Below are 135,189 nucleotides of genomic sequence, written 5' to 3' on the forward strand. Positions count from 1 at the left end.
CTTGCCCCTCTTTATGATGGCAGGCTTTTGTCCTCGCTTAAAATTGTAGGCATTCAGAACAGCTATAAACACTTTAGCCTTCAGATGTAGTCAGTCAACCTTTAGTGCCATCCCTGCTTTGGTATTTTTTAGTTAACACAAACTCATTCAGCATCTGAGAGATGTACATTAATTGCGCCACACAGCAGTGGAAGTGTTTAAGTCTTTTATTAACAAGTCTGCCTGAATTTCCTTTTATAGCTCATTTTTAGTGGCACTCTAGCCACAGCCTGTGGTTTCATTCATGCTGCTTCGTCTGTCCAACGTGGTTTTCATGCACCACTAAAACCAACAAACTACTGTCGGGCATGTGTTCAAATACCCATTAAATATAGGGGTTCCCTTTTATGTTCTTGTTAGCTTATTATGCTCTGTGGATAAATGGGACTGTGGGCCACACTGAGAGCACAGGGCAACCGCTGTCGCAGACAGTTTGAAGTTCAAAGTATTGCAGTTGTGTTGGCGCAGGAGTCATCGCTGAATTTCGTCTTCAAAGAGCAGCAACATCAGACTTTTAAGAGACAGAACGGCTGAAAGTGAAGACATCACCCGCCGGGAAGCGAGGAAGAGTAAACAAAGTATGTAAGACTGAATTTCTGCATAGTGTACTAATGAACTCTTGTTGTACCCCACATGACGTTACACATGCACATTCAGTCACACGAATGCTTTATGTGCTCATCTCAAGGGATTAGAAACAGGCCTAGACATTAGATGTACAGTAAATAGAGACGCAGCGTGCTTCCTTTGGAGATAGCAGGAGTGTGAAACCTCAAATAACCTCTCCCCTCATCTTTAACACTCCCTCTCGACTCCATCTTCACATCTCCTCTGTGGGTTTTTAACATTTATTGGACTTCACAGGAAGCCTGCTGGGCCTGCTACAATACAGGCATGCTCAAGTGAGGCTGTGGGAGTGTTGGGGACAGCCTCAGTTGTCTATGGGAGAAGAAGGAGTAGAGCTGGGAGAGACGCCCAGAGAGCAGAGGGAATAGTGACTATGATTCCCACATTCTTTTTGAAGCCACTGATGTGGTTTATTATATTTCATCCTATGCCTGTATATATACATCCCACATTGTTTGCCTCCCAAATGAGCAGTCTTTTAAGAGCTAATTAGCACAATTGGCTTCTAACTTTGTACATTTTACTTCAGTATAAGTTAAAAGGAGTAAAATGCTATGTTTAAGAGAGAAAGTGGAAAGGAAGAACAAAACCAACAGAATGCAACGCCAGTTTTTGACCTTCTGCAGTATATAAAGTTGAAGAGGAAAAGAAAATAAGTAGTGGGAAAGACAGTTTCATCCTGCCAGTTGGGTTTTTTTAAAACTAATTTTTTGTCTGAAGATATACTAAAGGCTGAGTTCCTCATAAACATTGAGAGCATATATTATTGATGCTCGGTCTGTGGCTGTGGCCCTATTGCAGAGGTCCTTTAGGGGACGGCGCATCTCCCCATAGGGACAAGAATGAGCTTTTACTATATCTCAGCAGTGCAGTCCACAATGTTTAATAGTGCAGCACAGTTGTCTGAGGGTCTCTTGCCTTTGTTGCAGGGTTGAAACATTATTGTTGTGTGTGAATTATTAAGGATATTACAGAGCAGTTTTGATTTGTGCTGTTGGCCGTGCTGTCTTTCTGCCTGTTGAACAGTTTTATTGTGATACTGTGATATGTGAAATGTGATGTCAAATCTCTTCTTTCGAGTCAAGGTAATTTGTTAATGATAATCTGATGATCTTTTTTACAGAAAGTGGTCCAGACAAAGCTGAACTGCAAGGGGATGCAGCTAAACCAGAGCCCTATGAGACCACCATACCTCGGCTGCTGAAGGGCATGGAGCATGGGCCTCTCAGCCAGCTCACGCCTGGGGTAAATACTCACAAGGCCATTTAGCAGAACTAGCTTACTGCTAATAATCTGGCTCATACTGCAGACTAGCTGATGCCAGTGTGCTTTAGCCAAGTGCAGATGTCTGGCTTTTTGTTTAACATAACCACAGAATACACTTCACTCCCCTGTTGCCTGCCTCCCTGCTCCTGATTTTCTTCAGTAGAAAGTCCCCTCCTTAGCTCTGTTTAGCCTATGTTGTGGTTTCACTCCTTTGTTTTGAATAAGTCCTCTTTTGTTTGTTGTATATAAGTTAGCCCCATAGGCGATACATACTGTAAAATGATTCCGGCAATTCTCCAGCCTTTTGGTAATAGTCTTTTCTGCACCATAAAGTAGATATACATACAAGACTGTGCATGTGCACGGTCAAATTAGCGCTCTCTGGTCTCATACTTGTGTTCAGGCAGGGAAACCAGTGTGCCCCACCTACTACATCTGGAAAATTAAATGTTTGAGATTCGGCATTCCCCACCACAACTTCAGGAAACTTTTCCAGAGAAGGGAAATGCGTAGGTGTTGAGAACTCCCTGAGCAGTTACAATCTGAGAGAGTTGTTTTTTTCCAGCCAGTTATATTCTCCTTTCAAAGTCAGTCAATAAAGTAGGGCAGTGATGTTAATTACTTCAATTGTCTATCAGCAAACAAGTCACATGGCAGACAGGGGGGAAAGTGCAACTTAAAGCTTTATGGAGTTAATTATGCACCCCCTTTTTAACATGAAGCATTTATATTGAGGAGATGTAGAGGTTTTACAGTAGGCCATCTACAAACTGACCCTTCCGCAAATTAAACTGACCGCCAGGGCAGCTTGTGATTGTCTTATCATAGATTGCACTAAGACTTAAACCTCCAAGGATAACAGATTTATTTAGCTGGCCCTCATGCCAATGGAAGGTTATCAAGCAGTATTGCAGAGTCATTACTTACAGTCTTTGCTGGACCGGTGAGGTGACATCAACTGTGCACGCACGCACACACACACACACACACACACACACACACATGCATAGACATATTACACTAAGAGATGTCACAATCAAAGATGACACTGTAGGTCTAAAATATAAGAAATGACATGCTGTACATTTCAGTCTTTAAACCACTGGCAAGTCATACTATACTAACTCTACCCCTGGCTGACATACACACACACACACATATATATATATATATATATATATATATATATATATATATATATATATATATACACACACACGTCAAATCTAGGTTACGTGATGAATATTCCAGTATCCAATATTTAATATCGTTTTTGCTCTTAATCATCTTCTTTACCAATTAATATTGACCAGAAACCAGCAGTTTAGAGAACTGTTGTGGATAGAGAACTTTTAAGTTGTACATCAGTGTAAGCTAGAGTCCAGTTTACCTACATTTGTGTCATACACAGACTTGGGAAGTGTAGGATGTGGAAGCTTTCTTCCTTTTCCCCTAACACTATTGTGCCCTGCCACATCCTGCTTTGCATCAAGTGTCAAAGTAAGGCAAAGCCTTACACAGATGCTGTTCCACAGACAGGATGGGTGAGATCCGGGCACCACCTCAACACTCCTATCATCTTTTTGTGTTTCAGAGTTATCCTGCGTCACTCCAGCTACTGGTACGTGCTGAAGGTGAACAGCTGACCCTGGTGCTGGAGAAAAATGAGTGAGTTTTACTCTGATTAACTTCAATTTCATACTTACTGTGGGCACCAGGACAGAGGAAACTAGATATTTATTATGTTAATCACACAACGAGAACCGAAAGATAAACCCATGCTCCGAGCTAGGGGTGGGTATTGGCATGAACCTCACGATACGATACGTATCCCGATACTTGGGTCACGATACGATACATATCACAATATTGCGATCTAAAGAGTTTATGTATTTCAGATTATATTGATTAGAGGACAAATTGAGTCAAATCCATTTCATTCATAACAGCTATTTTTTATTTCAATGAATGAAACATTAACAATATTTGTTTTATTTCTTACAGCTGAAACACTGAGCTGAAAACTGAAATAAAGTGCACAGTAGTTTTTCACAGTATGAAATCTGAACTGAAGTTCAAATGAAAAGAAAATACCTATGTGCATGCAGTAAAAAAGTATAAGAAAATAAAGTGCAGAATAGCCCTTTTGTTCCTCTAATCAAAATAAATAATAAAGTAAAAAAACATAAACATTCTGAAATGGATAGACCTAAAACTTGTACTTCACTTGGTTTAACCGCTTTCTTCACCTCTTCATACATTGCGGGTACAGCTGTGTCCACCATGTACCCTCGTTGTGGTATCTTGAAACGTGGCTCTAAAGTGTGCAGCATCCACCTGAATCCAGCATTATCAACGACGCTATAAGGGAGTAAATCCTTACAGATAAAGTGCACAATCGCCTCTGTTATGCGCTGTGCGCGAGGTGAGGTGGAGGGCAAAAAGTTGTGCAGCGCCGTCTGGCTCGGTTGAGGTTTTGGCGGCTGCTTCAACACCTCAGCGTGGTGTCTCAAGAGATGAACTCGCAAGTTTGTTGTGTTTCCACAATATTTTACCCGCGCGAAACAAATTCTACAGACAGCGTTGTCTTTGTCGAGCTCCCTTTTTTCTTTGTTTTTCATTTGGAAGCCGAAGTGCTTCCACACGTCGGCTTTAAATTGCGGTGGTGTTATCAAGTTATTAGCCATTTTGATCGTAAATAAGCAGCTTCCTCTAGCACAGAAATGAATGCACCACACAGCAGAGTGGCTCTTAGGCGCCATCTATCGGACTGGAGGCAAAGAAACCCTACTGTATTCACAGCGCGTCTTAACACCAATCAATCATTATTTTAACAAAGTATCGATATTTGGAGTTGAACAAATCGATATTTTATCGGCCAGCAAAGTATCGCGATATATTGGTGTATCGATTTTTTTACCCACCCCTACTCCGAGCTATAGCATGCTAGAGTTACTGTATATGCAAGGGGAGGAGAAATTGTATAGGTCTGGATGGTGATATAGTGTATTCAAGAGGGAGAAAATAATATTTCCCCTAGCGATTGGGCCCTTTTATGGTTCAGTTTCTCTGAAGGGCCGAGAGATGAAAGCTGATAAAGAATAAGGCAGAAGAGAGCTCTGAGGATATGCTTGTCCTCCCCTTCTTTTGCTTTCCCTCTACACTCCTCTCATCACTCCACTCCCTTCCAGACTGCGGAAAATAACTGCACTGTGAAACAAGGGGTGGTGATCATGTGGAGTTCATAAATATGTAGATACACACACATACTCATGCACAAATTGTTCCACATAGAGAGGAAAGATTGCTGTATAGCCAGAAAGAAAGAGTGCATACAGGCCAGGTTACATGTTTGGGAAAATTTACAATCTCACAAGAATGATGGCATCGCTGACTCAGGTCTTGTTTCTGCCAATGGCTCTCATTCGGAGGGAGTGGAGACATAATATTTTACATGGCTCCTTTGGGATACAGACATTGACACTAGATTGATCGACTTGGTCTACAATAGCTCAGACCCCATCACTGGTAACTCTAGAACAAACTCAGATCGGACCACTTAGATTCTCGAACTGCAGAAAACATGTACGTTTGGAAAATGTACAACCACTGCTGTTGTAGAAAAGTAGAGCAGTAACTACTAATATTGATGCACATGTACACATTCATTCTGTATTTTACATCTGTCGTAAAACAGTCAACACCTGGAAAACCACATTAAGAAAGATTTAAACAGGCCATTATGTGAGCCAATGAACATTTAGCTTATTAAACACCCCTCCTCCCATCTCATATCATCTCACCCATAACATAATAAGGTACAGTACTCTGCCAACACAATTCAAGTTACTTGCCAAACAAACTCAAAATGTTCCTATATACAGTATATATACACTGTCCCTGTCAAGAAATTACACACACCTTCAAAAAAACAAAAAATGCTTTTCTGACTGACCCTACCCAGTCCCTGTTCTGCTTGTGACCTCCAATGATCTCAGCATCAGCTGTGAGTCATCCGTCACCAGCTTGAAGCCTGGGAGCATGCTGCCATTCCCATCCGGCCTGTTCCCAGTCAGGCCAGATGTGTCCTCTGATATTGCTTCATCAGTTCAGCCAACCCAGAACAGGTTGTCTCTGACCTCTACATGTGTCTGTTTTGTCTGGGGTGGACAGAAAGATCAGTGAAAGAGAATGTTAGGGCGCATGGATGTTTGACTGGAAGTTTTTCTGAATAGTTTAAGTAATGTTTTATATCTGACATTTGTCTTATTCTGATATGTACATATATTTTCTTAGATACGATATCTGCACATTGCACACTTTAAAGTTACTTCAATCCAATCTAGCTGCAAGAACAAAATATGGGAATTTAAGGGAAGTTTCTATAATAGTAGCACTTGAGAGTTGTGGTGCGCCAATGTCCTTTTTTTAACTCAAAGCTGCCCTCCCTCACTTGCTGACGCACGCTGTCAGGATGGATATCCTCACTGGATATTCTTCACTCCTGCTATTTATTTTTTCTTGCCAATCTGTCTTTTATGTTTAATGCTGCAGGGCTGCATGTTAGGAATTAGTTTTATCGGGTTGAACTTAGCTATAGGATGTTCTTGTGATAATGTATAGCTCCTTTTTAGCAACAGCAAAATCTTATGGGGTTACATTTTACACTTCACCCATCCTACTGGCTAATTATTATTACAAATGTATTTTGAGCTGCCTATATGTTCAGATCTTTAAATATGAACATACATTTAAAGGGAACATGTATGAAATTATTTTAATACATTGTCTTGTTTAATGGTCCAAACTAACATCTAAATAAGTGTGATATTGCTTTTAATAATCCTTGAAACAAGCAGGTGAGAAACATACAGGGGCCATATAGTATGTGGAAGCTGTTTCACTTTAATGACAATGTGATGTAAGTGAACCACACTGAAGGCTTGAAGGGAGAAGGTTAAGGAATAACAGGAAAAAGCACAAAAAACCATTAAAGCTTGTACACTGGAAATGAATAGATCTGAATGTGGAGAACTCATAGGATACATAAGTGCGTCTTTGTGCTGAGTTATGGCAAGTTTTCTTTGAAAGCTCATTTGTTTTTGCTTGAATCTGCTGAGCCTGTGCAGTTTACTCATTTGGCGCCACTGCAGAGCACACCTGTTCCAAGGCCAGTGTGAAATGATCTTGGTCCTCACCAGTATAAACACGCTACCGGATCCAATTAATAAGCCGCTGTTTGTTAGCCACTTGGCCCTGTACCAGGAAAACTTGGCTACAGCAAGACAAGTACAGATCTACTTAGGGGAGAAATCAGTGGTGGCCTCTATGTGTGTGTGTGTGTGTGTGAGAGAGAGAGGGGACTTGCTCCATTGGTGGCATAAAGCAAAACTAAATGAGTTTCCAGAGATTCAGAGTCTCTATTTTTTGTACACCTTTTAAATGTAGTGTCGATTGCAAAACATACTTTAGCTTAGACTGAATTTGATTTCCCTGGGCGGTAGAGGCCACCTATTTCGTGTCCTGGTATCAAACTGTCTGAATTAAAAAACATATTGCTGGTGAGTGAGCTGTTCATGTTTTTCACAGACTTGGTGTCTTGGTGCAAAGCTCAGTTCACAATGTTTGTGCCATCTGTGCCAAAAAGTCAGTTCACAGTATATTTTAGTAGTTTTTCATTATTTCTTAAAATAGATAGCTTAGCATGGTTACGAAGGAGCAAATGTTTTCCTGTTACCCTGTCATGTTTTTTTTCCTCAGAGCAATGGGAATGACAGCGTCATATACAATATTTAAGGCTTGATGTCTTCTACAGAGCAAACAGCGCTGGACAGACAAGCAGACTTGTGCCAAGAGCGGCTGCTTTGATGTATAGCATTGATCTATGGCACAGTTGACCAGCTTCAAATGATTAATGGTGGTGGTATGGGACATTCCACATTAGTCTTGATTAAAGACTTCAATAGCTCTGTCTGGGGGACCAAGGTGTGTGTGTGTGTGTGTGTGCGTGTGTGCGTGCGTGTGTGTGTGTGTGTGTGTGTGTGTGTGTTTGTGTGTGTGTGTGTGTGTGTGTGTGTGTGTGTGTGTGTGTGTGTGTGTGTGTGTGTGTGTGTGTGTGTGTGCGTGCGCGTGTGTGTGTGTGAGACAGAGACAGAGACAGAGAGAGACAGAGAGAGAAATACAGCAGGGCCCGTTTAGTAAAGTTTTCTACAGTTAGTGTTATAATTTGTAGTTTCTAAGGCGTGGGATTGTTTGGGATTTTTCAATATCCGTGCCCATGAGGAACTTGGGTACCAGTATTGATTCAAATTTTTTGGTACAGTACCTTACTTAAACAGCAATATTTACTTAAAGTTTGTCAACAGTAACTGACATTAGCCACCACAAGCGAAGGAGCATATCGGACAGAGTAGAGCTGTAGCAGCAAAACTATAATGCTGGGTATCAATCCCCAGCATTAATTGATAATGCATACAGTATAGTGCAAGTGCTACATAATGTGAATAACTGAACTGTTTAAAAAGCACGTTTCATGATATGATTTTTTAATTTTCAATATTATAAATTTGACACTTGTGTTGAAATTACTGAATGTAGTTTACTTTATAGCCCACAAGATGTATTGTCATTGCTAGTCACTACTTCAGTCTCAATCAACTCTCCTGTTTTTATTGAAATACCTGTTTTTCTCCTTTTCGCCTTTAAGCACAATGTCCTGCATTTGTTCAGCTCTCTGCAGAAGACCACGTTTCCCAATGAGAACATTTCCTTTCATTCTTCTGCGGCAGGAAAGAAAAGAGGAAAGAACCCTTTTGAAACACACGGCCACATCTAAACAACATCATTATGTTTCCGACAAAAAATCCCCATAGCAACATCCTCTGTGAGTTTTCTATGGGAAAAAAGATGCACTCCATTTCAATAACACAGCTGACAATGCCAACATCTCTCTCAATGTGTGGTACCACAGAGGAGGTATATTATTACACAGTCTGTTAAATGAGAGGCTTGGGCCAGATAAAGACAGATCCCAGGTTTCCTTTGCACTTTAATTGGATCTGTCAAGAGTATGAGATAAGTTGAACTGTATATGGCTCTTTCTTTCAGCTGTGCTATTTATGTGAAAAAGAATTGGCTGCTGGCTTGGTTGGCTGTCAACTTTGATGCCTAATCAGGGTTGTTAAATGAATTTTTGTAAGTGTAACTATTCAGTAATGATTGGTTTCCCTGCAGTCTAAATAAACCTGTGCTGACCTGATGACCTGATTAAGGCGAGGAACTCGATGGATGGTAGATGTTCAGCGGCAGCAAACTTCTCTTAGTACACTTTGGCAGTTTACTTCCTCTTCTTCTTCCTCTCTAACCAACTCCTCCATCACTCCCACTCACTGTTCCTGCATGTCTGTGTCAGGTTTTAGTGATGCTTTCTTCCTGTCGCATGTCTTACTGTTTCTCTGTCTACACCCAGGTTTACTACCCCCGTCTGTATCTTTTTGCTGTCTCTTTCTATCCCTTCCTCCCACGCCCTCTGCATGCATGCTCTTGTTGTCACTGAGCAGCTCTTCTGTCACCATGCAACCTGACACCCTGTCAAAGCCAACAGTGGGGAACGTTGGACCTCAGGCTGTTGTTTGCTGCCAACACATGTGTACTTGGACTTAGTTGCCAAGTCTCTGTGTGACTTTACTTTGGATGCCAAGGCATTTTGTTCTGTCTGTCCCAATCAATTCATGAATTATTACAAGGTTAAACATTGTCACCTACAACCAAGGGGTTCCTATTAGCGGTTTTGTTGCACTTTGCTTCATTGTGTATGCCACTGTTCTAATTTCACATTGTGAAATCAAAGAAAATTCTACTGCATATCATTTTTTCCCTAACTGAATTCAATGCAAGAACATGCCACTAATGCACTGCTTGAAAAACTACCTCTGGCTTCGACTAAGAAATTAAAAAAACAAAACTAGATCGTCTGAACTTGGCTTATTATTTGCTGCAATACAATAGAGACACTGCAATGGCCAATCAAATGCGTGGATATGCCCATTCCTGAAGAAAACCTAATTTCTTCTGTTTACACAACTATGGTTACAACAGAGGATAAAATGCTGCTGTTGTTACTTTCCAGGGTTATAAAATCCTCCCTTTTAAACTATGGTGCAGTGCTGTAGTGTTTCACAATCCTTCAAACTCACAGATATATTACTAAAATCATCCTTTCCGAATAATCATCACCTTGCTGGCACCTTAAACAACACACCACTAACAATGCAAGAGTGTCATACAGTAGCAGAACTGTGGTTGAGAGTCCTTTACCTGTAGCTGGCATGTTGTCAGTATCAGGCTGAGAGTCAAAATACTTTGGCAGTCAGCTCCTCTTTCACATTGTGCACATGTATGAAATGACAATTATCCCAAAACACACAGCTTGCCCATTTTAGTATTGATCTGATTGCGACTTTCGCCTCTTTTTCCCCCCGATGACATTGCAGTTGTAGTTTTTGTTAAGCTTAGAGCACATAGTAATCGCATTTTGCCTCTTGCCATCTTTAATTAGTTGGCTAAAGAGTTTGTGGATAAAGCAGAGCGCCCTTGGGGAAAGTTGCCCAGTCTTGAAGGACAATAAGAGAGAAAAAAAAAGAGAGAGAGAGAAAAGACTTAGGTGTTGCTCGGAGAAAAGATTAGAGTGGTAGTCTTTTGACCGGTGGGATCAAAGCCAAGCATTGGAGCCAAGCTAGCTCAAAGTCTCTCTCATAGTCTCCGTTTTTTTTGTTTTTTGTTTTTTTCACTGTAAGTCTTTCCCTATCTTAGGTTAACTTTTTCTTTTTGCCTCCCTCACCCCTAAAAGTGTGATTGATTTTTCAGATCGAGAGATCTCAAGGGAAGATCAGTGTTTGACCAAGTAGGTTACTTTAGCCATGAAGCAAATCAGATTCTTCTGATCTGTAGTAAAGTGCCTTGATGAAATTATTCACATATGTATGTGATTATGTTGCTTAAACTGACAGATTTATTACAATACCACTCCCTTAAACTGTAGTTGGGGTACAGCAGATAACTTCAAGAGTTGTATGTGTTCCAGTCATTACTCGAGTTGTGCTCTCGATGAAACAGTCAAATAAGACTCTTTTGTTTCTTATGCTAATGCAGTGTGTCAGCATGTGGCATCATCTATTTGTTCACTGAGAGAGACCTATTTTAGGGGCCTGCAGCAGTAGTAGTTTGTGTACAGTGTTTCTCTGTCTCTCTGTGAGTGTATATGTTCATTTCTCATTCATGCGAGGGAACATTGAGGGGAACATTGCCCAATTTGGACTGCTTTTAACCTTACATATACTTTATAGAGTGTGGGTCACCTGTCAAGGGTAGCAACTAGCAGACCAATTAGGATTCTGTGAGCAAAGTGTTTTTCTGTTTTGTTTTTGAGCACTTACAGACAGTGAGAGCGTCCAAATGAGAGCCCAGAGGTGATGGTGATGCATATGTAGACTTGTTCTCCAACTCTTTGAAAAGGAAGCTGCTCTTTATATTTTAAATTAGATATGTACTCTATATAGTGTCAGTGGAATGAACTATTCCATTGGTGTTGGTGAGTAAAGCAATCTATGATCTGTGTTGGAGTTTTTGATATGTTGGAGTGAACTGCAGATGTTGATGGTGCATAATGTCCGTATTTATCACAGGCAACATTTATCTGCATCAGCATGAAACACATCATGGAGAGCATGGTACATGAATGATTACATTACCTTGCTGCACACAGATAGATTTCTCAAGATAATAAAATGCATGTGTGAACTGTACATTATAATGCACTTACATGCATTTGTCTATGACAGGATGCAGCCATTAGTGTACAATTTGTCATCAGATTACATTTCCTGCGCTAGGGAATCAGCCCATAGTAGACTGTCTCATAATGGTGTTTCATACACACCATCCCAGAACCCTGTTGCCATAAAAGCTTAATATAAAAGCTTTAATGAGAAATCCTTTTCAAAGTAGAAATTGCTTTGCATGTGATTCACATCCTTCTTTATATTTCAGCGAGGCACAGAGAATGGGTCCTTTGTAGTGGACCCATGAGAAATAAGGACTATTCTGCCTCAGACAGCAAAGCTTAGCATCTGTTTCACACTAGCATTGGTGTTTATCTGATATGGTTGAGGCCGGCAATATTGCTCACTTTTCAGTGTTTCCGCCAGGATTTTTTGCAGCAGCAGGGGGTAAGGGTTTGGTTGTACCTGGGTCTTCATTTTCTCTTCTCTCTCCTCTCCCCCTCTACTCTCTTCTCCACTCTCATCTTTTTCAGTCCTTTCTCCTGCTCCACTTGGCTCTCCTGCTCCACTCCGCTCTCCTGCTCCACTCTGCTCTCCTCCCTTCCTCCACTCTTCTCTCCTGCTCCATTCTGCTCTTCTGCTCCACTTGCCCCCACTACTCCTACCTGTCTATTTGTCTAATAAGGTTACATTTGAGAATGAGTAACCTTAGATAATTCTCACAAATATTTGATTACTCAACCAGTAAGAACATTAAAACATCTTAGCAGCCACCACTAACATTACATATTTTAGAACTAGATGGCATTTCTTACTCTTCAAAACGTTTGGGCATCGCTAAAAATGTTGAGCCCTGCCCTAACATTATCTTCCTCATCAACATCATGCATCTTTCTCTTCTTGGCAAAAGATTTTAACTCATCTGAAAATGCAATCAGGAATACTTGTATAAACATGGTCAGCAATTATTTTACCAACGCTTATTGAAGTAACATTACAGGTATTATGATTCAGTTAGTTTTATATTTGTATTATTATAATTATTATTCATAATATTCATAATAATCAGCTGGCTATGAACATCCAAAGAGCATGCATTTCAAATGTTTATTTAAACTGTAAAATCTATCTTTTCTCCTTTTTCCAGACCTCTACCCTGTTTGTCACTCTGCCTGAAGACAATATGCTATAGTCGCGCAGTTGTTTATTTGGTCATTGTCATGACTTCATGAGTGACTGACATCGAGTCACTGTTCCAGTTGCTCATCCTCAACTTGACCATTTGTTTGACTTTGCATCAGTGGGCTGCCATGGTATAAAAAACAGATTATATAAAATACAGATAGGGATTATTGAGCTGCTGATGCCGCTGCTCCTGCAACACTTTAGATTGGTGTTATCATGTATGTTCCAGATCCATTCAGATGACAGTCTGTGACTCTAACATCACATATATGTTCCAACTAACATAGTAAACACATTGCAGCCTATCATGGCTCCAGTAGGTCACGTACTGTTCTGCTGGTTTCAGCAAATTATCACAAATAGCTTTATCAGTGAACAGTTCAAAAGGTCAGCAGTGTTTGCATACACACACATAATATAGTTCTCGACACACACAGGCCCACAAGAGGAAGCGTGTGTTCACAATAAATCCAGATGTGCCTTGGAAAACAAGGTAAAAAGGAAGTGCATCACATGACATCACTCATAGAGGGGAAGTTTTTGCGGTGTAGCTTCAATGTTGAACTTGACAACACAGGGACAGCAGCACGATAAATCCATGGCCAGTGTGTATAAACACAGGAGTCTGTGGGAACTTTTGTCTATGGAAAATTATGCAGAAACATGCTGTTGTGGGCAGATTTGTTGTAGAAATAAATCTGGTGAGAGGCAGTTAGATGTATACTGTAAGTGATAAATATGTTCTTTTCTAACAGAAACAGGAAATCTACAAGACAATTGTAAACATTTATGGGTTATATTTAGAATTGTGGGATGTGTTTCATATGGTTAAACTGGTAAATGTAGCATTTAATGGATAATGGATAAATCAGGGTGATTATAACTAGGGTCTTTTTTTTTTTTACAGTTTTAGCCAAGTAAATGCTGAAATCTGGGATGGAACAAAAAATATGAGCAGTCAGACGATCAGACAGGTTGTGAACAAGCCAACGGTTTCCAGCCAGACTATCTAAACTACTTCATTTGAAGGTAACACCCAAAATCCAAAATTATGTAATAATTAGTCATTACACAGGAAAACTATGACAAATACAATTGGTCAATAGAGTGCTGGCTTTACAGCTGCTCTACCCTTTGGTCAGTGGGTGAAGAAATGTATTATATGCACTTACACACTGCTCACACTGCCCTTGCTGTCAGAGAAAAGTCAAGTGTCTTACAGCTGGAGACCAAACTCAGGGCACTGATTAACTTAAAAGCACTTTGTTGTTTTACCACCCGTAACTCGTCTAATAATTGACATCTCCTGCTCAATACCCAGCAGCCATGAGGACTCATGTTACACTGCATCAGCATCAGTGACAGATTGCTCACCCTGATCCTTATGTTAAAATGATACATCAGTGGCAAGTGAAAGTTTCCATCCCCACCATGTTTGCAGCGTAATGGGGTGGAGAATGACAGATTGTATGCTATTATCTTATTGGAGAATCAGTGCAGCCTCCATGAAAGTGTAAAGAGCGGGCTTAATGACAGGAGACGTTTTTTAAGAGGAGGGGAAGAATGCTTCACAGGCTCTGGAGCTGGATAGCTGATGGACTGAGATGTGTGCAGTCAGTGGATCAACAGCGTATTATATTAAATATTACAAGTGCTCCTCACACTGCAAGTTTAAAGTTGTCAAATCATAGGATTTCTTAAATTAACAAACACGTGGAGCACATGGACTGTGGGAGTACAGGACATTTTGGTGATATGCACCAGTTATTTAATGTTTTTTTGCAGAAGGAAAGCAATGACAGAAGAAGATAAAAGTAAAAGGAAAGGCTAGAAAAATGAAAGACAAAAACATCTGCTCAGCTCTTAATTGCATATTTCCCCTGAAGACAAAAAAAAAGTATGGCTGAACAATGAGGCTGCCCAGGGGAGCCACCATAGATTAATTGGACAGATAGGAACCCTCTGACATTAACATTTATGCATTTGTTTACTCTTTTTCAATGAATAATAATAGACCACCTCCCTTGAAGATCCCTAGTCACTCATTAGTTCCAGTGTGTAGCTTGTTATGGATGGGAATATTGAAGCAGCGAAAGCAAAAAAAACTGTTCATCTCAGTACCGGGCAGGCATACAAAAACTATTTCCAGAGGTTGTTTAGAACATTTCTTTTTCTCAAACTTTTAATGAAGATTTGATGCCACTGCACGCACTTGTTATCCATTTATCAACGTCAGTAGAAGAACATTAGTTTGTGATTTTGAGGAGATTAACTGGCCTTTTGTATTTTCTTTGGTGTGCATGCAAATAAGTCAACCTTTGGACAAAAGGTGCTAAAGATACAATTTACTGTTTGACTTTTTTTCATTATTTGGTTTGTAGTGATTAATCTTAGAAGATTTATCAGTTGGATGACTATTGAGGAATGATGTGCCTGGTCCTCTATTGGTTCAAGGAAAACACTGATATTGATATTACAGGTGCTTTTTCACATATCTGTCCAGTACTTGAAGTGTAGTGTTTACAGGAAGATGTGAGATGTGTATTTCAGTTTGAATGTTTCACTGGCACTGTCAGCTAGCAGAAAAATGCTATTATATTGAGGCAACAACTTTGATAACTGGCTATTGATTGAGGTCAATACACTGTAAACGTTGATTTCTTTCAGAAAGAGTAACACTGCCTTGCTACCACTTCTTTTAGAAAATGACCCAGATACTCGGTGTGCAGATCATTTTTCAAAAAGAAGCTATTGCAATAGAGAAGTGGATGATGTAATACTGATGATGATGATGAGGACTAAAACTACACACCTTCTTTCCCTAGAGGAAAATAATGTGGGAGCAGGCAGCTTGTGCTCACATGATTATCACTTAAAAATTAAATTAGCGATTTGTCAGTACAAGAGAATTTTGCCAGAGCTGTAAACAGCTCTTTGTGTCTTTTTCATGGGAGTTTAATTATTCCATACAGTGAAGAGATATTTTGTCTTAAACTTGTAGGCTAACTGTTTGCATCATTTACCACAGCAGATTGATCAATAATATATGCAGTGCTCTGTTATCAAGAGTGTTATTCAAGAGCTCACCATATTAAGGGTTTATGGTTCACTGCTCTTCAGGCGTGGTGATGTTGCCGCCAGGCATTTTGAGTTAGTACCATCATCATCCAGCACCTAGAAATTCTCAATGCTCCTTTGTTAGGGCAATAAAGAATTCATGTACCCCTTTAGCCTCACATTTCACATTCACAACAGGCTAATGTTTAGCTGTGAAAGCTCGGAGCATTAATTACAACAAACAGCATCAGTGGTGCAATATGTGCAGAGGATACAAATGCCAGCGGCCATTTTTGAATAAGATGGACATGTTGGGGCCTGCGTTACAACAGCTGACACAGAGAAAATTTAGACGATTGGCCTGGATTCATGTAGAGCATTAGCTCTTACAGTAGATGACGGCATTTTCCTTTCCAGTGATTTGACAAACTATTCCCTTTAAAGGTTGCAGGGGGAATATGACATCATGCTCTGTATACAGTTACGAGGAAAAATATGTTTAATGTGGGAATCGTTTTATTGTGTTTAATATTTCTGACGTGCAGGCCAGCCGTTATGAAACAGTTCATTGTTTAACAGCTCTGCTCACCCTCACAGCTGTTTGCTATGTTGTAGTAGAGCTTCAGTACAAATTTCAATGTTTCGAACCCAAACTGACGTGCGCTTTTATTAAATGTATAGAAGACCATTTGGGGCTTGACATTATATTACTTTGCACCTGCAGCCTTGCGTTTTTACTCAAATTTTGTTATCAGTTCTTCAAGACTTTTTAGGACTCAATGCTAGTAAAAAGCAGCAACAGTAAAAAGCAATGGGTGATAAAAAAGAAAAATCTGGAAGCATAAAAGATAAGGTTACCATTGGTGTGTAATAAAAAAATAAAGAAAAACACTTTGGAGATGTAAAGAAGATATGCCAGAGGGGGAAGGTTTATCCAATGGAAAGAAATTGACTGCAGTAATCTGTGTATTCTTCTACATGCTAAAATGTCCAAAAATTGATGCACCATCCCACATCCCAGACATTTTTTTATACACTAATACATCCGTCTTTCACTGTCTGCTTTTTGAAGTGCTGTAAAATGATCAGGAGAGTGGTACAATCCAATATGGGTACCTGCAGTACATCAACGTTATCAAAATGTCTTGTTTTAGAGAGATGCTTTCTATCTTTTTAGTCACAGACCATCCTCTTGTCCTCCAAGAAGAAAAATCCAATGACCCCACTGTCACTTACTATCATTTCCTACTATTGCTTTCTGGAAACCTCCATATATTATTTTCAGGAGGCCTATATTCATTGGTTACAAGCCAAGCAGTTACAAGGGAGATCATATGGTCAGTGATGTAGCTCAAACAGGAAGATGTCATTTGAATACATTATCTACAAGGTTAATACAGGCATTTGTATTTTCTCATGAATGCCTACGATTTTGTTATTTTTAGACAGTGTGAGGTAGAGAGAAATACAGCCAGTTTCCACTAGTTGTATCACTATACAATGATTCATCGTTCACCTCTGCTTTTTGGTGCAGAGAGCCTTGTTTCTCCCTGTGTGGTTTGCTTTACTGATGTGATGACTTCACTAGCCTTGGGCTCCACATCACACACAGAGCCGTGAAGCCTGAGGTGAGGGAGACAGACAGCGAATGTGGTTTGAATTGAGTTTACCCTCTTGGTGATTGAACGGCATAAACACAGGTTTTCATTTGGATCTGAAATGAATGTCAATAATAAAGTGGAAGCAAGTTACAAAACTCTCCCTCATTACTGAAGATTGTATGTTGCGGGCCCAAACACTCTATCTGAGTCATTGGTACATTTATATCTTCGGGGCCATTTTTGGTCTTTAACCTCTAAAAACAACTTGGTAGGAATGGCTATTTATTGTCTCAGGATTTGGGTTTCTTTCTTCTTTACCTCATGATCAGAACATTATTTCAGGCAAACTGGCGTCATCTGGACCTTAGTGAACTCACTGCAGAAAGATTTAAAAGTGAACTGCCGATGCTCTTTGGGATTTCTTACTAAGCAAAGAGAGATCCAGACTCATTAAGGAGCTATCTTTGCTTTGGTCAGTCAATATTTAAATAGGCTTGGCCCATCAGCCTGCTTGTTTGATATTGGTCTACTGCCTGCTAGAATGTTCAGATTGTAAGATTTTAGTCTGCTCTCTCATTAATGTGCCTTTTCAGCCTCACTAGCAGCATGGCTCCAGCAATGCTGAAGCCGGTCAATCAGTCAGTCAGTTGGTCAGACGGTCAATCTGTCTTCCCCTTTAGTTCAGACTGAAATATGATGACAAATACTGAATGGATTGCCATGAATTTTTGCACAGCCATTCATCATCATAATGACTTTGGTGATCTCCTGACTTTTCCTGGTGCACCACCAGCAAGTCAAAATTTTTATTTGTCAAGTGAAATATATCCACATTCACTTAATGGATAAGTAAACAATTTGGGAGCATTCATGCTTCCAAGACAAACGTTCATATGAACTTTGGTTGTCTCCTGATCTTTCATCTAGTGCCACTATCAGGTTGATTTTTTTTCCAAGAACACTTTTGTGTACTGCATGATTTTTGTGAAAGTTACTTATTTAATCTTGATGCTTCTTTAAACAAATTTCCTCTTAATTATTTTTGACAGTTTAGATTTGAATGAGATGTGGTTGAAGACTTTAAAGGACAAAAAAATATGGGAGATGCTACGGCCCAAATGATAATAAAAACCATAAACTTGACTTTCTAACCTGCAAACATACAGTCATGTGTAGCTGTTGCCAAGGGAGGCATGAATGTAGACGAGTCATCTTTTGCAAAACAAGAGAAGCAGAGTGAAAGAAGGCACTCTTTTAATTCTGCATTTCAGGGGGTTTTACTGTTTTGCTCCCTCCATTCCTCCCACCCTCATCTCTGTATTTCCCTGTTTTTTTCTGGCTTTTCTGCCTTTGTACACTCCAGTGCACCCGCCACAGCCAAACCTAAGCTGAAGGGACACTGAGCTGTATGTAAATCAATTTGGAACGCAGCCGTATGTGGAAATAGAATTAGAGTTGTCAACCACACCTCTTTAGTTTGTCCTCTCTACTTCATCTCTCTCCTTCTGTAGTAGTCTGCTCTTTTTTAAGTTAGGCATACAGTACCATAAGTAGCAGCTATAGGAAGGCTTAGGGTTAGGCTCGTGGGGGAAAGGGGATTAAAAGAAATCACTGAAGTTAGCAGTCTTCAAAGGAAGCACAGAGACTGCAAGAGCAGCCACATTTCTCTCCAATGGTTTCATGCTCAAGGGGCTTTGTGTAATGGTGAATTATTACATGAGGCATGGAGTCACATATATGTAAATGAGGCTCAGCGCTTTAAATTTGCACAGAACATCGTACTCTCTGCGTGCCCACGAAAAGGATCTTCTTTTTTTAAAAACTCATTCATGTAAACAACTTGTGACACATCCAGTTTCAGGTTCATCAATTATGCGGTAGTCGCGAGTCGGTGTCTGCTAGAGGTGATTTGTTCTTTTCAAATAAAACTCATCAAAACACATGTTTGGTGCAGCAACAACAGCAGCTCTATCTGCCATAATTTCAGATATCGCAGAAAGTCATATCTGTCGGTTCCTTTATGCAGCAGAAAAAAGGAAGACGGATTTCGTATGGTCCTCTGTATTGAGTTTTTCAGCTGTGTCCTTGTGTGTATGGTCCTTGCACTGTGGTCGCCATATCTCTGTTAGCCTTTCATTCATAGATTGTTGTGTTGGATATATGTCCGCAGTCCACTTTTAGCGTAGGCGATGGGAAGGGAACAGGAACACACAAGACATTTGGGATCAAAGGTTGAAAGACAGAGGACAAATCACAAAGCACCATGTACTGCAAAAATGCTCATTCTGTTCTTGCAATAGATGATCTTTGCGTGGGTGTCTTTTAATCTAGAGCTACTAACACACCTTTCCCAAGTACTCCAAGTACTAATTATTCTAATAAAACAATGCAAGTATAGACAAAGTACTAGCCTAAAAAGTAAAGTCTTGAAAGCTATTTGTCTGGCTTTCATCGGTAATTCATGCATTAAATTAATTTTATGAAAATTTTGATTAATTTTAAAAAGCAGTTTGTAAGATGCTTAATAAAAAAGATGGGAGATTATTTTTTAAGACAAACAACAGTTTTTTCTACTTCCCCAAAGTGCTATTAAAGAGCCCCTCATTCATCACAATTAACCTGGGTGACTGTTAGTGCATCGTTAATTAGATGTTAGACTGTGTCTAATGAATCGCAGCACACACTTAGGAGCTTTGAATCAATGGTGATTGACTCAACCAATTGCAGGAGCCATACATAACATCGCTGAAAGGGAAAAATGAAAGAAAAAAAATTCAGTCAGAAAAATATAAATTGTCAATAACCAGTTCACAGCATTCTACAATGTATCTGTAATATAAGTTGTAGAATTAATTGACAGTTTTAGGCTGAGACCATCATCATCATCCTCATGCAGGGTGATGGCAGATGTTGCATTTCCTCTCCATTCATAGACTCCACCACCTGTCTTTTAGGCCAACATACTAGAATTCAAATCAAAGAAGCACTCGAGGAATTCCCACTGGGCTTCTGGTGAAAGCTGTGGTGATTTGCGCACCAATTATTACCTGCTATTATCCATTTACATAGCATTTGACTGCCTGCATGTTCCCCTTTGTACAAAAATAGGGATTGAGGTAGGTAGTTGTTGCTAAGAAAGGAGGTGTAAACACTTAAGTATTCTGGTTTTCAGAAAGAAACTGAGCCCTCATACCACTGTGACGTCATAGGTGCAGTGACATTCATTCTCTGTCTTTTTAAATACATCATTTGCACAGGAGAAATAAAGTCTTGTTTTAATTGGGCATGGTCAATCCAACAGCCCAGATTTATTTCTTTGTGCCAGGACAGTAAAAAAAAGCACAGAGGGGAACATTAAAGAAATAGAAAAATGGGAAAGAGGATGCATAAGATACTCAGTCCCACACCACAGAGCTAAAGGGTAACCAGTGAGGGCAGAGGAAACACTCTTCAAACACACAGTAAACATTCATGGCCTCATAAACTCTTGTACTCTTGCCAAGGAGTTGATTACAGGCAGATTCCATCATGTAAAACCTGCAGCTTTAATACAGTATGTGTCATAGTACCAGGGGCCACGCTGCCCTAAGCTGGCTTTCCCAAACATGCCTCCAAAATACAGCACAGGAGCATTTGCTAGGAATTACTGCTCACATGACACAAATCCTGTCTCAGCTGCATCCTCTATTGCAGCAGTGTCAATTTGCCTCCCTGTCAGTAACAACATCATAACGTTGAGTTGGTTTATTGGGAAGTGGTTGTTTATCAATGTCACTGCCTAAATGCTGCTTTTGCAAGGTAAGTATAAAGATGCATATTTTTTCATTAAACCACCCTCTGGTGTTTCATCCATCTTTTATGAGACATACCGGGCTCTTTAAAGTGATTACTGGCTGCTGGCTTATCAGATTTGGTTTATAGCTTGCTAATGGCATGATAAGGCACATTAAAGCGATAATAAGCATTTAATGAAGTCAAATGTGGTCAGGCTTGGGCCACAGAGGGTAGATCCTTTTTTTAAACAGGTCATACAAAAATGAACTTTAAATGATCAAATAAGGGGGATGTTCAGGAAGATGGCAGAGAGAGTAGGAGCATAGTTAATTAAGCAGCAGGACATCCAACCCTTAAATGCATGGTTTACACAGCTGTTTACACAGCTGCACTTTGGACAAAAGTGCTATATAAGCAGGCCATGTATGTGTTTAAATGAGCAGCCATGGATAAGTAAATCTTACTGTAACCACCCTAGCACAGTGAAAAAGTTGTGCTATGCATTTCTTCTAAACAAATTAGAAACATTAAGAACAAACAAATTAAAAACATTAAGAACTGACTGAGAGAGTTTAAGTTATTTAAGTTGGACATAAAGATATTGTATAACTCCGCAAGATGTTTATAGTTCTAGATCTAGGGAGGGGCCCTCTGTAGAATACAGGATTTTGGGAGGAATTAACAATTTTCTGAAGTCATCTTTATTTTTTATTTTTTATTATTAAGTTCAGAACTGTTCTGGAGCACATTTTCAAGGAGTAGCAAAACATGATTAAGAATATCAAGATAATTTCACTGAATATGAATGGTCTAAACACACCAATGAAAACAGAAAGGGTTATGACATAAATCATATTCCTCCAAGAAACCCATTCGTTAAATTATTAGAACATGGAAAACTAAAAAGGTATGGCTACCAGAATGTACATTACAGTTCATATGAAGAGGGATGCAGAAGAGGAGTTGTAACATTAATATCAAACACAACCCAATTTGAAGATAAAGAAGGAAGGTATATTATAGTAACAGGAAGATTAGGAAATGAGGCAATAACACTAAGACTCAATGTCGGAGCATTGAATAATGAACAAGGAAAGAAGAAAGTTAAAGGAAAAATAAAATACATACATAGGAGGAAAATAAGTGGGCACAATAATATTTTGGAACACCATGAAGTTGGTCATTGGAAGAAAATTGATTGATGAAACTGCACGTGTAAAACATGTTAAATTAGATACATACACTAATTCCAAAAGAAATTGAAGAAAGGAACACGTTTTTGAAACAGAATTACTATGAAGCATGCAAGGAAATGACAGTATTTCTAAATTCATTGGATTTAGCTATTAATTGCCATCTACAAAATGATAGATATTACGGAGATTAAGGAGGAGGTGAAAGATGCAATAAATACAATAAAAGATAATGAATCTCCAGGTAGTGATGGATACCCTGCAGACTGGTATAAGATGTTCAAGGATGAGCAGGCAGCAAGACTCCTGGCAATTACATTGTTTACTGTGGAATTATGGTTCAGAATAATAATAAAAAAAATACAAAATTGCTAAAATGGGTAGTAATTTTAAACTGGCTGGGTCTGATAAAGGATTCAAACTGTGGGTAACCAAGGAAATCACAGCAGGGTGCATTTTAGAGAACGATTGGGGTCTGGAACGTTTCAAGAATATGAAAGATATGCATGATTTTGGTAAGCATACATTGGTACCTACAACTGAGTGACTACTTCAAGAAGGAAATAAAATAGACCCCACTGGGTCTGAATGTGAATGGTGGGATCTAAATTATAATCAGTTCATACAAAGAAACAACAATTAGAATTATGTTGGCCTGGTAGTCGCTGGCTTCTACTGGATCCCGGGCCTAGCCTAGTGGTGTCTGACAGGTTGCTGCTGTAGCTTGGGCTCAGTTCACTTATATTCTCAAATTTCACTCTTGTGTGATATAAGAGGACACTTCTCAACAAAATAAGGAAATTTGGATGAAAAAATACTGAGGATTGTAAAGATTTCTGACAGATTTACTTCTGTTGCTGCTGCTGCTGCTGCTAAGTCTGTTACTGTTGTCTGTGGCCACTAGCTGCTGGAAAGTCTTACAATACTATCCCAGCTTTAATCAGTGATAACAATATTCAAGGTTTAATGCAAAACGTTATGTTTAAAGTGCCTTGAGATGACTTTTGTTGTGATTTGGCGCTACATAAATAAAGATTGATTGATATCAAAAGTTGATGAGCATTCAACTAATAATGTAAAAGAAGAATGTGAATCAGAGTTCAACATGAACATTTCAAATGATGATTGGCAAAACGTGGAAAATACATCAAACATCCACCAATTAACCGATATTAACCCTTTTCTTGGAAGAACATGATCATTTTTTTGTTTAGTATTAGATGCAGATCACATATATTTTAGAAATGCTACAAAATATCAGTGTTTTGGAAAATGCTATACTTTTTTTTTACTCAGATATGATATCCCTAGGTCTAGGAGCTACATGCTACTCTATCTGTGTAATTTTAACGAAGAAAATGTACAAATGGATAGCTGCCTGGTTAAAATATTGTTGGTAGATTGAAAAAAAAAGCTATCACAAAGAAATGGGGAAAGTGGATTCCCCTTCCCAGGAAAAGTGGATAGAGATAGTGGAGGAAATTTACATAATTGGAAGACTGACAAGTCCTTTGAAATTGCAAGAAGCACGGCTGGAAGAAAAGTGGGAGAAATGGACATTATTCAGGACTCAAAACAGGAATGTAACAAGGAAGATAACAGAAAGGCCAACTGATGTAGTTGATGAAACTGTGAGAATGGGTGGACTACAAAAAATGAAACTCCCAAGCGTGTTGTTTTGTTTTTAGTTTTGTTTGTTTGTTTGCATGTTATCTGTTGGTTTTATATGTTCATAAATGTTGAAATCATCAATAAAAACTGTGTCTAGATAAGACACTGAGTGCTCCTTGAAGTATGAAAAAATAAAAAAATCTGCTCCTATCTTATTCTGGTTTTTGGGTACAGAACATGCAAGCTGTGTGAGATGGCACAGCAACATATAATATAAATGACTCCCACTGTGATTTGGACAAATGTGGCTTTCCAGTTTCTAAATCCTCCTCATCTCTTCTTCTAAGAATCCCGTCTTATGTGGAGAAACAAGTCAACCAATTTTTTGATAGTTTTCTGAAACTATTTGTTTTGACATGGCATTTATGTACTCAGCTTACAGAGTGTTGCTTTATATTCACCTCTGGAAGCATGAATGCCACGTCCACAGTGCATTGAGATTTTTGGTCACGAATCTTAAACCATGTTGCATACAGAGCTATAGAGACACTTTTCTACATTTTTAAACTCTAACCCTAACCTTCTCACTTGTTAGTACCCCGTTAGTACCCGATCGTCATTGTCTTTCTCTCTCTCTCTCTCACACACACACATAAACACACATCCTGAGATCATCCTGCCTGATGTCAGTGTGATTATGCAGCTGCAAAAGATGGGTGTTCCTACTGCTCCTTTGCCAATGCTTGGGGTGGGGCTCACTGTGTCCATCTGCTCATGGCCTTAAGATGAAAACACATAGGCACGCAGTTTAAAATATGTCCACTGACACACACACACATACACACACGAGCAGAGAAACACACATGCACAAAATAATTACTTCAGCAGGGATTCTACTCAGTCGTGCTGAATGCCAGGGGATTCAAGGACACTTACAAACCACTTAATAAATTCACAGAAAATGTAGCTCCAGAATACTAAGCATTTCAACAGCATTATTCAACCAATTCCTTACAAGCAACATCAAATCTACATAAAGACTCAACAAAGGGTCAACATTTTCTGGGTTCTTTTTTTTATCAGTTTTGATTGACAGTGTTGGGGAAAAAACACCTGGGTGTTTGATGTGTCTATTTCCTTTTCTGTTCCTTTTTAGGGGACTTTTTGCAAGCCATTACACTGAGACACATTACCAGGAGGATGGGAGTGCAGTCACCGGTGCTCACAACTTTACGGTATGGTGGCACTTGAGTGCTTTTGACATTTATGGTTGAGTTGACTTGCAGCGCTGCTCCGCAGTCAAACCATAAAAACCTGACCCTTTTTTTCACAAAGACAGATGCTTCTTTTTTCAGTCTTCAGTATAATCGATGATAAAATACACTATCATATGCATTAGTTAAAAACCAAAAAATGATGGTATAATTGTTGTTTTGTATTACTTATTTCATCACTATAACCAATGTGACCCAGAGTGTATTTGAAAGCATCTGGTTGTTGCTTATCAGGACATTTATCCTTTGGCCTACTTGTTGATAAGCTGTGTTTTATGCAGGCTGCTTTTCAGCCAAAATTGCCATCAGGATTTTATTATAAAATCCCCTTTAAGCAGCTGATCTATTCTTAACTATGTTTTTTATTCCGTGTGCACTAGCTTGGTAAAGCAAAGTGCCTGCTAAAGCACACTTTAGAAAAAGAAGAAAAATTGAATGTTCATTTTACTTTTCGAGTGCTCATCAAGGCCACTTGCTGTGGCAATTGAATGGTTTAAATCAAGTAGAAACTCCAGGCAGAATTCAATCTTCATTCTGTGATGAAGGTATTTTTTACTTCAGGTTAGGTGGAAAGAAGGTTTCATGGCATGACAACAGGTAGCCCTTGTAGAGGCAGGATGATGTGGTGTTGCAGAAGCCTATCATCTATGACTTTGAAACACTTTCACTCTCTTTATAACACAGTGAACAGTCTCTTGCACTTTTGCAACTAAGTTGGATTGAAATTCATATTTAATTGACGGTGAGGACAGTTTGACAGGTCGCTTACCACTTTGAGAAGAAATGTTTGGTAGTTTGGCAGTGATTGACAAGTGTATTTCCCACAATGTTATGCAAACAGTGTTTTCCACTCTCTCACTCACCTTTAATTATGAGTGGGAGGATGTTACAAGCATTGCGTCAGGTTGTCAAATACAAAGTCTGTATTGTCTTCGATAAGCCTCACTCAGCTGCTGACTTTGAATACCTGATGTCACTGAACCATGCATTAAAAAGTAATCTGTGGAAAGACGTGTTCTGTAAATAAACTTTGCCATTCTGTTAATTATCTGATAAAACAAAATAATCTGTGAAAAAGATTAGGATTTTGCTGCTGTTGCTCCTCTACTGCACAAATCTATAAAACAAACCTTTGTTGTCTGAGCAGGAACTGAGATGAATCAAGAGATAAATTAACTTGTTAACAAGCAGCGGCTTTGCAGTGGGTCAGTCATTAGACAACTCACGCTGTGCAGCCAGACATTGTTCAAACCCACAGAAGTTTCTTTGAAATTCTGCTCTAAACCCTGAAGTTTCTAAAGATGCTAGTGTCAGGTTGAATTCATGGGAAAACAAAAAAGTTCCTCTCAGTGTCTCATAGCTTTAGCAAAATTGGAAAAAGCCATTACAGAGTATACACAGTACATTATAGCTTCAAAAATCTTCTAAAAATGAGCTTATGACAAAACACTTCACTCTAAAACCATTTAAGTACCATTAAATTCAGGCATATTGAGGATAACTGAGGAAGACAATCACTGGTGCTGCCTGTTTTTTTATTTTGAGAAAGGTGAACTGATCTAGGTCAAGTATAGCCTAAGCACAGAGCCTTTGTTGCTGCTTTATTTTTATACTTAATGTAATGAATCTCAATTCCATTATCACCTGGCTCAGTAACTGTGGTTGGAAAAGTATCACCCTATGTATATCCTCCTGCTGTTCAATATTGGGAATGAGAAATGGTCAGCGTAGTGTGACTAATGACAGTTGATTTAAGAGGACTTGAGGGCTGCTAGACAGTAAATGGAGGTCTGTATTCCCTCTTAACAAGAGTCACTTCCTCCTCTGTTCTTGTTCTTAGACATCAGGGTTTTCACTGAGTCTGGGGAGCCTTAAATGTCTTCTTTCCCTTCTACTAGAAGACTCTGGTGGAATAATGAAGGAAAAACAATTACCAAATTACTGTCACCTCCCATCCGTGTCAGTTTTTCTTCCTCTTTATAACTGTGTAGGTTGTATTTATTTCAAATGGGCTGTTTGTATGGAAAAGTAGAGGAAGAAAGCCTGTTTTACAGCCAGCATGCTTATTAAAATGAACATAACTTAGGAAAAAATCCACACAGTTCCACGGCATGTTGTCCCCTTTTGCTCTTTTGATGTCAGGTAAAAGCTACTGCTGCAGGAAATCTGACAAGCAGCTTTCCTTCTTTAAAAATGTAATACATTTTTAATGACATTATCCAGTGGGACAAGGCTTGTTTGCATAAAATGTTTTCATCTACAGTGTATAAAGGCTTTTTATATGAACAATTTATCTCTTTTAGAATAACTGCTACTACCATGGGGAAGTGCAGGCACATCCAAACTCTGATGTCACCCTCAGCGCCTGCTCAGGCCTTCGGTAAGAAGCATAACCAGCGTTTTGTATTCAAGCTGCATCTCGAAGCTGCCCTTTAAGTGCTATTTGCCACTGCAATGTTTATATTTACTAAAGTCATTCTGCACAGCAACCCATCGCTCTTAAGCCCCTTAAGCACTCTGTCAGTAAGATGGTGTGTGAGTCACAGGAACAGGAGAAAATGTCACACCTCATTGTCTTTGTCCACAGTGGTATCCAGTAAATATCTCCTCTCATTTTGACAGTAAGTGGCAGCTAGCTGTTACTAATGACCAACTACAATTGGAAGATTTGAGATTTGGGCATCAGCAAAAAGCCTGTAGATACACAATCTTATCCCCTGCTTAATTAAACATTAAGGAAACATTTTTGGAAACAGAAAATGTTTAGTTTGCTATGACGACCTTTTAGCAATGCAATAAAGGCTAATGATAAAATAATTAAAGTTGTTAATCATCTGTGGTAAATATTCTTCATCTGAAACTGGAGTACATATTCAGATGTGGCCAATTTAATAAGACGGTACACAAAAAGAGGGGTGATGTAAGATAATATTGAACTCATTTGCGAAGGGAAAGGGCTTTTGTACATAAAGTCATGAAGAGTTTTAACTTGTGGCTTGAAACTATGTGTGGCTTTGTTGCGATGCCAAGATAAAACAGTGTTTTATAGCTCAATTTGGCTTTAGTAAAAGTGCGTTTGTTGGAGAAAAAAGGCTACCTCAGTTGTCACATATTTCATTAGAGAGAGACACATTCAATCAAATTCTGCATTTGAGAGATTGGCTATGCTTGAAGCTTTGTTTTCAGACTTGCACTGCTGTCTCTGCAGAGGCTTCATCGCACTTGAAAACAAGACATTCATCATCGAGCCTGTGTCTGGCCATGACACTGGGGCTCACTTCATCTACCGAGTGGAAGAACTCAGAATGACCCCTGGAGCCTGTGGCCATGGTTTCAACATGTCCTCTGTTGCCCCTGAAAACCACATAAAGAGCCCCTTCCAATCCTTCCACAGTAGGGTGAGATTAGTATTATGTTGTTTTTATCACAAAGCTTGTATTAGAGCCATTAGACGTCACAGTTCAATGCTACACTGTCATCTGTATCATCTGTATGGGCCTTTTTTTTGTAGTATTTAATTGTCAAACAGTTTCTGATGGGTAAGACTTCTGTTCACTTTATGGAAGATAAATGGGCATTTGACCAAAGATCGGCAAACTGGCAAGCATGCCAGTTTGGATAAGTTCCCTGATGGTGTTGCCTTGGGCTTGACACTCATTTTATCTGTGCTCAGAGCCCAAATTCAAGGGCCCTTGCAGAAGGTTTGGCTGATGATTTGCATGGAGCAGGTGCGGCATCCATCTGTCCCTATTCCCAAGTATTAAAACCCTCCATTTGAGTCAGGAAGAGAAATTTACCAACATACAGCACTTAATGACCCCTGGGTAATATTTTGGACTTTGAGGTTTTCACAAGAGCATCACTTCTACCATAACTGACAGATCCTGGCTTTTCCAAAGCTTTACAGTGTTCATAGTAAAATGAGATGAAATTGTAAATGGCTTATTTACTTTACTGCTTTCACATTTTAGAAAATTCACTCATTTGTTTTCCTGCCAAATGCTAGGTGAGAAGACCAATACTGATCTCATATCTGTACAATTATGAAGTGTAATTATGAAGCTACAGCCAGCATCTGTTAGCTTAGCTTAGCGTAAAGACTGGAAAATCTGTGTACAAGCACTTCTGAAGCTCCCTAATTAACACATGTAATCTAGTTTGCTTAATCCATACAGAAGCCAAAGTATAAAAAAAGACAAATTGTGGTTTTTAAGGGGGATTATGTGACTCACTGGGGCCAGCCAAGAAATTGTCCCGTACATAACTTCTGTTGTTGGACAGCCTTGAAAAGGCTGATTTTAAGTCTTGAAATGCCCCACAGGAAGCAACGGTTCATCAATATTGTGTCTATGATATTTGCCAGTGTTTTAAAGACAAAGCAGCCAGACATATAGAAGGACAAGTGGATAATTATTTACTTTAGTATTTTAGTATTTTAGTATTTCTAACATGCAACCCCTCTCTTTTTAACGCAGCATAAAAGGCACACACAGCAGACAACCAAATACGTCGAGTTGATCATTGTTGCAGACAACAGAGAGGTAATGCACCTGCCTTGCTTCCATTCAAAAACACAGTGTTTGAACACGAGAAACAACACACTGAAAACACAACAACCCTTCATGTTATAAAAGGGCGAAAAAAAGCAGGCTAAGCTGTAGTAACAGTAGAGCAGGTCCTTTGGGAGCTGCAGAATTAGGTCAGTGTGTAACAAGCAGTGTGGTCTGGTGGCAGTGGCTCTGTGGCTCTGTTTTGACAGGAAGTTCTGTACGACTCCCTGGCAGAGCGAGCAGACAGGAAACAGGAAAAAGCCACATGGATACAGAAGAGTCTCCGTGAGCACCGACATGCTTATTGTGGGGTTTTCTCCTGGCCGCCCTCTGCTAGTATCAGCAAACTGAATGGAAAGGAAGGAAAGGAAAGGGAAAAGTAAAAGAAAAAGGATAATGTTGTCATGCTTAGCTTCAAAGTGCAGCCAGAGAAGCCCAGCACCAACACAGGTGGATACACAGTAGGATGGAAATGGGGGACCTGACTTAGCTGCAATTTGGATGCGAAGGTTTGCAGGTTGTCAGATCTGCCAGTATACCTGCTCCCTGTGGCCGTGCCGTTTGTCTCCCTAACACTAGGAGATTTCTCTAGATCCAGATGGTCACAGCTTGACAATCTGCCCAACACACAGGAAAACGTATTGGCTGTGAATATTTTAGGCATCTCATTCACACGAAATAACACCTTTGTGGGTTCTCTGTATTGCTTTTTAGTTCTGAAAATGACAGCAACTGCAGTATCATTGATGTTTTCTTGCAGCATAACTACTTGTGGGTGTAAATGTTCCAATTTTCTACCACTGATAACGTGTAATTTTGTATCCAGTTTCAGAAACAGGGGAAGGACGTGGAGAAGGTGAAACAGAGACTGGCAGAGATAGCCAATTACGTAGACAAGGTAAAGCATCCTCTCCGCTCTGCACAGGAGGGATAAATCAGTTTTTTAAAATAGAAATATTGCTGGCAGCAGAGATTAATGGGATGACTGTCTGATATATTAATGTCCTACTAAAACAGCTGCTATTAGTCTGTCTAAAACCTTTGCCAGAGCTGTGGATCTATTGCTAGCAGATAATGTAGGCAGATGGATTTACTTAAAGAAGCATGAATAGAAACATGGTAAACAAGTGCTCTGATCAAGTGGAAAACACGAAAAGAGAGGATTCAAGGCGACCATAACAAAATATGACATAATTCAGTGATTTGAGCAACCAAAGGTAAAAGGCTGTAGTGCTGTCTCATACATCTGTTTGAAGAACTTTTGATCATTCATGTTATCTAACCTACATAAGCCTCTTGGGCTTTATATTCGCACTGATTCTCTCAGCTTGTCAACATGCATCTGGCTTCTCCTTCAGTTCTACAGGGCCCTGAATATCCGGGTGGCGTTGGTGGGTCTGGAGGTGTGGAGTGACTCAGATAAATGTCCCATCACTCAGGATCCCTTCACCACCCTGCATGAGTTCCTTGACTGGAGGAAGGTCAAACTGCTGCCCCAGAAACCTCACGACAATGCTCAGCTCATAAGGTGGAAACTTAAACAGAAAAAACTGACCACAGAAATGAATAAACAAATGTACATATTGGTACATCAAACTGAAACTTACATTTTACACCTGTAAGCCAGTTAGCTGCAAAGTTGCTCATACTTTACATTAGTGTTGAGTGTTGAAGCATGTTGAAATTATTCACCCCCATTACCAGTACCAGTCAAAAGTTTGGACACACTTTCTTATTCAAGTGAATGGGAAGATGTGTCCAAACTTTTGACTGGTACTGTATATAATTGTTTACACTTACACCGCACACAGTAAATAAAACAGTTGCCATATCACCATTACACCCAAACCAATACAGTCACACCAAAACATATGACATTGATAGTACAACCTGAAATAATAATGCATTTCAATTCATTTGCACATCCACACTGCAAAGAAACTAATTTTGTTTATTTGAATTGTACAGACTATTCTATCAAGATACGTCTCTATACATGACTGTATTTTTCATTGCACTGGTCTTTGGTTGACTTAACATAATATGGCCTATCCTCATCTGCTTTGTTTGATAACTGTAGGTACTTGCAGAAAATAATATTGTTGAATATGTTGTTGTGAATTTTTGTATTGTATTTCTAAATAACTTTAACAGAATGCACCTTGACCTGGTAGGAAATGAATCTAAAACCCTATGAGTGTTTTGAAAAAACAGCTGCAATAATAAATTTGCACCATTTCAGTCCACATTTAATATTTTTATCTCCTCTTCACACTGCTTCTGTCCTCCTTTGCAGTGGGGTTTACTTCCAGGGAACAACCATTGGCATGGCGCCCATTATGAGCATGTGTACAGTTGAGCAGTCGGGAGGCATTGTCATGGTGAGTATAAAACCTTCACCCTCCTCATTCCTCTTCCTCTGTGTAGCCTGATTGTATCAGCGTGGGCATTGTTCAAATTGTGCTGGTTAACAGAATCCAGGCTTGATTTACAGAAAAAAGGTGTTGTTTGCTGGAAGGTCCTTTACACACAGGTCTGGCAGGAAAGTCATGCTTTTAAATATAATGATATTTGTGCTGGCACTCCCACAACCTTCATGTCCACACTATTACCACAAACACCCATGTACACAAAGGAATATGTAATAATATACTTTCAAAGGCCTTGCACTGCACATGCACACACCCTTGTAAGGACCTTGTAAGCCTTCCAGTCCTTCAATCAGGCTTTCTTGTGACATCTCTAAAGGCCTGGTGGGGCAGAAGGGTAAATCAAAGGCCATAGCGTTTAAACAAAACCACATTTACATTTTTATGAGATGTGATGAATAGTTTATGCAAGCTCTTACAGAGCACACATTTGAATCAGAATGCATTTTTTACACACAACTGCACATCACTCCTGGTACACAAAATTATTACACATCATAAATTAGCTGCCTGTTGGGTTCCTCTGCCCGCACTCGCACTTGACACCCATGCCAAATCACAAAGTGGCTATCAGCCTACTGCCATTAGGCCCCAGCCCAGATGTGTATCCCCATTAATAGATATGTTTTCTGCTGGCCATGGCTGCGGTGGCAATTCAGGCCTGCATGAGTAGAATAAGTAATAGAGGAATGATGAGGGGGGCAGATCGGACAACGAACTGTTTCTAGAATCTGCTGTCAGGTTTTGTAGAAAGTTCGGACCCAAATGCAGAGAGTTCCAAATTCAAGAGTTTTTAATTGAACAGAAAAAGTCAAAAAACAACTCCAACAAAGAATGTCCCGTCAAACGGTGAAAAAACTCAACAAAAATGCAGGCTCTTGGCCACAAAACTGAAACAGGAGAAGAGCTGACAAACTATAGGGCAGTCCAAAGAGTGGTCTAGAGGCAGGCAAGGGTCAGGTCCAAATAAGCAGTCCAAACAGGCAGATAATCCAAATCGGCAGGCAAAATCCAAAAACCAGGTTCACAGGCAGAGTACAAACAAGCAAGTTGGCAGACAGGCAAAGCAGGTAACAACGGTAGATGTGCTCAGAACAAAAGACTGGGACAATCTGACAAACTGGGGCTGACAGAGCACAGAATAAGTAGGCCTAATCATTAGGACTTAACGGAGTACAGGTGAGCACAAAATGGCCGACAATGACCACATGGAAGCATGACAGGTGAGGGCGGAGTCATTACCCAAAACAAACAAAAGCACATGGTTGCAACACACAAAATGTCCAGCAGGTGTCAATGAACATGCAAGGATACTGACACTACCCCCCCCTCAACGAACGCCTCTCGGCGTCAAGGCAGGATGGCGTGGGTGTTGCTGGCGAAAGTCTCTAATGAGCGTCTTATCCACAATGTGGCGGGCGGGAACCCACATCCGCTCCTCTGGCCCATACCCTTTCCAGTCAACCAAAAACTGGAGACCACGCCCACGCCGGCGAACATCCATCAGCTTCTCGACAGTGTAGACAGGACCCCATCAACGAGCCGGGGGGGAGGGCGGGGCACAGCCGGGGGAGACAGGACTGTGACAGACAGGTTTGACCCGGGACACATGGAAGGTGGGATGGACTCGGCGAAGTGAGAGGGGCAGGCGCAACCGGACTGCAGATCTGCCCAAGACCCGTTCGATGACATAGGGCCCAATGAAGGGGGGAGCCAGCTTACGTGAGTCCACTCGGAGAGGTAGGTCCTTGGTAGAGAGCCAAACCCTCTGACCGCTCCTGTAGTGGGGGGCCTTGACCCTTCGGCGGTCTGCCAACCGCTTGACCTGGGCACCCGAACGCAACAGAGAGGCTCGAGCACGTCTCCACGTCGCCTTGCACCGCCGGACAAACGCCTGGACAGATGGAACCGATGCCTCAAGTTCCTGGGAAGAAAAGAGAGGTGGTTGGTAGCCAAGGCAACATTGAAAAGGGGAGAGACCCGTAGATGCAACAGGGAGAGAATTGTGGGCATACTCAGCCCATGCCAAATGCCGACTCCAGGATGTGGGATTCTGGGACGCCAGGCACCTAAGAACCCTTTCAAGGTCCTGGTTGGCCCGCTCTGTCTGGCCGTTGGTCTGAGGATGGAATCCTGAAGAGAGGCTGGCGGTGTCTCCAATAAGCCTACAGAACTCCTTCCAAAACGAGGACACAAATTGAGGACCTCGGTCAGACACCATGTCAAAAGGCATTCCATGGATCCTAAAGACATGGTTAACCATGAGAGAAGCTGTCTCCTTGGCAGAAGGGAGTTAAGGCAGAGGGACAAAGTGCACACACTTGGAGAACCGATCAACAATAGTCAGGACAGCAGAGTTACCATCAGAAGGCGGGAGGCCAGTCACAAAATCCAAGGCTATGTGGGACCATGGTCGTCTGGGTACCGGGAGCGGCTGGAGGAGTCCGACAGGTGGCTGATTTGAGCTCTTGTTTTGGGCGCAAATCTGACAGGCAGCGATGAAGGCTTGGACATCTGCAACCATTCGGGGCCACCAAAACTGTTGACGGAGAAATGCCATAGTCCTCCTAACCCCGGCATGGCAGGTCAGTCGGGAGCAGTGACCCCACTCCAAAACCTGAGGACGGACAGCACTGGGGACAAACAGGCGGTTAGGGGGGCAACCAGCTGGGCAAGCCTCCTGTTGCTGGGCACTGTGAACCACAGAGACTATATCCCAAGAAACTGCACCCACTAAACAGTGAGAAGGCAAAATGGTGTTAGGGGCAGGAGCAGCATCTGGAGCACTAAACTGTCGAGAAAGAGAGTCAGGTTTAGCATTCTTGGACCCAGGACGGAAAGACAAGGTAAAATTGAACCGACTAAAAAAAAGAGACCACCTGGCCTGGCGTGCGTTGAGTCGTTTGGCAGACTTCAAATACTCCAGGTTCCTATGGTCCATCCACACAAGAAAAGGAACCTCAGCGCCCTCTAGCCAATGACGCCACTCCTCCAGAGCGGGTTTGACTGCCAGAAGTTCCCGGTCCCCGACATCGTAGTTTCTCTCAGCAGGCGTTAACTTGTGGGAGAAAAAGGCACATGGGTGCAGCTTATTGTCCTCCTTGGACCTCTGGGACAGGACAGCTCCAGCCCCTACCTCAGAGGCATCCACCTCAACAATGAACTGACACGAAGGATCTGGCATAACCAGAATGGGAGAAGAGGTGAAACGCTTCTTCAGTTGTTGGAACGCCTTCTCCGCCACTTCCGACCAGAAAAACCTGACAGAGGAGGATGTCAGAGCAGTTAGAGGAGAGGCAAGAGAACTATAGTTACGAATGAACCGTCTGTAAAAATTTGCAAAACCCAGAAACTTCTGCAGATCCTTGTGGGACTGAGGGGTAGGCCAATCAATGACTGCCTTGATCTTAGAGGAGTCCATCCCAACACCACCTTCAGAGACGACAAAGCCCAAAAACGATGTGGAGCGTTGATGGAACTCACATTTCTCAGCCTTTACATAAAGTTGGTTCTCTAGTAACCGCTGAAGAACTAACCGGACATGATGGACATGGTCCCGAAGGGACTTGGAAAAAATCAGAATATCGTCCAAATAAACAAAAACAAATTTGTTTACCATATCCCGCAGTACATCATTGACCAAAGTCTGGAACACAGCTGGGGCGTTGGTCAGTCCAAACGGCATTACAAGGTACTCGTAGTGCCCTGTGGGTGTATTAAATGCCGTCTTCCACTCATCTCCCTCCCTGATTCGCACCAAATGATAGGCATTACGAAGGTCCAATTTAGAAAACACTGTGGCACCCTGTAACAGTTCAAAGGCTGAGGACATCAAGGGAAGAGGATATCTGTTCTTAACCGTAATATCATTGAGGCCCCGGTAATCAATGCAAGGTCTTAATGATCTATCCTTCTTGCCCACAAAGAAGGACCCTGCCCCTGCTGGAGAGGACGAGGGATGGATAATACCTGCTAGGGAGTCCTCAATATACTTGTTCATGGCCATTCTCTCAGGGGGCGCCAGAGAGTACAGACGACCTCGAGGCGGACAAGCTCCAGGAAATAACTCTATAGAGCAATCATATGGACGATGAGGTGGTAGAGAAGTTGCCCTGGACTTGCTGAAGACGGGTCTCAGGTCTAGGTATTCCTCCGGAACTCTTGACAGGTCTGGAAACTCCTCAGGTAGCTCAGGAAAAACAGGGAACCGGTTAAGGGCAGACCTCAGACACTGGGAATGACAGAATGGGCTCCAGCCCAAAATAGAATTCTTCTCCCAATCAATGTGCGGGTTGTGTTTGACTAACCAAGGGTGACCAAGAACTATGGGAATCTGTGGTGAATCAATAACATAAAGAGCAATCTCCTCAGTGTGATTACCAGAGAGCATCAAACTCACCGGGGATGAGATATGGGTTACCTTGGCGAAACAGGTCCCGTTTAGCGCTGAGGCAGTCAATGGCACTTGCAGGGTGGTTACTGGAACTCCCCATCTGGTGGCCAGTGATACGTCAATGAAGCTCTCTTCAGCTCCAGAGTCAATGAGGACGGAGGTGGTGTGATGATGGCTCCTCCACATCACAGTTGCTTGCAGAACAGTGCGAAGGGATGGGGAGATCCTTGAGGGAATTGCGCTCACCAGTACTCCCCGCCTCACTGGTGAGCATTGTCTTTTACAGGACAGGTTGAAACAAAATGGCCACGCTGACCACAGTACAGACAGGCACGAGACTCCAGCCTTCACTGTCTCTCAGCTGGTGAAAGACTAGTCCGGTCTATCTTCATTGGCTCTGGAGGAGCCGGAGTGGACGACCTTGATCCCCCCTCAAGGACCTGAAGAGGAGAACTGGACCCTCGACGAAGCTCAGTCCGCTGAGAACTACTGGTTGTCTTCAACCGATGAAGCTGACCTAGCCGAGTGTCCACACGGATAGCCACATCCACCAAGCCATCAAAAGATGAAGGCAAATCGCGGGGAATGAGTTCATCCTTAATCCCTTCAGAAAGTCCATTGAAAAACGTATCATACAGAGCTTCCAGGTTCCAACCAGTAGAGGACGCCAGAGTCCGGAATTCTATTGCAAAGTCGGACACTGACCTGCGGCCTTGACGGAGGTTAAGGATCTCACGAGCAGCCTGCCTTCCCTGTTTAGAGCGATCGAAGACCTTCTTCATTTCACCAGTGAATTGAGTGAAGTTATCCTAGATCGCCACCTGGTTGCTCCAGATGGCCGTTCCCCACTCACGAGCTCTTCCAGACAACTGGGTGATGACGTAGGCAACCTTAGAACGATCGGAAGGAAAAGTCAATGGCTGTAGTCCAAAAATCAGCTCACACTGAGCTAGGAATGACTGACAGGATCCTGGATCTCCTGAGTAAGTCTCAGGTGGAGGCAGGCGAGGTTCTCGGGCTGGAGCAGCTGGAGGAGTTGGTACTGAGGAGGCTAACTTGAGCTGTTGCACCCTAGCAGCAAGGTCAGTCACACTTGCTGTAGCTGCCTCCAACGTCCTGGAAACAAACTCAATTTGTGCCTGGTGTTTCCCCAGCGTTGCTCCATGCCGATCAAGAACCTTACTTATTTCTGCTGGGTCCATTATCTGGTCAGATTGTAATGTCAGGTTTTGTAGAAAGTTCGGACCCAAATGCAGAGAGTTCCAAATTCAAGAGTTTTTAATTGAACAGAAAAAGTCAAAAAACAACTCCAACAAAGAATGTCCCGTCAAACGGTGAAAAAACTCAACAAAAATGCAGGCTCTTGGCCACAAAACTGAAACAGGAGAAGAGCTGACAAACTAGAGGGCAGTCCAAAGAGTGGTCTAGAGGCAGGCAAGGGTCAGGTCCAAATAAGCAGTCCAAACAGGCAGATAATCCAAATCGGCAGGCAAAATCCAAAAACCAGGTTCACAGGCAGAGTACAAACAAGCAGGTTGGCAGACAGGCAAAGCAGGTAACAACGGTAGATGTGCTCAGAACAAAAGACTGGGACAATCTGACAAACTGGGGCTGACAGAGCACAGAATAAGTAGGCCTAATCATTAGGACTTAACGGAGTACAGGTGAGCACAAAATGGCCGACAATGACCACATGGAAGCATGACAGGTGAGGGCGGAGTCATTACCCAAAACAAACAAAAGCACATGGTTGCAACACACAAAATGTCCAGCAGGTGTCAATGAACATGCAAGGATACTGACATCTGCAGCTTAAAAATTGTCTTCTTTGAACTTTCCATATTCTTTCTTTTCTTTCTTTTGCCTTTTCTTGAGTGATTGTGCACTCCAGTTTAGCTTGGTTTTTGCTTAAAGCTTGCTCAAGTAATTTGACAGATTAAACATAATGAATGCACTTTGATGTTCTGTTTTTATAATATAATCATGTCATTTTCCCATCATAGGATCATTCTGAGAACCCACTGGGTGCAGCAGTGACTTTGGCCCATGAGCTGGGACACAATTTTGGCATGAACCACGACACTCCAGAGCGTGGTTGTGGCTGCAGGATGACCGTTGATCGTGGAGGCTGCATCATGACCCCCTCCACAGGGTGAGACTTGTATGATCTTTCCATACCAAAAAGCATTAATGAAGAGCTCATTTATGATGAAACTAGATGAAACAAGATTTGTTGCACCACAGTCACTTGTTGGAAGTGACAGTTTTAGCTGTATATTTTGTGGTTGTAGACTTGTTTGATGCTTATTTTTTTCACACATTCACTTTTCAACATGTGCTCTATTCATCATTTATTTACAGCATTTTTTGCCATAGACAGAACTGGCAAAACTGGCTTTAGATTTAAAATATTCACCTCAGAAAAAAATGTTTAGAATGGGGACTTCCGGCTGTTCCTCTCCGTTTTGGCTGCATTGGTTTAGAGCTTTAGAGTTTTTACGCTTTATATCCTTGTTTCTCACATCTATGGGATTAAAATGTTTATCAGTGTAACTTTTCTGAATAAATTAGCGACTTATTTTGCACCTGAACAGTCAAAAAAGATGAATTAACGTTCACTAGTTGCACAGATTGGACAATTTTCATCTGTATATGATGCCCCATTGTTAATTGTTGTTGTATGAAGAGAGGGTCCCTAACACCCAGACACACACACACGTTGGCCTGAGACTAAAGCAGCTGCTCTAGCATTCTACTCGTGTTGCCTGGGTCGCTGAGATAACAGTGTAGCTGCAAGTGATGGACTCTGTGACTGTTAGTAAACAGTGAGCAGATAAGGGAAACCCGGAGTGTAATACCAGATTTCACCCTCGGTCTGATGCCTGTCTGGTTTGTCTGATGGAGAGTTTCCTAAGCCACGGGTGAATGTGCTCAGGACAGATTCCACAGCACTGAGGAGAAGAGAGAGACAAAAGGGTGAAAGACACAGTTACTATTATTATTCAAATGTTTTTATTGTTTTTTAACAAACAAACTTCCTACACAGACCAACCCACACGCACCAACAACAACCTCAACATACATATAATATCATGTATAAGGGGGGGTCATACACATTAATGGGGATTTGTCTAGGTTTGAAATTATAGCACGAAAGATTACCAGATTTGATCAAAAAAAGTTCTGGTTAATTCCTTGAGTAGCATGCTTAAGCTGTCTCAGTTTGAGGGTGCCATTACACCCTCCAGTCAGCACTGATAAGATGATGTTGTAGACGCTGGACAAGCAGTGTACAGGAGGCTACAACTAAAAATGTGTTAGCTATGATCTTTAAGTCCTCCTTAGCTGCCCTAAATATGTATGTCAAAAGTAACTGTGCTGCATACATTTAAAACGCTGTCCAGAAATCCTCCAGCTGCAGACAAAACCATAACCATAACATCCTAAGACATTTTCATCTCCTCCTGTCGAGAGTTCTGCCAATTTCCTGCTGGTCAGATGGATCCTATGAAGTACTTTAAACTATAGTTGTCTGTGCCTGATGCACATTGATTAACAATAAACCAGACCAGACACTAAATACTAAGACATTTCTAGTATTTTTCTTCTCTTTCTTCTTCTTCTTCTTTCATTGTACCTTAGTATTTTCTAAGGAAGGAAATGGAGCAGAATGGATAAAAGACACAAAGAGAGCAAACTATTAATTAGGAGGAGAGACAGAAAAGTGGAATGCACTCATGTGCTTGCAGTCTTGTGGTCTGGTAAGAATTACATTAACTAAGATATGAGCTAAACTGAGCTTGTGTATGAAGCAGTGCTACATTAGAGTCTTTGAAGAGTCCCTGTGGATGTGTCATTTTGCTGACCTTAGTTGGGGCTATTGTCATTTAACAGTGATATGATGATTATTGATAGATAAAAAGCTGGTTAGGGCTGTTACTAAAGATTTTTTTCATTATCGATTCAATTTTTCTTGATTAATCAATTCATTGTTTAGTAGATGTTGAAATTGGTTGATTGAAATTGATTGATTGAAACTGATTGCAGCTCTAAAGCTTCTTTCAGTTATGCGAACATTTAAATCAACAAACACACAGTGAAAGGAAAACACAGGTGGCTCATGAGTACATCCTTCAAATATGCCACAAAATCTGATACTAAAGCATCTCTGTATGTATGTATGTATGTATGTATGTATGTATGTATGTATGTATGTATGTATGTATGTATGTATGTATGTATGTATGTATGTATGTATGTATGTATGTATACGTGTGTGTGTCCTTCATATATCTCGAGAACCATTCATCCGATAAACTTTACAATTGACAGATGTATTGCTGAGAACCCAAGGAACTGCTGTGTCAAATGGGGTGCAATTTGGACACGCAGCATGATTAATATTAATAAACTTTGAATAAACAAGCGAACATCAAGTCGCTCACCTCTGCAGCAGCAGGGTGGTGTTTTATGGCTTTGCTGCTTGTCATGAACACAGACAAGAGATGTGTTAGAGAGAGTATTTTCACATGGAGCACTGGGACACATACAATGTTTAATATTTATAAACTTTGAATAAATAAGCTGAGCACAGAGTATGCTGTTCAGGAGTAAAAGGAGCATAAGTTAAAGAGGTGACTGTCCTCCACTACTGAAGTGGAGCATTTCTCTGAATCTGGAAATGAATTTGGATCTGTGTGAGTGGATATTATATAGATAAAATATATGATGATTTGGAAATTGCATCTTAACTGGAAATGGGTAAATGAGATTTGTAATAGTTAAATAACAAAACGACTACTCAAAATATTGTCTGTGAGTGTTCATTAAATCCTCAAGTCCCTGCATGAGTTGTTTTCACCAAAAATATTCAACATTTAGTTTCTGATCTGTGAAAACAGCTTTTAATCAAGAATGGACAAACTCTTAGGCTACTCCCGATGGCCATTTCAAAACCACTATGTCTCATAGAAGCACAGATGTTTTGAGCAAAAATCCCCACTCAAATGAATCTAACTGAAGCCACAGAGAATACATGATCTAAGGGGTCCAGTATGATCGATCCACTGTATTTTAGGATGCAGATTTTTTCCAACAGCTTTCTGTTATGTATTTTAGTTTTAAGTCCAGCCCTCATCATACTTGAAAATGAGAAAATATTCACATTACTTCACATCTGTGCAAAATAGAATGTTGCTCTATTCTGTAGAAAGTTGCATATACCCATCAATAGTATTCATTTTTCTGTTCATTGAAGCAGCAATACCGGAGGCCAGGGATTGGCCTTTTCCAAATAGGCACTGCACTAGTAACTTACAATATACAAGAATATATATATTTATAAATATAAAAAACTTAAATTACTTTTTACTACACCAGACCAGTAAAAAAAAGGGGGGAAAGGCATGTCAAAAACTGTGCTTGTTTGTGCACACTGGCAACAGTGAGCTCATCCTGCTACTCTCATACAATAACATTTGTTTCAGAGACGAGATGCATAATGCACATTGAGCACCGCTGGCGGCTTCATGCAGTTAAGTTTTGAAATATGCACTCAGTGTACTAACATGACGACTTCGTTTTAGCTTGTCATCAGCCAAAGATATCAAATGATGTCATGCAGAGAGTTTAGGAATATGACTCTCTGATTTAAATGGGTTAGAATGAGTCACGGCATTATTTAATTTTTTATAGCAATAGGTTAATAAAGCACAGTTGCTCCTTTTCTTCACTCTCTGCTTCATAATTATGAGATTAGACACATTAATAGTTGTAAGAGGTGATCAGTGACCTTTAAATGTGAAACTTGCTCTTCTGTTTGTATTGTAAAGGGTGCAGGATAAATCTATACACCCTGATATGATGACATTTTGCCTGACAATTTTTGTTTGATACATTGACTCCAAGTATCAATATTTTTTTTTAAATTATTAATATTTTTAATTGTGCATTGACCATTGTTTACTGTGCTGCAGTGTGGCTACTGATGCTGATGTGAAGGCGAAAATGAATACAAAATTCATTGGAGTTCATTGATTTCTATGATGGTGAGCTGAAGTGAGCTGAATATATAAAACTGGAAGACTGAAAGATAATATAATAAGTTGTCAAGTTACCAGATTATTAGATACAACTGTAATGTACAATCTAATACACACCAATGTAACAGCTCTGCAATATGCTCTACTAATTAGATTCAGTTTTTATCCACTTGATATACTCTGTCAGTACATAAAGCTGCATTTACTAATATTTTTATACCAAAGGAATAGCTGACATACTGTGTGTAGTTTCTGATAACCATATTTTTTATCCATACTGGAGAGTCAGATTCATCTAAATTAAAGAGTAAGGTCTGGACCTGCTCTATGTGAAAAGTGCCTTGAGATGACTTTTGTTGTGATTTGGCGTTGTATAAATAAAGATTGATTGATATTTCCGTCTTTATGCTTAGCTGACCTAACCATCTGCCGGTTCTATCTTCATATTTAAAATACAGATATAGAAGCAAATGCACAAAACCAACACAGTATCAAGAATGTGAAAATAATCCAGTGGGTTAAATGACTAGTAGTCGCCCATAACAGTGAAACCCACAAAGGCAAAGGAAAGCTTTTTTTTTTTTTTGTATAGCACCTTTTAACAACACTGCAATTCAAAATGCTTTAAGATCTAAAATAAAACATATAGACAAGACATGAAAGAAAGACAACGCATTATAAGAAGAGCTTAAACCCACTGAAGTTAGTGAAAACCAGTTGAACAACACAGAATACATAGAAGAATAAAAATGAGAGTGCAGCAATCATCACAAAGAACTGTCACCATCAACCAACTTTGTAGTTTTAAAAAGCTTGTTTAGGTTTTGCGGCCCACAACTTCATTCTTTTGGCTTATTTTTACCACTGCAGGCAACTGTTTTCACCTCTGGCAACCAGACACTACCTGCCCATCTAGTACCTTCCCAACTAGGGTAGGTAAAGCACCAGATATTTCTCTAAGCAGTTTGTGGAGACCAAAAACAGCAATAGTACATTTGCAGGGAAACTGTGTGTTTTGGTGGCAGTTAGTGGCAGGATCAAACTTGCAATGCTACAGTGGGAGGAGGGGCAGGGGTTGTACAGTTATGGAGGCTTAGCTGTCCCAGCCATTTCCACATCATGCTTTGAATACATAAGAAAATACAGCCAGGCTTTGCAAAAAGCATTAAGTCTTTATTTAACCTTTTATTTTACAAGGGCATTAAAACAATTGCCTGGCATTTAGCACCAACAATGGACTTTTGTTTTTGTTTTAGTGTTAAGGATTAGAGATCAACTGTACTGTCTGGACAATGCTATTGTCTATATAATATCTGTTGTGGTGCGTCAGGCCATGGAGCAAGTTTTTCATGGAAAATATTTTGCCAGAGTTTCTCAGCCAGCTTGAAAGATTAAAATTATGGACCCAAATTCAAGCCTGACTTAGCTGGTTATCTCCCAAATTGAATTTCCTGAACTGTCAGGATGAATTCAGTTTCCTGTTGACAAAACCAACAATTTCAGCAACCAATATAGAACTCATTTCCCCCATCATAGATCTGGTTCCCTTTTTAAAAAATATATATATTAGCAGCCTGCTTTGACTCTCAGCCCAAATGCCTCCAGAATGTTAAACACGCAGTGTAGCTTGTTTGAATGTGTGTTTTGGATACTCTTGGCTTAGACATGCTAATGGAAGAGAGGACAGGCTGCATGTAAATGACGTGATTATCAGTGACGCTGCCAGCTGCAATCAGGGCCAGGGCACAAAGATAGATCCGCAGAGAGGTGCTTTATGCTTGCATAGACAGGCAGAGCGAGTAAGCAGTGGTTTTATTTGTCTTTTATCTCCCTCAGTTGTAAAGTAGGGAGAGAAGCACAAAGAGAGAGAGAGGTGAGAGTGTGAGACAAACAGAAGAAAAATGACAATGAAGGAAATATTTGTGCACACATTCTCTATTCTATATTCTTTATTTGGATCCCCATTAGCTTCCACAATGTGGTCGCTAGTCTTCCTGGGGTCTACACTAAAACCAACAACAATAAAAACAAACAATTAAAATCACTCTGTTATCAATACAACAAAAAAAGGAAATCCAAGCCGAATATAACCTACAATGAAAAAGAAAAAGGAAAAAAACAATTAAAGGTTCAGAAAGAGCAAAATAATTAGCCACGATAATTGTTTATGCCTCTCAGAAAGAACAATGAATATTTAATCTGGCTTCTCTATCTTTGCAATTTGAAGTTGTTTTATGTGTTTCTCAGCAGCAAATAAAATACATTTAATTTTGACAATGTTAAGTACTAATTTGTTCATTCTCACCCATTTGGTAATACTGTGCAACTCAACATATAGATTCTCTCTCAGCTCCACTGAAGTTGATGATACACAGAACAACACGTTGAGTCATCAGCATACACAACTACATCAGCAATTTTAACAGCTCATGGTTAAACATTTATGTGAATTGAAAATGAAAGTGGACCCAAGCAACTTCCTTATGGAATACCACAAGATCCAAATCCGTCCAAATCCCCTGCCTGTTCTCACAATACTTGAATATTAAAAAGATCATCATACATGTCAATGACATGACAATAATGATACTCTGCTGTCATCCACAGAAATAGTTTTAGGTGGTCTTTCCTGTCTTTTGGTTCTTTTTAAATCTTTTGATGTTTTAAGTCTTTTTCATTTCTGGTCCAGTTCCTGTTTTGTATACTTTTATGCGAACCTAAAAAGCTAAATGATTTTATTCATGAATTTTATGAACTCCTTTCTCCTGTTATACACAAGTGCTCATCCTTGGTGACTTCAATATCTGTGTTTTTCCTTTTATTTACTGGATCTTATTGAGTCTTTAGTTTAAACCAAGTTGTTGTGCCATATATTCTAAAGGCCATACCTTAGATCTGGCCCTTAGTAGTAGTTTTCTCCCCATAAATGTGAACCTTGTTGACTTTTAAGCTATTGTTTTTAATGTTCCCTTATCTCTTCCCACTGGTAAGCCTTGTACCACTATCCTATCACATGTTCTTAGTGCTGATTCTTTCTGTAAATTCTGTGAAGGTTTCTCCAATACTTAAGCTCTTTTATGCAGCAACAGTGCCTGGATGACCTGGCTAATTCTTTCAACAATATCTGCCTCTTTATCCTTGATCATATTATTCCTTTCAAAATCAGAAAGAAAAGGCATCATTTTTCTCCATGGCTCAGTGAGAGTACACTCGGGCCCTTTAGACAATGCAGAAAAGTTGAATGTGTATGAAAGGCTAATAGGTTACAAGTCTCCCTTGACATACTAATAAGTCACATGGTCAAATATCAGCATGCTATTAAAGAGGCAAGATCAGCCTATTTCTTCGGTTTGATTTCCAGTAATTCCCGTAACTCCAAAGTCTTATTTAAGATTCTGTTGTCAGTGGTTCCTACACCTCTAATACTGAACTTAGCCCTTAGTAAGCGGAGGAATTTCAGACTGACTTTGTTGAAAAGGTGGAGAATATTAGGAGCCGGATCGTTTCAGACACACATGTCCTAATGTCCTCCCCTTAACTGTACAGGGCTGACTCAATTTCAGCCAATTTCCCTCTCAGTCCTAGAAACCACAGTCTTTCATATCAAATCCTCTGCCAGGCTAGATATTATTCTCTCTAAACTTTTAAAAAGACGTATTGCCCACTGTCAGTCCCTGCATCTTATCAATTATGAATTGCTCCTTGGCCACTGGTATTTTTCCTTCTCATTTTAAACATGCTATTGTGCAGCCCATGTTAACCTATTTTTATTTATATATATATATATACATATGGCCTATAAGTATCTTTCTTATCAAATGTGTTGGAGAAAATTATTGCCTCTCAACTGATTGCTTATATGAGCGTTACCAGCATTCTCGATATCAGTCTTGTTTTAGAGCTCTACACAGTACTGAGACTGCCTTAGTTAAGGTGACAAATGTCTTATTCCTTGGTGCAGATAAAAATAAATGCTCCATTCTGGTCCTTTTAGACTAGAGTGTAGCCTTTGATACGGTAGACTGCTGCATCTTTCAACAGCATCTTGAAACTTGGGCTGGTCAAAGTGGATCTACTCAATTTATTACACACATTATACAAACTTTCTTCAAACTAAACAATGACAAAACAGAAATCATCTTATTTGCTAGACCCAATTCTTTCAGTCAGATAGCCTGCAATCTGGGAGCCCCATGACATAATATTAAGCCCACTGCAAGAAATGTTGGTGTTATATTTGATTCTGGCCTTTGTTTTGATGACCAAGTTAATATGTTTGTTATGTTTCTTTCAACTTGAGTTCATTTTAAAAAAGTAGATCATTCTCATCCGTTAATGATTTACACAGGATTGTCCATGCCTTATTTTTTTTCTTGTTTAGATTTCTGTAATGCCCTCTACTCAGGTATTCCTCTGGCTTCCATCTATCACCCTCAGTTGGTTCACAATGCTGCTGCTAGGGTTAACACTGGTTCAAGAAAACAAGATCATATAAACCCAATTCTCGCCTTCCTGCTCATTTTCACATTTTAAAATTGTACTGTTGACCTTCTAGGCTTTAAGTGACCAGGCCCCTATTTATGATTCATTATAATTATTATTGTATTTTATCTTCATGTGAAGAACTTTGTAAAAGTGCTATATAAATAAAGTTTATTATTATTGATATAATTTGAGCTTTGCAATAAGAGTACTGTGGTCAATGACATTAAAAGCTGCAGTGAATCCAAGAGGACACATGGATGTTTTTGACAGGCATATGAGCCATAAAGATTTGCATTGAGAGATTTGTGTCACTAGTGGAAAGGACAGAGGAATAAGACTTTACGTGGACCTCCCCACAACTTTTAAAAGACTTCCAGGGAAAGTCTTTTAGAAGTTGAGCTAAGAGTTGCCTTATATGAATGTGTGGAGAAAGCTTTCCAAAAGTACTTTCCTGTGTCTGTACCTATAACTGGGCAGGAAGGAGAAAGACAGCAGGGAGTTATGGCTGAACTTTATGGCCAAGAGGTGAAGTCTTTGTCAAAACAATATGAGGGAGCTTGTGACTTGTGTTATTTTCTTGTCAAAATGACAGAGTGCAAGTGAGTTGAGAAGGTAAAAAATGTCATCATATGAAGATATTCTGGTGTGGAGAGATGGGAGAAAGCTAGTGCGGGTAAATGTTTGCGGTAAATTTAGCTTGTGTTTTGCTTTTTTCCTGATATTTAATCACCACAGGCCCCTGCCAGTGTTGCAGCCTAACATTTGCCAAAAGGTCAGACATGTCTCTCCTGCTTAACTCGGACTAAATACCTGTCAGTCTGTTGTGCAGCTGAGAGAGCGATAGAGGCAGCTTGATGTCAGTCAGAGAGCCTACAAATAGAATAGCCCTCGTGTGACCAATGCCTCTACTGTCTATGGACCAATTTCACTCTTCATCCAGACTGACGTTTCCTCCTCTGAACCCACCGGCCTCGCCTCATGTGTTGAGTTAATCAAACTGACAGGAATCATCTGTAGTGCACATACAGTATGATTGTATATTCAGGAAAAGATGCTTGCTGTACTAAAGCCTGTATCTCTAAATCACTGTAAGGGCTTATCTGAATGCTACAAGATCATCTTGAATCATTGCGAAAAGGTTGCTTCCTTTCTATTTCAGGTGGCCCTGTTTCCCCACATCAGCAATTTTTTGTCCCCCTTACATCATTCATTTCAGTCATCAGTTGTAGTTTTGTGTGTGTTCCACACGTTTGTGATTTGTTAAAACAGGTCAGTACTACTGTGGAGATGTATTATACTTTTTTTGTTATTACTGTTCTGTTTTTGATGTCGGTGGAGATCATCTGCACAACTGAACTTTTTCACAGCAAACATTTTGTTGGAAAAGCACAGGCATTACTTATGTTTCTTAATATTCAGTATCCCATGACTTTGTGACTGAAAACCAACTAATTTATACATTATTGATTTGCTTATTTGCACCTGTGCTTTTCCTGCTGTGACCAAACATATTCAGAGAAGTCCCATCAGTGATAGTCAAAACAGGTGTGCATCATTATGTCCTCTAAAAAGTCCTCTGATCACAGTCAAGTGGAGGAAGGAAGGGTAAAGGAAGGGTAAAACTCTTCTGCAGTAGATATTTATCCACTCACATGTGTTCAAATGTGCCTGTAGATAAACTGTTACTGTCAGCATTTACTGAAAAATCCCCATTCATTGATTTGTTTGATAGTGTATTCTTTGAAAGCTTCATATTGGTCTAGCTCACCCCCTACTTACCTTAGCAGATGGTATAATCAGACAGAGAAGGTAAAAGGCCAGTTTATGGCCTACAGTCAAGTAGTATCTGCAGTTTGCTGTGAGGTTGTGTATTTTACATGTTGATTTTTGTTTGATTTTTTCAATTTTACATTGCTTCTTGAAATTCCTAGGGTTTGTTTTGTGTCTTTTTAATCAAGTATTGATGAGATAAACTTTAATGTCCTTAGGGAAATGTGTCTTGGGCAAAAGTGCTACACAGAGCTGCAGTCAAGCAATACATTATAACAGTCAAAATAAAACATAACTGAGAAGACAATGCAGTGGTGCACTAGTGCAACAAGTGCTGCACACAGTTGCAAACACAAAATACATGGCAGTGCATGAACTTGCCTACGTTTCTGCCTTCTTCAACATCCCATTTTAATGTTCTCCAGTGCCAAACTATGTCTCCTGTTCTGTGTATGAGGTGCTGGCACTACAGTCATATAGATATTGTATAGGCAGTATAGACAACAGATGGTTGAACCAAACGAAGCAGGAAATGCTGGAAATTTAAACAAATCCCTCCTCTGAAAATCAATAGATGTGGCAACATGGGAGGGGGTAAATACCTGTGTTTGTTGCCACTTAAAACATTACTGAATTAATCTGAAATAAAAAAGCAGAGCAGAAAATATTTTCATAGGTCTCTGTGATTATGGCAGTTACAGGAACTGAGTCTGCTATTTGTAATACCTCCACATATTTTCAGTATCTCTATATGAGACTGTCTGAAATTAATGAGATTATAATCTTAAACAGTGTGTTATTCTCAAGGTGAATGACATATTTGTCTTTCAAATATTACGAATAGCCAGAAAAGCGGTTGGCTAATTAGATTTTCTGTAACTGGTGTATGCAGCCAAATTTGTTCCACCCCAGCAAACTACACCTGGAGAGGGTTCAGGGCTTTAAGCTAATAATATCCAGGGAAACCTACACTTTCTGCTTGGCTAATTTCCTGGACAGCAGAGCAGCCATGTGGTCTCAGCTGTGATAATACGCACCTTCGAAGTAGGTCTTTTCCAAACTGAGATCTGCACATTTCAGCTGCTCTTATAATAATGCTCTTATATTATTTAATGCTCATTTACGCTGTGTCTTTCTGTGGGTTTACTCAAAACTTTGACTTCTTTGCCTCATGATGTGGACTTTTTTCTTTCCTCAGACTGAAGTATTGCCTTTAAATACTGCTTTTCTTTAAATCTAGCTTTGGTTAGAATAGTACACAAAGCATTACATTTGATTTACAATATGTTAACATTATATAGAGTATGATTTCAGCAAAAAAAAAGCCACTGTTGCCTTGCTCAATGAACTGAAACTTCCGGCTTCTACAGTCAGTCACTTATCAATTGAATAATTCAATCTTTTTCCTGTTCATATAAATTAAATCTCTTCGTCCCCCTGACAGTCACAGACAATCAGCCAATATCACAACAACACTTGGAAAGAACCTCCTCAGATTCTGTCCCTGATTGTGCTTTCGTGCTAATTCAGGTTTGGACAGTACACTCCTTTGTATCTGCTTGTTGTCATTAAGAGCTGCACTAGGCGGTGGGTGACGGAGAAATAGGATATTCTCGCAGCATCCTTGGATACGCAGTCAGGTTGACACCACATCTGTTACCAGGATGGGGGAGGGCACCTGCTACTTTGAAGGATGTCAGCTCAATTATCAAAGCCCTTTTCATATGCAGTGGCTGGCCATATTGGACATCAGTTAAACCTGCATCATTTGAAATGGTTTCTTGGCTCCTGCTATTCCTGCTCAGTGTGCACTCATCTTTAAATAGTCACGCTTAAATGACAGAGCACATCTTAATTTCTCAATTGAAGAGAGTTGTGTTTAATTGGTTTTTAAATACCATTTCATTTATCCAGTTTATTTTTTGAGAGTCAACTTTGGCTGACATTTTTAGTATATATCTTTCTTATGTTAAATCATGATGTCAGTGGGGGAGCTGTATAATATACTGGTGGACACATGCTTGGTCAAGATAATCCTACCTAAGTAAACCAGACATAGATGATGAAGTGAGTTTTTGGTTAATGCTCAGAGATTTAAGAGAGAAGATAAATCAGTCAATAGTCTGTAAAGGGAGTAATCCTTCAAGATATACACTCTCTTCTGACTTTTCCTCAAGAAAAGCATAGCTGTATACATAATGATGGTGCTCAGACCTAAATTCATTTTTTTTAAAAACATGTATAACTGGACCCAGCTAATACTTTCCATGTGGGTCTAATTTGGTCAAAGAAAGAAACCTGATTTTCCTCAGTGAAGAAATCTACAACTGACAACCATCCCAACGTTTACTATTAATGCCAGTTTATTAAAAACAGACATGTGTACCCCCTCATAAACATTCCAGACCACCTCATACAGATCTGAAACATGTCTTTCTATGCTTGATTTGGTGCATGGGTCCCCGTGCTCAGGGGGAGCCAGGCTCTTTTTCCTGACTGTATGTGTGTGGTAAAAAGACTCTAACAAGTGGGATTGTAGTAACAGAAAAGGGCAGACAGAGACAGGTAGGTTGGCTTTTGCTGAGTGAGAGATGAAAGCAGCCGACACTTGACAGTCTGATTGATGTGGACAAAGCGATTGCACCCGGGGGTGGCCGTTAGAAGAGGATGTTTTTCTGTGTTCTTGGGAAATCTAAAAAAAACAGATGTATTTCCCATTGAATGCCTCCACCGTTATCTCCACTCCCCCCAGGAGAAGCTTCACTATAGTCAACTAACAGCAGTGAAATATCCATGCAGTAGCAGCCAAATCCCCCTCAGGCAGAGGCAAAGCATCACACACCCCCAACCCCTTCCCCCCTACTGTATCTGTCTGACGCCAGCCTCCACAAACATATTCTGTGTAATGCTAAATTTTCACAAATCTGTCCTGTCAAGCCGCAAGCTTTGCAGACAGCCTCCATGCCCTGTTGCTTTTGAAGACCCCAGTCAGTCAATCGCTGCATAAGTGCATGTATGACATGTTTCTGTCGAAAGTCAAGCTTTAGTCAAGTATCCACTGCCAGCAGTTTCTATCTGTGCCAGTCTTCTCTGCCAGCCATTGCTCACTGCTACCCCACATTGTCCACTTCCCCTTTTTGATTGTCCCCCGTGATTGTGTGAGTTGTAAGATGCTTATTTAATACGCCAAAGCCTGCCTTTTTTTGTCATTTTGTGATGCTGTTCTTGTTTGCTTGCTGGGACCCACCATGAGAGCCAGGTTGCTACACAGTGTTGTAGCATTGTATGTCCTGTGGCATAGTCAAAGTCAGAGCCGGACACAAGCCTGAGAGGTTAAGCAGCAAGATTTCTGCCATTTGTATATGCACTTCATCTCCGTCCTAAGAGGATTTTCCTTATCTTCTTCTTTTGGGTCATTTGTGCCCCAATCAGAATAATAGCACTATATTCTCCCTGTTACTTGTTCACATAATATTTTTGTTTTTATCTCATTCCCTATTTATTTCTGGTCCTTTTGGTTTGTCGACTCGCACAAGCTCACTCTAGCAGGAGGACTATTACCCCGGGCTTCACAGCTGTTATTGGCATGTCACGCAGTTTCATCTTTAAAGTCATAACATTTCCTCATTTTCAATACGAAATCCAATTTCTTTCCTCACTAAATTAGACATTAGTCAGCAGTTCAGGTAAGCAATACGAGGGAGTGAAATTAATGCGGTAGAAATTGTGGTTTCAGGTTTGCTATTTTTATCTAGTTTCACATACACACACATGCTCACACACACATTGCCCTCATCCAACATACCCCTCCTCACTCTACCACCTTCAGCAAGTTACTTCAATTGGCCCACACTAGTAAGGATATGCCCCATGAAAATGTAGCTGCCTGAGAAAATGGTTCTCTGGACATGTGATGACCCGCTTATATATTGAGTTAGATTGAAAATCTTCAGTATTGAACTGGAGCTCATACAATATCAGTAGACCATTAAATTTGTGTGAAAAGGCCCTTTGAATGAGCAGATTTAACAAAGGCGGCCAGTCAGAGCTCTGTCTGTGTCCTGTCTCAGAGCTTATGCGGCTCGGCAGAATGATTCTACTTCTCTTGAATTCATTTGGGTTTCTGAACAGTAAAAGTATACATGAAGCAGGATTTTCTTTTCTGTCTCATGCAAATGTATGGAACTTTTAATATTGTGTCTCTTCATTTCTTTATTACAATCAAATTTCATTCTTCTTGTAGGTATCCATTCCCAACGGTGTTCAGTACATGCAGTAAAAAGGACCTTGCAGCTAGTCTGGAGAAAGGCGTGGGCATGTGTCTCTACAACATGCCAGAGGTCAAGGTGCTGTACGGTGGCCAGAAGTGTGGGAATGGCTACGTGGAGGAGGGAGAGGAATGTGACTGCGGGGAGCCAGAGGTAAGTCAAGAAAACGGTACTTCATCGTCATCTGCTCCAGTGGAGTAGACCCAACTCTGTGGTTATACTGGACAGTTCGGCATAACTATGTGGATGTGAAACAAAAAGTAAAAAAAGATGTTGGATGCTGAATAAATAAAATCTAAAACTGGCAAATTCAGGCGAACTCAGTGGGTGGCCCTTTAGCCAGAATGATTAAGAAGCTTATCTCTTTTTTACTTACAGTAAACTTCCCTCTCCCTATGCTATAAAACTGGACCATGAATCATGGAAAAAAAGGTCAAACGGCCAAAATATTTTCATGTATCATGTACTTTTGTATCATGATACTCCCTTCACAAAGCCCAATGCCGAAAGAAAACAATGGTAACTGTCCTGTCCTGTAAGCAATCATCCAAAACCACTGAGAGACTCAGCAGCTCGCAACAGACTCCCCTAAGAAACCACAACAAACTTCAAGTTAAACTTTCTCATGACATTGATGTTGTTATTGTAACTTAAAAGCACTGAAAAGCGCTGTGAAAAAAGAGCCTAAAAGCACAGAAAACCACCTAAGACCTCTGATATAAGTGTTTTATTTACATCACACCTCCCCTCAGTCTCCCATGTGTGCTGAACAGTGCTCTGACAGGCTGCCACAGTGATGTCATTTCCTTGTTGAAGGCTCATTAATCAAAGTACTGTCCAGTGGTGTGAAAAAGGAAACAAACAAAAGAGAGATGTGGCTGAGGCAAAAACATGCTTTCTTTGGCTCTGCCACCCAAACAACTGGGCACACTCTGATGTATGTATCCACCCCCATACTATACACTGTGTTTATCACTCACACACACTGCAGGGCACCTTGGGAAGTGAAGTGAGAATTGCATGCAGGGAGCAGGTATCACTCAGTTGCAGCCAAGATGGGTTGATGGGTTTCCTGGAGAGAAAACTCAAATGATGTCACTGAGTTTTTATCTTCATAAAGTTTAATTATATCTGAATAATCTATCAATGTTTTTAATATGTTTTTTTGTTTTTTCAATGCAAAGTTTAAAAAAACAACAAAGATATGCATTTGACACAACCACACACAATGAGGTCCCTTCTGTAGTTCTTCTAGAGCAGTGGTCTCCAACCCTGCTCCTGGAGAGCTACTGCCCTGCATGTTTTAGGTATCTCCTCACTCTAACTCGTTATCAAGCAGCTGAGGGTCGTCAAAGGGCTTGATAACGAGTTGATTATTAGAATCAGGTGTGTTAGAGTGAGGAGATACCTAAAACATGCAGGGCAGTAGCTCTCCAGGAGCAGGGTTGGAGACCACTGTTCTAGAGCTTTTGATCATGGTCATTATCAGCAGGCCAGTTGTCATGCCATTGCAAATATTCAAATTTCAATTGTTCAGCTTATTATCCTCTGATTGTTTCAGCTCTTCACTTGACACATAACTCATCTTTCCTCATTTCTTTATCTGAATTGAGATGCCTCAGGGACATCGATTGATTATTATTGAAACGGGAATACTGTTTCTGGAGACTTTCCTCCGAGTGGAAATATCTTCCTTTTTTTTTGTAACTGTTTAAACCTGATTGACTTACTAATGGGTTTGATTATTTACTGAACTGATGTTTAACGATGTAGTCAATCATTTAGAGGCAACTGTACATAGTATTTTTGTGGAGCCATTGTGTATGACCACCAACGAACCATCTGTGTAGTTTACATTTGCCAGCTCGATTTCTGCCAGCTTGCCCTCACATAACCTCCATGATGTCACCACAGAGTGCCTGCTTGTCTGATCTGTGGGCCCACTTAGACAGAAAGATGAAAGCAACTTTTTCTCTCCCCTCTAAACAATAGGCCTATGTCAGGTCCAAGAGGTAAACAGCCAGACTCATAAAACCACACATCAACTGAAAATTAGACGTCCAACAATCCAGCTGCCTTCAGTTCTCAGCCTTCAACACGTCTTGTCATTACCTTGCAGCACCACCAGCGAAATGGCCACGTAAAGAGAAGATGAATAATATAGGGAGTTGTTTTCTGTGCAATAGTGCAATGTGTGACTCTACTTGGAAAACAAAACTGATGTGGTTTAGCATCCAATAAAAGATCAACATCTCAACACCTCCCTAAAGTCTTTGAGCATAACTCCCTTATCAACTTATTTGCGGCTGCCAGCAGCCAACTGATCGTGTAATCATGGTGAAATGCTGCAATCTTTGCCTCTTAAGGACTTTCAAATCTCACTGCCCACAATACCCTAATAGTCAGACGAGCCACATCTTTCCAATGTCCACATCTAATCACAATTGAAGAGCTTTACACACACCCTCCCAACTGTTGGACCCGATTCATATTTTTCGCTCTCTTGCCTCACTTTGTTGACCTAAACACACTGTTCTATACACAAGATTTCCCCAAATCCAGAACATATGAGCCTCTGCGAATGTGGTTCCAAGGACCTCTAGGTCAGATTGAGCAGGCCGGGAATCCCCGGACAGGAAGTGTGCTCTCCTGAACTGGAGGTCTTGATCTGACAGGGCCAGCTGAGAGAGGGTCTCCAGAGCGGAGATCAGGTCCACATGTTGTTAACTATCTTGTTTTCTTTTCACTTCTCCTAGGAATGTATGAATCCATGCTGTAACGCCACCACATGCACGCTCAAGGGAGACGCTGTGTGCGCCCACGGACAGTGCTGTGAAGACTGCAGGGTAAGACTTAAGATGTAGGCTTACATCTGTCTTTTCTCTTCACACACTCTTGGCCATCCTTCCTCAATTTAAACAACCTTCTGTCATTGTCATAGCTGAAAAAGGTTGGAAATTGTATTTTTCTCTGCTCCTCGGATGAACATTACAAAACTTTACCCTGCAGAAATTGAAGCTTTTCATTTCCAAACTCAAGTGCAAAGCCCAAAAACTTTCTGATACCTTGTTAATTTTATATGGTAGTTATTCAGTGACTCATAATAGTTTGTCCTTGTATATCATTTAATATCTCAGGTCAGTTCATTCAGACTTTGTATGTTTAAATAATAGACATGCAGGTTTGGATTGAGGGTAAATTCTTAGATAAATTGAATTGTATAAAATGTGCTTCCACTGAGTTATTAATGGTTTTTGCTTTGACAGGGGAATGTTTTTCTATCTCAGATGTGTGCCCTTTTCTTTGAAAAGGAACATTTGTTGAAGATGATTAAAAGCTCTGAGTTCACTCATTGTGTCCTTTAAACATGTATCTGCACAGACCCCAGGTTTAAGGCAAATGAGTCCTTTCCTTTGTGTGTGTGTGTGTGTGTGTGTGTGTGTGTGTGTGTGTGTGTGTGTGTGTGTGTGTGTGTGTGTGTGTGTGTGTGTGTGTGTGTGTGTGTGTATTGCCCCTTTCGGACATGCAAATGAGCTGGTAATTCTACATGTCGGTCTCATATTTGAATAAGCCCCCCGTTCACTTTTTAACCACCTCGTGGTGTTACCTTAACACAGTTGACATCTAACATGATTGGTGTCACATTAATTCAAAGGCCACAGCAAAGTGAGGTTAAATATGCAAGAACTACTGTATTAGTTGTGTTTCATCATCTTAAGAGACCTGTTTTCACTTTGTCATTTAATTCAAGTTTTCACAAGGAGAAAGAATTACCACAAAATTATATGAAAGAGGCCATCTTAAGTTATCAGAGATTCTTCTCACGTCACATCAGTCTGTAAAACTCTGTTCTCATAGATTGTTTTTCTTTTTGTTTTACCATCACAGAGGAGTGCAAAAGAGGAAAAATAACAGAAAACCACATTTAAATTGATTTATAATTAACTTTCATCCATTCCCAGTGCTTCTAATATGAATACTCAGTAAAGCCCTTTCTTTGCACATATCATGAGAGAATTATAATTATTATATTAATATTATTTTATTTATTATATTACAGTTTTAGTAGAATCAACCTAAAAACGTATCTAAAGTCTCCAAAATCACTTTTAACTGTATGGGCTCTGCTGGACTATATTAATAGAGCAGAAGGATGAAAAATATTATTATGGGACCCATTAGTGTGAAGCAGGGGTCATTAATTGAGCCTTCACCTGAAAAATCAATTTTACACCAGTTGGCAAACATAGTTCAAGCTTTGCAGCTCTGTTTGTAACAGCCCTATCATGTTTGAATAGAGTCATAACGGAGCATTTATAAACCCCCAAAAGCCATAAAGAAATGTTGTGGATTCCATGTCTGAAAAGGGCTCACGTGCTTTCTTTTACAGCTCAAACCAGCTGGCACCCTTTGTCGAGAGTCCAGTAACTCCTGCGACCTGCCGGAGTTCTGTACTGGTGCCAACCCACACTGCCCGGCCAACGTTTATCTGCATGATGGACACGCCTGCCACAACGTGGACGGCTACTGCTACAACGGCATCTGTCAGACTCATGAGCAGCAATGCATCACCCTGTGGGGGACAGGTATTTCAGTGGCTGCTAGTAAATTGGACTATGAATCAATAAGGGAATCCCACTCTTCATTTCGATAATGTTTGATTTTTGTATTTTTCTTGTTTGTCTTTGTGTGTAGGAGCCAAGCCTGCCCCTGGGATCTGCTTTCAGCGAGTCAACTCTGCAGGGGATCCGTACGGGAATTGTGGGAAGGATTCCAAAGGCTCCTTTGCCAAATGTGATTCGAGGTAAGACTCTGCAGCTGCACTGGTGCGTTAGAGGTACAGAGAAATTACTGTGCAAAAACAGAACTGATTAGCTTAAGTGCTGTCATTAGCAATCATCATTACGTCATGGAATCTGACATGTGATCTTCAAACAAAAGTTTACATGTGTGATGAATGTAATTTGAATAGATAGCAGCTAATTACGGTCTACGAAAGTATTCATGGATCATTTCATGCTATTCTTGTCGGCTAATTGTTCTAAAGATCTTCTCCCTTTGGGTGAATTCGGTAATCAAGCTGTTTGTTAATTGATGTAATTGCTTTAATGACCGGAGGACTGAAGTACTGCAGCTCTCACTTGGCAGTCTTTCATCTGTCTCTATGGTTACTTATCTTTTTTTGTCTTACTTGAGATTGACAGGCCTTTATGTTTAAGACTTTGTTAATTAAGTGTTTTACTATTTGTTTTCTTATTAGTTCTCTTTCTTTCTGTTTGTGTGTGTATGTTGTGTGCAGGGATGCAAAGTGTGGTAAAATTCAATGCCAGGGAGGAGCCAACCGGCCAGTGATTGGAACAAATGCTGTTTCCATTGAGACCAACATCCCACTTCAAGAAGGAGGGCGTATTCTGTGTCGGGGAACACATGTTTACCTGGGTGATGACATGCCTGACCCTGGACTGGTTCTGGCTGGTACAAAGTGTGGAGACGGCATGGTGAGTATATTATTTAATTGTAAAAACACTGAATGCACTGTAGGTCTGGTGTTCATTAACAAATCACATGTGATAAGTATTATATACATATAACAGTCAACTTTTCTGATTTTGAGATGATCCTTTTCATGTTGTAACATAAAGTTTCATGTTTTAAGATACTAAATGATTCTGTTTTAACAATACTTTTTGCTTGTAACAACATACCACTTTATATTATTATATTGTAAAATTGCTATTTCTTGTTACTTCACAAAATTAACTTATCTCATTAAAACAAACTTTTCTCATGATAAAACAAGTTCATAAGTTGTTATAACAAGAGAAAGATCCAGTCAGAAGAGACAATATTTTAGCCTACACTGGCTAGAAAACTGCTGTTTTGTTATGGTACATACATTCTGTCATTGTGTTACTTATTGATGAAATCATAGTGAAAGTAAAGTAATCCCCTTTTTGCTGGTGACCTCCACTGACACCGCTTTCAGAACCTTTAAACTACAGCAATCATATATCATGATTGATCAAACAGGGGTGATCTATGTGGCAGGATGTTTGAATGTGGCTGCTTTTCTGTTGTTCCATGCACCTATACGTAATTATGAGTTGGTGTCAGATTCAATCTGTGTTTCTCAGTTACAGGGCTCAGTACCTGTTTGTGCTGTGTTATCTACCAGACAAATGAGAAAAGTTTCTCATTATAACAAGAAACTTGTCATATGCTGCCATACAAGCCTGAGGTCAATATTCATCAACATTTTCTTCATATACCATTTTTGAAGTAGCTGTTGGCTGGTTGTTTGTAGCCATTCAGCCATAGGATGCTGTATTATTTGTCCTCCATAGGCCCCAAAAGGCTGACAAGTGTGACAGTGTGTTCTTCCGGGACTGTAATAGTAGAGCTGGTGGGCTTTGAGCAAATACTGTAGTTCAGTATGAAGTATTTATAGCAGTATGAAGCTGAGGCAGAGACTGAGGTTGCACTTCTTAAAGAAAAGGTTAACTCTCGAGTGCCTGAGAGGATATTGTTGCCTCTGTGTTTTGTCAGACTTCAGATTTGATCTTTAGCCTGTAGGAGAAACTCTTAACAGCACAGACTGACATTGCTCAAACAAGGATACTCTAATCAATGAGAGCAGCTAGTCTGTGAGGAAGGCTCAAAAGGAGAGGCAGCAATGGTTGCCTCCCATTCCCACTTCCTGGACCAACTCCCATAATATTATGCATGGTTCAAGGGTTCAGGGGCTCCAGCGATCCATATGTGCACATCATGCTTGCTGTCGGACAAGAGCCCTGTGGTAACCAGTAATTTTATTAGGTGTGCGTCTCAATTTTTCTACCACTATGCACCGCCCTCAAAGTTTCAACCACACCAGTGATGTCAGGGCCTTTTTCATGCCAAGCAAGACGCCACTTGATATAGTATGAGCTGGAGCCTCCTTAAAAGTCACTTCAGATGAGATTTCAAAGCCTGTCCCCAGTCCTACATTAATGGAATCCATGGGAATATGATATGGATCCTATATGGGAAGTGTCACCAACTTTCTCTGCTGCTTCACATCAATAAATAAATAGGTAAAATTTACTTTTAAAGCAGCTCTGTAGCATCTGTACAAATCTTGGGTGGGTCAATTTCTCTGCAATAAACCTAAACCTAAAGTAATGCAAAGTGTCAAGCGTTGCTCTTATTTGCAGTGTCCTCGAGCCTCTGTACTCTCTCTTTGTACCATCAAGTAAGATGTTTTCACACACTAGCCCTTGTTGGAGAAAAATAAAAGATACTCTTGAGCTGGATGCATCAGACAATGCATGGTCAATCTGTCTCATATATGCTTTCACACCAGTTCCTGTAATAGTGATGCTATTTGACAATGTTCCAGAAATCCGATCGCTACAGTGTTTTTTCATCTCATGTCATCTTTGAAAAAGAAACTGCAGCTGAGGATTTAACTTAAAAAACTGGCTCACTGTGTCAGAATGGGGAACCAAACTACAGGGTCTCACAGTAGTAAAAGTCATCATGAGTCCTTTTGGGTTCAAGGGACTTGACCTTGGTGATAAAAGGCCTTTGTACCCCTTTGAACTCTTTGTACATCATGATTTTAGTTTCGAACATATGTGAGCTCTGCACAGTATCTGTAAATTTGGTTGGCCTCAAGGTGAGTCTTTGTCACAAGAAAAAAGGGTTTTTTATTGTCTATGCCAATCAGGTAATTAAGCTGGCAGCACATGACTCACTTCACTCTCATCTGAGGATGAGAGCTCAAAACTGCTTTTGTCTAAAGCAGGCATGATTTTACATAAAAGCAGCAGCTGGCTTTTTCCAGGCAGAGGATTTTGTTTGCCCTGGAGGAGACACAGAAAATCATGGCCTTTGTGTCTCACCCCCTGAAATGCAATAATGGGTGTGTCCCTAAATATACAGTATAATATGTGTGGTGCTTCTACTGGAGTGTAGAAACTGTTCAACTTTGTGTATACATCCACCAAACACCACTTCAGTTCTTAATAAAACTTCTCAACTTCTTTTACTATTGGTATTTTTTTTTATTAAATTCATTATTAAAATAGGTCATTTGTGGTAACAGATGTGAACAGAACTGCACTCTGCTAAAAGAGTATGACAACATACAGCAGGCATCAGTCATGCACCTGTTACTTTATGGGAGTCAAGACGAGATACGACCCAAATGTGCTGTAGAGCTGCAATCTGTTCACATATTTTTCTTTTAGTCGTAATTCTTATGTTCATCCTCTTTGGCTCTCCAATTTTTTGCCTCTTAAAAATGCTCAGTAATGCTTTTCTTTTTATAGGTTTGCCTGAATCGACAGTGCCAGAACGTCAGTGTGTTTGGTGTGCATGAGTGCTCTGGAAAGTGCAATGGACGTGGGGTGAGTGCAAAGTGCCTATTAGCTAAATTTTGTGTGCTAAATTATGGACTATAACCTGTGTAGCAGTGTAACCACCCTGTGAGGACTCCGTATTCATCTATTTAGTCACTTTTTGACCAGCTGAACAGTATGAATACAGTCTCACTGCCCTATAATTGGACACAATAGCAGAGCAACAGCGTATTTACAGTGCAGCCTGTGAGTAATGACAGCTGCTCCTTTTCTGTACAATCAATCTTCATCATCCCACTGAGGTTAAATCAATCCCATTTAAAAGTATCATTTATGGTCCACTTAATATGTTGTCCATCATCTTTTGACTGTACAGTGAGTGAAGATATAGTGTAGCACTGCAGGGAGAGACCCCAGCTGTTGTCCCATTGTAGTATAAAAGCAATACTTCCTGCCAAGAAATGTGGGTGGTGGGTGAAAAGGAAGGTTTTATGTTTTATTTACTTCATTGTTCTGTTCCGTGAATCATACACTCCACCAGGGGATAGATTAGCTTACTCTGATCTTCATTGTATGGAGATTATATACAATGAATGACAAAACAAAGCTTTGGTCCTAAAATTGTATATTCCTTCAGCTTTTTCTTATATCTTGTGACCAGTTAAACACACCTGAACCAAATTTAAGACATCAATAAAACAATGTTATGCTCAACAACAAATAAAAACATGCCTAAATACAATAAAACGGCAATAAATCCCCTTTAAAATTGTTTGCTATAGAATTGGAAATATAGAAAAGTGACTTCCTGTAAAGTGTGGATTTGTGCTGCAAATTTGCATCCTGCAGAAATATCCAGCAAATCAATTTGTCTGCTTTTTTCTCAAACACGCTGCACAGTACGAGACCTGACTAGAAAAGTAAAAACACACTTACTGTGAGAGTCAAGAATATTGTTTGCCTACAAGTCAACTCACTTTATCATGCAAGGCATGTAACATTTGCATCTATATTTGTTGCTTGAAAAGCACGCTTTAGCTTTTCTATAAATTAATATATCAAAAAATGTGTGGTGATGTGTTTTTGACAAATTTAGTAATATGACAAATTGATGATGCAGCCTGATCAGTGTGTGCTTGATATTACGTATTATCAGACATATTGATATTATTTGTTGCATTTACAAATGAGCATACACTGAGTTTAACCTATCTCTGCATACTTGTTTTTTTAATTTGCATCTTCAGCTCAACAGGATTTTAAAGAAATAGGTGAATACTCACATTTCACATTATTATGATGTTTATTCTTTTTTGTGTTCATTTGACATTAGAGATAGATGATGTTGTGAAAAAAATATCATGGTATTGCCCATATTGTGTTAGAATAACGTTTCCCTTCACAAACACATAAAGCTACCCCATATCATACCTCCCTCTGAGACCCCCAAGTGCCTCTTAACCCCGTCACTCGGCACCAAGGATTGTCCGCAGCCTGGAGGCAGGGAAGGCACTTGACTGTACGTCTGTGCTAAATGTAAATCCCCCACAGCTGCAAGATTCCCCCTGAACCTCTCTCCTCCCTCCAACTGACAGCTGGACTGTGTTACCTCGCCAGGGAATCCTCCTGGATCAAACTCCCGCACTGGAAACCTGATGCTTTGCGGGATGGACTCTCCCATACACATGTTTAATCTATTATGACTGTTAGAGCACACATATACACACATACACAGCCTTTTATATTGAAAACACTTGAGCATTAAGAGAATTCAATGAGATTGGTTTATTTATTTTTTTTAAATCAGTTTGTCGTCTTTAGACAATATGTAATTTATATCTGGTAAGAATGCAAATACCTTTTGATACTATTAGATGCAGGAAAAAAGAAAAGAGCAAGTGTAGAATCAATGATATTCTGTGTAATTTACAGCAAAACTTGCTTGTTTGCAGGTGTGCAACAACAAGAAGAACTGCCACTGTGAAGCACACTGGGCGCCTCCATTCTGTGAGAAAGCAGGCTTTGGAGGAAGTATTGACAGCGGGCCAATGAGACTGGCAGGTAGTGTGGACGATTTAATTTCCCTCCTCACTCATCTAGACAGACAGACAACAGCACTAAATCAGAAATAACCAGCAACACGAAGCTGCACCAGCTGCACCTTGTACATCTCTTTCTTGCAGAGCCAGTATTGGATTGATGTGTAGTTTGGACTCAAGTGAAACTTTCCTCGAACAGCACAACTCCCCTACCACATGGCAATACATTATACTGTGCAGTCTCAAGTTGTGAAAGGGGAAGAAAATGATTTTTAGTCCTCAGTGTGAAGAGCAGAAATGAACAGTGCAATGTGAATCTCAAACAGTGTTGCTGACCGTGGCCTAGCTGTAACGGTCTTTGCGTATGTCCTGTCATTGTTCTGTGCTGTAGATGTGCGTGTGTGTGTATTAATGTGCGTGTTGTCATATATGGCATCAGCCGACAGTGTGGTCATTACTGTGGCAATCCTGGTTATCCTGGTCAGCCTTCTGGTAGCCACTGTAATCATCTTTCTGAAGAGGAAGACTCTGCTGCGCCTCCTCTTCACCAATAAGAAGAGCACCCTGGAGAAACTCAGGTGACGTGTTTTTACCACAAAACAAAACAGAGAGAGACTGGGGTTTGATCGTGGGACAGCGACATGCTGTGAGACTGCTTAGTCTTCAGCAAAATACCCTGGGGAATTTTGCGAAAATAACATTAGATAAAATAACATTGTTATATTATTTTAATGCTAGTATAAATCTTTCATGTGAAACGTTTTCAAGTGTTACCTTACAATTTGGCTCTACTATCTTTCTTCGATGTTTAATTTAATCAATTTTTAGCTTGGGTGCTCTTGGGTATGGCTCTAAATAACATTTGGCAACTAAAATAATCCCTGCTCTTGTGTAGAAAAATGTTTTTTGTTCCACTGTTAATGAGTTTGATAGATTCAGAAATAACCAGACTGCAATGATTTCTTAACAGCCAAATGTGATGCTTATGTGAAATTCATGATCCACACATAAATCAAAAAGTTACCCAAGGACCAATCAGTCAGTCAGTCAATGCTCAATCGATGTTCAGTGCTCTACAAATAAAAAATAAAAATACAGGCAGGCATACAATTCAAAGTGGAAAATTAGATTTCCAGTAATAAACAAAAATAAATGACTTGGAAACTTTGAGCCTGTACAATAAACCTGTACCAAAAATTAAATTAAATTGCTAAAATGAGACGTTTTTAATGCATGTACTCACATTAGACAACAATTAAAGATATTCATTTTTGACAGATTAATGTCCTCAGGATACACTGACGAGCTTTTTCCACAACCTTCAGCAGTATTTTACAGTCCGTAGCAGCAGATAGCTTTGTAGTGCTATAAAGTGGACATTAAGTTAAGGTTATATCATCAAACTATTTCAAAGATCAAAAATTAACCTTCATACTTTAATGTAGCAACCTATACAGTTTTTTCTGTTCTTGTTTACATAAGTAATATTTTAACAGAGGGAAAACAATGAGTAGAAATACATAATCATCAAACCAAAAGAAAAAACTTTTCATCTAAGTAACACTCTTTTACTTCACTTATAGTCTAAATACAACTGAAATGTTTTTTTGTTTTTTGGGGTTTTTTTTAAACAATTTTGTTGTGCGTATAGATCTGTGGAGGCCAGCAGGCCAATCAGCCCCATCAGGACTCAGTCCATGTACAGACCCACGCCACAGCGCAAGCCTCCACCCAAACCCTCTGGAGCCAACATTTATAAGGTGAGTCACTTGCTGTTACTACATCTATCAAAAAGCATGTGTATACTGTTCCCATTTGTTCATATAGAACCATATGTTAGCTGCACATGTGTTTGTGTTCTTCTCTCGGTCACGGCCAATCAGATTAGATTTCTTTTGTAATCATACTCTATTAGATCCATTCGCTAACCTGCAACTGAGCCTCACTTTAGATTTGTCATGCCTGCAGGCTTGTTAACAAAACAAGATGACGGCAAGCCGAGTAATTGATTCAGCCTCACTATAAATCCCTCAGAGAAATATTAATTAAGTTGCTATTGTTGAGAGAGAGAAACTTTAATTGAGAGATTGCACCATTTAAATGAGACTCAGGATGTTGTTATTTGAGCCCTGTTTAATAATTATGATAAAAAAAGATTTTTTTAGTAGATTGATTCAGGCTGGGGAAGAAAATAGCTTATTTATTCTATTAGATTATCATATCTAATAATGTTGTTTTCCAGTTGTACAACTGACTCTGACATCAACTATTTCACACTAATGAGAGCTTCATGGCTGAAGTGGGTTTTTTTTTTTTTTTTGTCCAAAAAATGATCTCTAAGGTTGCAATTTATGATTATTTTCATTATTGATCAATCTGGTGATTGTTTTTCAATTAATGTAGTCATTGTTCAGTCTATAAGTCAAGTCTGTTTTATTTATGTAGCATCAAATCACAACAGAAGTTGCACAAGGGCACTTTCCACATAAAGCAGGTCTAGACTGACCTAACATTTCCCCCAGCAGCAACTGATGCAAGTGGCAAGGAAACACTCTCCTTTAAGAGGAAGAAGCTGTGGACAGTACCAGGCTCCAGGTGTGCAGCCATGTGCCTTAACTAGTCAGATTGAGAGAGAGAGAGAAAGAAGGAGGGGGAGAAAGGAGAGACACACAGAGAAGCATAACAACAACAATAATAATAGAAACCTACGGAAGCTTGCTATCCATAACCAGGCGGTCCACAACCACGATCATAAGATGTCATAATGTAGTAGTTTCACAGGCACAATTTGACACCTTCAGATTAGAGGTCTTCACAGGTCCAAAATGGTCCAGTTTAAAATCTACCTGAACCCACTTTGTAAGTAAGAAGAAGACCCGCTTCAAATAGACCAGAGGAAATCATGATCAAAAATGCGATCAGTCCAAAGAGACCGAAACAGAGAAGACCTGCACTGAATTATTGAGCAGCAGTTGTCAATAGAAAGCAGTTGTCAATAGAAAAGAGCAGCAGTACTTTTTTCCGCACTTCACAGTTCACCCACAACAAACAAAATGTTTTCCTGCCTGTGATGATTATGAATGAGTGAATGATCAGAACTAACAGATAGTTCACTCAGGCATTATACATATTGAAACACAAAGCCGAGATCCACAACAGCGCAATAATGTTCATTCTGATGGAGTCCTGGCTCTGGTCGCTACTGGACTCATGAAAACATCCACTTCAACTTGCTTCATCTGACTATGTGAAGTCTAGAACCAAAAACTACTCTATTAACGACCATACAAAACAAAGAAAAGTAGGAAATTCTTTACACTTGACAAGCTGGAACCAGAGTATTTGGCATTTTTGCTTAATAAATATCTCAAACAAATCATCATCACATCATTAAAATAGTTTCCCATCATGTTACACATTTTTACATGTCACAGAAGGAAAAGTAAGTAGGAAAAAATGTAAATGATTAAAATTAATGACAGCTAAATTCCATTTAGGTGTTTTGTTTCGGGGACCTGGTATTGTTCATGCTGGCTCACTGTCACACTTTCTTGACTTACTGGGACAGCTGCTTCGAACAGAGCCATCGTTAATGTTAATAATAGCACCTGTGTTTTTAAAAAGGCCTGAGTAATAGTGGTATAACACATAACTGAAATTACTGAAAACAACTTTCTCTCCTCTTTTCAGCCGTCTCTCCTGAGCGCGGAGCCTCTTCTCCCCCCCCACAACTTCCACTCTCACAGCCTGCGCAGACTGCCCCTCTACCAGCCCCTGCACATCAGCCAGCCCATGCCGGTGTCCCTGAGAGTTGGCCAGCCCACCCTGCCCCCTCTTCCAGTCCATCAAAGGCTCCTGCCTGCCCACACCTCCCTCTCACCACCAAGAGTGCCACCTTTTCTCAGTCTGCCACGCCAGCAGTCGTCGTACAGGATAGACCAGGTTTGTTTGCTTTTTTTTACTGCACATTCTGTTGTAATATGACTTGTTTTGCCTCATGTTTGTAGCTTTTACTGTGTCATATATTGTAGATCGCAGCTTTAATGGACCATTCTTGCAGTTTTGCGTGTTGAAGCGTAACCTATGAGGGGCCGTACAAGCCATAATTCATTCTGGCCCTCTCACACATATACATTCTCCTTACACATACATATATTTTCACTCTCACACACATACATTCTCCTTTCACATACATATATTTTCACTCTCACACACATACATTCTCCTTACACATACATATATTTTCACTCACACACATATACATTCTCCTTACACATACATATATTTTCACTCTCACACAGACACATACATTCTCCTTTCACATACATATATTTTCACTCTCACACACACACATAAATTCTCCTTACACATACATATATTTTTACTCTCACACACATACATTCTCCTTACACATACATATATTTTCACTCTCACACACATACATACATTCTCCTTTCACATACATATATTTTCACTCTCACATACATACATTCTCCTTTCACATACACATATATACTTTTCACATAAATGTTACACCTAACTGTGTCCATGAACCCCCGAAGTTCATGGACGTGCATTGTCATGGCAACGGACGTAACCACTGCGCAAGCTGACCAACATGGCAGAGTCTGAAGCGTCTGCTGCGGGATGGTAAGTTAGCTTCAGTGTGGGAAGCAGCATTTATTGCTCTGATAGTACAGTAGCATGTGTTTTATTAACAAGTGTATTTAACAAGGTGTTGAGACCAAATACTTATTAAATCCGAAGTCAAAGCAGAGGAGTAATTTAGCCTATGTATAAATGATGTTAGCAACGTTGCTAACATTACTAGCTTCACAGTAACTAACCTCCATTCTTTCATCAGTGATAGATGTCACGTTAGCAGTTTATTGAGCATAGTAAAAGATCTAGGAAGAAAGCTTCATAAAGCAGCCTACTCGGACATTATTTATATTATTAATATCAGTTAGTTTCATCCTGTTATGATGTAAAAAGAGAAATGAGCAGATAGACGGGAGAAGTAACGTCACACAGTGGAGAGTTATTTAGAGGGAAATAACGTGATATGTGTCTCCTGTAGTAAATAACATATTTATACCAAGTTTACAGGTAATATGTCTGATGTTATTTATGTGTTATTACTATCATGGTGCAGCTCTGTTCCTGGGGGAGAGGAAGAGGCAGAGGTCAGAGTTCAACCAGTTCAATGAGTCTGAAACCAGGTGAGCAGACGCTGCAGGCTCACAGACTGAAGCCACACCCCACGCTGTCCAGGGTCATCCAGCCTGGTGTTTCTGCCAGAGATGCAGATACCCTCCAACATGAAGCACTTACAGACAGAAGAGTAGTTATACCAAGCTACTGTGTGTGGAGATCTGTCACCCAGAATATTTTACTGTATTTCCCTAATTTTATAAGTTTGTCTTATTTAATTTGTAGGTTTCTTATTTTTTTCTCATTGTTTGGTGAAAATTTAAAATAAATATGGAAACTAACACATGGGTGTTTGTAATAACATTTTTCAATTCATCAATGCAGAGTAAAATTACTTCATCTATGTATTATTATCAGTATAAAACAGAACAATCACGATATCAGTAGAAATAAGAAAAATGTACACAAACATATTTGTACATTTTATAAAGTCTTACATAATTCGATACTCAGTTGTTAGATGAGGGTAGTTACTCTAAGTATGTGACACAGAGGCAAGAAGCACGACTGACGGAAAACACATTTATTGAGGGGAATAGAAATGGGATATTGAACTGGGGAAAGGCTGAAGACGAGCTGGGGCCGGGGAAATGCTGTGAGGAGCAGAGGAGGTCTAGAGAAGAATCCAGAGGAGTGCTGAGCAGAGCAGGGTCCAGGTCTGATGAGCAGGCTACAGGATGAGAGGCTTGGAGGTTTCTGGAGAAAAGAATAAATACAGACCCATTATTCGTCTTATGCCATTGTTACTGGATAACTGAGAAGATAAAGTAATGTGCAATGTAAAACATTCATATAAAGTTAGATTGTAACAACTGTGTGGAGCAAATATATATTTTATTTTTGTTTTGGAAATCACCAGGCCTTGATTTTTTCAGCTGAATTAAAAAAACATCATCTAACTAACAAGATGCAGTTTTTAAAAAAATATATTTTTGTTTGAGCTATTGTTTTATACAGACATACATTTCTATTGTCTAGTGTTGATTTGTGTGTTTTCTTTTCCTCTGCAATGCCTGGATAACATGCTGCTCTAAATCAAGATTGTCCAAATATTGTAAACAGTCTGTAACAGCCTGTAAACTGTTTGAAAGCAGTGAACAAACACCAGATACACAGCGAGCAACTACACAGCAGCTATGTTATAGGTTACGTTAGCGCACTGCTAACGTTAGCTGCGAAGCTAACGTGCAGAGCGTCAAACAGCTGTAGTAACAACTCTCCTACTTTACAGATAACAACACAACAACAACAACAACATATCCTGACTAACTAAACAGTGAGCTGAATGTCAGCAGGTAACGGTACACTTTATGTGAAGCAGCACCGATGTTACTCACCTGTCTTGTACAGCAGCGTCCGGTGTGTCAGATTAACTGGTGATAGTGGCAGATGTTTCGTGGGCGTGGCCTTTCAGGACCCCATGTCGACTAACCAGGAAATAAACATTCCAATTACTTCGCCTCTCTACCATATTCATTAGTCGGTGTCTTTTGAGACTTTACTAATGTTACAGACATAGTATTCTGGAACATTGATGTATGTGTAAACTAAAATACATGTAAATACTAGACCTCTCACTACGAACATTTCATTCGCTCTCTGGTCGTTTAAAAACAACACGTGTGGGAATCGAACCACCGACCACTATAACTATATACGTGTGAGCCGGTGTCAACACTGTTACGCCACGCAGAAATCAAAGACGGAGAGAGATAAGTCACATCAAGAGTGAACCGTAACAAATCCAGATCTAAAACATGAGTGCATCGTGATATTGTTTATTGCAACCATTTGATATAAAGCAGTCCAATATTTTTTTAAATAGGCTACTAGCTGGCGTTTTCACATTGCATTATTTACTGCATCCAAAAGCAAATCTTTAAAAATGGGCACATACTCGAGACTGTTTGTTATACACTGTTAGAAAGTATCAACAGTTTTGACTTAACATCAGATTAATAATGATATTTAATACAAAATATGAGACCGAAAACAAGAACATTTTATTAGAGATTTATTGATGTTAAATCGATGAATCTACTCCCGACGTTACTCCCACTTTTGTATTACTGGATCTGTTGGACTGGCACTATAGACACTGAGCAGTTAACACCAACAAAACATGATTTCAGCATTATGACAGATGAATTAGCGCAACAGAATCCATGTTGAAGATTTATAGTAATTGTTAGGCCTTTCAACATACAGTATCAGCAGGCATTATCAGTACGAAATCGCACAGCGTGGCTGCACAAAATTGGTCACAGTTGCATCCACAGATAAACTTACAACAAACACTCAGAGTTGTGTCCTGTTAACCAAATGTATATGGGCTGTTGTACACCTGTAGTGATTTTAGCTTTCCAGACCTGCACGTACAATTTATTCTATTACCGTGGCTGTTTGTAAACATCAAATTAACAGTCGCGTCTTTTGTTTAACAGGTGTGCTGAATTGCTTGAAAATATCACTGTGATGAGAGATAAATGCCTATATAGCCTTTCTTATAACACATGTTTGATGGTAAATAACATTACAGATGTTGTGTCACAAGTTAATCTGGGCGTTACGCTATCGCAATTTAACACGGCTAACAGCTAACTCCACACCACGTTCGTGCTGAACACATACCTCAGTGTACGTATCATTTATAGGCTGAGGGACAGTAGAAGCAATTCTTAGGTCGACTTCACATTAGATTCATGACGGAATATGAGATTGACAACAGGAACATTTTTAACTGATTTAATGCTAGCGATGTTTACAGTATTTTGACCAGGCATCGACACAGTCACCTATCACCAGTTAATTCAGCCACCAGTTAATCTGACACACCGGATTCACTCTCCGGTCCTCCGCCGGTGTTTCGGTTTAACTGGTGACCGTGTTAACGGGTGACTTTCTCACATTTTAAGATACGTTACGAGAAATTGAACACAATTGAACTTACACAAATGGTTAGATACTTAGATATTAAAGACAGATGAAAAATTATTAAACTATAAAGTCCTTTTTAGGAGAACGCCGACGTGAAAGTCACCAGTTAACACAGTCACCAGTTACCACGGTCACCAGTTAAACCGAAACACCGGGTCTCCGTCTGTCTCTCCGCCATTATAAAATCACACCGATGTGTCCGCGGGTCCTTGTCTGGTCAAAGTCCTTCTTTTATATGTTTTGTTCTTCTACCCTTCTCCTATCTGGGTGTTTCTCGGTCACTTCTCCGTCTCCACCAGTGGCGGCTGGTGACAAAAATGTTTGGGGGGGCGCAGTTTGATGGTTGGTGGTCCTAGTGTTAGTGTCAAATAAGCCGTAGCACCACTTCATACCGCAGCAAAAAAATATAAATAAGAAAGAAAAACTAATCTAAAAACAACACAACATACTATAATGTCCCCTGGTTTGTCCCAGTATGGTATCTCTGACCCACAGAGAGAGGAATAAAAAATTATAACCAGATATGATAAAATGCCCATTTCACTCACGTCACCTAAAGATACCAGCAGTTAAAGCAGAGTTACCAATAAGGTAATATGCTTAAAAAGAGACACCACCTATATTTTAGTTATTGTGTCTTCAGTCCTGATTTCACTGTAATCTGTTAGTTGTTGCAATACCTAAAGATGACAATAGATGGCGCATTAAGCACTATACACTGCTGTGATTAGGCATAATTTATTTAACTTATTTTAATAATGAAATGTACCCAAATCAACTGTAATAGTCAAAATTTCTTCCATCATTTCTTATCCTGCATTTATGCATTTTAGTTTTTTACACTTCATAGTTATGTCTTTTATAAAGTATTTTTTAACACTTTACAATATTAATAACAGCAATGCAGCTACTACCTGATCTTTTATATGTCCTGTTGGAGCTGCTGGATGCAGCCACTGACTGAATCTATGTTCCTCTTCTGGAGCTTGGCATAGCAGAGGTCTACATGTGGCCAGATGTGGTGAAACAGCTGCAGAAAGAGCTCAGCAATGCTAAGTCTGCTAAAAACAACTTAGCTCCATGCTATTGTCTTGATGGCTGCAGCTTTCTGTTTGATTTTTTTCAGAGAGATGTTTTAGGTCTCGTTCCCCTGTCGTTGTCCACAACGTTTCGGTGCTGACACTTTGAAACAGCAAACAGATTAAGCAATAAAAGGAATAACTCACACTGCATCCAGCTAGCCAGCTCCGTTTATCATAACAGCAGCAGGAGAAACTCTCAGCTCCTCCGTCACCTGCTGCTGCTTTATCCTCTTTCTCTCTTCTAGTGAAAGTCTTTTGAAATTAGGTTTTTGTAGAGAAATTACAAAATAATCTTCTTTAATTTCCGCGGCTCCACTTTAACGTCATCTCCTGAACCTACCGTCAGCAGGAGTTTGGATGACAGCAGCTGACGGGAAGGCGTGAATGACAGCCGGAACTGTCCAATCACAGTAGATTAAAAAACATGAAACAACAACAATTCGCTGCCAATAAAAGTGGGCGTGTCCGGGGCGCACTGAGCTGCGCCCCGTGGGAAACGTGACGCAGGCCAATGAGAGAGCAGCCTCAGGTCACATGCTTGTCAAAAGTTTGAGGGCTTGCATTGACTTCCACTAGTCCGGCGCCCCGCATACAGGAAGTACATATAGAAATTAATAAAATACCATTTGGAATCGATTTAAAATGAATGATGACAGGTGCTTAGAGGCTAACATGACCATCTTGCTAACAAATACTATTTATTTCATAATTATTTAGCATTTTCTAATTCATTTATGTTTAATATGTTTAAGTAGATTTTGGCCAGATATTTGATGGGGGCGGCGCCCCAGCGCCCCGCATTGACCGGCCGCCACTGGTCTCCACTATGTTTGTACCAGACTCGGCGTTTCTCGCTACGACTGCATACACTACGTGACCCGGGGCGGGTTGCAACCATTGCTTATTAAGTGTATACCGCCACCTACTGTACCGGAGTATGTAGACGATAAATGCTGCCTTCCGTTTCCACTATACTCCTTCCGTTTCCACTATACTTTCACTCACACATACATATATTCTCCTTTCACATACATATATTTCACTCTCACAAACATACATTTTCCTTTTACATACATATATTACTTATAGTATGAACATGTATAAATATGAGAGTGAAAATATATGTATGTGTGAGTGAAAATATATGTATGTGCAAGGAGAATGTATGTGTGTGAGAGTGAAAATATATTTATGTGAAAGGAGAATGTATGTGTGTGAGAGTGAAAATATATGTATGTGAAAGGAGAATGTATGTGTGTGAGAGTGAAAATATATGTATGTGAAAGGAGAATGTATGTGTGTGAGAGTGAAAATATATGTATGTGAAAGGAGAATGTATGTGTGTGTGTGAGAGTGAAACTATATGTATGTGTAAGGAGAATGTATGTGTGTGAGAGTGAAAATATATGTATGTGAAAGGAGAATGTATGTGTGTGAGAGTGAAAATATATGTATGTGAAAGGAGAATGTATGTATGTGAGAGTAAAAATATATGTATGTGAAAGGAGAATGTATGTATGTGGGAGGGCCAGAATGAAATATGGCTTGTACGGCCCCTCATAGTATCCCATTAAATTCAAGTTATGCACACTTCACCATACATTACTCCTGACCATTTTTTAAACCATACCTTAGGTTTCTACATTGATCTTCTATATTCAGTGCAACCATCAATTTAATTTCATTTGAAAAAAAGTGTGACAATAAACCTGCCAAGACTTGAAACTTGCAAACTAAAGTTACCATTTTGTTTCTTTTGTCAAGTTGCATTATCATTGCATATTTATGAAGCTGGGAGTGATTATTTGGAAAACTCTTTCTTGATAGTGCATCTAAGGACACCTGCGATATGAGTGAGCTGCTAAACACATTGCATTCATGAACTGCTGTATGTTGTCAAGAATTCCAACCCAAAGTCTGAGACAGAGAACAAACACAAACATTTGAAAATAATTTGCTTTTATCCATTTCTTAAACATCCCACTATGGTTGAACACACCAATGAAAAAGAGTTTTCAAGTAATTTACTGCTCACCCTGCATTACCTCTTGGTAGTAATGTAACTTAAATGATTAAAAAAAAGCAGGGGAAATGCTCACTGTGATGGATTACTTATGTCTAGCAAAATTCTTATGAATTTCATACTGTAATTAATTTAACCAAAACCAGTAGCATGGGATGAAAGGTAGGATATCAATCAAAAAAAAATGTAGGCAGTGTTTAAAATGGTCTATGTAAGTGTACAATTTATGCAAACTGTACCTAATGGTCTAAAACTTGTACAGCCATCTGTATCGTCTATTTAAAGGTTGTACCAAAGTGTTGATTCAGGAACTTGTGGTGTTTCTGCACTGCGGTCAGCCTGCTTTCTCACATATTGACTGCAGATTTCAATCCGTCTTCTTCCCTGTGACCCAACTCCTGATTAAGGCACTGAATTCTGCTGCGCCAGCAGTATTGGATGCAGTTGAGATAGTAAATCCATCTGTCTGCTCTCGCATTTGATCCAAATCCTGATTCGTTTGTGTACCAGCGCAGTGAGGAGTGTTGTCTCTGTGAGCCACAGCAGGGTGCAATGGGAAAATTGGCAGATGTATGCTGCTTTAAAAGAGAGGAAGACATTAGGTTTGTGATATGACACTTTCTCTCTGCTGGATAAAGAGCATAATATAATCCCAGATGTGAAACCAGAGCGTAAAGGACTTAGAGAGAAGCGTGTGCAGATCCAATTTTTCTGCCTCCCAAGGTTAATCATTCAGGTGAGCAGCAGCAACAACTAGCAACACAAGCAGCCATGGATGGTTTTGAAAGGCCAGTGTTTGCTTTATGAATAGGCTGCTCACAGGCCAGCCAAAACAATGCAACCCTGCTACCTGCTAATATCTACTAGCTCATTTCGCTGTAATGAAACAGATGGAGCAAGTAAAGATGGCACATGTAGGTCAGAGACAGGATAGAGGGTTCTGTTGAGATTTAATAACAGGCCAGCAAGGACATACAGGGCATCAATCCTTAAATAGAAAGTGTATTACAAGCGTATTGTAATACTTTGCACAACCTCCCCTGCTGTCTATGCCAATTTGTCTTCTTTTATGACTTTTTGACAGGCTATCTGTGCCTTTGTGTGGACTGCACACTATTAATGTTGAGGTGTTTCCAGGGGAATAAAGCCAATTCTGCATTTATTGCAATGGAGCAATATGTGAAAAGAAAACAAGCTGAGAATTTTCACAAACAAACCTGCTTGTTATTATCTTGGCCGGCTGAAGGGGAAAATATATATCAGATACCTGTAGAGTGGAATAAATGTGAAGCAAATAAGCTCTAACCCTGTGGCAGGTTCACTGCAAAAGCAGACTGCAGTATCATCACACTGTTGAGGGAAAACCATGCCTCTCCCAAAATGTCATCTTTTCAGGAACTTAGAAAAATAGCATTGTTTTTGGCCAGACGACCAAGCATTTTTCAGTTCCTCTGGTGGGTTTTGAAAGGTGCTTGTAAGCCCAAGGCTCATAGATCTTTCTCAAGCCACAGAGGACAGTGCAATCCTTCATTTTGAATTAAGACATGTGAACACCAGCAATACTCTAGTTACAGTGTGAGGTTTTCTGCCAACAGCGGCATTAGAATGCACATGGGTCCTGGATTATTCTTGCATTTGAGTGCATGCATCTAATCGTTTACATCTTTGTTTTCTCCTGTACACGCTTTTAAAAATGAGCCTGATTTTCTGTATTTCTGGGGGAAGAGTTATTCTTCTTTTAAACTAAACTTGCCATAACTTACACATGTAGGAGTTTGTCAGGAACGAGCATGTACTTTAAGATCACAGTGGGTGGTGCACTGTGTGTGGAAGTCAGTGAAATATATTTAGTTTGAGTTAATATTCACACAGATTCCTCTAAAGGGATCACAGGAATGTCCCACTGTGTATGTTTTATTACCCCCAAACTCTCTACAAGTAAGAACAATATCCACATGGGACTTTGAAGTAGAATCCGACCTGCTGTGCTTCTAACAGAGCTGAGTCTGATTAAAGAATCATAACATTTCAACCTCGGTGGGGCATCTCTTGTTTTTAACTCCATCTAAGGAGCTCTGGGCTGTTGCATGCAGATATTTTGGCAAATTTTAAGTTTTTAAAAACATTTTGTTCTCAGTTAAGAGGCTACTACAGTGCACCTCAGCTAATGAATATTATATAGCATCTTTTGTTCGCATGAGTTGTTGCTAATGTTGTTTCAGTTATTTTTTTATTTATTAGCCGCAATTCAGTGTGGGGTATAGGTAGCACAGTATACAAGTGTGACTTGTGATACTTTTTAAATCATGTTCTCATCAAATATGGTCAATATATCATCATATCCCAAGTTATTGCTTAATTATTTACATCGTTGATGCTTCTCTTTTTCTGTTTCAAGCTGTATCTTGTATGTGCTCTATACACCACATGGCCAAAAGTATCTGGACATCCAAACATTGTACCCATATGTGATTCTTGAACATTTTATTTTCTCTTTTTCCACAAAAGTTGGAGTTTTTGCCGGAGGAAGACCTGTAGTTGGTCAAATCCTTGCAAATAAAAGTAAAGGCAGCGTTTCCCATTAATTATATAGACTGTGGCGGCCCACCATAGTCTAATTTGTGCCGCCACAGTCTCACAATGAGCTGAATACGTCTGTACACTCTCCAAAACGTTACTGAGCGGTTCGCTGTTCTGTATAAAACACTCCGGACACTGAATGGGGGACAGAGTTGCTCTGTCAGTAAGCGGCTACAGAATGCTGTTATTAGCAGCTGTGGTCGAGCGAGGTAGAGAGTGAATAAAGTGAGAGAGCGGTGACAGTAAGAAAGCCGGTGAATCAGATCAATAAAGTGTTATTTTCTGGTTGTTTCACAGCAGTTACGTTCAACAGCACAAATAAACTTCCTCACACACCTCCACTCTACCCTGCAGCTCAGCCTCAAACCTCTGAATCTGAAACACCTGTATTATGCTGCTTTAGTTGGTTCAGCTTTTGAAAAACAAAGTCTTAATGACAGATCTTCTTTATTTTCATCTGTAAAATAAATCAACTCTGATCCTGATCCACTTCTAAGTCATTTAGAAGAGTGTTTTTATTGATAAGCAGACAGTAAGATTTGTTATTAGAAGAAACAATGTAGAAAAAGATATTTACTGAAACTAAAGGGTTGGACTGAGATCTAACCACCATATTCTATCAAAATTCTGTGGGAAATCTGATTCAGTGTGCACGTACTTCTTCTATCTAGTTGCAGGGATTTGCTGCCATTGCACCACAAGAGCACCAGTGAGGTTAGATAAGGCCAGGCTCATAGTCATTGTTCCAAGTCATCTCAAAGATGTTAGATGGGGTTAAGGTTAGAGCCTCTGTGCGGGGCAGTCAAGTTCTTCCACATCAAACTGGGAAAGCCATTTCTCTGTGGACCTGGCTTTGTGTGTAGGGGCATCCCCAAACTGTTGCCACAAAGTTGAAAGTACATCTAAAATATCCTCTTTGCTGCAACATTAAGATTTCATTGAAACATAGACCGTGTATAAAGATGCCCGTATCAACATCGGTTTGCATTGAAGCTGGTTTGAAGCTCAGACTTACTGCATTTTTCTCATTTGTAGCCAGGACCTTCCAAATAAGAACTGCGGGGTGTTTTATTTCACGCTGTGAAAAACACGCCACACTACCTCAGACTGAAACAAACAGTAGCTTACTAAGAACAGGTTTCAGCCTCAAGCTGTGGTAGTTTCCGCTTGGGAATTCAAACTAATGGGCCTAAAGTCCAAACCATGAAAAACACCACCAGACCAAAAGTACACAAAAGTATGTGGACAGGGAACAGCACATACATACTGTAATATAGTAATAATCACTCTTAGTTAGGTAAAAATCATACACACGCAGAGTCTGTCTGACGTTAAAACGGCTGCATTGGAGTCCTCTGGGTCACACAGCAATGAACACTCACTGGTTTATAACTCTGTATGCTGATGAGACAAACTCAGTCACATCTTGGCTGCATTCATGAATTTTCTAAACCTTACCATGCATGATGTAGATTTCCTTTTTCTCCTGTGTGCATATTACTTTACTTTGTCCCGTCACTGTGTATTCCTCTGAGTGTGTGTGTTGTGGTGTAGCGTGGGTGGATGGGGGGAGTTGTGCATATATATGTGTGTGTGTGTGTGTGTGTGTGTGTGTGTGTGTGTGTGTGTGTGTGTGTGTGTGTGTGTGTGTGTGTGTGTGTGTGTGTGTGTGTGTGTGTGTGTGTGTGTGTGTGTGTGTGTGACGGTAGTCGGGCTGCTGGTAGCAGATGTTTATCACTGCCTCACCTCCTCGCTGTAGATTAGTAACACATGATGGCACCTCATTCCGATAACCTTCCACACTCGAACAGCACTGCCACAGAGGTGGTGGTGGTGGACGAGGAGGAGATTTGGGATTCATCTCATGTTAGCTGTGGGAATTCAGAGGAGCTGCTGATAACACAGTGCCCTCTAGTGAAACGTGTCTGCTTTTGTCTGCAGATAGCCGCTGTACAGATAATCTATATTTAAAGGGAGTTAGAAGGTCGCATGCAACATATTATTCAGGTTTCATGGATTTCAAAATAATGTGCTTTCTGGTGTTTTTCAAATTAATGCCAAACGAATGAAATATTTCACCGTCCCTTCAAGACCAAGAACAATTTTAAAGCTTTCTGTGGAGCAAATCTGCATTTGTAAATTGATTAATTTGAAAAAAATGCTGTAATTCTTCAAGATACTAAACCTTGGATTAAATGTTTTTTTATTAGCACTTATACATAAAGACCTGATGAACTAAAGCTATTTCCATGCATCTCTTCTCTTCTTCAGGATTTTGAGAAGCCCAGTCCACCACAGAAACCTCTTCCTGCCGACCCACTAGGGAGGAGCTCTCGACTGGGTTACAGTGCAACACTATCAGGGATCCACATCCCTGGAAATGGACCCCTGCCCATACCTATCCCCACTCCACCCACCATCCCTTTACCCAGCAGGTAAAGTGACAGGAATAGCATGCTTCATCTACCTAAAGTCATTCAGACATATAGTAGGTGTTGGTTACATAAATGTTCGCTACAGCTTCAACTACATGTGACGGGTCCCTAACAGAAAGAGGTTTAACACTTGCATGATAATTGGCACCCAGTGCACAAGAGGGAGCAGCAGCACTGTGGGAAGGGTAATGATATCAAGGAGAAGTGTCTGTTCCCTCACAGTTATTTATGAATTAACAATTTTCCATCTTTGCTGTCTTAATGGCATTATGTATGTCTGCTTCTTTTTACATTTCAGACCTGCGCCGGTGTTGCCCTACAGACCACCAAAGACTCATAAGGATTGCTGAGCTCTCATCGTCATGGACGAGTAGATCTGCTACCAACAGGCGGAAACTTTCTTGATTTGCACTAATTACTGAGACCCTGTCAGACCTTTTGGACAGTTGGAAGTGTCACAGCATTTCTAGCAAAAGGGGACTAACATCACAACTCAGTGCTACGCCTCTAAAAAGGTGCTTTGTTGTCCTTTCTCAGGTACCAATGAACTATTTATGTATTTAACTACAGTATTTAACTTCGGTATTGTCCACAGAGCACTCTGAGAATGAGTGATTTTCCCTGACGAAGAGGAAATAAAAGGATCAAGGTGTCGTTTAGGATATTCCTTTTGCATATTTTCTTTGGTGACTTTTATACTTTTTTCTCAAATGAAATGCTGAAATATATGATGTTTTTTATAACCTGTGAAGTTGCTTGAATAATTGACGTGCAAAAAAGTTTGTTTCAATGATAAAGGGAAATGGAGCACAACTCAGCAAGTCGACAGCGTCAGTTTGTGGCCCACAGAGCACTGACATTCATTTTACATTTCTTAAAATATTTTTTCAATCAACCAACAACATAATATACAGTGGCAAACAAAACATAATAACACACACAAGGGGGAAAAAATAACACAAACCAAAAGTGACAAAAATAAGTAAACTTAATAACCACGACAATAACAATCAATATATGCTTGGATGATACCATATATTGTATTTGTGTTACCTTCAGAAAAATAGCACAGGAAAAAAGAAGATAACATATATGTATATATCATATGCATACCCATATATTGACATTTACATACACTTAAACAAACAAACAAACATACATACTGTACATGCACTCATACATACAATGAAATATGCTTGAATACTTTATATTTACAATGCACATTGTAAGAAATGCACATAATGGCCAATATAAGAAAAAGATATTTACCTATTGATTATATCTTCATATCTTTGTGCTCCTCCACACCTCCAGCCCTTATCCTTGCTCAGTTCCATCCAATGTTATTTGATGGATGTGTAGTAAACTCTGTTCAAAACTTTGTATAGGTTACCTTTTCCCCCAGATCTGTAATATACCTCCCATTATTTGATACAATATACCACCATGTTTCCTTATCTATTTGACATTTTAAGTAATTTTGCCTCACAATTCTCTAACTCATCACAAATAACACTATTCACTTTGCATAGTATTTTATAACATACTGTAACTGCTTGCTACAGTATGTTATAAAGCTTCTCATGTGCATTTGTTCCTTTATGCATCTCAACGGTGAACACTTTCGCTTTGTTTGTATATCCAAACATCCTTACAATTCAGATTATACTGGGCATACTCTCATTAAATGAAAGATATCATTCATCCTTGTGAAGATCTCCCAAAGTGCTGCACTCCCTCTTTTGCCCATTTTCCCCAATAAAACAGACTTCTTTCCTACACAAATCTCAGGATTATTCCATACAGATGCATACATATAGGGAGATTCCTTCATCATTATGTGTGCCATATGCCATACCTCCCTGGAGTGGTAAAAATATGATTGATGTCCTACACACCTAAATTTCTGTCTATTTTTTTAGATATGGCCCTATGATTTAAATGGTGCTATGATATTCATTTCTAGATGCACCTATTTTGCCTTTCTCCTTACTGCCAATTTTGACAGTTCAAATGCCATTTTTTACAGCTCCATATTTAGGAGTCCTAGCCCCCCTCCCCCAATTTCCTTTAGAGTCTTCACAGGTCTCCCATATTGTTGCAATTTTTTCTGTAAAACCTTAATTTTTTTTTTTTAAACAAACAAAAAAATTGAGGTCCTCTGCAATTACATTTTTAACTTGTTCATTCTGAAATAATAATAAATTAAGATAAGACTATTAAGACAACAAAAACTTTCTCTTTTTGAATCTCCAATTACAAATCCGCCATTGCATGGTCTGTTAATGAAATAGCCTTAGTGTTACTATTCATTACGCTTTCAGTAAGTTGATTTGAAATTAAGTAGTAATCATTTCTAGACTGAGTGTCATGGTGACGAGAAAGAAAAGAAATACTCTGGGATTAAGTAAACTCCATATATCAATTAACCCCAGATCTCTCATTAACATAGAGATAGCTAGTCTATATTTTGATATAACTCTTATAAATGTTGTTTTACCCATGCAACTATCCAGCACTCGATTAAAATCACCTGCCAATATGATATAACCTTCTGCCATGTTAGAAATAATATCATTTTAAATATGAAGATAACCACACCATTTCTTTTGCTTGAATAAGAACCATGCACCATGTTTCCTACCTAGTCTCTTTTCCCCTTCATTATTTCTAATTCTGTCAAATGAGTTTCTTGTACAAAGGCTATATCCCTTTTAAATATGCCAGACATCTCCTACGTTTTACTGGGCCGTGACAACCACTTATATTCCACATAACCACGTTCAGTATCTAATTTTCCATAGAGAGATTTTTAAGTATTTCAGGCCTGTGCATTATATCGTTTTAATAGCATCATGTAGTGTAAGAGGAAGTAAGGGAAAGAAAAGAAGACAACAAATATATAAAATAATATGCACACATACCCCACACTCCCCCCCACACACACTCACACATACACACAAAATGACCAAAATGATGAAATACTCCAACATTCATCATCCTCTGCCCCTAATCCCATCACCTTTGTATGTATTAAAGTCCAGATATGTCTTCTTTATCCAATACTAGCCAATAGAGTAGATATCAATGAAAGATTTTCTGAAAGTACAGTAAAGAAAACATGTTGTGGATATACAACTGAACTATGGTCTACATTTTGTATTGCCAGATCAATCCTATCATCTCATTTTGCAGTCTTACAGTCACACTCACACTTCATTCCCTTATAAGTTCACCTTTGCAGTAAAGTGCAAACACTATTAATACTTTTCACACGTTGAAAACTGCTCGGGGGCATTTGGACACTCAACATGTTCTCCTGATTTTGGCAGACGCTGCAGAAACTGAACAGATTTGACAGACTGATTGTGTTCCAGAGAATTACACAAACACCAAATAATTCAACATTAACTTCGATGTTTGTATGTTTTACATTAACGCTCGCTTGGTCCTCGAGTGTGTGAGCCAAGCAAGATGATTTCAGTGCTGTCAGCTTTCCAAGCTCCTCCTCCATCATGTCCAATGAGATGTTTTACCGGATCCGTCCAGTCCTTTTTTTGCCTTCATAACATTCCATTTGGATTTTGTATGGGTTAGTTATTCTTGAACTCTGAGATTATTCATGCATTCACAGAATCATTCATGAGATTCAGAGCTTGCTGTTGCACTTTGAGTTAGGCACTTTCCTTGATGTTATATGTTGTTGACTTGTTATACAAGGAGGGATTCAACTGTTAAAATTTTACAGTGTTTATTTTTTCCTTTCATGGACTGTGTCAGTGTTCATAATCAAGATTTGGATAATGCATTTTGTTTTTGTAGCACATCCAAATGCAGTGCATGTCTTCTCACATCTGCAGAATGATTGAAATCAGTAATGCCCAGCATTTCTGTGTTGCATTTGTGCACATAAGTGTGAAAGTAATGTTTTTTCTTGTTTTGGAAGTGTCCAGATGTGTTTTCGACAGTCAGAGTAACTGCTCTCCGCTGGAAAATATTTGTTAGTGCTGTGTCAATTAGTCGTTAAATGTTTCTGCTATTTGTAAATCCTAAACGTACTGTGTTTATTTGCATAAATGTAACATGTTCAAAAGCCATTGTAAAGTGTAAATATTGTATGTCAGTAATCACATCTCTTCTTTTTTTTGTTCTTTTTTTACGAGCACAGTAACATAAGAACTGCTTTGAGGCCCCATTTACACTGCGGGGTGACAGAATCATTTTGAAATTTCACCTATAACTCGTAAACCGGAGACAAATGTTTGAGGTTTTTTTGAGAAGAGATTTTATTGATGAAGTGACAGAGCCAAATAAAAGTTCCTTTATGACTGTTTACAAGTGGTTTTGATTTCATTCTCACTTTGAATGAATTAAAAAATCTGAAGAAAGTCAAAGTACCCGCAACACTTGTACTTCTCCATGCACCTTGGAAGTAGGTGACGTTGTGCCAGAAACCTCCACCCAATGACGTAAAAAATAACATCTAAAACCACAAATGAATGTTAAAATCAAACTCCACCAAAAACGTTGTTAGTTATGATGGAAGCTTCCAGCCTCAACCTAAAAGACACACCCCACCCCATAACAGAGCAGCCAAAAAGTCCCCATGACAAACAAGGACTTATAACATTGCAATTATTTAAAACTGCAAACCTGTATGATAGTCCAGTAAGGACAACTTTCAAGTCAGTCTCCATAGGAATTATATCAACTCTGGTTGGTACATGTTAATTCAGAAACATGTAATAAATATCCAAAAAATGAGGTAAAAACAGCAATATCACCAAGCTTCTTTCAAGTGATGAGTAGTGAACATTGATTCAGTGTGAAAACAGCAGGTTCAGCTCTTCTCCAGATGTGTGTTAACCATTTTAATTGACTCAGTCTACAAGGAAACAAACAACAGCTCAGTAGAAATATGTCTCTTTGTTTTTTCAAGTATGAGATTGGCACATCAATCTTAATATTTCAGTCTCACTGGGAAGTGTGCTCAGCTGCTCAGATTGTCACAGTTGTTCAGCACTGCCACCTGCTGGATAACACTGGTTATTACAAACACAGGTGCTCCCCACTATCTAGTTTTATCTTATTTTACTTTAATGTGCTCCCTCAGACATCAAGGTAAAGTTGCTTGAGTCCTGATCAAGGATCAACCTCCCTTCCTTACACCATTGATAGGAAACTAAATAATAAGCATAAACTAAAAGAAAATAATACAGTCCCTAATAATGTGAACAATAATCTAAAACCTGCAACAGTTTGACATGAATGAACTCTAGCCATGCTCTAACTGGACTTCCATGCTTTCATCTCCAAAGTCAGCTCAATACTGTAGTGACACAGGTAGTTTAGATGCTGTAGGTGGTTTAAAGGAAACATGCACAAAACTGGAGTCAGCGATTTCTTTCATACAAAGTGGAAGGTGAAGCAGTTAAGTATGCCATCCTATTAACAATTGTTATACTTAGTGAATAAATGCACTTAATGTAAAAAAAATAAATGAAACAGAAAATGTAAAATTAGTTGGCTCAGTGTCACAGTGAGCCGCTGGTAGTGTGTGATATGAGAATAAGAGTCCATTTCAGACTCACAAAGTGAGGTGAATTCATGTTTAAGGAGTGTTACATTAATAAATTAACATTAGGCTAACTTAGCATGTTAAGAGATCAGTCACTGGCATGGAAGCAGCAACTGCTGAGGAGCCTGTTGTCAACAGATGGCCCAAATGAGCAAGTTACAAATATTAGTATTTCTTGATTGCTAAGACACATTTCTTGGAATTATGCTCCATTTCCCCAAAGTCTAAACACAAATGCATAACTGCACACTCATCTTCACAAAGTTCAAACTTCCATGTCAAAACCAAAATCTCCTCTCAAAACCATGTAATCTTACGTCTAAACCAAACTTTGCTTTCAGACATCACACAAAAGCCCTACACACACACACACACACACACACACACACACACACACACACACACACACACACACACACACACACACACACACACACACACACACACACTCCTCCAATCATTTTATGACATTTACAGTTTCTGTAACCATCATTTATTAAACACAAAGGTCCCACTTTATTTGCAAACAGGTTTTCAGATGTGAAAATGGAGGAACAAGAATAAAACTATAAGTTACATGTTCCATTATTCACAGGGCTCTGTTTTTAAATTTTAAATATATATTCTTTTTTTGTTGTTTTGCTACAATTGAGAACTTTTGGGCTGTTGTACCTGAAGTAATACTGTGAGGCTAAAATGTGAGAAAAACAGGTCTGTTTCCTGGAATACTTGGTTCTTAGATGTAAAAAAAAAAAAAAAAAAAAATTTCAGTTTATCAACCACTGAGGTAATTAGTTTCTAAATAACAAGATTAAACAAAAGTTGATAAATAAATACATTAACACTCTGTACAGCTTGTGTCCTTTGCATGCGAGCCAGTTCTCATCATAAACACCAGACCCCTCTGTGTCTCTGCCCATCTATCTCTGTTCTCACCCCAGTGCGTGTGTGTGTGTGTGTGTGTGTGTGTGTGTGTGTGTGTGTGTGTGTGTGTGTGTGTGTGTGTGTGTGTGTGTGTGTGTGTGTGTGTGTGTGTGTGTGTGTGTGTGTGTGTGTGTGTGTCATCTGTTGATGACTGCACTTCTATGGGATTAGTGGCCACATGACAGCACTGGGCTGACCGCCTGGTGAGCCTTTCATTTGGTTTCACTTGCTGAGGCGGTCTCGTGTGCTCCCCCAACAGTTTACTGGGAGCCGGAGATTTCCGAACTTCATTCCTGTGGATCTGTAAATGAAGTTTATACCAGACAGACTGGAAGTTCACTTGTGATGGCGCAGGATATTACCAGTTTATCTGGAGAGGACTTCTTTGAGGGGAAATCAGCCTGTTGTTCAGACACAGACGCGTTGAGTCAAGGAGACAAAGAATATGATGACATTTTGGAGCTTAATCAGTTTGACGGGCTGCCTTATTCCTCCAGATTTTACAAACTCCTGAAAGAAAGGAAAGAGCTGCCAGTGTGGACAGCAAAGAGTGAATTCATGGACACTTTGGCCAAAGGACAGTTTGTTATTGTCAGTGGCTCTGCCAAAACTGGAAGGAGTTCTCAAGTGAGTACTGGCGGGTATTTGACACTTGTGATTACACTGCCATGAAAAATATTGCAACAGCAGATTCATCTTTGTCACAGGGAGACAAACCATCTTTAAATTAATAATCCGAGGGAGACGTATGATGTAAACAACTTCTCTCACACTTCTTTTGAAACAGATTCCCGAGTGGTGCGCTGAATTCTGCCTGTCAGTCCAGTTCCAGCATGGCACGGTGGTTTGTACCCAGATTCATGCGCAGCAGGCTGTAGATCTCGCTTTGAGAGTGGCTGATGAGATGGATGTCAACATTGGCCATGAAGTTGGGTACAGCATCCCTCTGGAAACATGCTGCGCTCACGACACAGTCCTCAGGTCTGGAAAAACTTTACTTTTATACCAACAAAAACAAACATATCCAGTGTATCTCTCTGATTCTTTCTCTCCCCTTGCTGAGAAATGATAAAACATGTTCACAACACACAGCTAAATCAGCCCGCCTTCTTTTATACTCAAGAGAGAGGTGAACAAAAGGCTTGAGGGGCCTCTTTTCAAGGTCTCCCCCACAGCTGTCCGGCTCCCTGTCTGCCCATATGTCACACTCCCTCATGTGGTTCCCTCATAAGTCAGCTTGGTAACAAAGGAACTCGGCACACTGAGGAGAGGGAGATAAGATAAACAGGCAGCTGGCGAGTACGAAAGGATCCACTCCCCACACTAATTATCAGAGTAAATTACACTAATAGGGGCAAAACAGAAGTGTAGACAAAGTGCCTTTCATTAAGGCGCCATTCTGAAGTACACTAAATGGATTTCCTGTCTCACTCTTTGAGCCTAGAGGCTTACAATCAAAGAAACCTGAGGATTTATTTCAGCTTATTATGAGTTTAGTAAGACATAGTATGTGTCAAGTGCCCCTGTGCCTATTTGCTCTCTCTTCATGTCATTTTATCACCCACCACAGGTATTGTACAGATAACATGCTCCTGAGAGAGATGATGTCAGACCCTTTGCTTGAGCGCTACAGTGTGGTGGTGGTGGACCAGGCCCACCAGAGGACCGTGGCCACTGACTTACTCCAGGGTCTGCTGAAGGACATCACCCTGCAGAGGCCAGAGCTTCGTGTGGTCCTCCTCACTGCAGTTGATCCTAGCCCCAAACAGCTGGCCCACTTCACTGGGTCCACAGTGCCTCTCATTCACCTGGAGAGTTTGGGCGCAGGGGAGGTGGTACACAGCAGCACAGGTGACAGCTACTTCTGTGCCTCGCTCCGTCTGGTGCTGGAAATCCACCGTTCTGAAGAGAGAGGGGATGTGGTGGTGTTTCTAGTGACCACACAGGTAAACAAAAAGCAGAACTGGATGGATTCAGCAGTCAATATGTCATTTTTTGTCATTTCTTATCATAATGAGAAAATATGTCTTCCTTTGACTCTCTGTTTACTCCCTACCAGGAGATAGATCTGGCCCTTGACATCCTGTGTAATGAGGGCCACAGCTTACCTCCTGATCTGGGAGAGCTCCTGCCCATCGCCGTTCACCCCAGCCAGCCTGGGACTCTACCAGTCCTGGGGGAGATGGAGACATGCCGGACCCGGAGAGTATTCCTCACATCCAGCCCAAATGAAGACTTCTTCTGGGCCGTTAGCTCAATAAGCTTTGTCGTCGATGCAGGGCTGGAGAAAAGATATGTAAGTTCATCTTTCATAGTTGTAATAAAAATGGGTTTAAAGGACAATTTCTCAATATTTCAAGTCCGTCTTAAAACAGTCAGTTCAACCAGGAGACAAGTGAATGAGAAAAGAATGATGTTTATTATATAAGTACAATGAGATAGACAAAGACTTTGGCGCTTGAACTCCATGAGGATATCGTCCCAGAACAGCCACGAGATAGCTCCCCCATGAAATCCAGACACTGTTGGTGGTGATGCTGATGAGTTGGATGAGATGATGGCCGATGAAAAGATTGGACTGTTGATCCTGCGGAGACTGGGTGGAGATAGGGAGGTGGTGGGGTGCACATAACAGCTGTATGTCAGACTAGAGCAGAGAGAGAGAGAGAGAGAGAGAGAGAGAGAGAGAGAGAGAGAGAGAGAGAGAGAGAGAGAGAGAGAGAGAGAGAGATATTTAAAAAGACTGCAGCTAGATTATAGGCTAACGAAGAAAGTTTGGCATTGTGCTATTGGATAGCGTGACAGACAGGTGACAACTGAAGCTCAAACTACGCCCCCTGAACATTGAAAACCAGGAAATAAGTGAGCATGCATGAGAGATATTAATACATTAGAGTTAGCACCAACTAGGTCTGTTATGAAAGATAGTCTTCCTGACTGAACTTTTGCTAAGATTCATTAGTTAGTGTTAGTGCATTATGAGGGAAACTTCTAATGGTCAGTATGAACAGGAGGAATGATTACAGCAAGAAAAACATGTACCATTTGGGAACCTGACTGTTGTTTTAGACTTGGGAAATCGGGACCATACCTTCTTTTTAAAGAAAGAGTTAAAATAATTACATGAAGACTTTCCACATTTTGTACCATACCACAAATGTATAAATCAAGTTGTTGCTAACAAGGGAACTAGAGGTGATCCTGGTGCTATTTAAGAGCTAAAATTATTTTGTAATGCATTGTAGTGTTCAAGGATCATGTTGTATTATACAGTACAGGCAGAACTGAAAATCTGCTGTTGAGCTGAGATTATATGTTATATGTTTTATGTTGCATCTGGTTGATTTTGTTATATTGAAAAGAACTGAATTTGGTTATTTGGGATTATACAATATAATCTGTCAAGAAACATTTAAGACCGGCAGAATCTGCAGTGTTTAATTGTGCAATCCCATATACTTTTATGAAAGTTTCATGTTACAGTATGCTATAATTAAAACATTTTTGTGGTTTTGACAATGTCTTGAATCTGGACACCAATGTTTAAATTTGAGTGAATGTTTTATTAAATGTCATTATAAATAATCCAGATCAATACATTGTGATGTTGCAGGTTTACAACCCCAGGATCAGGACAAATTCAGTCATGATTCAGCCAATCAGCGCAGGCCAAGCCAAGAGTCGCAAACAGCTGGCATGTCCAACAGGTGAGAAATTAAACAAGCTAACAAAAATAAATAAAACCTTTGCTAGAAATCTCCTGCTGCCTATTACCCGCTACTATCCTGTCTAAAAAGGTCTTTCTTTCCTGCAGGCAAGTGTTTTTGTCTGTACCCCGAGGACAGACAGCTTCCTGAGGAGATACGCCTGCACATTGCAGAGTCTGACATCACTTCCACTGTGCTCTTTTTGAAGAGGATGGAGATTGCAGGACTGGGCCACTGTGACTTCATCGACAGACCAGGTGAGATTTACATAAAGTGACATAAAGAGAATATTTTCCTGGCAGTATGTATGTTGGCTGAGAGGGAGCCTGCTGCTCCCTCATATCCGTGGTGATAATTACATGAATTTTGGGTTCAGTCAGTCCGTTCCTGTTTTGTTCCAACAGACAGGAACTTGTTTTATTGGAGGGTACTCAGCCGTGCTTCAGCTGAACTGACAGCTCCTGTTCTGCAAGCATCCTTTTTAGAGCTGACCTGCTTCCGTGTGCTTTTGTTCCCCCCGGATTTATTCACCCCCACTAACACAAACACACACACACACACACACACACATACAGAGCCTCCCATTAGTTGATTAGAGCATACTAGTGTTGGTGTGTGGGAGTGTGGATGTTAATAGAGCCTCTAAGGTGGATTTTGTGTCCATGTCTCTTTGTTTCACTCTGATGTTCATTGAAAACATGTTTGTGGCAAAACCAGAATAGGAAATCTCATTTGTACCATGAAAGACTTTTCATTTTGCATAGTGATGAATGGCAGATGTTGGTGAGGATTATAAAATCCTAATCTGTTGATGCCTTTTTACTCCAAGGGAGCCCAGCAGGGTGCCAGTATACTGTAGGGGGATTGTCTCAGTGGGTCAGTTGGATTACAGTTTAGACAGCATGCAAAATAGAAAAGTAATCCCTAACAGTTTTAGTCAGAGTATTTATATGAAATGAATTACATTGGCAGTTTAAGTACCAGAGTTAAAAAATCAGCCACTAGAACCACGTTTCACTGCTGATTTGATTTCCAGTTTTCTTTTCACCAAGGTTTAATTTTAGAAAAAACAAAGCATATAAAATAAAAACCTCTCCAACGTAGATCCTGAAGGCCTGATGCAGGCTCTGGAGGAACTGGACTACCTGGCAGCTCTGGATAATGACGGCAACCTGTCTGAGATGGGCATCATCATGTCTGAGTTCCCCCTGGAGCCCCAAATGGCCAAAACACTGCTGGCATCCTGCGAGTTTGACTGTGTCAGCGAGGTGGTCATCATTGCTGCCATGCTAACAGGTAAAGTAGGCAGATTAATGTTTAAAGTTATTTATTGAATCACTCACCCACACTGTCACTAAAACATAATGTTGCACATCTAATTAGTGAATGCAGAGACCTGGTCATTTGAAGCAGGTTAACATCAGCCTCTTTTACTGTAATGACTGTTACTCAGTACTATATGATGAACAATTAAAGTCTGCCTTAGTCGAGCTTGACAATCACTGAAAATGTAATATACAATTTAAGATAGAGACAAAGTTCTAAACATTCACATTTATTTTGTGGATTTTTTCCCCATAGCTCCAACTTGCTTCATGCTTCCCTCAGTGGACTTGAAGCCAGAGGCGGCCCCTTGCCAAATGAAGTTCCAGCACCCAGAGGGAGACCACTTCACTCTTATTAATATCTTCAAGGCGTTTAAACAGTGCCAGCAGGATCCATGTGAGTTTAAAGAGCACACACACACGCATATACACAGATGCTATGGAGATCATTGAATGGAAGAAATCATCCAAACCGTTGGCAAAATGAATTTATTCTAAACAATGCCACAAAACACCATAATCAGAATAGTAATTATACTATGTATAATAATAATATGATCTAAAAAAGAAAGAAAGAAAGAGAGAAATATACTTAAATCACTTTAATGAAAACCTCAAAACTATTCCTCAAAATGTGTTTTTAAGTTTTAAAGGGGCCATGTCATGTTATTATTTGTCAGGTCAGGTCACAAGATTAATACCTTTAAACAACTTTTAAAGGCTTTTTATTTTAATGAAGTTCAGATCCATCAGAGATATGCTAACATTGTAGTTGCTCCATCCACGCTCAAAATAACATCATCTAAGGGCAGAAAGGCATGTTTTTTTTGTTTATAAGGGTGATGTGTCTTTATAAGATAGCAGATAATAGGAGAGGATGACATGGTGTGGGAATCTTGTTAGTTATTTCAATAACGACAGTAATCATGATTTATGCCTCTCAAGAACTGAATATTAACTGCTCCCTTAAAATGTTGTAATTAATCACAGTAGAAAAGTGTTGAAATGTTTCAAGCCGCTCTTCATCAGCAGAGCAATCAAAGGGAGGAATTCATTCCTCTATCTATTTAACAGTTAACAGTAAAAAAAAAAAAAACTAAAGCAATAATTTAGCATTTGTATTTTTGTACACATATAATTACAATCCCATGTCTTCATCACTGATCCTGACTTTCTGTAATCGTCTCTTTAGACTGTAATGTGGAGAAGTGGTGTCAGGACTTCTGTCTGAACCACACTGCTCTGCTGATGGCCGACACTCTTCATACTGAATTCACCGACATTCTGAAGAGAATCGAGCTGCCCGTGTCAGTGCCTGCCTTTGGTTCCCGAACCAACACCATCAACATTAAGAGAGCCCTGCTGGCAGGTTTCTTCATGCAGGTCAGAAAACAAAATTTTATTTTACAACTCATCAAAGGCAATATAATTCACAACATCAACCACATGCAAAAAAATCAGCTTGAAACACCAACACTAGTCTAAACGAATCCTAAAGGCCATAAAAAGCCCAGCTGGAACTAATGCAACAAGGTTGAGTGCACTCTAATCTTTTCTAATTATAGTGTGATTTTAGTTTCCACAATTAATGATCAAAGAATATGGGCTTAATGAAATATTAATATATTTCTGCTCATTTAGAAAGAAGGTGATTAGACATATGCAGAAACAATAATGTAGCTTTTTTACGACTAAAAATCCAACACAACCACTCAGCAAAATAACCAGAATTATTATTTAGCCATAATTGTTCAGCCCTGCTGCTTTGTCTTGATTATGATGCTTATCAACGATGCACTACAATGAAATGAACTGGTTTTTACTAATCAACTGACAGTTGAACTTTGTTCAGATCATACACTTAATTATTAATACATCTACCTTTTTACTATTATCAGTGCTTTGATAATTAACTCACATTTCAACTGATTACAGTACACACTTGAACTGTTTTCAGCTCACTTTCGACTGAAACTTCAACTACTTTCATATCAAACTTGACATTCCAACTGCTTTCATGTCTTACTCTTCAATCGGCATTTCAGCTGCTTTTCTCTCTTATTCTTCCCAAATGAAGAAGCAATATATAAACGTATGCTGTATATGTACAGGTATAATCTATGAACACTGTTCTTATACAATTTAAACCAACCCCTTTCAGTGTTGTACACTTCACTCGACATCTTTTGGTTTATACACACAAACTGGCACTAAAACTTCACCTGAAACGTCCAGGTCAATTCATCACCTTCACATCATTTCAAAATTTCAAATTTTAACTTTCCTTTCAGCTGCTTCAATTTCTTCAAGTATTTGTTTTTCAATTGCTATTTTAAGTAGAAACTTCTTATTTTTAAAATTGTACATCATTCAAGCCAAAATCAAAAGCACAACTTTACAGATGCTTTTCCTATTTGGCAGTCTTATTTTAAAAGTATTCTTAAGTAGTGACTCAAATTCCTTTGAGAAAATCCATCTGACTGTGTCTGACTGCGGTTTCCCTCAGGTGGCGCGGGATGTGGACGGATCAGGGAACTACTTCATTTTGACTCACAAGCATGTGGCACAGATCCATCCTCTGTCTGGTTACGGCGCCAAGAGCCCCAAACTGCAACTACCAGAGTGGGTGCTGTTCAATGAGCACTCCTTCTCTGAGGATAACTGCCTCCGCACTGTCACCCACATAACACCAGAGGAGTGAGTCTTGTTAACATTTTGTTCTTTGTATACCTTTCAGTTGTTTGACTGTTTTGCATTCACATAACTGACCATATACAGTCTTGTTAACCAGACTGCAGTCTCTTATGACTTTTAAAGCACAACCCTTGTATCTTTATATTTGAAGAGGCTTAAAAGTAATCAGACAAACACATTCCCTTTCTCTTGTGGACCAGATGTAAAGCCCCAGTTCATCAGAGACTAGTCATGTTGGTATTGCAGGGAGGTATCATAATCCTTTTCTCTAGTATCAGCTGGTTAGAGAGGGGATTATGGATTGCACAGATGCCTGGGAATGTGGAGCTGCAGCTTTAAAGGAGGAAAAGAAAGCTCTGCAGCCTTGTCATGCTCTCTTAGGTTCCACATGCTGAAATGTATGAATCTGAGTGATTGCACTTCAAATAACATGAGGAGCTGATGAACTTTAAGTCTTCTCTCCAACAAAAGAGCCTAAACTTGGAATAAATTGAGCGTGCCTAACACAATTTTTTTTAACAACCACATTGTCCCCTTCCCTTATTAGGTTCATTCAGATGGCACCACAGTATTTCTTCTACAATCTACCACCTAGTGAGAGCAAAGACATCCTCCAGAACATTTTGGACGGCGCAGCACAGCACTGTCAAGAGAAGAAACCTCCGACCTCCGGAGAGGAACCCCAAGAAGATCAGACTTACGATCGTTGTGTCATACAGTGACTGCTCCAAATGGTGAAAATGAAATTAGGAGTTATTGCACTACATTGTACAGAAACACATCTGGATAGCTGTATAATTTATCACTTAACTGAATTTTTGTCAGTAGTTATTTCCTTTAATCTGTGCCCCCCATCTTGTTTTTTGTCACTATATCATGTTTTATATGTCTTTGAATAGATATATACAAAGTACACTAATATATGGATGAAACAATACAGTTTCTGTGTCTTATTATATTTGTACCGAGTCATCCCATTCAACAAATTTGAAATAGCTGAGATTCATTTAGTTTTCCACCTCTTTGAGGTTTGCAATCAGATATTCCTCTTCCTCTGATAAAGTTTTTAATTCTTCTGTGGCTCCACATTCTCCTCTTCATTTTTCACGCGTTACCTTCAGTCACTGTCCAGCAGTCAGTCACCCACAGCACTGAGGGTCCAGTCTGATTAATGAGGTGCAGGGACAGTTTAGGCCCACCTGCAGCTCCATCTGGTGTGTGTACAGTTCAGGAACAGTGGGGTGACCCAGTTCACTGACACTGCATTACCAAACACTGTGTCCCCTTTTTAGTGAACCGGGCTGATTGGAGGACCACTGCCAGAACCCACAGGTTACTGTGTTGCCAAATTCACTTAAAATATTTTCCCTTCGCCTTGAATAGTCTTTTAAAATGGTAAATGACTGCTTATGTAGTGAATTTGTCCAAAGTGCCGTACGATGTTTCTGCTACTCATCCACTCATTCAAACAGCAATGGTAGCAAACAATCATGCAGGGTGATGATGCAACCATCAAGAGCAATTTGCGGTTCAGTATCTTGCCCAAGGACACTTCAACCTGTGGACTGGAGCAGTGGGATATTGAACCACCAACCTTCTGATTGGTGGACAACCTGATCTACCTCCTGAGCCACAGCTGCCCAAATGCATGAGTATATTAGGCAAAGCAGTGAGTGTGTATATTTTCAGAGTATTCAGTAGATGTGTGAATGACAGGATAAATAAACTGAACTGATACTAATACAAAGCTCTTATTTAAATACATCTATTTCAAATAAAAGAGATCAGAAAACATCACTTTTAAATGATGTTTTGTTGTTGAGTGGAACTAACAGCATTATTAATTAAATCTGTCTTTGAAGCTTAAAGAGAAACCTGTGGTGCAGAAAGTGCTGAGATCTGTTACATAAGTACCAATCAGATGTAAAAATGCTCAACCACAAGTAAACAGCTGTGTATCCAAGAGTTTCCTAAAGTAAAAGTACAGAAATGTTATCGGAAAAAAATGTGATGTCATGGTAAAAATGTCTGGTTTAACAACATTAAAATGTCCCAAAATAACAGTAAAAATGTCTGCTTTGACGGCAGTAAAATGCCTGACGTGACGGTAAAAATGTCCGGTTAGTGGTCTCGAATTGTCCTCACCTGCTGCTTTTGCAACTTTTTGCCAAGTAGCTATCTGAGCCAAAGTCACCTTTATAAAAGAAAAGAGAGTCACACCACATTAAAACAAACAGCTAGAACAGCTGTAGAAATACATAGTCACAGTGCGTAAATTTTTTTTTTTTAAAACTTTATTTTCATGTCACAGCAAACCATGCTGATACAAACCCATAGTTACACACAGAAATGTGCACAAATTAGCCTCAGAGTTTGCATTCAATGTTGCCAAACTATTGCACACAGTTGTTGAAAAGCAGATAATGTGTTTGAGCTTATTGTAACTTGCCAGCCTTCAGTCACACTTTAATCCATTTTATTCACAGCATTATTGGTGTTATTCAAAAACACCAATTATGTTAAAATTAGATCATCTAGACATGTGCTAAATGATTTCTGTCTTTTTAAACTCCTATTTGTAGAAGTTATATGTGATTATAGCATCTGAATGTTTTCTCATGGCATAGGTTTTTGTTTGTAAGGAATGAGAAAGTCCAGATGTTTCATACAGCCATCAACAAATCCTACATGTAGCTCAATACATGACCAAGCACTGCTTAAGCAATAAGAAAATTAAAGTTAATTAATCTTCTGAATTTACAAGTCTTTTCACAAAAATGTACAATTCAAAACATGTGATGTAAATGTTAGAAAAAGATGAATTTATTGTTAAAGGCGCAGTAGGTGAAATTAGCTTTGTAACTGTCATTCAGAGTTGGACCGTGTTGCCTGAGCATGTGTTTGTTAATGATGGCGTCTATAAATATTTGTTTTCTGTTGGAGTATTTGTGAGAAGACAGTTAGGTGAAGTGTTCCAAGTCTTCCTCAGAATGGTTTTGGAGGTGAAGAGAGCAGAGTCTAAGTCTGGAGGGTACGGTTTATGTTTATGTCATGATGGCGCAACCGTGTTGTCACCTCCAGCTTGCGGTGTCAGCTGCTGCAAAAGCTCCATGTAGAGTTCGACACGGCTGAGGAGAAGGGTGTTTTTCTCAGCACGCAGCAGCTTGGAGTACACATTCTTATAGGTTTTCAGCAGCTCCTCATCCTTATTGCTGTAAAGAAAACAGATGAGCCGATGAGTTGTGACAGTTTAAAGGATTTTAGATACATGTATAAGAGTTTGAAAGTTGCGTTCACCTTGGTTTACGTTTCATGGTCGTCATCAGTTTGATCAGCTGCAGTAAAAGGAAGGAGAAACTTGGCTCAAACACGCCAATTAACTTTATCACCTCCTGGAGGTTCAGTCCTGAGGCGGGACCAATGGCCACATCAGAAGACCCTGCAGATTTAGCGGGGTCTGCTTCACTCAGCTAGAGAACATGAAGTGATAGGAAAAGAATGTGGAGGGTTACAGTGTGTGATCAAGAAAAGGTAACTAAATAAAGCTTTACAAAGCTGAATAAGCATGAGAGAACATATCCTGACTGCTACTCTGAGATATACCTCTGTCTGATCCTCCAGCAGCTCTTTATGAATGAGCTGGAAAGCATAGCGAGTCTCTGTCATGACCTCTAGAGCTCCAGTCAGGCTCTTCAGCTTAGCAGCGCTGCTGCTCTGACCTGTGGAAACACAGAATGAAACATTTCTAGAGGCTATGGAACAAAATGTTCAATCCCTCTCCTCTAACAAAGCCAAAATGTACTGACATAATTCATCACGTTGAATAGCTGCTCACCTGCCATTGTGAATTCAGCAAAGGCCACTCTCTCCAGCAGAGTGCGGAGCAGCTCGCAGGGTGCATCCTTGAGGCTGAGGAATAAACAAACAGCCTTGCTGTAGTGAAGCTCTGCCAGGCTCCGATGCTGCTTCCTCAAGTGTTCATCCCCAACCTGTCACACAATTAGAGCCAGAAACAAACACATCCTTCAGTGTATATTATAGCACTGAAGCAGAAAATACAGAAATCTCATCTCCACTGGTCCTTTCTTTTCTTTTTCCTCACAGAAAATAAAGAAGTCAATATCTAAAGATGAACTAAGACATATCTGATATATTAACAAAAAAACGATATTCAGAATAAAGATATAGTTTTTTTAACCATTGTATAGTTTTATGGTCTCCCACCTGATTGCGAAAGCAGCTGTGGTACATAGAGGCCAGGCGGTGGTGGATGGTGGCAGCTCTGTACTGGTAGAGTGGCTGGCGAGCTGACTCCGTCTGCAGGTCACAGTACTTCAGGGATTTCATCATGGCCTCGGTCACCTCCCTTTCAATCTAGGAAAGCACGCAGGTGGATGGATGATTTAAAAGTTGATCACATGTCTGCCGTTACGAATAGTGCAACCATGCGCATTCATCAGTGATCCTGGGATTTTCTCAATATGTGGACTCTTTCAGGATATAAAGGTTTGCGACACCACATGAAAATATGCCAGTCAGTGGGAAATAAATTCAAGATTATCTAAATTCATTTAGAATCCTTGTTCAGTTTTATGTGCAATGAAAGTGTTCAAACCCACCTGCTCCTGGGCCTTCCTGGACAGCGGAGCGTAATCCTGCAGAAGTGTAGCCAGGGTGAAATAGGTAGTGGACAACTCCCAGTTTACACTGTCCCACACTGCTGGGTGGTTTTCTCTGCCTGCAAGTGACTTCATAGCCCGCAAGTAATAGTCTATGGCCTGGGTAAAAAAATGTATTGATTAAGAGCATGGTAGAGAGGGGTCTGAGTTTATGATAAAAAGATAAGAGACCATTAAGATTGTAAAAGAAAAACAATTTTGCATTGATCCAGTATGAAGTGGAACCTTGTTGTAGTAGAGTGCCTCTTCAGGTGAGAACTCCCCTCTGCTCTGGTCAGCAGAGACAGCGCAGTGGGCCTGAGCACAGATTCTCATCAGCCTGCCAGTGTTACACAGCAGCAATGCTGTGTTGGTGTGGTCCCTGATGGCTTCAAAGTCCTTCATGCCTTTCTCAAAGAAGGCAAAACTCTTTTTCCACAGCTCCTGCTCCGCTATAGACACTGCTTTCTTCACTAGAGAGATAGAAGGACAAGGCCAGTTGGATACAGTGACACAGACAGAAAGGTAGGTGAAACAATTTGATAAGCAAAATGGAGAAATACAATTTTATTAAGACTCTTTTTAACACTATTTTTTTCTGATCCAGGTGCACAGGAAGAAAATGATTCCACATATTCAGATGGCTGCATCTAGTTAAAGAAACATTTTAAAGAATGTTAGAATTTAGTGTATTCAACATACCTTCTTTCTCAGTCTGCATAGCTGCAGCTTGGTTCATATAAAAGACTCCCATCTCATTGCGGATGTTTCCGAGCCTTTTGAGCACCTGAGCCAGCTGATCTGAGGAGTCATCTTTCAAAGCCTCAGTGACTAGCAGTTCATACACCGCCTCATAGCACTTCGAGCTAATAAAGAGCTGGTACTCCGGGTCCATGGATAGGTCTGTTGCCATGCTGAAGGCTAGTAGATAGAGATTAAAATGACAGAAGTGCTCAACAATTGAACATAACCACTTAAAATTATAGGAGAAACTAAAATAAAACAGCACTGTACACCAAGTATGAATGAGGTGAAGCTTTAACCAACCCCCCTAACTTCAGTACATTAGGCAAGCGAGTCAGCCAGTCAAAGATTTGTATGACTGCACTGTCTCTCCTCACTGACTGACCCTGGCAGCTGCTCTCTCTGTGCAGACTATGCAGGATCTCCTGGTCCTCTTTGGTCTGGTAGCTGTATTCTTCCAGGTAAGCTGCTCTGTTGTTGGCATTCTGGGCCAACATCAGCTGGATGTCCCCACATAGAGACAGGCACTGGCTGTGAAACTGTAGCACCTGCGGGTGCAGTGTGCAGCTCACTGAACAATAGGCATCTGAGAAAACAAAGAAAGAAAGAAATTTTCAGTTATTATATTGCTCTACTGATTTTGATGTAACAGTTTAGTAGCAGTGTGATTAGGATTTTTTTGATTATGTATTAATATCAAAATAATATTTAATTGTCCAAAGGTGGGTGTTTAAGGGAAGTTTGAAACAGTTTAATTAGATGTTTTTATAAAAAACATTTTTTTTCCCAATTCTGATAAAGTCTGACTTGATTTGTGAATAAATAACAGTATATTCACAACTGTTTATTCTTCTACTGGGTTGCATTTGTTGGACAAAACAACAAGACACATTCTTTGTATAATTGTATACTTGGCTAATAAACACATTCTGATAAAACACTATGAACGTTTAGGCTTGTAGAAATGTACAAGTAAAAATTCCCACAGCAATAAAGCAAAATGTCATGAATACAACTGTAACTACATTTCCAAATATTTCTGGTGCATTGCAGAGGTACAGAACTTTACCGTAGCACTGCAGAGATAACTTGATGTAGCGCAAGGCTCGGCCGTACTTCAGCAAGTTGGTGGCTGCATCAGACAGGACGAAGTAGGCTTTGGAGGCCTTGAGGAAGAGCTGCAGCTTCATACGGTGCTGCCACGAGCAGGGGATCATCCCTGAGCGTGTCGGGAGCTTTTGATCCACCTGCAAGGGCCCAACTGAGAAAGATAAAAGAAAGTTTGTGAGTAGGAATGACCTAGTGTCATCCAGGTGCCAATTTTTTGTGTATTTGAAAAACACTGTGTTTTACTGTGCAATATTACAGTCAATCAAACACCCTACAGTATGAAAGAAGGTCTGACCTCTTTCAAGGAGAAGAGAGATGCCTTTCTCAGCAGCGCAGCCTCTGACTGCATTTCTGTCCTCATATTTAAGAGGAATGGGTGTGTTAGGGTCTGCAGCTGGGAGATCACTCTCCTTCTTGATGCTGCCATCCACTGCCTTCAGTCCCTGTGCAGTTTATTACAGCCATTCATTAATACTTTATATAAGTTGGAAGACATCACATTGTTAGCATAAAATGTACACTAAACATAAATATCATGCAGAGACTCGCCTTTAGTACGTAGTTCAGTACATGCCTGCATCGCTCCTCCTTGTCTTGAGAAATGGGGAATGCACCATTTGGCTGCAGGGTTGTAAAAAGGAAAGATTTTCTTTTTATGTTTACATACAAAATATTTATCTGTATATTCCACTCTTTCCCTTTGGGTCTGTATAAATGAGAATGCAGGACAAACATTTAGAGTCACTCACTCTGATCAGGTGAGTGGATTTGTACTTCTCTGGGACAGACAGCTCCCCTACAGAGCGGATCACAGCCACAGCTTTACTGTCATCCTGTGGGGTGGAGCAGTTACTGTAGGAGCTGTTCTCATCGCTGTCCTCCGTCAGCTCCTCCTCCTCCTCTTCTTCTTCTTCCCTGTCTTCGTCGCTGTAGCTGTCCTCTGAGCCACCCGCCCGGAGCGACTCCCCTCCATCTTCTTCGGGAGGCTCATCGAGCTGGAACAGCTCTGACAGCATGTATGCGGCCGAGGCGATGATCTGAACAGACAGGAGATGGAGGAGATCTGGGATGGAGTCGGCTTCAATCAAATCTAAACTATGGCATTTTCCCCTGCTGTCTGAATATAGAATTTAATTGATTCTAATTAATTCTGAATGTTTACTGCAATTTTTAAAGGGGAAACGTATTTATGGAAATATCTGAAACCAGTTAGCCTGAGCACGATGTGACCATTAAAAAATAAGATTATCAGGACCTATGATGACTAATTTGGTCCTTCCTGTATCATGCAGTGACTACCAATGAAGAATTCTGGCAGGTCATCCTTTAAATTTCAGGGTGCATGTGGGTTTGAATCCAGTCAAGAACGTTGGTTGCACATCTCCTCTCTTCCCAAGTCTTTCCCACCTGCACTTAAATGTGTGACTTTGAAATGGGGTGAAATTTGCAGTTTCTGCTTACCTGAGGATGCCGCTCCTGATCCAGAAGTTTGACACAGTTTAACAGCAGAGTTCTGATTGTGCCGTAGTGCTTTCTGTTCTGCCTGGCCTTCAGCATCAAGTTGCTGGCCACTCTGAAATATTTAAAAACATAATTTTGTTTTAATAGTTAATTTAACTCTTATAACCCTCTACCATTATTTACTAAAACTTTTGTTAATCTTTTAAGGGTCTTAGACTAAAGTTGTGGTCCAGCTTTGCATTTATAGATCTGGCCACTCTAACCAAATATTGTAAGCAAATAAAAAAAGCATGTTATAGGTCAAATATTAAATAAACTTTCCAAGATGTTGTCGCTGTATCAGCAGACCCACCACCTTCTGCTACAGATAGCAGTGTATCAGCTGACCCACCACCTTCTGCTACAGATAGCAGTGTATCAGCTGAGCAGACCAATACATCACCTGTGCTGAGAAGGTCTGCACGGAGGGTTACAGCAACTGACAGACTAAACCTTTGAACAAGAAACTAACTGTATTGTTAGAAAGGAAAATGTCTTGTTTGATTATTGTTAACAGTGTGTTTTGCAGGATCAAGTTGTTTATGTTAGATTCTGTTTTGCAGTCTGAGTACTGGATAAATACTAGGTTTGTAAAGTCAACTTCTAAAGAAAGGGGGATGTGATGATAGGAGCAATTAGCTCTTCCATCCACTAGTTGGCAGCCTAGTTCGGAGTTCTACTTGTGTGGTACAGTTATATAGCGTAGAAGAAGAGTGTATACACCTGTTGTGAAAACGCATTAAATGGCTGAGCATGCCAACAGAGAGTTTTCTCACGTGTTTCATTGAAAACATTACAGACATGACCCAAGCTTTGTGGATAGGAGGACATTTTTCAAAATCTATTTCAGCCTTGGAATAAAATGTATGGCTTTTCCACAGTTTTCCCAGATACCTACTTGTAAAGTAACACAGCCACAGGAAGAGTGAAAGGATTCTGACATTTCTCTTCTTCTGCCTCTTCACACAGCGTGGTAAGATCATAAAGCTTCACAAAGTCACTCCCGCTAGCTGAGGATTCAAGAACAAAAGAACAAATATGAAAAAACTTGATGGCGAGAATGGCGCTTGTAGACGTTTACAAGACTGAGACATTAAGAATTCATGCTCACTCATCTCCCACCTTTAAAAAGCCAGTAGGTGTGACCCTCTTTGGTGCAGTTGGACTTGAGGAAGGAGAGGATATTTTGTGCGATATCTTTCACCACCCTTGTGGAGAAAGTTGAATTCTCCAGATGTGGGATGTCTTCAGTTTTTATCATCTCATATTTCTGCAATGAAGGAAATTACCACATGTTCTATTCAATGAGGATTAAAATGTTTATCAAAATGAATTATGGGCAAACAGAGTGTAATTATTAATGCAATACTAGCCTAACGCCAACAGTAATTTACCTGAACAATGCCATTGACGTGAAAGCACATGACAAGTTCTGGAACATTGCACATCAGATTGTCGAGCCAGTAGTCGATTCCTGTCAGGATGTTGATTGGTTTATTGTTGTCCCTGAAAAACACAAAGAGAGAGAAAGAAAGTCACGGGAACACTCTGTTAGATTAAGCAAGAATAATGTAGTGGAATCAATGTGTGCTTTGTAATTCGAAATTAACTTTCCCGTTCACCTCCTGAGGTCAGAGAAACTAAATAAAAAACTTATCTGCCAAGAACATTTTTACCACCTATAAACTCTGCACATTTTATACAAATATTGTATGTCTCCCAACCACTGCCCAAGCCATTATGTGTGTATAAATGAATCTGCACCATCTTACTGGCACAGATATCTAATGGTTCATCCCAACAGAAAGCAACAGCATTGTTTTCCACTTAGTGGGTCTTAATATTAGAGCCTAGATGAAAGAAAATGGTTTAAAATTCAAACCTGAGTCTCAAACTGACGGCAGGATATCGACCACCTCCAAATATAGGCATGTTGGATCCAACCAACATGTGGATATCCTCAAATGTCCACATGATGTTCCGCACAAAGTCGTTTCTTAAACCCTGTCAACAAAAGTGACATCAAACTATATAAACTAGTGTATTTAAATAAATGTTAACACAAGCTACCAACTGCAGTCTATTTAGGCCAGGTAAAAAGTTTATGTTACCTGACTGTTCTCCCCTTCATTGAAGAGAGTTGGGAGGTTTTGCTCTTTGGGTACAGATGTCACCTGGCCCAAAGCAAACTGGCTGTCCACAGGAACACTTTCCTGCATATTTGACAACATCAGTGTTTTACTTAGTACATTATCTATAGTCAATTTCACTTAATACAGAAAGCTGTGAATTTGACACAAATGATTAATTCCTAGCCAAGACAAAAGTGACAATTCCCTCTTAATTCCTTCTCAGTTGTGTCTGCCCTGTTTAATAGCTAAGCTACCTGTTTAGGAGCATCTGACTCTTCAGTGTCAGGGGGTGTGCTGGTGAAGGCGGTGGGCCATGAAGAGCTGAACTCCTCTGCTTCATTCTCCTTATCTCCTTCGTTTAGGTTGTCTGATACAGGCTCTGCAGCCCCATCACCATTTATACTGCAGGAAACACAGAAGTTGTGATGAAATAAGACTGAAAAAAATGCAACTTAAAATGAAGTAAGCAACGTTTTTGATCATTTGAGTGCTACCATGAACTTACCTGTAGTAGAGGAACTTTGAAAGAATTGCTTTCTGATACCAATGCTCTTTACTCTTCTTTTTCCTCTGCCATTTCTGATCTATGAGCCGCTGGTAAAACTCTTTTAGCCACGTCCAATCTCCCGTCTACAACACACATGAAGCGGAAAGCATATACCAAATTATACCTCATACTTGTATCATAAGGGGATATCTAGGACTGTCCTTGGGTTTAAAAAGGTTTTGAATAAATCCTGTTGTACCTGAGAGGATTTCATGAAGAGCTCCTGAATGTCCAGCTCATCCAAAAGCAGGGTCCGACCTACACGGTGAACAGCCATACTGACATGGGACTTGCTGTAAGGGATTTTCAGAAGCTTCTTGATGTTCTGAATGGGACAGTAAACAGTGTTAATATTGTGTATGTTACAAAAACAGATAGAAATGTTCGCTTTGCAACAGCTGCACAAACCTCTGAGTCTGATACCACGTCAACATCGTCCCCGATGCAATCAATGAAGTCATAGGCCATCCCAAAACTAAAAAGCAAGAAAAGGCACTTAGCCACTTAGAGTATTTGATTTTGTGATATGGATTAGGTCCAAACTAGTTTACCAATATTCACTGGCAAAGAAACGACCTCTGCTGATGAATCAGTATCTGCGATCTACCTGCTTAAAAACCCCAATGTAAATGCATTTGATTGAGCACTGCTATAGTTAATACTCTTTCAGCTATGTACTGTAGCACTGTAACACATTTAGTTCAGTAATATCAATAAAACAAGTTAGGTACTAATCAGTTTCTATTACGTGCCTTTAAACCAACAACAGATGCCATCTGCCTGGCAGATTTCCAGCAATTAAGCAGAGCTCAGAGCATGAGGCCTTCAGTTTCAAATCATTTTAAACATTACTCAGCAGGTTTGCGTCAACAGTTACATTATACTTAGTCAACCCGCATTGATATAGATGGGGTGGAGAAAATATTAGAAGTATTAGTCTTTCAAACTAAAGCAGTACAACACCTCTCTCAAACAATTTCATCAGAAACTCAACATTATAACCTTCATGAAGGTGACACTTATTAATGTTGTAATAGACAATATCGGTGTGGGCTGCAACTAATGATTATTGTCATTTCATGATTAAGATGTCGATTATTTTCTTGCTTGATGAAGTTAGGTCCATAAAATATCAGAAAATGGTGAAACATATTGATCACTGTTCCCCAGAGCCCAAGGTGATGTCTTCTAATGTCTTGTTTTAACCTGACCAACAAAGATATTCAGTTTACTGTCATAAAGTATTAAAGACACCAGAAAATATTCACATTTGAGTGGAATTTGGACCTTTTTTCATAAAAGATGACTGCAAACATTAATGAATTATCAAAATACTATTAATTTAATAGTTGGCAACTAATCAATTTATTAACAATTGTAGCTCTAATATCAGTTTCACCATGTACCTAAGCTAATAAAATGGCAAATTTGAGTATATATACAATGAAGCATCCTGAAAATCAAAGCATTTTAGAGTGTAGACAAGAGCTTCTTTCAATTGCAATCACTGGTTAGTATCACTGGTAAATATGGTTTTGCAAATTATATTGTGGCAATAGATATTATAATAGGTGCCAAATGTGAATGATACTTTTAAACCATAAGGTTTTTAATTTGGGCCCCACCACCACGGGTCAGGAAAGGACACTTAAGAATCCAAAAAACTGAACTTCCCAACAGAGATCAACATAGTTTGCTCACACTTTCATGTAAGAGTCATATCTATCAGTACCTGTTAAAGTAATTCACAAACTTTGCCGTACCTGGAAAAGGGCTTGCTTTTGCTGCTGGACCCTAACACTGTGGTGCCAGCACTGCCCAACTGGGGGCTTTCTCTCAGCCAGTTGGCTGGAGGCAGCTTCAAGTCTGTCTTCTCCTGCAACAGGGCATAGCTGGTCGGAGGTGGGGCAGCCGAGTACTTGACCACAGCACGGCTCTTTATTTCACTGTTCCCTAAACATAAGGCCGAGTCCTGCAAAATAAAAAAAACAAAGTGTCCTAGTTAGTGAGTATAACCAGGAAGTGTTGATTGAAAGCCAAATTTAAAAGGATGGATTCCCAATTTTTCAAGTTTGTCTTAAAACAACAGTCAGGTGCCACTGAAAGGAACACTGAAAACAGGAACATTTAAAGAGGTCATATTATGCCCTTTTCCCAGGTTAATATTTAAATGTTTAGGGTCTATTTACAAACACTCATATTTTTATAATACATTTTATAATAAATCTATAATAAATATTAAAAAACATCTCATTACAGTTGTATAGCAACGGCTGCAGACCCTCTGTCTTACTCAGCCTGAAATGGGCTGTTTTGTGTCTGCTCAATGCCACTCTCTTCTGATTGGCTGACTGTTTTCTGAGTGATGTACACCTAGGCCAACCACAGGTAGCGGCTAGTGAAAGAGAAAACTAGCACAACCACAAATTACACTCACACTGATCAAGTTAAGTAAATATGCTGCTGTCTCCCTTCCTTTACACCCTGTACACCTCAGACTTTCAGTACAACACCATGTCATGTCAGTTGCAGAAGTCCTTTGATGACAGGGAGTCGAGTGGTCTGAAAGAAATCATCTAGCTCTGAACATGGACAACAACAGAAAGACAGTGATCGACTTCAGAAGGAAGAGGATAGCTACAACACCCCTCTGTATTCTTGGAGAGGATGTTGGCGTGCATGGGCGTCCACATCAACATCAGACTGAACTGGAGAGGATGTTGGCGTGCATGGGCATCCACATCAACATCAGACTTAACGGGAAGACTAACACTGAGGCTGTATATGAGAAGGGGCTGACCAGATTCTATTGCCTGAGAATGCAGAGATCCTTCACCGTGTGGAGCGAGATGTTGGAAATCTTCAACCATTCAGTTGTGGAGAGTGCACTGTATCTCACTGTAGTCTGCTGTAGGAACAGCACTGGAGCCAGTGACACCAACAGACTTAATAAACTAATTAAGAATGATTGTCTGCAAACCAGACACCGGTGAAGTTGTGGTGGGGAGGAGGACACTGAACAAACTTTATCCATTACAGATCATCTTGACCATGCTCTCCACCATTGACTGGACAGACGACGGAGCTCTTTCTCTAACAGACTGGTTCAGCTTCATTGTCACACAGACTGATACGTCTTTCCTGCCCAAAGCAATAATTCAAGACCTCACCTCAGTCTATTAGAGAACTCAGTGCTTTATAGTTTCTGTCTCAATGAAACTCCACTTTGTTCTGCTCCTACAATAACTTTGCTTAAGGTGAATTTGCTCATGTTTATACTCCATCACCTCACTGCATTTTAAAAACTTGAACAACTTTGCCTACTTGTCTCAAGTATACAGTATGTTATCATAAGTTCTTACCTCATATATCTTACTATGGTGTGTGCTAAGGTTGTTTCTTGTATTCCTGTATTGAGTAATCATATCCAATTTTGTTCTCTGTTGTGTTTATTTTCCTATAGATATGTCTCTCTTCTAGTGTTGATGTGCATATTTATACACAAGAATTTTCCAATTTGGGATCAAAGTCCACCCATCCATTCATCGGTCTATTCTCGGTCTACTTACATGTTTGCTGCTCTCTCCTGTGCAGATGGGATCACTGATTTCTTCCATTGCATTATCCAAGGGGGTCCCAGGCTCTCTGTCCGCTGCTGATGCGCTCATACTGGACACACGACTGTTACAATCCGGCAGACATGGGTGATATCTAAATAACTAGACAACCTGACAACACACAAAACCAGTTAGCGAGCCGGATAGGTACATTTGTGTCTATAAAGTAATAAGTGTCTCTTTTTGGCTAGCTTAGCACGGCTAGCTCCTCCACACAAAAAGTGTATTTACATACCAGCGGTCATCGGTTAAAGTTGAACGACTCTCACATGAGCGGCTGTCGTTGCTCTGTTGACCTTAATAATGTGTTGTCTTCACATGTTTGATTAAATAAGCCTCATCAGCTGCCAGTCTGTGTGTTGTTGTCACAGCACACGTTAGTGCGAGCAGTGAGCCAACAACAACTTCCTCTTGTCACGTTAAAATAAAACATCCGAAGCTCGTTTCTTTTTTTTAGACACTCGAAATTACCGAAAATTTAAGAAGAAAAAACATACACGGTAGGCTTAAAAAAATTATATATATTATATTATAGAATATTAGCAAAAGTTACAGAAAATACTTTAATTAAAGCGATTTACAACGGAAAAAACCCATTATGAACCGGAAGTAGTTCACCGCTGACAAGTCTCTTTCTTGTTTGTGTCTTAGACGGTAACCCTATATTTGGGAACGATCTCGCGAGAGTATACGTCTTGACACAAACCACGATCTTTTACTTAACCCCTTTGTGCCTAACCATAACCAGACCTTAACCACAGTGTAAGTGCACGATAAACCTAATTATTTTGTACAAACACAAACAACGTGGACAATGTAGGAACAACGGGTACAAATCACGCGAGAGTTTCGCAAACCTAGGGTTACAATCCACCCTTTTTCTAGAAAAATTGAACATATTCTGCTGTTCTGGTGTATTTTATTCTAAAATGTTTGTACCAGCTGTTGTGTGTCAACTAGAGTTCAGCATATATTACCTATTAATGTGTTTTAAAACACAATGGCATCAAAATATTCATGTATGCTCTGTTCTGGGACTTGGTAAAACGTTTTCTTTGAGTGACTAATTCCAGTTAATATATGTTTGTTTGTTTGTTTATGCTTTGTTAAACCTAGCTAGCTGTTTCATTTATATGTTATATTAGATTATATTATATTATATTATGAAGTGATGAAAGAAGAATTTTGTTTTTGTCTTTGTTTTTGAAGCAATAGCCTACTTCCAAGTTGTAACTATAGTCTCAATTCATAATTTTAAGTACAGATGTACAATAATCAGCAGCAAAAAGTGCTTAAATAGGCTAATCCAAATTAAACTAAACGTATCTAACTGTGCATTAATTGACTAATTTCAGGTTTATATTTACTCTCTACCACGTATAGTGTATTGTATTGTGTTAAATGATATTATGTTATGTATATGAGGGGAGGGTTTCTGCAGGCAGCTGACTGACTGAACAGGGAGGAGCTGTGAAACTTGGCTGCGGTCAGTCAATTCCTGCTATCTTCCAACACTCAATCCTCATCTTCAACCAGGTCAAAAATACTAAAATAAATAATCTAAACAGTGAGTGGAAAACGTAGGATAAGTCTTTTGGGAATCGTAGACCTGGGACCAATTTGTGCGCATTAAAATGGGAAGCTGGAAAAATCACGTGCGCGCTCGACTGCAACACAGAGACCAAACTGAGAAAGTCCCGTACGCTGGAGTCTTTAACAGCTGTAAGATTCATGTTTTCTGTTTTGCAGCGATGATGCATCTCTGCTGACTCTTTCCTGAGGACATCTGTCAAATCTATGTGTGTTCTTTCAGTGTCTCAGTTGGAGGAACGTTTTGAAATTCGCAAACAAATTTTGGAGGATACCCAGTCTAAGAGGTTAGAAATGCAGAATTTCACTTCATATTTAAAGTTATGTTCAATGCTTGACTTTCTCATTATAAAACTGCACGCTGACTTTTATTTACAGTGTAGAACGAGGTGGAGTTGAAGCTGGGAAAAACACAAGACTCCTTCATTTGCAGCTAAGAGAAAGTGAACACCTGGCAGAAAAGGTGATAAATTCAGTGATTGACACAAAATAACTGAAATCAGCCTCTCAATAGGCTACTGCAGGAGAGATGAAAAATAAATAATACCAGCTTACACAGTAGCACAAATTTTAAACTTTAAACAACACTATCTCTTGTTCAATTATTCTTGCTGTGGAAATTAGGACATAGTGGTGTGTATATGTGCAGGAGTGACCTTTGATCTTGTGCAATCCTCAATCAATCCATCTTTCACTGTTTATCTCCCCAGCTGTCTCAGACTGTCTCCGACTTGACCACTGTCCTGTATCTAAAAGAGGCTGAACTGCAGTACTGGCAGTCACGGTAATTTCAAGTTTTGAGCTCTAACCATCAAAGTATACCCCCTGCTTTCTTCAAAACAGTATAATCCTTAATCACAAATAAACATTATGTGGTAGGGTGTTGTGGGGTCACAGTTTACAGTTTCTGGCCTACATATTAGATAGCATGGAGCAAGTTAAAGAAAGGCTGAATTAACAGTACATACAGTGTTATTTTGAAAGTAAACTTTACCATAATTGTTTTGTACATTATAAAGTGATTGAAAGATTGTTAATACAGTTACTTTGAGCGTATCATGGAGGAAAGGCTCATGACCTAAAATCTAAACTCTTCCAACTAGTTCGGTGGATGAATGTTGGCCTACTCTAGTGTCAAGTAACAGCACAAGGTGATCAAAATTACAATAAATCATTCTATTTTTCATCTATTTCAGCGTGACCCGTCACCGCCAAGAGGCACTTACTCTGGCTAAAGGGAGTAAAACCCTGAAGGTGACCCTTTACGAATATGAGTTCACCATAGAGTGTCAATCCAAAGAGCTGGCAGCACTGCATGTGGAGCAGATAGGACTAAAAGAAGCATTGGCACAGGCTCGGAAAGAGAAAGAAGAACTCTTGCAACGATGGATGGAGGAGAAGAGGATGGAGGCAGACAGGTTGAACAAGTACAATGACATACAGGAAAGGTAACAGCAGTGAACATGTGATCTTTGGACAACCTATATAAAAATGTACTTGCTTTAATCACCCACCCTGTCATTTATAACCGCTTTTTTTCCAGGTGGCAGCGTTTGTCTAAACAGCTGAAGAAGCACCTCCGCAGAGAGATGGTAAAAGGTTATGATCCCATAGAGACCGGCTCTTTAAGTGGAGCAACAGAATTGTCCCCATCAGTCACTCATAGTAAGAATCAATCTTCTAAATATTAAAGCATAATGGAGTAGAATAAAAGATGGCTGCCTTTTGATACCATTAATGAACCTCAGTGCTGCACACACTGATCCTAATAGGCTCAACAGTAAGGTCAACAAGACACCGAGGGTCAAGACTATCCTCATGGCCTTTTAATTAAGTTGGTGTAATTGATGAGATGATTACCTCAAGAAGACAAAAATGTCTTTTGGTGAGATAACATGATCAACGAGGCCCATTTTAGCCTCAGCATGTAGAGAATAATACAAGAAGACACCTCAAATTCAATTGCCAAAGTGACCATCAAGTGCACCATATAGGTAGGTTCAGCCCTCAGGTTCAACCCCTTAGTCCAGTCATTATAACTTAATATTAAAGACTAAAACCATATACACTGGACCTGGCACTGGACACACTTCATCAAGTAAGGAGGCAGCCATTTATTCCTGCTCCAACCTGATTGTTGGGTACCTCAAATTAATATTTCATAAAAGGAACAGATGGTACTTAAGATGTAGATATGTTAGATGTAACTTAGAACATTTCGTTTAACATTGTTGTCATGTTCTACTTCTGCACAGGGATCAATAATGCAACAGATATCCACCAGGGACATGCAGAACACAATCATGTTCCAGCTGTGGCAGAAGTCTAGTAATCCCACGGGCTCGGAGATGACAGTTCATACTATGAAACCCTCTCTGTCCATTTCCCCTCATTCCATGAGTGGCCCCAAAACAATGATCAAGGAGTGAATCTTAGAACAAATTGCCTGTTGTATCTTTGTTTTTTTTAATTTACCTAAAAACTGTCAATAAGATTCACCATATTCTTTAAATATATTGTTTAGATTGTTTTTTAGATGTTGCTACAGTGCCTAATTTTACATTTACTGCTTTAACCAAAGTCATCCTTTTCCCAAGAAATGTCACAATACACTCCAGTTAATTTACCACATCTGGACATTGTCACTCAAGAATTTAAAGTACATTTCATATAAACAGTCAGGGCTTAATATTAATGAAAATGATGTGTTAATTCTAACTTTTAACTACGTTTCTTTGCACAGAAAAAAACATGAAGCATTTTCATTCCTAAACTTTAGTGTATTGTGAAGGAAATTGAAAACGCACTAATCTGGAACCTTTAAAGATTACTTTTAAACATGTTTTTAAAATAACCTTTTGAATTGTCAACATTTCTTATGAAAATTGAAAAACCTGCATGTACTTTGTCCCAGATGATGATTATATGTTATTGTGTTATTTTTCTATATCAAGTGTTTGATTAAAATAAAGTCACTAATATGCTAATTTTGTGCTCTCTGGGGGATTTATTCTGTTGTGGTTTATTTTTATGTAAGTAGCCTCTCTGTCACTGTGTCATCCATCAGAGATCACCTTTCGTGACTGAAAACAAATCTGTGATCATTGTAATTTTGAAATGCCTGACAACACTGGGGAACCTCATCAATTGAACACCACTTTGGCTTCAGATTGTGTATTTTTGGTGAACAAGTCTCCACATGAACAACCAAAAAAGTACAATTGTATGTTTAAATAATGTATTGGTTGCAATTGTTTGTTTTATTAGCAGTGTAAGTGACACATATTTAAAGATTTTTTTCTTTTAGTGTCAGAATTCCAGTTCCACATCTCCATGGCAAATTGAGATCACATTTCAGGTTGTTTGTTTGCAGCACGTTTCCATAGTCACCAGTGTGCATTAGTTGTTAAGTTGGCCTTTGTGTGTGTGGTGAAACCTTTCAGTGGACTCACTGGACCAATATTTTCAACTGTCTCAAAATGATAAAAGGTGGTAAGCGTTATTTTTCAAAGAGCAACGATGGCAAATGGGTAAGAGATTCTTCATTTAATCAAATACAAATAAAAATCTTTATATTTAAACCTGACTATGTCATTAGCTATCCTTGATTTCTCTTTTCAGTTTGCTCATCCAGATGTGCCAAAAAATGAGACAAGGAATCGAGAGACTTATACAAGCACTGGGCTCATGCTGACTCAGGTTAAATCATCACTGCCTCAGGCTTTGAACTTTGAGCGCTATCCGAAATGGAAAACTCAGCAGGTGTGTGTGTAGATATTGTAATGCTTTGGATGTCCGTGTTTTCAACATAGTTGTTGCCAAGGGCTTTGAAACCCTTTAAAATATGTCATTGCGCTTCCTACCAAAGCACAGCAAAGCAAGAAACTACCTGCTCATTTCATACAATTGCAATGTATTCAACAACTGCCACTATCATTTTCTTCATGGGTTTCTTTGCAGAAATCCAGAGAGTATCCATTTTCAGACCATGACAACAAGCGTGCCTTTAAAGACAATGTCATTGTGTTCGCTGAAGTGAGTGTGAAGACAAGCCTGAGAGCACAATAAAAAAGTTTATATGTTCTTACTCCTTGAAACAGTATCTCCTTATGTTGGTACATCTTAGGATGTGGGACGTAGAAAGGTTCTTGATGACCACAGACAGCACAACTCCCACTTCTGCCTCTGCCATGATGGAGCTGACAGCAGCACTGAAGACACCAGTAAGGACCTCATGGCCTACCGGACTGGCTTAATGGTGGAACAAGCTGTTAACGTTCCAACCATCAACAGACGGTTCCCACGCAACCACAAGAAAAAGTCTGAAGAGGCAGCTTTGGCACAGGCAGGGGAGCAGTTCATGTGGTTTGGACGACACGACTCTGACTTCTCTGAGACTCTGCAAGTGCTGGCAGCTACCAACTGCCCAGCACCTTCCAGGACTCCTACGTTAAAGCACTAGGGGGGCATCATTGAGACAACATAGTTTAGAGAAAGGGTCAGATTAACTTTTTTGAGGGTCCAGCTGTCAAATAAAGAACTATTTTAGCAATATCCCCAGTATTTTCTCTTGTTTTGGGAACTCTGTGAAGTATTTAAGTGCTGTATTACAGACATGGAAATCAGGGAACCTTACAACTGTTAACAGCCCACTTAATGTGATGTAACATACACTTGACTACGTATGTTTAGGCACCAAGAAAATATGACTTCTCAGCCTGTTAGTCCAAACTACAGAAGTCTAAAACAGTTATGATTGCATTTTTTAAAACGCTGTTATTTCAAGATCATGAATTAATTATTTCATTATCTCAATTAACTCCTGGTCATAACATGATGGGATGTTTCATGTAGGAGAAGTACCAAATTATATCTTTCAACCATTTCATTTTATGAAATGGAGGGGATGGAGAGAGGGATCAAGATCCAACATTTGACCGATTTGAACCAATATCCTTAAGAGCCACCTGAAGGCTTCTTGTGCTTCATCTAAACAGTTGAGCTCTCCATGTAATGGAGCTACGGAGAGGAGAAGGCAGGAAGGAAAAAATTTGAATGAGCTCCACATGAGATAAATTAATTTGTGATCACAGGATGACGGCATTAAAAAAGTAATTGCTAGCATGGCCATTCTCGACTTCTGAATCAAACAGCAGAAAGATTAGACCTTTAGTTTTTTTCGCGATAACAGGTTGATTATCTCAATATCTTGAGATAACAAAGCAGTTTTTCTCAAAATAACGAAATAATTAACTTGCGACCTCAGGATAATGGCATTTGAAAAATGCAAGCATGGCCATTCTTAGCTTCCGTAGCTAATCATGAGTATGTATGGAAGTAACATTAAGTATAATTAAGTATAGTTTCATATCTTTTGCAAAGGTTCACTCGCATAAAACTTTTCAAAGGTCAGATAAGGTATATTAAATCTAGCTGGTAATTGAAGCATCTTAACACAATTATGGATAGTCATGAAAAAGACTTTTTATTTACACAAGGAGCCACTGTACAATCACTGTAGCGCCTGCGGGTAGTTCACAGGTGTGACAGCAGAGGGCAGCAGCTCTACATGAGTTGTCAGTTGGCCTGAAGCTCCATCAGCAAAGTTGTATGAGAAATGTAATAACCAAAACCCCTGTGTAATGTGCATCCTCTGTGAGAGACAATCTGGATGACAATAATTAGAAAAAGAACCCAGCTATTTTTATTCTGTGCATATCAACAGGAAGACATTAAATTAGAGCATGTGAAATAAATTAAGCCTGATTTGAGTCATAATGCATGGGTTTGTTTCACCCCTGGGGATGAAAGGGATGGATATGTGTGTGCCGCCCATACAACAGAGGGGGAAGCGTGGGAGCGAATGACGAAGAACACTGCTCAGAGAAAAGCACTTAAGTGAAGAGTATCCCCAACCACTCTCTCCAATAGCTGATGTTTTCTCCAGAGTGACCAGCTGCTTTCTTTCTTTTAAGTACCCACTGGGGAGATGGGGTTTTTTCACAAGCTTTCTTTCAGCTGTAGTAATTAGCTGGTCCCCGTACAGCGCCGACCTTGCTGGAGTTTGTTTCACTTTTAAAAGGTGAAGTAGATATCTCACAGTTTTTATATAGCAAGAAAGAAAGCTGCAAGACATCCATCTGGAAGTACAACCCTTTGTGATTTCACTTTGAGATTATCTCACACGTTGCTGCCAAAAAAAACGGATCCCTGGATGCAGGTGCACGACTGACACCAAGCTGCAGGGAAAGGGATTTGTTATCCCCATGCCTTTGATAAAATAGAAAGAAAACTGGTGCACAGATGAAAACATTAGGTCATCTTTGCCTTTTCTCTGAGACAAAAACATGACCAGATTATGCCTTAATTAATTTAAAACACTTTTCAAAGAGGTGCAGTGGTGTTGTAGTTTATTAATGGAAAAACACCTGTGCTTGTGTGTGACAGTTGGTTGTCTGGTCTCGACTGGTTGTCTGCCACTTCTGTCCCTGTGGGTGCAGTTTACAGACTGCACTTTCCATTGGACTTGCCACAACTTGAACAACTCCTCCGCACAGAAGCCACTAAAACTTCATAATCAGAAACACTCATTAGCTGTGTCAGATTGCTGGTGAAGCTTTTAATACTTCACATGGGAGTGAGCACTCTTAGGAGAGTGCACTGAAACAGAGCGTCAATCATTACAGTAGTATGAGTGTGTGTGTGTGTGTGTGTGTGTGTGTGTGTATACTGTATATGTGTGTTATTTATATCATGTCGAAGTATATAATACAGTTGCTTGCTGGAATATCAGACCTTCTCCCAAGGACAAAAGACACATCTCAGTAAACAAGCATTCAACCGCCAAAGCTGTGCACTTCATGAATATTAAATCAGACACTTTGAATCCTACCTCTTTGGTGTTAGGAGGCCCTAGTCTGGATTCTTACCATTTGCTGTGATTTATTCGCAGGTGCATGTGTCTCTTTGATGTGTCAAGCTGAGAGGTTTTGCACCTGTTAGAGGAAAAAAAAAGCTTTGAAAACAAGAGGTGGATTTGCCAGACAGTCAAAATAACAGCAAGAAGGAAGATTTGTGTTGCTATGGTACATTGTGTGTGTGTGTGTGTGTGTGTGTGTGTGTGTGTGTGTGTGTGTGTGTGTGTGTGTGTGTGTGTGTGTGTGTGTGTGTGTGTGTGTGTGTGTGTGTGTGTGTGTGTGTGTGTGTGTGTGTGTGTGAGTCTTCTTTTCAAAAAAGGCTGCTGTGCTGTTTTGACATTTTCTATTGACTGTACAGCAAAATCACTTTTTGTCAAATAAAATCTACCTTTTTTTTTTCTTTTCGTGTCAGTTTTGGCATCTGTTCTGATGTTATGAAGTTGTGCATTTTGCATTTTGTCCATTACCTATTCATTAAAGATGTGACTTGAAAAGAGAGTTGCCATGGCGATGCTGCAGTTAAGTCACATAACTCAAAGATTTTTATTTCTGTTTATTCTTTTGCCAATTATAGCATAACTAATGTCTAGCTGCCCCGATTTCTTTTGATTTTTTCCCCCTCTCCTCTCAAGGCTCACAGTATGACTTCTCCTTATGTCTAGCATTTCATCCTGTTCAAATAACAACGTCACTACAAAGTCCAAAACAGCCTTTAAGAGGAAGAGTTGACTCCCTTTAGGCTTGGCTGAACTACCTGACTGCAAGGCTACTTCCCATCTACTGACAGTCCAGTTGCAATACTTCCAATTCCCTGACAGTCTCTTTATTCAGGCAGCCAGTTGGTTAGTGTCCCCTGCGGCAGGCTAGTGGTCCTTGTTCCAGTAATGGTCTGGGGCCCTCCAGAGTCTGAGGGTGATGATAAAGGTGGCTGGCTATCTCGTTTCCACAGAGGACAAGATAACATCCTGAGAACATTCCCATCACTCGAGGAGTTTGTTCAGTGGAGATAAGAGCTCCCCTGCTAAACCTCAGCTTCCAAGCTCTGTGGGTGTGTATTTGTGTGTCATTGCACTGTACGTATGGAGTAATTGGGGGCTTTTTAGCTGCAGTCCTGCCCAGGCCTGCTTCCCATGTTACAGCTGTGAGGTCCGCCTGACGTTGTGGCATTGAGCAGCGCTGCGGAAACACTGCCTCAGAAGATCAGACCTATCCTTGCACTAAATCACATCGCTCCATGTATTTTTCAAACCTCCGACACAGTTTGCATGCTAATTTGTGTGTAGGTGGTGAGTATAATTACATTAGGCTTGTTGTAAACAAAGACCTACAAGCTGCAGTCTGTTCAAGTATCCCACCCGAGAGTTTATACAAGGATGGATGAATTTATGCATAGTTTGTGTAAAGAAAATCCCAGACTGCCAGTTTGTAACAGAAGCACTTGAAGCTTTCAAGTAACAAACTGTACTAAAAAAAGAGTGAAAAAGATTGATTATTTTCATGTATATCCTGTGTCTAGCCTGTGAAATTCCTTCTAAATACTGTTTTTTAAGCAGAATCAGTCGTTTGGTTTCCTGATCCTGTGTTTAATTATACATTTGGAGTAAAGGGCAAAAATACAGAGGAACCTTGAGAAACACACTTCTTAGCTCAAACATTGCGGCTCCATTTTGACTTACCACATTTGTATGATGTTACCAAGTATTTCATCACTACTTACAGTAAAAAGCTCCACCTCTTAGTTTCATCCAGTCGGCTCCTTCATAACCTCAGCATCACAGCATTTTAACCTCATTAGGTAAAATCGATATTCCAATTTACAGATCAGGAGCTGGACTACACACATCTTTACATTGTCTCTCATAGTTAAGCAAAAGGTAGTCAGAAATCTGATGAAGAATATCAAGCGAACCTATTTTTTGACATGGTACTCAAATTAGAAGCAACACCTCAGATAATTTAGCTTAATCAATTTCCTTCGATTAGTATTTGTTTGCACACAGAATAGCTGCAGTTGTTTAGTGATCAGTTACATACTGTGTCAACAGTTTATGTTTTCAGCACTGGAAACTGCTTTAACATCTCACTTAAACATTCACAATATTACATTTACTGCTCTAGGAAGAAGTAAAAACATCCACAACAAGTCTAATGAACTGTTTTCTCACCTATTCTCCACTCAGAGGGGTAAATCTGCCTCATTTGCATTATATTGTAAGCATGACTATAAGGAAATGAAGGTATTCCAGTGTCTTTTCAAGGCTGCTATGAATGTGTCAGAGGTCTTAATGTGGTGGAACATAATTAGATGTGAGTGCAGGCTTTGTATTAATCATATTGTACCATCGCAAAGGCAAAGACTGCTGCTGCTGTATGTGCACTTACAGTGGAGGAGGTACAAACAGTACAATGGCACATTCTATAACAATCTGACATTATCAAATGTAAATTACACTCCCATGAGCTGCTCATTACAATATCCCATATGTAGTGTGTGTCATAAATTGTTAAATTCTCAATTTAACATGATATCCACTTCTTAACTGCTGCTAATCAGAAGTGCTCTTTGGTGATGTTGGAGTTAAATTAGCTTCACTTCCTTCTCTTTCTCAACAAGGAGAGAAGGTGTGAAATTATATGAAATGTTATTTAAAATCATAAGTGAGGTCCCTGCAGAGGTAAGTGGGTTATCGGTTGTTATACTGGATTATTTTCAAATGTAAAAGATTACTTGAGGGGATAAAGATGGATGGATGGGTGAATGGCAGTTTATTTTGATGTAAAGAAATAGACCTAAGTGCTACAGTACATGTTATAGTATGCATGCAGGAACAAGTGAAAGAAAACGCTATGCAATAAAATGATTTAAGCATGAGAGACTGATTCAAGGTTGCTGTGAAATATTCATTCAAATGAGGTAAAGAGTGGTGCAGCATAAGAATAACCCGTCTTTAAAGATTAACATAACCCTTGGAGGTGTTATTGTATCCCCGTAACCAAGTCAAGACTTCAGCAGGTGCAGAACAGCTCTCTCTCTCTGTGAGTTACTGCATTAAGTCCCTCAAATTTAGTAGCACAATCATGAGCCTCCTGTTCACTCTCTGGAGTAGAAGAATCGCTTTGCATTTTAAAAAGGTCAAACACTCAGATCTCTGCCAGGAGGAATTGAGGGAAGAAATAATGTCTCTCTGCAGAAATATGCAGTTGCACACTACTGATCCTCTCAAATACCCACTGTACAGTGAACAGATTAGAGGTGTGTGTGTCGACTGTCATCCTCTAACAACTACTGTATAAACAAAAGAAAATCATAACATCGTACCATAATGTGGTGAATGTTTTAATAATCTACGGGGCTGCACTGATTAAGTATAACTAGATTCTTATGCAAATGGATGTAGGTTATAATAAAAACGTGGAACATATTACATGATTACACATTTCAAAGCAAAAAATTATACCAATAAGAAATATCAGAGACAGATAATACCTGTGCATATTTGCTTCCACAGTAAGATGCATTACTAAGAGACCCAGAAGGTAAGTGTATAATTACCAAACACAGTCTTTTGTTAAATCAAATCTATAACAAAAAAACAGATTTTAAAATAACTTTAATATTAAAAATGGCAACAAGAGGGGAATAGTGGATAGTGGATGCCACATGTGACTAATGAATTTTAGCAAATGTACATTACATACTTCATTATACATGTCACTTTATTTCATTAAATAATGCCCTTAATGTACTACATCATTAACTTGGTTATTTGTTGTTAGATTCTGACTTATTGTTTAGGTAATATTTAAAGGGCCTTTGTCATTTATCTACAAAAAAAAAAAAGAAAAATCAATTTTAGACAGATAAAACCTCACAGCAATGACTCAAATAGTCTCCTCTGTCTCTTCCTCTTCTAGTCATCCATCCTCTCTCCTGCCATTACAAACATATGCTTCTGTTGGTGTCCCCTGTTGGCTGGTGTCGGTCTTTGGAGTGTTTGGGTTCATGCCCGGTAGTTACATTTTACTGGAGACAAAATGACCACAGGGAAAGATGCTCTCAGGACAGGGCCAAGAGCCCCCAGGCCTGAGACCACACACACACACACACACACACACACACACACACACACACACACACACACACACACACACACACACACACACACACACACACACACACACACACACACACACACACACACAGGGTACAGAAGCTACAGCAAGACACATAAAAGATGGTATGTAAATGATTCATCCATTTCTATTCATTTTCTATTAATTCATCATTTCATCATTTTTTTTCTGGGAAGCTCCATTCAAAGACTCAGATTTGCTGAGAGTGCTGGAAAAGTATGTAGAGACTGAAGTGACCAGGAAATCCAAAGATGCTCTCCGCCATCTGTGCTGTTATATGGCCGGCACTACTGTGTGAATGAATGGAGTGTCCACAACCCACTCTACCGCTGAGACTAGAACCAAAAAAGGGAGAATACACACTAGATTGCATGTTTTAAGCATGACATCAAGGCACAGCTGCAGTGGCTGCTATCTGCACCAGTGGCACGCAGAGGAAGATTGAACATGCAGCTGGACTATGAAATATCTATTTCGATCTCTGAGCATCTAAATCTTAGCACACATTTTTTCACAGGATTTGAGGATTTTTGTAGCTGTAGTTGTAGTTTAGATATATAAATCATTCCTCCAACCATTTATTTATTTATTGGTAAAAGTAATATCCAAAATTGACTTTTTGACTCACCTGGGTACTGGAAAACAAAAAAGAAATTGCACCAGCCAAGCACATTTTTTACCAGCCAAAATATTAGTTTTAAAGGTTATGTTACTCCTTGTAAATGTCACCACATAATAGCTATCAGGGACAGACTGAAACAATAATTCAGGCCAGGAATTTGACTCCATCCCAGGCCACCCTGTTCACGCAAACCACCAGACTGCTAATTTTGCAGGCTAACCCTATTTGATGATGTAACTGGTACCATACTAGCAGGCCTAAAAATTAGTACCAGCCACTAGCCAAGTGGCCGGTAGAAGTGTTACACTCACCAACACACCAGCCAAAAAACAATGGTAATCTATTGAATGGCTAGTAAAATTTGATCATTCATTAATTTTAAAATTTTGAACCCTACATACTAGTTTTAAATTTGACCACTGTAATCTGGGAGGAAAATTATCCAGATTATTAAACACAAAAAAATGGAACTCAAACTGAAGTCAAAACTTGGCAGCCCTGTTATATTCATGTGTCAAGGATATCAAAGGTTTCAAAAAAACCTCGCACATCCACATTTACTGAAATTGAACCTAAGTTACAACTATGTGGGTTTAGGTTAGAGGGGAGAGCCCAGTTCCTTCAGCTCTTTGTAGCTTGATCTGGGTAGCTGCCATTCTTTTTGTTCATTTTGACTGGCCCATGAGCTAGTTACTGGTTGTTGCTGTTGGTTTTATTTGTTAATAAATTGGTTTGATTTTGCTGACGCTCATGACTCTTTAATTATGTTGGGCCTTCTTTACAACAAGCTGTTTTAAAAGGTCATAACACTATGTTGGTACAAAAAACATCCGGCATGATACTTTATCAAACTGCTGTCATACATTTTGTTTTACAATCAACAACACACAAAAATAAAATTTTCTTTAAATTACAAAACATCACACTAACAATGTCGGTGGCCAAATGACCACCAGCATAACACTAACTAATCAGACATTTTCATATTAGTTCTACTGCTTGAATACTAAAGACTCTGAGCACATATTTTTCCTGTATGCATACAGTATATAAATAAAACTAAATTAATACATAAGAGTACACAGTTAAGTTTAATATAGCTATTGTGTGGCCCCCAAAACTGTCCTAAATTTGTAAAGGTGAAACTCCATTCAGTAAAGTTAGAAACTAACAAGTTATTCCTGTTAGAAAAAGGTTTACACACAAATGTAGGCTATATGGATTTACACATAGCTGATAGTAGTGATAGCTGATTATTACTAGAAAATCCCCAAATGAATCTACAGATACCATGTCCACAGTGTCATGAGTGATATCTAGCCCTACCTACAAAAAACTTCAAGTTTACATAGCCTATAGGAGTATAAGATGTTTTTCTAACCCATCTTTTAAGTTTTTCGACAGCATAATGTTTTTGAAACATCTAATTGCGCCAAGACTTAAAAAAACAGGGGGGGAAAAAATCTCAAATCTAAGCAGAGATCGCCATAAGAACTGTCCCATCTCCATCAACAGCTGGAAGTGTCTCATTTGGAGTTCTGTGTGTGAGAGTGTGAGGCGCTTTTTTGTTCCCTCTTGGGGACCTTTTCTGGTAAAAACACCGACCTTATCGGGACCAGTAGTCCTCATAGGCATTAAAGTCCGGTCCTAATGAGGCAAAACACAATTTCTGAGGTTATGGGTGAGGTCTGAAATAGGGCGTTATGGTTAGTGTTTGTGTTAGGCTGGCCAAAATGAATGGAAGTCAATGCAATGTCCTAACAAGGATAGCTACGCCAACGTGTGAGTGTGTATGTGTGTGTGTGTGTGTGCGTGTGTTTGTGTGTGTGTGTGTGTTAGGGAGAAGTGGGCAATGGCTCCGCCTCACTCAAAAAGCGAGAGAGGGAAAAAAAAGAAAAAAGGAAAAGCAAACTGATACACACCTCTCAGTTCTGGCAGGAGGAAAAGAATAGGAGTGTTTATGAAGCGTATAAGTAAACAGCAGGAAAACCGAGGCACACCGAGAGCCGAGGCTACTTCCCCCGTTAAAAACCGACACCGGGCACCGTTTCACAGCGCCGGAGATTGTCCCGTTGCATTCAGGATTAAGTTTTTTTGTGTCATCTAAAGGTGGATCATTATCTAAATCCGAGATAACAAGCGAATTTGAAATGCGTAGCCTGCGATGCTATTTCTGGAGCCCCCAAAGCCGACGCTTGAACTCTCAGTAAACATCCAGTCGAGGTAGGATTCAAGATTATTGCAAAGGTGGTGTAAAATATATTTCAGTGTGTGCTCCACCGGGGTGTAGTTTTGAAAGCTATACTTGCATCGCTGTCCATGTGTCCCTGCGCCATCAGCAAGGAGGGACAAGGGAGGGTGGGAGTAGTGTAGTGTTGGGGAGACATTAGCCGACACTCCACTACATATGATATGGGGATAGGTTTTAGTAAGACCTTAATTAGTTGGGCAATTAGGCTATAATATGTGCTGGTGAACATATTGAGGATCCAATTAAGCTCAATTATGGTGAGTGTTTTTTTCCCTTAAATATTAATTGGCTTCTTTTAACATTTGAATCATAGAAATGCCAACATGGACTACAAGAGTTTGGTCAAAAGTTTTTGTACAAGTGTGTTTTTTGTGCCACATTTCTTGCTGTAGATAGCAAAACAAATCCAGTTGGAACTTCACTTGTCAGTAGCCAACTAATTAATGAGTTGCTTAATTAGTGACCCAATCAGCTATCCATATGAGCACCTCCACATTTAAGAAAGATAGAGGATAACTCCTCCAGTTCCCAGTTATAACAGGCAGAGTGGGCATTGCTTTTCAAAAGGCAACTTACTCCACTCTACCTCTTCTTCTTTTCTTTTTTTTTTTACTGCATTTGGAGGCTTGAGTGGAAGAAAGATTCAAGTGGAGGAGGAGGAGGAGGAGGAGGAGGGCGGCTCCATTGTCTAGCCAGTGAAGGGGTGGGGATTGAGGCTATATGCAGATGTGCTGCTGGCAACGGACATCTGCTCTCCCCCATGGGCATTGTCACAACAGGCAAGGGAACTTAGTGTGGAGCTTGCCCGCAGAGTAAAGGACTTTGTTAATGATATGCAGGCTGTGGCCCGCACCCTTCAAGAGGCTAATGTTTGCATTTGAAACGTCTATTAGAACATCTGATCATCTCATAAGGGCTTCTTTAACCTCGGAAAAATATTAGTTGCTGTTCTTAGTTCGACACGGTTAGGTTTGTGATTCCCCCCACCCCACCGCCCCAACCATTGCCCTCAGTTCCACATGTGACACCAACCTTCCTGCTCGCCTCTCCCTATCCCGCCCCTCATCTGTCGTCTTCAACTCTGCTGGAGGTTGAACTTCCTCTCACATCTTTGTGGCTTGCATGTGTTCAGATATGAAAGCTGGCCTCCCAAGGCAAACACATCACAGGCATCTTCACAATATACATGGCAGCTCCTATCAGGCCTTTTGATTTATCACTGGAAAAGGAAAATGCCAAGAAAATGCAAAACCAACCCTTTAATATTTATGATATCCTCCACACGGCTTGTGCTTGATGGTAGCTTTCAGTGTTGGTGTGTGTGTGTGTGTGTGTGTGTGTGTGTGTGTGTGTGTGTGTGTGTGTGTGTGTGTGTGTCTGCGCACATGTTTGTATTGGAAATCAGGAGTCTTATTTGCCTCAACAGATATTCCCTGGTGACCGGTGGAGTCAGTGTGCTGTGATTACGAACATGATTTGTGCTTGTAGAGAGCTCTGTTGTACATGGCTGATCTTCTGTACAACATGCTTGTGCAGGGACACATTTGTGTGTGCCTGCTGTATTATGACACACTGGATAGCGGAGAGGCAAGCTGGAAAGCAAGTGCACCGAGGCAGGAAGAGCTGATGGTGTTTGAAAGCACAGGTGCTGTCTCTCACCTTTGCTCTCCACACGCTCATTTGGCACATGGTTGTCTTTGGACTGAGAATTTGTGCTATCGGAAATAATTTTTCTATAATACTTTCTTGCATTCCTGCCGTGTCCCTCTTTTTTTGTTGATGATGATTACTTCATAAAGTGGTAGCTGGAAGCACAGCAACAGAACAAATCTAAATCATGCAACGACTGCCTGTTTTGAAGTCACCAAAGCAAAGCAATTACAATTGGTTAATCATATTCTCAGAGCCTAATACTCCATTTAACACAGTAATTTGGACGCTGCTCTCGTGAACTCTGCTGAGAATTCCCATAATGGCTAGGCCACTAACGGCTCTTAAAAGTTCCCATAGGAGTGGGTTTGAGAGGATTTTACTGTCATGTGATTGTGCTATGCATTGTGGAGAGGGGGTAATGGGTGTGAAATTACACTGTGCCATCTGCAAGGGGCCAAAAATGTGCAGCCTAATGTTACTCCGTCATACTGGTTTGCAAAATCACAGAGCAAAGAGGATTTGTTCCACAGGTATATTGATGTGGCTGCAATTAATATTTTATAGAGGAATTCTTTGCTCATCTTTCATTTGAGGGTTTTGTTAAGAAAAATACATTTATTCAACTATAGCCAATTAGCCAGTTTAGCTTAGTTTTATAGTTTCATGAAAGTTTTTTATTTAATGGGAAACATTGTTCTTTCTTTCAAGTTACACAGCTCTTAAAACTTCATTCTCAGATTGTTTTAAGGCTTTGATGTTGAAGATTTTGCTGTGAAGTAGTACGCCTTGCACACTGAGAGCTGTGTGCTTCAGACGCATTACAACGATTAGGCAGTAGTTGTACATCTATCATTCTTTGAGCAACTGTTGCGTTGTTTCTCATGGTAATAGTTTAGTCTCAAAGAACAGACATTTTAAAATGCACTGTGTGTTTAGCGTAATTGGCCCACTCTGTAAATTTTCAGCACCTGTTTCCCGCTTGTTGTAACATGCTCTGTTGCGTCTCGGTTGCTTCTGAGTCGCTCGTTTTTGTTTGCGATTTTGAAGGATAGTTTTGGGAGAGTGGATGTGGACTCTAAAGCAGACAGCAGCAGGTGTTTGATTCTCTTCACTGACAAGGCATGTGCTTAAAAGATACTGGCTGATCTTATGTGTGTGTGGTTACGTGCACTCTTGTGGATATGGATGTGATATAAACAGTATGGAGAAAGAGGTTCATCCTCAGTGGTTTGCTGTTAAGTGCAGCTGAAGTCATATTTCATACTCTCACAGCTGTAGCTTTCTCCTGCCACATTGTTATCCTTCAAGTGTTTGGTTTTTTTTTGGTAAAGTTTGCCAATCCAAAATAACACATTTAGTTTACTAATCATTCCCAGTTTGGCTGGCATATAATGGGCAGAAAACAAGTGAATTATAGTCCACTGCTGTATTTGAAAGCTTTTTCTTTTATAATTAATTGAGGCAACCAAACATAACGGCAGAATCAAATCCACATATTGTTGCCAAATGTGGAAAAAAAATCAAATCCAAAGTGAAAAACTGATTTAGTCTGTTTTGCAACTGACGACTGCTGCGTGTCCCTGCTCGAGTGTTTCCTTGTCAGTGTTTAATGGTCTTATAGATACAGTCTTGTAGCTTGAGTAGAAAATTAAGATCAAGTTTAAGATTATTCTTGATTTAAAACTTTTTTGTGACATTGTTTTAAAGGATGCACATGGTTATTATGTTCATTATTGATTAATGAATTCATACAGTATTCTTCTATTTCATCCGTTTTTAATCTAAAAGATGACAGAAAATAGATTTAAAAAAATGACAATCATAAGTTTCAAGGGCTCATGGTGGCGCCATCAAATTGATTATTTTGTCCGTCTAACAGTCCAAAACCAAAAAGTGTTAGATTTATAATCATATAAAAGAGTCTGAGTGAAGAGTAAAAAGAGAGGCAACATTTGAGAAGCTGAAACCAGTGAATGTTTCAAATGTTCAATCAAAGGACTAATTCTGTTTGCTAAAAATGAACAAAATAGTTGTGCTGTTTCTTTGTACATATTTAATTAAAATACGTGTTTTTCACACAAGACATTTTGACATGTCACAGTAGGAAGAGCACAGGTGTAAATAATACAATTTAATGTTGGCTGACTTCCATTTAGCTGCTTCAATTTCAGGTTTTGTGCATGTTGGCTCCCTGCCATGTCTTACTGGGACACTTGAATAAAACTGAGCCGTCGTTAATGTTATTATCAACACCTGTGCTTTTCTTACTATAAATCAAAATGTCTCTTGGGGGGAAAAAAAAGGGTTAGTAATGTTAACGTCTGTAGCCTACAGCACATTGAGTGTGCGTTTAGTATGATGTGTATTTGTTAATGAGATTTTCTTTAAATATTAACTCATTATGATTGGTGGAACGCTCTTGGCGACAGTGGAGGATGTTTACTGTTCCTTGTATTTATGACGATGGGAGTTTGCTCACACCACTTGGCTGTCTAATAGCCTCCCACCTGGGTGTAAACCATCACACTGTGGAGTCCCTGCTCCTCCTTAATGACTGGCTATTTTCCTCCAAAGAAGTCCTAATTGCTCTCAACTGCATGCATCGACATTATGCCAGGGGTGGATGGAGTGGGGAAGGGGAGGATGAGGATGGATAAAGGGGCATAGTTTGGTGATGAAGATCTAATAGGAATGTAATACACTGTCTTTTCCACGTGGAGAAGAGTGTGTGTGTGTGTGTGTGTGTGTGTGTGTGTTTCCTGCTGGCAAACACAAACACTTCTCCCTCTCACCCCCCCCTCCTTCACTTGGCATAGCTAGAGCCTTAGACACCTGCCATTAACTTTCATGCAAACCACAGAGGATTAGGAATGAATAGTGGCACCGTCTTCCAACTATGTGTGCATGTACATGTGCGCTTGCATCCGTGTCTGCGTGTCACTTTTGCAGGAACTAGCAGAGACAAAGCACCATCTGCACGCAGCAGGCCGTCCTGACTGCCTACTCCTCTTACTGGGGCAAAGAAGAGGCTTTCTGTGAAGCATTGTTATGAAACCAGGTCTGCTGCTGCCGCTGCTGCTTTTGCTGCTATGCCGGTTGTTAATACTGACAGCTAATAATGTCCTCCTGGATGAGTGTGCCTTGCTAGAACCAGAGAGAAGAGACAGAGACTAATAAAAAGAGGCAGGAAGTGAAGTAGAAAGACAGACAAAAACAGAGAAAAAGATACCAGTGGGGCCATGCTGCTTCTCTGTCCGAGCTGGTGAAGTTTCCTGAAGAGGATTACACACAATACATGCCCACAGGCTGAAAGTGCAGGCTCATGTATTGTGTTTTATTTCCTCCTATTTTTTCTTTCCCGTTCCTTCCTTCCTACCCGCTCTCTCCTGGCTCAGCGTCTCGGGAGGGAGGTGGCACGAGGAGGAGGAGGAGGAGGGTTCCCATTGTGTCTCTACAGAGCCCCTATTCCAGTCCAGCTGACATAGACTTGTGTCAGGAGGATCCATCCTGCTGATGTTAGGGAAGCTGTAAACTGAAAGAGATGTCTAAAATGCTGAAGTGGGCCCTGGCCAGTGGAAGGATGGCTCTGTTGTTTGCCATTCTGCTGAGCACCACTTCACAGAGAAAACTTTTCTGCCTGGTTTTGCTGACGGGGAGAAAAAAGAGGGAAAAAGAGTTGGAGTTGGTGTTTTGGGAATAACTCATGGGCATACAGAGCTTTGGCCATTGTGGGTCTGTGACATTGACATTTGGACATGATGAGAGGGAGAAAAGAGTTAAAGGCTTACTTTTTTCAGCTGTCTCTTAGCACACAAACTGTTTTGCCACCGCTCACAATTCTCAGAGACAGCAGTCACTGAACCTTCCAACCACATGAATATGCATGATAAGTCCGCTTTTCTTCTCTGCCCTCTGAGCTGTTTTTTTTTCACCCAGAGACCTGTCGTGTTGTGTTTGATTGGCCCTGACATTTGAAAAGGTCCTTGAATAAAAAAAAAAAGAAGTTGTTTATGACAACTGGAGAACTCTCCTTGCAGCAGAGTAAAAATGGCATTTTGAAAGGAGCACAGCTCCTGCATATTTAAATGCTAATGGCTCTGTGAATGTGCAGGCTAATAGGATGTTTCAATCTGGAGTGCTGTATGTACACTTTCAGTATGCATGCACACTGTCTGAGTGCTACTTCTAATAGCTGTGAAAGGTGCATCGGCTCATTTTATTAACTGATTATGTTCAGTCTGAAGGTTTTTATAAATGATCACCTTCTTTCTTCATGGCAGAATTGACATTGTCTCAACACATATGAACAAAGAGTTGGTTTATATACCCCCTCCCAAACAAAAAACCCTCAGGGAAATCTATTTTTGAAATTCTGGCATCTGTGCTGTATTATCGCAATGGTTATGATGCAGATAAAGTTTAACAGCTTGTTTTACAAGCTTGCAGATGCTGTGTAGCTGAGTGAGGCTGCTAGTCTTAGACAGGGCCCCTGGGGTTCTGGCTGGGCAACCCTGTAGTGAAGCGTCAGGTCCTTGGTTTATTAGGCACTGTTTTGCTAGCAGTAGTCAACCACAAGTGCCATGGATCCTGTGTGGACTTTGACCTGCCTGTGGAGGATCTGGCCTCATAGTCCTGCTCGCTCTCTAGTATGAACACAGGATGTTTGAAGATGTTACTAGATAGAAATTTGTGTTGTTTGTGAGCCTTTTATGCTGCACAAAACAGTAATTGTTGTATGATGGAAGAAATATTGAAAATTGTATCGACCTGGAAAACCATTTTTACAGTAACAGTTACTGCACAGATGAACAATTCAACCGTAATGTGAAAATAGAAATTGTCTTGGTCTATCAGTAATACACCTCAAAAGTAGAAGCCTCTATAGAAACTCTAAAATCAAGGATTATTTGTGTCAATTCAATAAGTTTAGTGTAATCATTGTATCCAAGACTGAGACAAATAAAAGTTTATGATGTGAAACTGGAAGAATATGAATTGTTTACAGTTAACAAGCTCAATAAAAAGGAGGAGGAGTTGCACTCTGTGTTGAAACAGCTTTAAGATGCAGCATTGATTTAATATATTGTATGTCAAACACTGAAGAAAATATTTTTGAATGTTTAATATTAGTGTTGATTTGTTTAAATCTAAATGGACTCAAAAGGACAACAGACTTTATTAATACAATGCACACAAACTGTGTATTTCCTTTAGAAAAACAACAGACACTTCTACATTCATAGAAAACATATTCACCACTAAAATTGATTGCAAAATTGTAGGTGGACTACTCATAAATGATGAAAGTGACCACCTTCTTGTTTTTGTACTAACTATGCATATAAGTTTAAAACTTGCAAACTGATTCGATACAGAACACCAGAAGCCGTCACTGCCCTCTTGGTGGACCTATGGAAACAAAACAGGAACAAGGTTTATGCTAATGATGACCGAGGCTTTGGAGCTTTTCTGTTCACATTAATTGTGCTGTATGGGGAAAAAAACTGTTCATTAAGAAAATTCACAAGGAAGCACAAATATGTGGATAAGCCATAGATTACAGAGGGTATAGAGAATGTGTTTAAAAAGAAAAATGTATTATGTAAGAGATTTTAAGAGAAAAAAAAAGCAGAAAACAAGATTTATAACAATAAATAAGTATTATGAGATCTAATAAGGAGGAGTATTATCACAAATTATATGAGCAGTATTGTTGTAACACTCAAGGAACATGGAGAGTGATGAACAGCATAATTAATAAAAGGTGCTTGAAAAGCTGACAATCCAAATTACTTTGTAAAATATAACAATGCAATTATAAATAAACTAAATAAATTGCCAATGAATTTAATCATCTTTTTGTAAATGTTGGATTCAATTTTGCAAATGAGATTGTACAGCCAAGAAATAAGGATGGTGCAGATGAAGCTGTTGTTCATTAAAACTCTTACTCCATCTTTATTAGGGGTGTTGATGAAATACTTGACATTGTTAAAAAAAACTTCAATTAATCCTTCCAAACAGGGATATCCTTCCAAAATGCCCGAGATAGGAACGAGTGCACACAGGAGAAAAAAACTGAGGCAGAGGCAGCAAAACTAGCCAATAGGAGTGCAGACACATTTAATTGGCAGCAGAATCAATCAACGGAAGGCTGTAAACTGCTTCTACAGTTCAGCCTCAGTATAGACTCGCTGGTGGAGACTGTCTGGATTAAAACCATCTAATTTATTAAATCCGTATCATTTTAATTGTTATGTTTGTCAATTGATACATAAAGCTATATGTGGTTTTTGAGAAATAATATGCAGTTGGCCCGTTTTGAATAGACACTGCACTAGGCTGCTGCAATGGACAACAAGGAATGTACTGTGGGCGTGTTCATAGACTTAAAAAGGATTCAGTCCTATTGATCGTGGCTTATTAATGAAGAAACTGGAGAGATAAAGTATTAAACTGGTAGCATACTCATGGCTAAGAGGTTATCTTGATGATAGATATAAATAATGCCCAATCAGATTTATTCAAGGTTACTTGTGGTGTTCCATGAGAAGAAGTGAAAATCTGGATGTCAGGACAGCCAAGGAGCTTGAATGATCTTAACAGGGCAGACAACAATGTGGAGGGTCACGGGCGTTTATAAAAGGTGGATGGGCTGGCCCGTGGAACTCGTGATGATTGGTCTGTCTCCCATCAGACGTGGTATTGGAGCATCCGTGATTGATCACACCAGAGGGTGCTCTCCAAGCGAGGTTTGAAAGAGAACCATTTGACTCCTAAGCTACACTGTTAAGTGAGATGAGGCACTTCACATTGATTTAAATGAGCAGGGGACATCAGCACAAACACGCACATACATGCTCACACCAAATGTCACACAATACCGGTTAATCGACTTGTTGCTTTATAGAGAGCTAAACAGGGTGAGCTGTCACCCTGTTTCTTGTCACTCATCTGTAGCAAAAAATGGCATATTATGTATCTAAGTGAGTGGCGGAGCTGAGCAATGGAGTATTATCACCTTAGCTATCTCCATTATGAATATGGATATTACCAATGTTTGGTGAGCCCGGGGCTGATTCTTTGATTCTCTGCTGCTGAGAGGCTCAGTGGGATGGTTAGCTTTTCAACTCGTCAGCTTGTTCCAACAAAGACATGTTTGATTTTCACCCATACGGAGATGTTTGATTCCTGATCCTGAACAAAAAGGATTTACTGTGGGTTAATGTTTCACTGAGCCAGATAGAAGCCACAGACTCTCAGTCCCTCCTACTCAGTCCTCAGTGAATACTCCCCTCGGGAGTTGGTGTGAGGTTAGAAATAGGTGTCCCTGAGGTTTTCAAACAGCTTCAGCAAATACTGTTTTAAGGCATTATACACACGTATGCTGCAATTTTTCAAAATCTTTTATTCTTACTCTATATCTGAGCAGAAATATATCTCTGAATAATTAATGTATAGCATTTACTGAACAGGTTTTCATTGCCGGACTAAAAGTGCATACTGCTTTTTATTTATCTAGCTTCTAACATCTTTTAACCTAAGGTGAACATTTATCCTATAATGAAATTGTGTGCCATCAGGATACAGGGCAGTGCATTAGGATGATAACACAGCAGTACATTGGTATTGCCTTGTAAGGGATTTTGCTGATGTATGAGGACCATGTTGTACCTGCAGCCAAGTCGCTGTTTAAATAGCAGCACAGCTAAATTCGAACACAAAGAAAGTTATAAGTCCTAGTATCCTGTTCAGACATGCAGACCTGCTGGAAAGATCAATTTCTTGTTGTAAAATTGATGCACCATGGCTCAGTCACTTTGTGCTGGTATTGTTAATTTTTTACCACTTCAAGTGCTTTCTCGCCATTTTCATGTGGGTATGCTTTAAAAAAAATAATATCTCCATGTCCAGGAGTGCCATAAAAAAAGTGTTTTCATTTCTCAATACACAGCAAGGTGAAATGATGATAAACTTGAAATGATGTTTTCAGGTATGTTTAGCACACAAATAAATAACATAGTTTTTGAGAGTTTTCTGAGGTGTGCTGGCTCTTCTTAGCCAGTATCTATTGAATACCAGACACTGTCCTTGGTCAGGGAAGCATGCCAGTATAATAAGCCTGTCTGATACAAGCAAACCCACTCATACCTGCACACAGGCAGACAGAAACACACACATGCATGCAATGATAAATTGGCCTTAAAGCAAGATATTAATTCTGGCTGAAAAGAGAGTGCCATAAACACAGTACTCATCATAGTTGGAGTAGAGGGACAAAACCTGAACATCATTGAATAGAGTTTAACACAATGTACTGTGCAGTTAGTTTTCATGGCTAAAATCATAAATCCTTTCAGACAAACACTGTTCCATATGACAGTTTGTGGTGTGCCTGGGCCATCATGACCACCGCCATTATTTCATGTCTTGCTCCCCATCCTCAAGCCTCTCATGCTGGGCAGAGTTCCTTAGACCTCCCTCAATGGAGGCAGCAGCCTTGGCCTCAGTTCTTGGGCGACATGTCTGTGTTGTTTGGTGTGTGTGTGTGTGTGTGTGTGTGTGTGTGTGTGTGTGTGTGTGTGTGTGTGTGTGTGTGTGTGTGTGTGTGTGTGTGTGTGTGTGTGTGTGTGTGTGTGTGTGTGTGTGTGTGTGTGTGTGTGTGTGTGTGTGTGTGTGTGTGTGTGTGTGTGTGTGTGTGTGTGTGTGTAGGATCATTCAGTGGTGTTCTCACAGCCCAGCTGAGACTGACAGATGGAATCATTTCACACAGACAGAAAGGAAGGATACAGGAAACTGGGGTGTGTTTAATAGTCCTGGCGCTCCTGTGGTTTGGTATTAATCTAGGTCAGAGGCGTTCAGCTTATGGCGAGTCAGCCTCTGGGGCAAGCTTGGCCTTTCCTTAACTCCATTTACTCAACTAACTTACAGTCTACTTACCTTACCACATAGTTTACTGTTAAGGACCTGACGAGATGTTTACCCTGTGAAGTGTTGCTACTGTGTCTGGTTCACCTGGATTTTTAAAAAATCAGATCAAAGATCCTCACAGGCTGAAACCCCTGGACCTTGATAAAATACTCCCATGATTTTCAGCCTACAGCCTCGTAAGTGAGAGGGTTTCATGTAATTCTAGTAACAGTCATGTCTAAGAAATATCTGCCAGTAGAAAGCTGAATGTGAGGTTATGCTAGCTAATCTGTCTTGCACAGTTTACTCAATCACAGACACACTGCTAGCAGGGCTGGACTTGAACCTCAAGCTCTCCAGTGTTGCAGGGTGTCAAGTGATTAAAAGTTTTCATGAAATGCTTTACGAGATTCTTGGTGTTTACTGTTTCTTTGATCAAATGTATATGGATCAGAATCATAATGTGTTGACTTTTTATTGAGGGAAAGTGCGTGTTAAGCCAATTCTGAGTACTGATGCATTAAGAAGTTTGGCATGTTTTGTCAAATGAAAGAAAAAAAACTGAAACTCAGTTGTAGTATT

General features: G+C 39.8%; 5 protein-coding genes across 5 annotated transcripts; 4 read left to right on the forward strand and 1 right to left on the reverse strand.

Annotated features, from left to right (window-relative positions):
- The first annotated feature begins 1,856 nt into the window (after window positions 1-1,856).
- adam12b (ADAM metallopeptidase domain 12b) lies at window positions 1,857-80,381 on the forward strand. Its single transcript, XM_062431111.1, has 22 exons — window positions 1,857-1,911; window positions 3,527-3,600; window positions 25,289-25,367; window positions 27,710-27,786; window positions 28,615-28,804; window positions 29,882-29,947; window positions 30,783-30,854; window positions 31,315-31,484; window positions 32,253-32,337; window positions 38,782-38,930; window positions 53,318-53,495; window positions 56,099-56,188; window positions 57,733-57,928; window positions 58,038-58,146; window positions 58,642-58,840; window positions 61,655-61,732; window positions 63,637-63,745; window positions 64,163-64,301; window positions 65,375-65,483; window positions 67,414-67,665; window positions 79,831-79,994; window positions 80,293-80,381. Exons 1-22 carry the CDS (start codon window positions 1,876-1,878, stop codon window positions 80,342-80,344), a joined length of 2,673 nt encoding a protein of 890 aa, XP_062287095.1. The 5' UTR covers window positions 1,857-1,875; the 3' UTR covers window positions 80,345-80,381.
- A 6,422-nt stretch (window positions 80,382-86,803) lies between these two features.
- On the forward strand, window positions 86,804-94,944 carry dhx32b (DEAH (Asp-Glu-Ala-His) box polypeptide 32b). Its single transcript, XM_062430720.1, is given in 12 exon segments — window positions 86,804-86,830; window positions 86,833-87,123; window positions 87,284-87,477; window positions 88,067-88,442; window positions 88,556-88,792; window positions 90,110-90,203; window positions 90,311-90,460; window positions 91,308-91,499; window positions 91,785-91,925; window positions 92,721-92,911; window positions 94,035-94,225; window positions 94,770-94,944. Coding segments are annotated over 12 exon segments (2,259 nt in total).
- A 1,607-nt stretch (window positions 94,945-96,551) lies between these two features.
- Window positions 96,552-108,962, reverse strand: edrf1 (erythroid differentiation regulatory factor 1). Its single transcript, XM_062430811.1, has 26 exons — window positions 108,766-108,962; window positions 108,483-108,641; window positions 106,677-106,885; window positions 105,322-105,388; window positions 105,113-105,238; window positions 104,872-104,996; window positions 104,621-104,768; window positions 104,346-104,447; window positions 104,117-104,238; window positions 103,629-103,740; window positions 103,357-103,504; window positions 103,133-103,244; window positions 102,196-102,307; window positions 101,484-101,771; window positions 101,284-101,355; window positions 101,030-101,177; window positions 100,694-100,885; window positions 100,010-100,210; window positions 99,583-99,801; window positions 99,127-99,353; window positions 98,842-99,000; window positions 98,447-98,596; window positions 98,058-98,211; window positions 97,826-97,941; window positions 97,520-97,692; window positions 96,552-97,434 (listed from the first exon to the last, which is right to left on the reverse strand). Exons 2-26 carry the CDS (start codon window positions 108,579-108,581, stop codon window positions 97,272-97,274), a joined length of 3,744 nt encoding a protein of 1,247 aa, XP_062286795.1. The 5' UTR covers window positions 108,582-108,641; window positions 108,766-108,962; the 3' UTR covers window positions 96,552-97,271.
- A 1,028-nt stretch (window positions 108,963-109,990) lies between these two features.
- On the forward strand, window positions 109,991-112,521 carry si:ch1073-143l10.2 (uncharacterized protein LOC565165 homolog). Its single transcript, XM_062430861.1, has 7 exons — window positions 109,991-110,252; window positions 110,344-110,407; window positions 110,499-110,583; window positions 110,831-110,904; window positions 111,317-111,568; window positions 111,664-111,785; window positions 112,376-112,521. The coding sequence occupies exons 1-7, from the start codon at window positions 110,165-110,167 to the stop codon at window positions 112,447-112,449; spliced, it is 759 nt and encodes a 252-aa protein (XP_062286845.1). The 5' UTR covers window positions 109,991-110,164; the 3' UTR covers window positions 112,450-112,521.
- Window positions 112,522-113,599: 1,078 nt separating this feature from the next.
- On the forward strand, window positions 113,600-114,582 carry tex36 (testis expressed 36). Its single transcript, XM_062431035.1, has 4 exons — window positions 113,600-113,650; window positions 113,742-113,882; window positions 114,081-114,155; window positions 114,247-114,582. The coding sequence occupies exons 1-4, from the start codon at window positions 113,600-113,602 to the stop codon at window positions 114,580-114,582; spliced, it is 603 nt and encodes a 200-aa protein (XP_062287019.1).
- The last annotated feature ends 20,607 nt before the right edge of the window (window positions 114,583-135,189 follow it).

The sequence above is a fragment of the Scomber scombrus genome, chromosome 12, assembly GCF_963691925.1.
Source record: "Scomber scombrus chromosome 12, fScoSco1.1, whole genome shotgun sequence".
Taxonomy (NCBI): Eukaryota; Metazoa; Chordata; class Actinopteri; order Scombriformes; family Scombridae; genus Scomber; species Scomber scombrus.

Excerpts from the sequence above, each read along its gene's own strand:
- adam12b (XM_062431111.1), top strand. The coding sequence starts at position 1,876 with ATGGAGCATGGGCCTCTCAGCCAGCTCACGCCTGGG. Across the intron at positions 1,912-3,526 it reads TCAGCCAGCTCACGCCTGGG|AGTTATCCTGCGTCACTCCA; the intron begins GTAAATACTCAC and ends TTTGTGTTTCAG. Across the intron at positions 53,496-56,098 it reads GTGACTGCGGGGAGCCAGAG|GAATGTATGAATCCATGCTG; the intron begins GTAAGTCAAGAA and ends CACTTCTCCTAG.
- edrf1 (XM_062430811.1), bottom strand. The coding sequence starts at position 108,581 with ATGAGCGCATCAGCAGCGGACAGAGAGCCTGGGACCCCCTTGGATAAT. Across the intron at positions 104,769-104,871 it reads TCAAAGTTCCTCTACTACAG|TATAAATGGTGATGGGGCTG; the intron begins GTAAGTTCATGG and ends TGTTTCCTGCAG. Across the intron at positions 103,741-104,116 it reads GCCGTCAGTTTGAGACTCAG|GGACAACAATAAACCAATCA; the intron begins GTTTGAATTTTA and ends TGTGTTTTTCAG.
- si:ch1073-143l10.2 (XM_062430861.1), top strand. The coding sequence starts at position 110,165 with ATGGGAAGCTGGAAAAATCACGTGCGCGCTCGACTGCAACACAGAGAC. Across the intron at positions 110,253-110,343 it reads CGCTGGAGTCTTTAACAGCT|TGTCTCAGTTGGAGGAACGT; the intron begins GTAAGATTCATG and ends GTGTTCTTTCAG. Across the intron at positions 110,584-110,830 it reads GTGAACACCTGGCAGAAAAG|CTGTCTCAGACTGTCTCCGA; the intron begins GTGATAAATTCA and ends TTATCTCCCCAG.
- tex36 (XM_062431035.1), top strand. The coding sequence starts at position 113,600 with ATGATAAAAGGTGGTAAGCGTTATTTTTCAAAGAGCAACGATGGCAAA. Across the intron at positions 113,651-113,741 it reads AGAGCAACGATGGCAAATGG|TTTGCTCATCCAGATGTGCC; the intron begins GTAAGAGATTCT and ends TTCTCTTTTCAG. Across the intron at positions 114,156-114,246 it reads ATGTCATTGTGTTCGCTGAA|GATGTGGGACGTAGAAAGGT; the intron begins GTGAGTGTGAAG and ends GGTACATCTTAG.